General features: G+C 31.8%; 12 protein-coding genes, 2 long non-coding RNA genes and 1 other non-coding gene across 35 annotated transcripts in view; 6 read left to right on the top strand and 9 right to left on the bottom strand.

The window, feature by feature from the left end:
• The window catches only part of LOC100799698 (uncharacterized), an 8,279-nt gene extending 729 nt beyond the window's left edge, over positions 1-7,550 (bottom strand). Inside the window, exons 1-6 of one of the 2 annotated variants that reach the window (XM_006588702.3) lie at positions 7,471-7,550; positions 6,898-7,318; positions 6,131-6,319; positions 5,765-6,004; positions 1,510-1,727; positions 539-793 (exon numbers count right to left, since the gene is read on the bottom strand). In XM_006588702.3, coding sequence (XP_006588765.1) covers positions 539-793; positions 1,510-1,727; positions 5,765-6,004; positions 6,131-6,319; positions 6,898-7,303 — 1,308 coding nt within the window. In that variant the 5' untranslated portion in view covers positions 7,304-7,318; positions 7,471-7,550. Of the gene's footprint in view, positions 1-538; positions 794-1,509; positions 1,728-5,764; positions 6,005-6,130; positions 6,320-6,897 lie in introns of both variants that reach the window. The other variant, XM_003537213.5, reaches the window with a different exon arrangement.
• A 3,928-nt stretch (positions 7,551-11,478) lies between these two features.
• Positions 11,479-14,434, bottom strand: LOC102669777 (uncharacterized). Its single transcript, XR_416220.4, has 2 exons — positions 13,377-14,434; positions 11,479-12,079 (listed from the first exon to the last, which is right to left on the bottom strand). It is a non-coding gene; the product is annotated as an uncharacterized lncRNA (long non-coding RNA).
• Positions 14,435-28,794: 14,360 nt separating this feature from the next.
• LOC100798652 (interactor of constitutive active ROPs 2, chloroplastic) lies at positions 28,795-33,974 on the top strand. Of its 9 annotated transcripts, none has more exons than XM_006588697.3 (7): positions 28,962-29,121; positions 29,333-29,444; positions 29,646-29,822; positions 30,438-30,544; positions 31,263-31,446; positions 31,830-33,527; positions 33,604-33,974. In XM_006588697.3, exons 4-6 carry the CDS (start codon positions 30,525-30,527, stop codon positions 33,504-33,506), a joined length of 1,881 nt encoding a protein of 626 aa, XP_006588760.1. In that variant the 5' UTR covers positions 28,962-29,121; positions 29,333-29,444; positions 29,646-29,822; positions 30,438-30,524; the 3' UTR covers positions 33,507-33,527; positions 33,604-33,974. The 9 variants fall into 9 exon arrangements, with proteins under 9 accessions (XP_006588763.1, XP_006588761.1, XP_006588760.1 ...); XM_006588696.3 differs by having other exon boundaries at positions 29,333-29,543; XM_026124032.2 differs by lacking the exons at positions 29,333-29,444; positions 29,646-29,822 and adding an exon at positions 30,250-30,353.
• Positions 33,975-37,027: 3,053 nt separating this feature from the next.
• Positions 37,028-38,512, top strand: LOC100796694 (40S ribosomal protein S23). Its single transcript, XM_003537209.5, has 4 exons — positions 37,028-37,178; positions 37,756-37,911; positions 38,016-38,142; positions 38,264-38,512. The coding sequence occupies exons 1-4, from the start codon at positions 37,174-37,176 to the stop codon at positions 38,402-38,404; spliced, it is 429 nt and encodes a 142-aa protein (XP_003537257.1). The 5' UTR covers positions 37,028-37,173; the 3' UTR covers positions 38,405-38,512.
• A 2,376-nt stretch (positions 38,513-40,888) lies between these two features.
• Positions 40,889-43,997, bottom strand: LOC102668677 (uncharacterized). The gene is made up of 2 exons (XM_006588693.4): positions 43,948-43,997; positions 40,889-43,662 (listed from the first exon to the last, which is right to left on the bottom strand). Exon 2 carries the CDS (start codon positions 43,647-43,649, stop codon positions 41,031-41,033), a length of 2,619 nt encoding a protein of 872 aa, XP_006588756.2. The 5' UTR covers positions 43,650-43,662; positions 43,948-43,997; the 3' UTR covers positions 40,889-41,030.
• Positions 43,998-49,317: 5,320 nt separating this feature from the next.
• Positions 49,318-51,747, bottom strand: LOC100808587 (pentatricopeptide repeat-containing protein At3g09650, chloroplastic). The gene has a single exon (XM_003536932.4). The coding sequence runs from the start codon at positions 51,651-51,653 to the stop codon at positions 49,503-49,505; it is 2,151 nt and encodes a 716-aa protein (XP_003536980.1). The 5' UTR covers positions 51,654-51,747; the 3' UTR covers positions 49,318-49,502.
• Positions 51,748-52,502: 755 nt separating this feature from the next.
• Positions 52,503-61,395, bottom strand: LOC100793534 (E3 ubiquitin-protein ligase UPL4). Of its 5 annotated transcripts, none has more exons than XM_006588688.4 (19): positions 61,166-61,250; positions 60,982-61,067; positions 59,702-60,358; positions 59,502-59,612; positions 59,275-59,391; positions 59,003-59,161; positions 58,744-58,905; positions 57,895-58,047; positions 57,694-57,815; positions 56,445-57,597; positions 56,218-56,301; positions 54,634-55,857; positions 54,287-54,517; positions 54,096-54,200; positions 53,642-53,722; positions 53,477-53,545; positions 53,246-53,374; positions 53,060-53,143; positions 52,503-52,938 (listed from the first exon to the last, which is right to left on the bottom strand). In XM_006588688.4, exons 3-19 carry the CDS (start codon positions 60,323-60,325, stop codon positions 52,873-52,875), a joined length of 4,674 nt encoding a protein of 1,557 aa, XP_006588751.1. In that variant the 5' UTR covers positions 60,326-60,358; positions 60,982-61,067; positions 61,166-61,250; the 3' UTR covers positions 52,503-52,872. The 5 variants fall into 5 exon arrangements, with proteins under 5 accessions (XP_006588751.1, XP_006588753.1, XP_006588755.1 ...); XM_006588690.4 differs by having other exon boundaries at positions 61,017-61,067; positions 61,166-61,249; XM_006588692.4 differs by lacking the exons at positions 60,982-61,067; positions 61,166-61,250 and adding an exon at positions 61,274-61,395.
• A 4,520-nt stretch (positions 61,396-65,915) lies between these two features.
• Positions 65,916-68,919, bottom strand: LOC100791435 (nuclear transcription factor Y subunit B-10). The gene is made up of 7 exons (XM_003537203.4): positions 68,761-68,919; positions 68,382-68,621; positions 68,164-68,293; positions 67,922-67,927; positions 67,759-67,833; positions 67,592-67,642; positions 65,916-66,141 (listed from the first exon to the last, which is right to left on the bottom strand). Exons 2-6 carry the CDS (start codon positions 68,606-68,608, stop codon positions 67,592-67,594), a joined length of 489 nt encoding a protein of 162 aa, XP_003537251.1. The 5' UTR covers positions 68,609-68,621; positions 68,761-68,919; the 3' UTR covers positions 65,916-66,141.
• A 3,368-nt stretch (positions 68,920-72,287) lies between these two features.
• On the bottom strand, positions 72,288-79,439 carry LOC100808055 (probable LRR receptor-like serine/threonine-protein kinase At1g67720). The gene is made up of 15 exons (XM_006588687.4): positions 79,178-79,439; positions 77,653-78,181; positions 76,507-77,012; positions 76,231-76,363; positions 75,925-75,996; positions 75,772-75,840; positions 75,622-75,693; positions 75,351-75,419; positions 74,690-74,844; positions 74,363-74,601; positions 73,982-74,108; positions 73,842-73,910; positions 73,519-73,705; positions 73,277-73,412; positions 72,288-72,919 (listed from the first exon to the last, which is right to left on the bottom strand). Exons 1-15 carry the CDS (start codon positions 79,263-79,265, stop codon positions 72,599-72,601), a joined length of 2,772 nt encoding a protein of 923 aa, XP_006588750.1. The 5' UTR covers positions 79,266-79,439; the 3' UTR covers positions 72,288-72,598.
• Positions 79,440-86,366: 6,927 nt separating this feature from the next.
• MIR10426 (microRNA MIR10426) lies at positions 86,367-86,439 on the top strand. Its single transcript, NR_161705.1, has one exon. It is a non-coding gene; the product is annotated as a microRNA MIR10426 (primary transcript).
• Positions 86,440-98,719: 12,280 nt separating this feature from the next.
• On the top strand, positions 98,720-106,311 carry LOC100807521 (uncharacterized). Of its 5 annotated transcripts, XM_006588685.3 has the most exons (16): positions 98,756-98,856; positions 98,969-98,989; positions 99,755-99,869; positions 100,134-100,261; positions 100,367-100,526; positions 100,669-100,778; positions 100,993-101,076; positions 101,157-101,205; positions 101,434-101,525; positions 101,871-102,003; positions 102,143-102,222; positions 102,307-102,548; positions 102,627-103,589; positions 104,701-104,802; positions 104,919-105,857; positions 106,072-106,311. In XM_006588685.3, exons 3-15 carry the CDS (start codon positions 99,777-99,779, stop codon positions 105,419-105,421), a joined length of 2,739 nt encoding a protein of 912 aa, XP_006588748.1. In that variant the 5' UTR covers positions 98,756-98,856; positions 98,969-98,989; positions 99,755-99,776; the 3' UTR covers positions 105,422-105,857; positions 106,072-106,311. The 5 variants fall into 5 exon arrangements, with proteins under 5 accessions (XP_014618463.1, XP_006588749.1, XP_006588747.1 ...); XM_014762977.2 differs by lacking the exon at positions 98,969-98,989 and having other exon boundaries at positions 98,720-98,856; positions 101,877-102,003; XM_006588686.4 differs by lacking the exon at positions 98,969-98,989 and having other exon boundaries at positions 98,720-98,856; positions 102,630-103,589.
• A 3,297-nt stretch (positions 106,312-109,608) lies between these two features.
• LOC100786828 (60S ribosomal protein L4) lies at positions 109,609-112,273 on the top strand. The gene is made up of 2 exons (XM_003537200.5): positions 109,609-110,777; positions 111,992-112,273. Exons 1-2 carry the CDS (start codon positions 109,674-109,676, stop codon positions 112,103-112,105), a joined length of 1,218 nt encoding a protein of 405 aa, XP_003537248.1. The 5' UTR covers positions 109,609-109,673; the 3' UTR covers positions 112,106-112,273.
• Positions 112,274-113,806: 1,533 nt separating this feature from the next.
• Positions 113,807-117,862, top strand: LOC102667208 (uncharacterized). Of its 2 annotated transcripts, none has more exons than XR_005886914.1 (7): positions 113,807-114,082; positions 114,187-114,254; positions 115,930-116,008; positions 116,360-116,432; positions 116,754-116,807; positions 116,903-116,992; positions 117,335-117,862. It is a non-coding gene; the product is annotated as an uncharacterized lncRNA (long non-coding RNA). The 2 variants fall into 2 exon arrangements; XR_416219.4 differs by having other exon boundaries at positions 116,360-116,807; positions 117,335-117,457; positions 117,539-117,862.
• Positions 117,863-118,101: 239 nt separating this feature from the next.
• On the bottom strand, positions 118,102-123,536 carry MYB118 (MYB transcription factor MYB118). 3 transcript variants are annotated; one of them, XM_006588451.4, is made up of 9 exons: positions 123,107-123,536; positions 122,112-122,169; positions 121,910-122,033; positions 121,659-121,820; positions 121,420-121,545; positions 121,224-121,333; positions 120,692-120,751; positions 118,579-118,686; positions 118,102-118,497 (listed from the first exon to the last, which is right to left on the bottom strand). In XM_006588451.4, exons 1-8 carry the CDS (start codon positions 123,262-123,264, stop codon positions 118,603-118,605), a joined length of 882 nt encoding a protein of 293 aa, XP_006588514.1. In that variant the 5' UTR covers positions 123,265-123,536; the 3' UTR covers positions 118,102-118,497; positions 118,579-118,602. The 3 variants fall into 3 exon arrangements, with proteins under 3 accessions (XP_006588514.1, NP_001235909.2, XP_025979761.1); NM_001248980.2 differs by having other exon boundaries at positions 118,218-118,497; positions 118,579-118,689; positions 123,107-123,524; XM_026123976.2 differs by lacking the exons at positions 118,102-118,497; positions 118,579-118,686 and adding an exon at positions 119,674-119,949.
• Positions 123,537-140,284: 16,748 nt separating this feature from the next.
• LOC100783113 (zinc finger CCCH domain-containing protein 21) overlaps positions 140,285-143,316 on the bottom strand; it is a 3,291-nt gene continuing 259 nt past the window's right edge. The window contains exons 1-8 of the mRNA XM_003537196.4: positions 143,171-143,316; positions 142,962-143,046; positions 142,704-142,844; positions 142,495-142,583; positions 142,090-142,278; positions 141,866-141,996; positions 141,556-141,658; positions 140,285-140,833 (exon numbers count right to left, since the gene is read on the bottom strand). The exon at positions 143,171-143,316 is cut by the window's right edge and continues 259 nt beyond it. Of these exons, the coding sequence (XP_003537244.1) occupies positions 140,657-140,833; positions 141,556-141,658; positions 141,866-141,996; positions 142,090-142,278; positions 142,495-142,583; positions 142,704-142,844; positions 142,962-143,046; positions 143,171-143,316 (1,061 nt within the window). The 3' untranslated portion in view covers positions 140,285-140,656. The remainder of the gene's footprint in view (positions 140,834-141,555; positions 141,659-141,865; positions 141,997-142,089; positions 142,279-142,494; positions 142,584-142,703; positions 142,845-142,961; positions 143,047-143,170) is intronic.

The following is a 143,316-nucleotide window of genomic DNA, read 5'->3' as shown; positions in this document are numbered from 1 at the left end:
GCATTTATCATCAAATTATTGTCTAAATCTTCCTTCCAAAATGTATTTTACATTTGAAATGAAATGATGATGTCAATTTTTTTATTGATTTAGTCTATACCTAAGTCTACACTAAAGTCTTTTGAACTACATAGAAGCACGACAATGAATTTTTGCTCCATGATGCCTTGCAAATTTGAAATATCAAAAAATGTATTCGCATATCCAATGCGATCAGCATCATTTTAGAAGAGTCGTTGAAGGTCAAGATTGAACTTTTTTTGGAGCTGTTGTTTAATGCAATAAGCTTAGCTACCATTTTTCTGACATGAAGAAGGTTTAATTGTCCTCCTTCGTGGAAGAGGGTGTTTACTACCACTTTTTGATCTAAAAACAACGGGTATGTATCTAAGCAATCTTTATACATTCCTATAACTTCCAAGACCTTCAACTATGCAGAATGCCAATTGCACATGAGTAACAACATATAAAATATTGTAAATAATGATACAAAAATACAAGTGTAGAATCCAAAGAACAATGAGTTAAAAGTTCAAACCTGCCATATATGTGTAAGGCCAAGAAATCCTGCTAATTCACAGTCCGCCTGACTGTACATGGATTTCAACCAAAGAAGTATGCCTCTTGTTTGACACTTCTTTTGCACATGAAGTTCCTTAAGGTCAAAACCCCAATTTGATACCTGCAGAACAGCTTCTTCTATAAATGGGCGTATGTTTCCCTGACGAACTGACTCCTCCACATCCCTCTGCCAAAATTCCTCAAATTCTGGTTCTTCAATCATAAGTTTATCCTGCACATGTGAAGTACATTATATTAACAATCATGGCAGAGCTAAATGTCTTTTACTCGCAGACAATTTTGCAAGCTGCTAGGGAATTGAATTTTTGTTACCTACCACTGTGTTTGTATTTAGATTTGAAATTGAGCTTTAATTTTATGTTAAATGTCAAAGTCACCAAACAAGGCAGGGCAGAGATGAAATTGACTTTCTCACAGACTGGTATTTTAATCATAACAATGAAAAAATATCTTGTCAGATGTGGCCAAGATGAAACTATTTCAAGCAATATACAATGAGAAAGTGCAATTACTCATTCTCTTCCATAATACTACAAGATTGAAGCCAACAATATTAAATAATGTTCTATAGCTTCAATATGTTAGCAAAAGCAATTTCAAGAAAGACAAATATATTGGATGGCTCCATAGTTTCTTGACCATATATATTGACAATTGAAAATCTGACATAGAAATCAGGGTGATTCGGTATCCAGCTGGTAAAGCATTGGGCTTCGAGTTAACATGTTAGCATGGACAGACAACTAACTGCACAAATTTGAACCAAATGCCAACAATTAGCTCTATTTGTTTGAAGCAGACACAAACCCACTCCAATCATACTATTGCAATACAGATAAGCCAGTTCATATTGATGAACAATGCAGCATACTTCAAAAGTAATTATACTTGTTACATAATTCAAGTTATGACTTATGACACACTCACCTTCTTTCCTAGTGAGAAAGATAGCAGCTTATCAATCTCGTCATGCTTTTCAGGCAAGAAGCTTTTCCGATAGAAAAAAGTGAGAAGTTTTGGAAATCTACGAGCCAAGGAATACATCATTTTCCTCCTTTGCAGCCACTTCTCCCAAGTTCTCTTTGTCTCCTCCTTAGTCATGTCTGTGTCATATGGATTAATCATAGGAGCCAACATTGCTGCACCTGCAATTTGGACAATATAACAAGTTACATCAGATTCTGCAACGTGTCCCTTTTCTTTGTTTGAGGGTTGGAGGATAGATATACTAGAAAAGGGAGCAAACATTTTCAAAAAAAGGTAGGTAACCAAATAGAAAATTGCTTTTATTGGTGTGATCTCAGCTGATTTTTTTTTCAATTTCTTTCCCATTAACTAGTTAGAATAAGATGGAGTCACACATTAATAACTTCATTGACATTAGATTTGTATGTGCCCCAAAAGTTTAACATTATTAGTTTATCATAAGTCTCTCTCAGTCTACAAGCTGCATGGGAGGTAATAGGGTTAGAAACTTAGAAAGCCTTAATAGGACTACCACTTGTAGTTTTATAGAGAACCAAATCAAATTTCTCTGTATGAATTCAAAACAGCTGTTTTCATCAATAGATGATATTTTCTATGCTGGGTACAAGTGCAAATCTATAAACACATCTTCTAAACCAAGTTGCAACTTGCAAGAGGTTTGTGCCTAAACTATGTGCTCTATTCTCTAGGAAACACCTCAGATTTATCATTTTCTTTTTCTTTCATTGGGAAAAACAACTGTTAGTTTGTATTCTCTTTAGACATTCAAACAAGTCAGTTATTGTGTTTTAAATCAGATGATATGCCATTTTTTTAAATGTAAAAACTGATAGCATCACTATGCCCTCCTTGAGTTGTTTTAAACTCAAGTCAAACTATCTGTTACTTAGTACATACAGTAAGAATTAAGAACTCTAGATATTTTCATCTCAGGCACACGAGTCATTACTGAGACAAAAGGCGAGATCCAAGTGAATTAAGGAGGGTGATTGTAATTCTAGATGTTTTCATCTGCTGATAAACTCCAGGCGTAGAGCTAATTGTCTGAATGGAGTGTTGATTGATGGATCATGGAAGGATGAGCCGGCAATAGTTAAAGAGGAAATCAGGAGGTTTTTTTCACAACGTTTCCAGGAAAATGTACAAGAAAGACCAAGGTTGGATGGTATTTGCTTTCAGTCCATGGGCATTCAGCAGAATGACATGCTGGTGGAGCGCTTTACGGAGGATGAGGTCAAAAGGGCAGTATGGAGTTGCGGAAATGATAAAAGCCCAGACCCAGACGGACTTAATTTTAAATTCATCAAGCAATTTTGGGATATCATCAAATCAGACTTCCTAAGATTTTTTGATGAGTTTTATGTCAATGGAGTTTTTCCGAGGGTCTTGAATGCATCCTTTATAGCATTAATTCCGAAGCTAGTGGATCCTCAAGTGTTGAATCATTATAGACCAATCTCTTTGATAGGGTGTACCTATAAGATACTTGCTAAGGTCCTGGCTAACAGGCTGAAGAAGGTTATGCATCTCATCATTAATGAAAGACAGTCAACATTTATACAAGGTAGACATATGCTCCACAGTGTGATGATTGCAAATGAGGTGGTTGAAGAAGCCAAAAGGTGTCAAAAGCCATGCATTATTTTCAAGGTCGATTATGAGAAGGCGTACGATTCTGTGTCTAGGGAGTTTTTGACTTATATGATGACAAGAATGGGTTTTTGCACCAAATGGATCCAATGGATAGCTGGATGTCTAAAATCAGCATCGGTCTCGGTCTTGGTCAATGGCAGTCCTTCATCTGAGTTCCTACCCCAAAGAGGACTCAGACAGGGGGATCCACTATCACCTCTACTATTTAACATTGTTGCGGAAGGACTTAATGGATTAATGTCCAAAGCAATAGAGAAAAGGCTATACAGGGGATTCTTAGTGGGCACACACAAAGTGGACATTAATCTCCTCCAGTATGCAGATGACACAATATTTTTTGGGGAGGCATCTATGGAGAATGTTAGAACTATTAAAGCTATCTTGAGGGCCCTTGAGCTTGCTTCGGGTTTAAAAATTAATTTTGCTAAAAGTAGTTGTGGGGCTTTTGGAGTGTCGGATTTGTGGATAAGTGGTGCAGCCAATTACCTCCATTGTAGCGTGATGTCTTTTCCTTTTACATATCTTGGTATACCTATTGGGGTCAATCCGCGAAGACGCCAGACATGGGACCCTATCGTTACTAAATGTGAGAGAAAATTAGTGAGATGGAAACAAAGACACCTGTCGTTTGGGGGGAGAGTGACTCTAATAAATTCAGTGCTAACATCCATTCCTATCTATTTTTTCTCTTTTTTCAAGGTACCTAAAAAGGTGGTGGACAAGTTAACAAGACTACAGAGGAATTTTCTATGGGGAGGTGCGTCGGAGCAAAACAAAATTGCTTGGATCCGATGGGAAACGGTGTGCTTGCCAAAAGAAGATGGAGGTTTGGGGGTCAAAGACATCAACTCTTTTAATATATCTCTGTTGGGTAAATGGAGGTGGAAGCTTTTTCAGAATCAGGGGGAGTTATGGGCTAGGGTAATTGAGTCAAAGTATGGTGGGTGGAGGAATCTAAATGAAGCAAGGTCAGCCAATAATGAATCTACATGGTGGAGGGACCTGAAGATTGTAGCTTAGCATCCTCAACAGGGACAATTGTTGAATAGCTCGATAGTGTGGAAGGTAGGGCGTGGGGATAAATTTAAATTTTGGGAGGACTCTTGGATAGGGGAAGATAACCATTTACTAGAGAAATACCCTAGGCTACACAGTATATCTCTTCAGCAAGATCATTTCATTCAGCAAATGGGAGACTTCAAAGATTCAGGGTAGGAATGGGATTTCAAATGGCGGAGACCATTGTTCGACAGTGAGATAGATATGGCGGTAACATTCTTAGAAGAACTCGAGGGGCACAGAATTCGGGCCCACAGTGCTGACCAGTGGGTATGGGTGGCAGATCCTAGTGGCCAGTATACGGTTAGGAGTGCATACACTGTACTTAGAGAGGACTTATTACAGGAGGACCAGGATGGTGAGTTCAAGGAGCTATGGAAGGTGAAGTTTCCATCTAAAGTAGCTGTGTTTGCATGGAGGTTACTTAAAGATAGGTTACCAACCAGAGACAACTTGAGGAGAAAGCATGTTGAGCTACAAGATTTTATGTGCCCTTTCTGCAGAACAATGGAGGAGAGCGCAAGTCACTTGTTTTTTCACTGCAGCAAAGTGTTTCCTTTATGGTGTGAAATGCTGTCTTGGGTAAATCTGGTGGGTGTCTTTCCACATCACCCAAGACATCATTTTCTGCCACATATATATGGAGCATATGAAGGGATACAGCTGGACAGATGGAAAGGGTGGTGGTTAGCACTGACATGGACTATTTAGAAGCATAGAAATAGTATAGTTTTCTCCAATTCTGCCTTTAATGCAAATAAACTGGTGGATGATGCAGTGTTTCTGTTATGGACCTGGCTCAAAAACTTAGAGAAGGATTTCACCACCCACTATAATCAGTGGTCATCAAACCTAAGTGAAGGATTTCTCCGTAGATGAGGATTCGAATCTAGGCTTATTAATTGTACTAGTCTTACTATATGTTTTATTCTGGTTCATCAACCAAACTGTTATGGTGTTGAACTAGACCAGAATTGTAGTTTGTAATTTTAGTACCTCTGGTACTTTGTTAATATATATATATATTATTTTTGGCTGATAAAAAAAAAAAGAATTAAGAACTCTGACTTTCTCTGCAGGGTTTTCCACAATGCTTAATGTGAAGGATTTGGAAGGAAAAAGAATAGAAAGGAACTATGATAACTAGACTGTCGACTAGTCCAGACATATGCCCATTGGTTTCCCTTCTTTCCTATCACAAAACCTCAATCAGTTCAGGCCCTCGTGAAACAACAGCACATGAATGGAGGTTTCTGTGGTACACTTAAATGATTGACATCCCTGCCCAATTGGCAATATAATTGAACAATGGATTCTACATCCAGATACACCCAACATACAATAACTATGCCAACTGGCCAGGGGTATCACCAATTAGAGGTCTGATTGCATTCTTATTAGTGTCAGAGTGAGCTCCAAGAATATTTTTTTACAAGCAATTTAAGGTATCTAGAAATTAGAAAGCTTTAAAAAGATGTACAACCTGCAATTTTCTCGGGAATATATCTGAGAGAAGCCCAAGCATGAATGCATCCACTAGAGTGGCACAGTAACCAGAATTTATCAGTAACATTGACAGCGTTGACTAGATGCAGCACATCCATAGCTGATGAGTTGAGATTTCTGTTGGGATGAGGATCACTCTCCCCAAAACCAGGAAGATCATATGTGACCAGACGAATGCCGTACTCTTCAAGCAGTGATGCTTTGACTCCAGGTAAACCTTCCATTAAGGGGGGAAGAAAGTAGAATAAGATTGAAGGTAAAATCCAGCCTCTAGTCGTGCTCCTCATAAAGATTGTGCCCAATAAGATTTTCTTATAGTTAAAATTTCCAACTTATATTTTACCTGCTAGTCTGGATGAAAGAAAAGAGTGTGGAGCAACAAGTGAAAATCTAGCTGTGTCAGCTGGAACACCTTGCTCGTGATAAGCCATGTATCTACCATCTGGAAGTAGCACGCGACTAGCACAAGGAGGATGTTGACGGACCTTCACCGCAGGGGCCACTGCTTCACGACTGGGATCTACACTTATAGCTGCAAAAGAAAACTCAAAAAAAATGTCAATACCAAGCTAATACCATCAGGAAAAAGATCATTTGTAAGCAATAACAAAACTTGCTTCAAAATTTTGTAGAACATATGAGAGCTCAATAGCAATGCAGTTTTTTTTTTAAAAAAAAAAAATCAATACATCACAAAGAAACGGTCCGAGAATCTATAGGTCCCTTCATTTATAATAATATATACATTTAGGCCCTGATTGGATAAACTTCACATAAGAAAACAAAAATTGAGCTTTAAAATCAGCTTATGCACTTATCTTTTATAGAAACTCTCTCATTTAACTTCTCCAAAAGTTGAAGTGCATAACTCATGGAAGAAACTCAATTTCTTATTTTCTTTTCTAATAAGTAATTAGGAGAAGTTTATCCAAACAATATCTTCTTTCGTACACTCTAGTCTAGTCTCCTCAATGGCCCATACCATGATTGGAACAAAAAAAAAATAACAGTAAAGAACTAACAAATAACCGAAATCATTATCGAGGTCAAATAGTGAAAAAACTACATAATTACTAAGAATTTTAATAAATTTGAGCTTAGCATTCTTACCTGCAAGCGCGAGAATGAAAACGAAGAACACAACGGACCAAGCGTGGACGGGATCGCGATCCTCGGGGAGAAAGTCGTTGAGAAACCTCAGCCGCTTCGAAACCTTGGAACAAGGTCCACCGAACTTCCTAACCACATACGAATCCTCGTTCATCAAGTTCTGTCGCAGAATGTCCCTGAAGCCTCTCCCCAACTCCATGAGTATCTCGCACCACGCCATCACGAACCCCAAGGCCTGCTCCTTGAAGCTCTCCCCCGACTCGCTATGCGGCGCGTACACCTCAAACGACGTCGTTGTTGTTGTTGTTGTTGTCGTCGTCGGATCTCCACCGTAGAGCACTCCCGAATCCTCTATCAGACTGGGCAGCTCCTCCGTCCACGTGTCCCTCCCTCTCACATCCGCCATTTTGCTAATTTCTCTCTGAAACCAATAATAAAGTTAGTGAGTTACTCACTTATTATTCCTATGCACACCCCCAAAGCGTGATCTAGAAGCAAAACCTTTTCATTAAATAATAATAATCCGACCAGTATTCAAAAAAGGACAAAAAGAGGAATATTAGAATTTCTCACTTTTCTGACGCTGGAACTTTTCTGCAACCCAAGGTCATTAGACTAATGCTATTCAAACACTATATAATGGCAAGTTTATTAAATGAGTTTAGTTTTTCTGCCAAGAAAATTCTTTATATTCCTTATTATATTATTTAAAAAATTAGATTCAAGTTGACGACGAAGATATGGCCACGTCAGGCACGATAGGAATCCACGTGAAACCAACGTCTCACGCATTATTGTTAGGTCACTCAACAGTTGTCCATTATTACACTATTATTATGGTTGTTGGGGGCTAAATTTAAAGCTGTAATAATTATTTATATTAAGGTTTAATTATGTTTGTAGTCACTCAAATATGTTATTCTTTATTGACAATATGGTGGTGTGACAATGATAAGAATTATAATGATGATGGTGATATAATTAAGAAGAAATCACATGACATAAGATTTTTTTTTCTATCATTAGATGGTATAATAATGAAAGGGTGGAGTAAGTGGATCCCATTGTGTGTTTGTGAATGTGCATGTGTGTGAGATAAATAACAATGGAGGAGGCTTCCGGCTTCTTTCATAGATGAGGAACTTGGTATAATTTGAAAACTTTTAATCCTTGTGTAATTTTTATGTTTGTTTTTATAATTTTGTAATTAGGACTTCATTGGACCTTAGTTGTGTTGGTTTATGAGTCATGGAATCATGGGCCTAACTAGTTGAATGGCCTCTAAAAAAAATAGTCAAATGACCTAGTTGTTAGATGTATATATATATACTTGCTTAAAAGAATGTATATACACACTTTTTTTTCTAACAACATGCAAAAACTTCTGGCTCATTTTATGTTTTTGGGTGAATGAATAACACATCAAATAGGCTTAAAAACCTCTGAAAAAACCAACTTGAGACGACAATAAAATTAGAAGTAAAGGGAAAAAAAACATGATAATTAACGTCGGAAAGAGCAAGGATCTGATGTTGAGAGTCCATGATAAGAAAATGGACTATTGATTAATCTAAAGGCTATCTTTAATGGTCCACTGTAAACCATTTGAACCACTTGACCATGGTAGACACCGTCTTAATTGTTTTCAAACTGCACAAAGTGATTAGTATTTTGCTAGTAATGGTGTTCTCCTCTTTTGGTTTTTGAATTAAACCACTGTATTTTTATCATAACAATCTTTATTTGTAGTGAATTGTTATTTAACTTATCAATCATGCTACGATTATATCATCTCATCCATTTCTAGTCTTTTCCCTTTTAATTTTTAATTTCTTCGCTTTAGGGCTTCATCAGTGTTGTGTGTGTTTATGAAAAGGAACTAAAGAATCTATATTTTCATAATTGAGAATCTAAAAAAATAAATTTAAATTTGAAAGATCAAATATAAAAATAATCCAAATTTATTAGACCCAAAACATATACAAGGCTATATATTTAGCGTATGTTTGAATACACAATACATGGTGCGATCATATCAAATTGATTTGTTTTTCATGCTCGCAATAAAGCAATTCTTTGTTGCTTTTAACTTTTCAATTACGGACCATAACTTTTGCTGTTGGAATCGATTATGAAGGATATCCAAACCGGCAAAGAAAAAATAATAAATAAAATGTTACCTACTATCCGATGCTAATGTAAATAGCAGATACATAGGTCTTCTCAAATGCAATTTGCCAAATAGAAAACGATGTTAGTGTTTGGGGGCCTGGCCCCCCTCACTTTTTCTAATTAATTTTTTATGATATAGAATTATAATATTTTTATTTAATAAGATACAATTTTGCAGATAATAACATTTTAGTATTTTTTAACATAAAGATATTCTTTCTTTTTTTAAAATGAACATTTTTATTCTTAAAGTAGAGATAATTGCATTCTTTTTATATCCTTTTAGACATATATTCTCCTACTTTCTAACAATTGAAGTACATTATTCTTGGTTGTTAGTTAATTTCACTGGGATCAACAATATATGTTGATTGTTTATTCTCAACATATATGTTAAAGTATCACTTGTTATATTATTTTTGTTAAGAAAAATATTTATTTTAAAAAATAAATTGCTGAAAATTTTAATGCAGGTTTAATTATAAATAATTTTATAATATCCAAGAGATATATTTTGATGTATTATTAATGTAATGAATGCTTTATAATATATAATTATGAATATTTTATATAAAATTTTATACATATATATAGTTTAGATGAACTGTTACCCCCCAGACGGATATAAGGGGCGGCAGCCAGGGCTTCAAATCACCCATCCTCAAATTGCTTTAATTATCTATGTAATAATATATTTTTTAAAAATATTGTTAATAATATATAATTATAATTAATAATAAATATACTACTTCCAGTATAAGTAATATATACTAGTTAGTATATAATAATATATACCAATTAATAATATATATACTACTTCCAATAAAATAAAATATATTAATTAAAAATCTGATAATTAATACATGTTACAATTGATTATATACTAAACTTTTTAATACAGAAAAAATATTAATCTTTTTAATAATATATATTGCTATTAATTATAATTTATCCTTGAGATATACATGTTAATTAATAGATCTAATAAGAATGACATATTTATTTGAGTTTTCGTCAATTGCTATTATCTAGGCTAATTATAATTTGTTTATTATTGGAAGTCTCATTTATTTATTTATATATCTAATTATTAACATTATATTATAAATATATTTATATATATTATATATAATTATTATAAAACTTGATGCGTTTTAATTAGTTATTATTATATTTGATGTGTTTACTTTTTTATTTATTGTGAGTCCTATTTAAATGTAATTATGTTTGTGAGATAAAAAAATCTTTCAAAACTTAAAAAAATTATACAAGTTATAATAAATGTATTTTCTTGTACCATTTAAAATAAAAAAAATTAATTTTATGTGTAAAACTAATAAATAGTTTTATAATAAAATAATTTTCTTGTATCATTCAAGAAAGTTACTATTTATCCTATGATTAACATAGAGAGCATAACCCGTTAACTCCTGTTTTGAGAGATTCTAGACATTGTTTTTTCATTACGATTTGCTTCACTGCCTCCCATATCATTGTCCTTAATTGTTAACATTAACAACATAGGTGAGGGATTTTAAAAAAAACATGTGACTATCACTCAATAAATAAAAATAACAATACAGGTATCTCCTCTCTTCTCTTCAAATAAAAAAGGTATCTCTCCTCTTTGTGTTGCTGATGAACTAAATTTCTTATCCACAATAAGACAGATAGTTTCAAAGAAATTAGTTGGTTCAAACCAGTACTGTTATGATCACCAGAGGACTTGATTGATGTAATATAGATTTTTTATTTACCTCTTTTCTGTCAAGATTTTGAATGTGAATGATATAAATCGAGTTTAATTACACTCTCACTAGTATTGTCATTCTAGCTAAGAAATGCAAATTATATTATCTGACTTTGGAAAAGTTGCACAGTACACACGTTCAATGCCTTAAATTGAAAAACTTATATTACCTAGAGTATATATATACATAGCGATTAGCGAATAGGAAACATATTTAAATCAATTCTTTTTATCTCTTTTCTCCATTCACTCCATCCACTCCACAGTGAGGTAAGTTAATTAATGGTTTCCCCCCACACAATAAATATGCACGACATGATTTAAAAGGTAATAAGTATAGGTGAACTCCAATTGAAAGTAAAAAAGGTACATTGTTTCAACACACAAACGAAACCAACTGCAACGGTGAGAGGCTGGTGTTGGTTTCTTAAATGGAAAAGTATCAACGTGCATTAATTCCATTTTGAGTAGATTTGGGTGGTAGGAAAAGAAATAGGAAAAACAAAAAAAGTAGGATCATACACATAATAAGTTGTATGATACTACCTTTGGTCTTTATATATATATATATATAAATATATATATATATATATATATATATATATATATATATATATATATATATAAGATAGTAACTCATAAGAAAGAAAAAGAGAAACTTGATTATAGAGTTTTTATATTATTCAACCCTTCTCTAAATCAAGACTTTCAATGTGGATTGTGGTTTTTACATTCTCACTAGTATTGATGTTCTGAGCTAAGAAAATGAAAAATTACATTATCTGATTTTGAAAAAAAAGTTTCCACAACACGTTCAATGCCTTCTGATTCAAGTGTCTGTTTGATCATCTGAGCGTCCTCTAGTTTCTTAGTGTAGTTCAGCACCCATTGATCTAAAGAACGTTAGAAAAGTAATCAACTTGACCATCTCATTGTATTTATCTTCAAGGACACGTTTTGCACCAGCTAGCTTCATTTGCAACACGTTTTTGACGTCATAGTTAATCAGCAACTTGCATCATCTTCCTTCTCTTCTTCCACTTCCTCCCTCGCAATTCGCAATCTTTCATTGAAGCACATAAACTTTTTCCTCTTCAAGATTCCGCAACACGTATTCAACTTTTTCTTAGATGACTTCTAAGCTTCCTGCTATATGCATGCATGGTAGTAAACTCATTGGATGGTACAGTTCATTAAGACCAGGGTTCCATTTTGTCGCCTCTTCTTTTGAACATTTAAGACATGACAGAGAAATCCAAGCTGAGGAAAAATAAAACCATAAAGAACAGTTTAGAAGGTAGAATCTCTGCTTATGAAAAAAAAATAGAAGGTAGAATTTCTAAATATTGTTTACACGAGGAAAAAAATAATGATAATGTATTTAAGTTTCATTTCTTACTTATAGGCATGATGGACCAATAATTCATGGTTTATTATTTTCACTTGATAAATTGATTGGATATTATATTATATATCCACCTTCCTCGTTCCAATATTCCATCTCCCCTTTATTTATTTTTTTCTTCTTTCTTCATTTTTCATATCATTTATTATATTTATTATTTTCTCTTTTTTCTTATTATAATTTAATTTTTCATTCTATCACACTATTCCTTTCACTCACACACCTCAAAAGTAGGTGTACGATCTAACTTTTTCCAAACTTTTACCCAAGATATCAAAAATAGAATCAGTGATACGTACGTGCAAGATTTTGGGAAAAGATAATGAAGGTGAGCTTCATAACTCTAGCTTGACTAAAATGGTCTTCAATTATTAAAAACAAAAATGTTTTATTTAGACACCACGAGAGAGCACTTAACTCTTGGTGTAAACCAAACAAGCCCTTAAGCTAATGAACAAATTGAAGTTTGAGTTGGAATATGGATTTCGAATGAAGGAAGAGAAATTGAAAACAGAAAAAAAAATGATAGGAAAACAAACAGCCAACGCATAAAAGAAACAATTATTTAAACATTAATTAATTTCACTTCTAAAATTGAAAGATAAAAACAAAGAAACATAGACTCTGATTGAATTTAGTTTTTTTTAGATTACATATATTTTTTAAGAGACTAAGAATATTCATATAATGGTGCTGCTGTCTCTTTTAGCAAAAGATTTTTTCATACACAAACTTCAATAATTCAAAATCTTATTTAAAGACAAGCAAAGATATACACTACTTAAATCATCCATGTTGTTCATAAACATAAGCTTTGTTTTTTCCACATATAAATATCAAAATGCAACCCTGAAAATGTTGATCAGAACAAAACAAGAAACATTCACACTATACAAAACCGGATTAATATAAACTTTCCAGCCTGAAAAAACTAGCTTATATATCCAGTTTCTTTGATAAGGATAAAGTTTTTTGAAGTTAAATCTAATTTTTTGGCTTCAGCCAAGCATCAAAGAAATTAAATTCAAAGATTAATCAGAGTGTCAAAAACACAAAAACCATATTTCTTATACGTTTACCACCAACAAAAGAATATATTGAAACAGAAACCAAGTCACAATCAATCAGAGAAGAGTGGCGATTGATGTATACCTTTCACATGTACGAACGAGAATACCCATGTTTCAAAAGCAGCACCGACATCCCCTTAGACCTCATAAACCCCTGATCAAGGATTTTTTTTTTTGTTGGTCGTCAAGAACCAAAAAAAATAAAGAACTGAAAATGTTAAACAAACATCCAAAAATGGGGTGTATATATGTTCTGAAAGAAGAGGGGAAGTAAAAAATACTAATAGATATACCAAATGGTGTGATATAAATTAAAGAAAGAGAGATGAATATTTAATTAAGAAGAAGAAAATAAAGAGAAAGATCTAGCTAAATGGCTGAGGGTATGGCGCATGTGCAAATGAAGCTAGTTGATGCAAAACTTTGTCCTTGAAGATGAATAGAATGAGAGGGCCCAGTTGATTGCTTTTCTATGGTTTTTTACATCAAGGGGTGCTGAACTACACCTAGCAACTAGAGGACGCTCAGTTGATCAAACAGGCAGTTGAATCAGTAGGCATATTCAACGTATTTTGAAACTTAATTTCTCAAATTTCAGATTTATATAATTTTCATTTTTTTTAATTAGGGCACAAGAAAGAAAACAGTACTAGTGGAGGGTGCATGAATATTGGAGTCTTGATGAAGTAGAAGAGTTGAACAAAAACTCTACACTACTGCATCAAGTCCCTTCGATAATAATTATCATGACAGCGGTTTGAACAAATTAATTCCTTGGAAACTAACTATATGTTATATCATATATATAGGCATGTTTTGGATACAAGTCATAAGTGTTTTTTTACTAAAAATATAGAGGCTTTTTTTTGGTAAAGAGAGTGGAGAAGAATTAATATAGTGAAAAGGCATGCATGTCTAAGACATGGGACAACAGTAGTTTCTTCGATTTGCAAAATCTTTTCAACGTAGAAGGGCAAATGATGGTTATTACTATATATACAAACAGAAAGAGTTTAATATTGGGAGACTTTCAAGAGGCTCAGATCAGAGTGAGACCACTACTTTATGCAAGCGTGACTACTTCTTCTCTAGGTAAAAGGATAGCTTAAGAACCTAGAAATTATTCGGACAAGGAAACTCAACACATATACAATATGAACCCACAGAAACTCATATATATATAAAGACACGATTCGGATACCAGAACACGTGAACAGGGAGACAGGCTGAATTTTAGTATCAATATATTATATAAAGTATTTTTTTAATTTATTTTAATATCAACCGATGAATTTGTTTAAACTTAAAAAAATAATTTTAAAATAAGTGTTTTAAAAAATATATTTATTTAAGAAACATATAAAATTTACTTTTTAAAAAAATTAAGAATATTTATTTTAACTAAAAACAATTTAGACAAATACATAAAAAATAAAAATCTGTTTATTTATATATATATTTTAAATAAGCTTAAACACGCTGACACTAAAATAATTTATTTTAACTACAACTATATACTTTAAAATTATTTTTTAATATAACCATATATTTCAAAATTGTATTTTTTAAAATATACTTCAAAAAATCCTTTCATACTCGCTGATACTAGCTTGTACTAGTGGTATGCATTGAGCCCCTAAAAGTGGAGGGTGGTCATTATAGCCGTTGGGGGGGAAGGGGGTTCTAAAGAAAAGGAGAGTTTGATGTAATTTTTTTACCCAAAGTTCAAAAATGACAAAATGGTTCATCGACTATACCATAACAAATTAGTCTTGTTGAGTCAAAATCTCATTTGACAATCTTTTGTATCGACAAATGAGTCATCGCATGTCACGTTAGTCTGAATGTTAGAGATAACAAATCAAACTAACGATAAGATTAATATGTCAATATTTTTACATTTTCAAGGATAAAAAAAATAGTTTTGCATCTTTCAGGACTTATATGTCACCGAATCACTTTCAATGACCAAATTGAGAATTTATCCAAGAAACAAGCTTACACTTATGCTTGATGACTACATCAATTTATCACTGATCATGAATATGTTTTAGAAGTAAGAAATTGAGCAAGATAATAAAGAAAATACCAAAAAAAAGTCATTGATCCAATCAATAGACATCTAAAAAATAAAAATATAAAATTGTCCGATAGACAGGGACAAATCCAAACTAAAATAACAGGGAGGGCCAACAACAAAATATAAAATCCATCTAGACAATTATATATCATCATTTTTTTAAAATACAATATTTATACTTTGATGTTATAATGCATTAAATTATATTAATAATCTATCAAAACATAAAATGTATTTCTAAATTATATGTCACAAAAATAATCAATGATTTAGTTTATACTAATTTTTAACAATTTTTTTCAATATATACCAACAAAATTAGTCAATAAAAGATCATCTTTTATATTATTACTAAGTGCAGTCTTCTCACTAAAACATTAAATAAATACTCATGTCTCTTTTCAATATGGCAACACTACAATGCCTACAATTATGCATTTACTTGAAAATTATAATAATTTTCAATCAATCCAATGTTGGCCCTTGTTTATATGAGATTTGAAAAAAAAAACTTTTTTTCTCCAAGAAAATAAGATTTAACAAAACCAAACAAAAAATTGTTTATATAATAACTAAATTTTAATTAAATATAATATTTAGATAAATTACTATTATTTTATAATTTAAAAAATCTAGGAGATAAATTTGATTATATAATAACTAAAATTTAATAAATATAATATTGAGATAAGATTTCTTAAAAGAAATATTACTATTGATATTATAATTAGAAAAGTTAAGAGATAAAACTAATTATACTATAATTTTAATTTAATAAAATACAATATTCAGTTATAAATCAGATTTTTTATTGAATAAAAAACCAAATTTTGTTAAAATAAACAAATAATAACCTATTAATTTTTTAATTAAAAAAAATCAGCCCAACATTCGTCCGCACCTGCTTATAGAAGAACTCAATTAACTTTTAAGTGTGTTTGCTTCGCAGTTATCACAACTTCCAAAGCACTCAAAGAGAGAAACGTGAGTCATGATGGATTTGCTCAAACATTAGTTTGAACATTTTTAAAGTATAAACAAACACACTATAACTTTTTTAACTCTACGTATACTTACAGATCAAACCAAAACTACTTTTCTTTATCGTATTAAATCTTATATATATAACTACACTCTTGCTTTTGGACAAAAATATACATTTTGAAAATCTTGAAGAATAATTTTTACCTCCCTTGAGCTTAGTATTTGAAGGGTTGTAGACCGTCTTAATCAAGTGATACCTTGGTTGAGATACAACAAACTATATTTGTCTTTCAGACTCAGTGTTGAAGAGTTGTGAATTATCTCAACCAATCAATTTCTAATTCAGTCTGAAATTAATTTAGCAATCATTTTTCTCACTTTTAACTGAGATTTCAGTCTCTAAAATCATTTTTTCCTTATAGTACAACCGTAAATATTACTACTATCTTAATTATTTGCAAGAAGAATTTATTAATCTTCATTAACCTCCATTAATCTGTTGCGTCTATTAGCCTAAAATCCCCTCTTCCAATTAATAAAAGTCCCTTTAAATAGACTTGGAGTCACAAAAGCAAAGGACAAGTACCATATCTAGCGTATAGAGGTTACCCTTAAAACGTAGAGAATCGAGCACCTGTTCTAGCAATTACTCCGGCGAGAATGGTTTTAATATTTATCAAGAGAAACATATCTTTTATTGTAATTTTATTTTAAAAAAAAGTGCTTTTATGTTGTTACATTTAGATTTAAACTAATTAAAATGGTCTTTCTTTATACTCCCTCCATTCAAATTATACGAAGTTTAAAGTTTTGACACATGTATTAATTAATGAATACAATTAATTTATTGAATTTTAAATAAAACATTAAATAATTTCTTAATATATATTTTATCTTTTTAATTAATAACTCATTTATTTTTCTTATATATTACTTCACTAAGTATTGATTAAGAGTAATTTTGAAAAAAAAAATATTTAATGCAACATCAATTTTATAAAATGACATATATTTTAAAATAAATCTTTTTCTATAATCTAGAATGAATGAAGTATTTTTTTAGGCTATAAAATGATTTTTCTAAATCAAAGTGTTTTTTATATTTGTAGTGAACCATATATATAGCTTCTGCTTAACATAAAAATCTTTGAAAATTTTTCTTTTTTTTATAATCTCAAAATAGTTATTTATTTATTTTTATAACCAAAAACTACATGAAACTTCTTATTTAGTATCCAATTAATCTTCTCACTGAATTTATCTATTTTTATATAAAATAATACTTTTAATTGTGACTTTATATCTAAATAGAGGAATCGAATCTCAAATTTTAGTTAAATGATCCAAATGATAAATTAATTAGTTGTAACCATAACTTTTGATTATCTAAAAAAATAGTTAAAACAACTAAACTGTTTAATAAGTATGATAGTGAGAGACGCATTACGTATATATGTGACTAGTATTGGAATTTTTACGATGCATAATTTTTTTTAGTAAATATAAAAGTGAGAGAAAAAAAAGAATAAAATATTAAAATTATTTAGAAAAATAATAAAATATATTAAAAATAGAAAAAAATGTAAATAATTAGGTCGTTGACACTTGATATAAATAATTTTATTTAAATTAATATCTTAATTTTAATTTTATTTAATATATTTATATTTAATATATATTTTATATTTTTTATATTTAATTTAATATTTTGTATATTTTTTCTTAATGTTAAGGATTTTTTGCTAATTATAATACATTCCAACGAGCTTCCTTTAAAGTCGTACATATATTTATAATTTCATTTTATTAGTGTTTCATTTATAGAAAATATATTAAATAAAAAATAAAAAAATATACAAAATTATAAAAAAAAATTAAATAAAATAATATACATAAATATAGAAAATATTAAATAAAAAATAATATTTTAAATAAAAAAATATACGACTTTGTATGTTGTTTTTAGTTTTATTTAATATTTTCTATATTTTATAAATTGTTTTATTTAATATTTTATACTTTTTTATTTAATATTTTGTATATTATTATATTTAATATATTTTCTATAAAATGAAATTGTAGTTATATAGACAACTTTAAAGTCGAGCTAGTTAAAATGTACTACAATTAAAAAATATTAAATAAAATAATATATAGAAATATTAAATAAAAAAATATTAATTTAAATAAAATTAATCAGAACTTTAAAGTCATAAATAGTTTCTGATTTCAAGATCGCATTTAACAAAATTAAGAATTCTTAAAAATTTTACGATGAAAAGAAAAAAAAACAAAAATCATAAAGTGATTGATGACTTTTAAATTAGAAGTTATAAATATCTTTTGACTTATATTTTTAAAATATTATTTTAAAATTTACTCATTAGGAGAAAAAAACTACCGGCGACTTATATTAAAAGTGATTTATGACTTTTAAATTAGAAGTTATAAATATGTTTTGACTTATATTTTTTTAAAATTTACTCATTAGGAGAAAAAAAACTACCCCTTAAACAGTGGATTGGCCATATAAATAAATAAGTAAGGTTGAAATGCTGGGACCAGTGTCGTACTTGACCATGCAGCAGGAAAACTGGCACGACGTCGTGTCGCTTTCATTGTAAATACAATATGGTCCTGTTCAGTCTTCTAGTTCGCGTCTATGTCCAAAGGAAAATGTTTTTTAAATAATAAAAAAAAAACTGAATACTAAAACGTGATTTAGTTTTACATTAAATAAATATTTACATATTTAGTTTTAAATCAAAAAATTAATTTAAATAAATATTTACTTTGGTTTCGTTTTCCAATCTATTTATCTATATCAAAAAAAGAGAATGAATCACCTAATAGATATATTGATGTGACACATGTCAATGTCAGATATGATATATGTACATGTTGGTCATTAAATATTTTTTAAATATGATTTAATGATAGAGATAAAAAAATAAAAGATTTAAAAATTATACGGATGATTCAAACTTTTTTTAGGGATAGAAAATGAAAAAAATATTAAATTACAATAACATAAAATTTATTTAAACCTATTTATAAAGTGAAAAATAAGAGAGAGAAATATAAGTATTATAAGTGATATAATGTGATAAAAAGAGAAAAATAGAAATAAATGATAAGTGCTAATTAGATATTTTAAAAAAATAAGTGTCTAAATATCATTATTAATTTTAAATATATCATTACTTAAATTTTTTTGTAACTTTTTTTAAAAAATTGCATGATTTTAGTGTAAGACTACACAATCTTCAAATTAGATTAATTAAACAATTGAAAACTTTGGATGATGATAAATTTAAAAATATATATAATTATTTTATTGTTGAAAGTAGTTCTTTGAATTTAAAACTACTCAAATCTTATTTGATATTAAGCATGATGAAGGATATATTGAATGAATTTGTCATTTTATATATTAATAATGGATGGTTAAAAATACTTAACCGTAAAATCTTGATCGATAATTTTGTAATTGATAAAAATAAAATAAAAATGTTAAGTTGTATTAAATTAAGCATTGAATATAAGTTTTGCTTAAGACTTTAAATTTCTAGACACGGTCCTGACACATAATTCACGAGAAAATACTATTCTTATTAACAACGGTAGATGTTGAATCACTTTGAATTTGAATGTAATTATCATGTACTATTACAAGACACTTTGACTCTATTTTACTATAAGGACTAAGGAGTTAACTGATCATGCATAGCAAGTTAGCGATTAATAATTTTGAATCACTTTCACGTAAAATTGTGTAATTTTAAAAATTGAGAGTCAAAGTTGTGGATTTAAAAATACGAGGATACGAATTGTCAAATTGCAGATTATAAACTAAATTGCAATTTGTTCAAATTATTTTTAAAAAAATAGAGAAAACAAACAAGCTATTCAGTACTGGTATTAGTTTGTAAAAGCTTTTTCGGTTTTAGGTCCAGCTATTCAATGCTATTGAATTATGTAGGTGATGATGGACCAAAAATCCATTTGGTAGTATAGATTCTTTTATTGAAGTCTCTGCTGGCATGCTATTTTGATAAATTTTTATTATTTTTATAATATCATATACATTTTAATAATATGTTATAAAATTCAAATTCATGTTTTAATATTCACATTCATTTTATTTTATTTTATTTTATAAGATAATTTTGTAAAATTGTATGACAAAGTGTAACTATTCCACTTTTACACATTCATAATTAAATCAAAATTTTCATTTTTATGAACCAAGGGTCTGTTCGATATAGACAAAATAAATGTAAAGAAAAAACATTGAGATAAAAATTTAAAATAAAAATATGAGTCTTTCATTCTTTTACTGTTTATTTTTTTTTTTTTCCACTTTCTTTCTCTTCAAACAAAAGCATTCTAAATTATCACCAAATTATATATTTAAAAGACTAAAATAGTAATTTTCCAATTAAAATCTCGTTTTAGTATTCACTTTTTTTATATTTAAAAAACATTTTCCTTTGGACATAGACGCGAACTAGAAGACTGAACAGGACCATATTGTATTTACAATGAAAGCGACACGACGTCGTGCCAGTTTTCCTGCTGCATGGTCAAGTACGACACTGGTCCCAGCATTTCAAAGTAGCCACGGACCATGGTCCCGGCATTTCAACCTTACTTATTTATTTATATGGCCAATCCACTTTTTAAGGGGTAGTTTTTTTCTCCTAATCAGTAAATTTTTAAAAAATATAAGTCAAAAGATATTTATAACTTCTAATTTAAAAGTCATAAATCACTTTTAAATTAATTTTTTAATGTAAAACTAAATATGTAAATATTTATTTGGTAAAATTACAAATTTGATCTCTCCGTTTATCTTTAGTTTCAAATTTGGTCTCCAGTAATTTAATTCACAAATTTGATCTCTTATTTTGTAAAATAGTGTAATATTGGTCTTATAGATCACAATTGAACGTTAATCGTCTTAACAAGTGATGTTGACTACCACGTGTCACGTTCTTATTGGATTATGATTATCACATGTCATGTTCTGATTGAATGTCAACTCCATAAAAGATGAAATAAATTGTTGTTTTCATTGACCAATGAGAACATGACGCGTGATCCAATAATAACGTGACACGTGACGGTCAATATCACTGGTTAACGGTCAACGTTCAATTGTGACCTAGGGGACTAATATTGCACAACCAAATTTGTGAATTAAATTATTGGGGGACCAAATTCGAAACTGAAGATAAATTGAAGGACCAAAAATACAATTTTGTCTATTTATTTTAAATTAAGCTAGTATTTTAATGCGATTTTGTATAATCCAATTATGTACTACCAATTTAGAAGGATATTGATGCCAATTTGATTGATATTTTAGTAAAAAATTGCACGATTTATTTCTCTTCTTTTTTATTATACCATTAATTTATTATTGTTTTTATTTTTCATAATAGTTTTTGTTTCATTTTTTTCCACTCATTCCGAACCTCTTTGAGGGGTTTAAGAGGTGGGTTTGATGAAACAATCTATTCATTAATCCCATAACTTAGCAAAATAACATAGTCTATTGAAGAGGAAAGCAACTCTCTTTTGATCCTTAATATCTACAAAAAGAAAACTGGAGGAGTGGAGGTTATTGAAAAAGGATTGCATTGTGTTAGCATACTTGTCTCTTTTCTTTGGTGAATTAATGGAATTATCACGGCACATATATAGGGCCTAAAATAGTAAAATTCATGAGGGAAATACACTTATTTGCCCACAATATCATCTTCACTGACCGCGTGTAGGATTGGCATAACTTAATATGAATGAATAACTTTTAATTAGTAATGTGATTTCTTTCATCCTTGTTATTGAGTTGGTGTAAAAGAGGGCTAAGCCCAAGACAAGAATTCCGCTACTTGAGATCAAATACATAACTATTTATAATTTTATAAGTCTTGTAATTTTATATAAATATAAATATTTTAAATAAAATTTTATTTTAATATTAAATTTGTTAAAATAAATGTTTAAATTAATTTTGTGGATCCTATGATATTTAAAAATATGTTATTTATGATAATATTGTTAAACAATAATTTCCTATAAGTAACTATGTTTATATAAATAACTTTATGTAATATGTTCCCTAAAAAAAATTTAAACAACATTTAATTAAAGATTGAACATGCTGTGAGACAATGGAAATAAAAGTAGCAAATTAAGTGGCAAAGTGGGAATTCCCACAATAACCTTCCCTATCTAACCCAAACTTAGTCAAAGAATGAAGAATCTCAGCGACCTCGTTACCCTCTCAGAAAGTGTGAGAGACTTGGAATTATTCCTACTCACATGCTATTTGCTACCTTCCATGGCTCAATAGTTTCACTAGGCCAAGAAGAAAGAAAAAAATACCTTAGTGAAAAAATTAAATTTCTACATACATAATATATGTTAAAAAAATTAATGTATAACTTATATTTTATAAATGTTAATATTGATATGCTAAATATAAAAAATGTATGGAAAAATGAATAAAATATTTATTTTAAGAAGACAAAAAAAATATATATTTCTAATAATGGGAAGTGGGGAGTGACCACCTGATCCCTCTTCTAGTACTTTCAATCTTTTATCTTTACACCATTGTTTACGGATCAGGATTTTTACAGTAGTAATTTTTTATAAAAAATTTCTATGGTTGTATAACCAAGTGACTAGACACAAATAATTAATATGATATGATCAAGATTGAATTATTTGAATATTATTCAAATTCAATCCTTAATTTCAGATTAATAAAAAAAAATTCTTGACAAAACGGAATGTTAAAACCAAAAAAAAAGTCTACGTGTGTAACAAGTGCACAAAATCTAGGTCATAAAAAAATGTTCTTTTATATAATTATATAACTTATAAAATATATCTAGCATCACAAGTATTTGTTGGATGCAGCTGCAGAATCGTGCAGTTTTTTTTTTTCTGAACTGCAGGTAATCCTAGTCCGTGGGCCTCTGTTCTTGCGTAAATAAAAACAAAATGCCTCTGTTCTTACGTTTTTTATGTTCTAATCCTTTTTTAATTTATTAATTATATTTTCTAAACATCTTTTTGCAACACTTTTCAGTTTTCACGGTTCATTTCAACGCTGTCTTATTATCCTCCTTAGAAAGTGCAGTGAAAATAAATTGTCAGAATCATATTACTCTTTAATTTTTTTAATTGTTTAAAGAGAATGAGGAATGTTGGGCCTGTCTTTCTTTCGGCCTTGTTTTCTTTTGGGTCAGGGATTGGGTCCGTCACTCACTTTTTTTTAAAAAAAAATGTATAAAGCTTTGTCCTAGTTCTATTTTGTGAGTTTTTTTTACTGTTTGTGCTGATGTTAAAACTATGAAAAAAATGAAATAATAAAAATTCGAAAACTCTACATATATATATAAATTAAACCATCAAAGTTGTAGACTTGTAGTTTATCGATTTTCTTCTCAATTTGTTTAGTCTTATCATGTAGTCTGATGTGTCTATTGGCATGAAGTTTGATTTAAATCTTTTTATTGTTAAATAATTACTTTCAAATACATTTTTATTGTCAAGCAATGTGTGAATTGTTGTAAATAGCTGGTGACACTGTTTTTGATTTGCATGGATAAAAAAAATATTATTGCTTCTTCAATTAAAAATATTATTAAGAATCAATTATTTGCACAAATCTTAATTTTAAATCTTAGGTCTTAAACATTAAAAAATCAATTACTAAAACTCTTAAACAAAATTTTCTTAAAGGTATCATCCTTCAAAGGTAATCCTCTTTGGTAGATATTAAAAGTGGATTTTTTTTTTCATAGCAAAAATTCAAACCTTAATTCACCAATCACTATATCGTGAGAGACTATTTTTTTTTTACAAAATTCAATCTTATTAATCTAAAACGCTTAATTTACACATACAATAACCTCTACATTCTTCATTTGATAAAAACAGTATATATCCTGAGCTACAAATTCAACTACAGATAAATATAATTCTCAATACATTAAGGTTGGTTTAGTTTATATGAGATTTTAGATTATACGTAATTCTTTAAAGGAGTAGAGAATATATATAACCATATTGGAGAATGGAGACTATTCACTCCCTCTGAAATCAGATATCTTGTCCTTGCTGACAGTGTAGGAATTACGTTTTGAAAGATCCTAGACTGTTATTTCTATTTTGTTTTCTTCATTTTCTCATGTACTAGAGAAAATGTAATTATAATTTATAAGGAAGGGGAAAAGAAATATAAATAAATAAATAAGGCACGGTATTACGGGAATATGTAATAATCTTTCACGATTACGAGAGATATAAGATTTGTTCATAAACAAAAATTAACCATTAATATTTATCAATAAAAAAATCATAATTATGAAGTAATTAGACGGTACCGTTTTACAACGTCGTCAATGGGTCCAGATAAATAAAATGAGATATGAAAGCAAGTCTTGGTTCTCCTTAGGGTGGGCTTCTGGGAATGGTTCATTTTTTGTCATGATTTGATAGGATTACATGTTTAACAGTTCTTCCATATTTAATTTTGTAATGCTTCTGTGATAAAAATAACTATATGTTTAACATATTATCTTAATACCATTTTATATTGTTTTTGTATAAAATAACTAAAACTATCTCTATTTGTGTATATCAACAAAAAATGTAAAAAATAAAATATGTGAAATAACCATTTCTATTTTAATAGATTATTTTGTGTATATATCCAGAGATTGATTAGTAGTTCCAGTGTAAAAGCACCAAACACTACTCTGGTGCTTGATCATTCTTGTGGGGCATCTAATTAAAGTAATTAACAGAGAGCATTGGCATGCATTTTCCTCATCTTATATATTTGTGTGGTAGTAGTCACTTTAGAACAGGTTGTCCATTGTTTGCACTAATAGCTTTACACTTCAATGCAAATCATACAAAATCACAAGTCCCGCGAATATTTTCTTGTTGCTTCTATTATAAACAAAGCAAATGCTTACGCTATAATCTATAGAACACGTGAATGCTGCATCATTTCTTTTACGTTTCCATTTTTGGATTTATCCTCTTAAAGCAAGAAATATAATACTTCTGTAACTTTTTCCTGATATGTATGTTTTAGCCTTTTACAAAAATATTTTATATGGAGAAGAGAACAAGTAACTATTGGTAAAGTTATTCTCTTTAATAGTTGTTTGTGTAAATTATATGACAAAAAATGGGTTTTTTAGTCTTTTTATATTTAAGTGTAATATAACATAGGAATATCAAGTGATATTTGACGAAATAACTAAAAGTATTAATGTATTATTAAAGGTGACAAAATGAGTTGTCACCCAACCCTAACTATTGGATCAAGGTGCGAAAGCGGATTCAGTCAAGTTAATCAATTTTTTTTGTAGATTATATTTTTTTTACGATAGTTTTTTAGACCTTAATTAATATTGAGCTAGCATTTAATGGACCTGGTCTGATCCACCAAATTAGGCCAAATTGGCCCAATTTTTTCATTTTTTTTAATCTTAATTTCAAGAACCAATTTTAACCTTATTTATGAGCTATTAGGTTAGGCTCATTTTATCCCCTTTACAAAGTAGTTTACTCTATTTCTTTTGGCATAGAAATCAATACATTTGTAGATCAACGTATGTATGATATGGTTGAAAAGTAATCCTATTTTTTATACATGTGATCAGAGATTTGATTATTATATTTATGTGTAAAAAAAATAGTGAAAAATAAAATGTATTTGAGTACTTTGAAAGAATAGTCCCCAACTCTCAATTCACTTAATTCAAAATATCTCATATTAAAAAAAAACAAAATATTTATAGTACTTCACAACTATTTATAGCATTTTTTTATACATAATTAATTTAATCAGTTTACTTTTTACTATATTCATGTTGCATATTCACTTTTTGAAATCATGCCGTATGTATTATCCTTTAGATAATATTTTACAAATTTTATTTGATATATGAATTGAAAAACAACATTAAATTTGATGTGATATGTCATTCACATGATATATATACTCATGTCTCGTGTAAAACACAATTACATTATTTAAATACATGGATCTAAGCGTTGATAGTTAAATTTAGAGAAATGCCACCACACAATTATAAGCGAAAAAGACATGTGACTTTTATATTAAATAGCTAGTCCCTATATAAGATGGTGAATCTCTTTATGATAAGTTTGTATCTTTCAATCATTTTCTACTGAAGGTGAAATAAAAGATTTTAGTCTTAGATAAAGATATAAAATCAACAACGTGTGTATTTTTTTTAAAAAAAATAAAACTTAAAATTGATAATATGATAGTGAAAATTAGTTATAAATTTTTAAGGTTCTAATGTATTTTATTGGGTTTTATATTTTTTAATTATCATTAGTATACATTAAAGAGCATATTGTAAATCAATAATTTTACTAGGGTAGACAAGTATAACATGTTTTCTTGATTAATTCTAGTATATGTATATTAATATGAAGATTATCATAACATAACATAAAAATATAATAAGCACAAAATAATTATAACGTAAGTTTCAACACTTCATATATGTTTTTTTTTTGCATTAAATTACTAATTTAATAATTTACTACTACTACTACTTACTATTAGGATTTTTTATATTTTTTAAAATTTTTTATGTAACAAAATGTATAGTTTCATGAGCTATTTTGTTAAATCAACCTGCATAGAATTATTTTAATTTCATCAGTTATATCCCATTCAAATTTTAAGTATATAATTACATTAAATATTTAAAAGAAGAGTTTTGCCTCCTATAAAAATCATACTAAACTTAAATAAAATTATCTTACACAAAGTATTCATACCAAAAAGATACATTTTCTTAAAACTCATACAAATTCATTATTTCATATCTCAAACAAACATTTCAAAATCTTTGATACTTCGACTGCCTTTTGTTTTAACTCTTTTAAATGTTTATTGGGTTATAAAAACTGTCTCTGGCAAAATTTTCTAAAACACAATTCAATTGCTATTTTGTACTATTAGCTTTCGACTTATCATCCTTCATCATTTGTTGGCAACCTTGTAAGGGCACAATGTTGATATTACTTATGCAACCTTCTTGTCAAGAACCTGCTTGACTTTGCACTTTTATGCTATTCATATAGCCAGCCTGCATAAGGATCAACACCAACCATGCAAAGTCAACCTTCATAGGTCGACTTGCCAACTTATACGTTTTCACATGTTCTACATATTTGTAATATAATCTCACATGTTCTACGTACATTGAAACATGTTAGCATTTGTTCTTACAAAAATTACCTCGCGTAAGGTTGATTCGTCCACCAAATATGAATTCAAAATTCATTTTTACACTCTCCCCATGCTCGTATTAACTTTGGTGCACACTAGAGTCCTTACATATAATCACTACTGAAAATCTCATCATTGTCATACTAAAATCTTCCTTCGTGATTATGTTCACCTTGGGTCGAGAACAAAACAATTCCCTTATTATATTTTTTCTCTCTTATATTTTCATTTACGAAAAAAATAATTTTTTTATAGAACCTAATCTAATCTATTTCTTTTGGAATTCAACTCTTTAATAAAACCACAGTTCAATATTTAATATGATAGACTACTTGTTAACTCAAATAAATTTTTCTTAAATAATGATAACTTTTTTAAGTTCAAACTCACTTTAAAATTCACTTTATCATACCAAATATAGTTAAATTAATTAAATTCAGTGTGATAATAACTATTATAAATATAATTATTTTTTGGTGTATATATTTTCTATTTCTAAATCAGCCTTTGTTTCTATCTCAAATTTATAACGTTAGAGTTTTCATTTGAGATATTATTGTATGCTTAAATGCTTCATTCATTCATCATCATAATTTTATTCTTAATAAAAGATTCTTGATGAATTAAAAGAATATGATGTTTATAACCAACATGTGACATTGACTCTTAATCAATATGAAATTTTGTGGTCATGGAAATACCCTTCAATACATGTAATTATTTGTATTTCTTTACATAACCTTTAAAATGTAATTGTTGTTATTATATTTTTTAAGAAACCGTTGGATAGAATGAAAAGAAATGAAAAAAAGTAATATGAAATAAAAGTTTAAAATTAAAATTAACTGTAAAAATGTGAAACCTATATCATTTTGTTATTATTTTTTTTTTTGTTTTCGTTTTCTTTCTTTCCAAATCAAAAGAGTATAACTGTTTTTTATTTTGAAAAATACACATAGAGACACGAACTCTTTCGAGTAGTATATAAACTATTTGGCGTATCGAAGCGAATATATATTATCCAAATTTAGCACTGAAGTGTCAGAGAAGAAGAAAGAAAGAAAGAAAGAAAGAAAGAAAGAAAGAAGACAATTATCTTATTTAAGATTTATGTTGATGCGTAACCAGACAACAATCATCTCTCGAGACAGAAACTTTGGAATTTCGTACATTGCATTGTAACCCACTTCGACACTTGCCTACTTGCCACCGAAGCCCTGAGCGTGAGCGACACGTGCATCTTCAAGGAGCGTAGTATAACATCATTGGCGCCTCGGTTTCAAATGTATTTTACTCATCCCTGCTACTACTCCCTCCATCCCCCAACACCAAGAAAATAAGAAAATAAGTAACATACTCTAACAAGAAGAAGAGAGAGAAAGAAAGCTTATTCACCTGATCTTATCTTACTCAATAGTTTTTTCACTTCAGAGTTTCACACATTACCTCCACTCGGTAACTGCACTTTCATTTCATACATCCCTTTTCTCTTCCATTACAAATTTTGACTCTTTTTCTTCTTTTTTTCTCCCTCTGGGGTGTAGTTTATGATAGCATTAACAGTATTTTGACTCAAGTAAATTTTGCCTGGCTGGTTTTTTGGTTTATTGAGTTTTTGTTTTCTTTCTCCACTCGTGATGTTTCTTCCCATTTTTATCTCTAAAAGGACGAGCCATCGTTTTCTGCGTATGCTACTGTGTGTTTCCAACAAGGAAAATATTGGGGACTCATGCACGTGCTTCTGATGTAAAACCATGATACTGCTCTCTGGTTTTTCGGTATTTGCTCATGTCAAGAGTTTTCTGTGTGTGTGTGTGTTTTTTTTTTTTTAAATATTGTCACCCTGGTTGTTCTGTGTTCAACTTGAACAACACCTGGTGAGTTGTTAGCACTTTCTCTTTGCAATAACACATTTTGATTTTAAAAAGTTCTTTTTTTTTACTCTTTTAATTTTCTGTGTTTCTCTTCTTTCGGATCAGTGATTTGGTCTCAGGCTGCATGTAGATCTGGGTTTTGTGATTTTGTCTCTCGTTTGCGTTGGGGATGCATAAAGTTTGTATCTTTCCTCCGTTTTTTCATTCTGGCCTTCTGGGATTTGTCTTTCCACACAGATTGAAAAATGGGGTCATAAAATCTGCGCCTATTTTCATGAGAAGGCAAGGAATCTCTAAACTTAAACACGGTTCCTGAGTTTACGTTACCGAAAATGAACTTTTATTTTTGGTGTGAAACATGAAGGGGCAGTGAAATTATGGTTGTCTGGATAGCCCACTTAAATCATTTCTAGTTATAATTGTTTTCTTGGTGACATGATGGATTTGGAAAATTTGCTTACATTTTAGTTTTAGTGTGCATTTTATTTAATTTATAGGATGCTTAAAGGGGTTAACATAATAGTTTGTTGCTGGTCAATTGGGGCTCAAGTGTAACGTGGCACTGTGGAGTAAAAGGGAGGAAAGGTCTAAAATTAATTTGGAAAAGTTGGAAGATGGGTTTCCGTTAATTATATTCTACTAATTATTTTGGTGCAAGGTTTTATTTGTTTAAATTTGTTTATTTATTTATTTGTTTTGAATTTGGTAGGTGGTAGTGGAGTTAGTTTACTTGGAGTTTCTTTGAAGGGATTATGTGCGGTTTGTTTGTTAGGTTTTTTGTTGAATGCTGATCCCAGGTGGTGGTCATCTAATGTAAAGTGCAAAGTGCAAACCATTGCCTCTTTCTCTTCTCTCAGTTATAAATCAAATTCCTTATTGTCTTCATTTCTTTCTCAGATTACTATTGCAGAAAGTGTGGGTCAGGGGCTTTGAAGGAGAGGTTCTTTAGCTTACCCTTCCTATCAACCCAGATATTATTAAAGTATGCAGACACCAAAAGCAAGGTAAGATTGTCCTATTTGACACTTTTTGCAGCATTCCATTTTTGTGATGCATGTTTCCGAATTCTGAGGTCTTAATTAGGGGATGGAGTGCTTTTATTTTGTTCACAGGGTTGGTTGTATGATTTAAGGCTTGTTCCTTTGCAAGGAAATCTGAAGATTAATAATTTGGGCCCATTTATTTAGTTGGAGTTTATTACTGAATTCGTAATGAATCTTATTACAGAAATTGTATTCAAACAAATTAAATATAATTATTTCTGGGATCTAATGAGTAATGACTAATGAGGGATGAATAGTTGAATGCTACCTGTTAATGTTATCTATTCAATTTGAATGTGCCACACCACCATTTAGAGTTTGTTGCTTTCCGAAGAAATGTTAAGAACTAACTAGGGGCATATCTGTATTTAATTGGAGTTGTTTGGTGAAACACCAAATGAATCAATATTGAGGTAAGTGTGTCCTATCATAACTATTTATAATAGGGATAACTAGTAAACAGTTTTATATAATTTTATGTGTCCTCCATGTAACTATCATATTTTGGAAAAAAATTGCCCTGTTAATCATAGCACTTCTTGTTTAGATTTCATTTTGATCCCAAAGATTTAAATAGGGACTATTTAAATGAACTTTTCCTTACTTGATCACCTTACTGTGCTATGTTAAGATGTTTTTTCATCTGCATGCTTATTGGCCTATGCTTGTCTGTGAGCAGAACTGGTACTTCAGAAGTGCCCCAAAGGAAGTCTCCTGCATCTCCTCAGAATGCTCGCAAATTGAAGACACCAGGCTCTGATACCGACTCAGTCTCATCATCTCCAAAACCAGGAAGTAAGACGCCAAAAAATAGAAGTCCTAAGGTCACAGAACGCAAGTCACCAAGAAGTCCAATATCTGAGGTATTGTAATTTATAAGATAGTTCACTGCTAGAAGCCTAGAACTGAATAATTCCCTCCTCCCCCTTGAATGGAGAACTTATTATACGGTCTAGGTCTCTAGGATCACCATAGTCCCAACTAATTTTCACGTGACATGTAGTCAGATTTTATTAATTCTTTCTCGTTAACTGAAAAAAAATTGGTTTCATGTCACAGAGAGATTTTCAGGAAGTATGGACACATGGTAGTTCCAAACTATTTAATAATTTCTCCCCTATTTTATAGAAGTCCTTCATTTATCACTTATCCATAGCTATATAAAATTCAAAAGATTGAGATTATTGATAGTGTCTTAATTTTTGCTATTCACTATATCTCCTTGCACTTTATCATTGCGCTCTAGAAGAAGCGACCAGGTAGGGTTCAAGAATTGGAGTCTCAACTTGCTCAACTTGAAGAAGATCTAAAGAGAACTAAAGACCAACTCAACTCATCTGAGTCATGGAAGAGGAAAGCTCAGCAGGAGGCTGAAGAAGCAAATAAGCAGCTTTTAGCGGTATCGAAAGAGCTGGAGGAATCCCAGCAACAGCTTCTGGAACTATCTGCTTCTGAAGAGGAACGGCTTCAAGAACTCCGTAAGATTTCTCAGGACCGAGATCGAGCATGGCAGTCTGAGCTTGAGGCTGTCCAGAAGCAGCACTCAATGGATTCAACTGCTCTAGTGTCTGCCATGAATGAAATACAGAAACTGAAAATTCAACTTGAAAGAGTGCGCGAATGTGAAGCTGTTCACATTAGCAATGCTGAGTCAGATAATGCTGAGATTGAGGATTTGAGGATGGAGCTTGATGAAGCACTCACTTTAGTGGAAAAGCTGAAAAGTGAGGTAATTGATTGCAAAGAATCTGAATCCCGGGCTTTGGAAGTAGTTGGCAAAACTCAAATGCAATTGGAAGCAGCAAACAAGACTGTGGAAACACTCCAGTTAGAAGGTGAGAAAGCATCAGAAGCTTACAAATCCTTAGCTTTAGAGTTGGAGCAATCAAGAGCTCAAGTAAAATCATTGGAGGAACTTGTCAGCAAACTTCAGGCTGATTTGGTTGGTGGTGGTAACAAAAATATGTTAGGTCCCGTCAATGAAGCAGAACTTGAACTTGCACCGAAAAACGTACAAAATGAGGAGATAAACCATCTCAAAGCCGAGCTTGTTTCTGCCAAATCTGAAGCAGTGCAGTTAAAATCTGCACTGGACGTTTCTGAGGTACGATACCAAGAAGAGTATATTCGGAGCACATTGCAGATCAGAAGTGCTTTTGAACAACTGGAGCATGCAAAATCAGAATCTTCTCAAAGACAAGGTGAATTAAATGAGGAATTGAAGAGAGCTAGAGCTGATATTGAAGAGTTAAGGGAGAAGATGATGGACAAGGAATCTCAGTTGCAGGGTTTATCAGATGAGAATGAGATGCTCGTGTCAAGGATCAAGCAAAACCAGCCTAGTGAAAGAGATTCTGAACCTGTGGTGGCGCTCAAAAAATTGGATGCTGACATAACTGAGTTGAAGAAAAGATTATTGGACAGAGAGACGGAACTGCAAAATGTGACTGAGGAAAACAATGCACTAAAGAAGGAAATAAAGAGGGTGGAGTTAGAGAAGAATAAAATCCCCGATGAGGCTGTTGCTTCTGCTGAAGCAGCAAGGGCCGCAGAGCGCGAGGCTTTGATGAAACTTGGCTACATAACTGAAGAAGCCGATAAAAGTAACCAAAGAGTAGCACAGATAACTGAACAGCTAGACACTGCGCAGGCTGCAAATTCCGAGTTAGAGGCTGAATTAAGGAGGTTGAAAGTGCAGTCGGACCAGTGGAGAAAAGCGGCCGAAGCAGCTGCTGCTATGATTTCTTCTGGAAACAATGGAAAGTTTGTGGAACGAACAGGTTCACTTGACAGTAGCTACAATTCTGTTACTGCCAAGATGAGTTCACCTTATTCAGAAGACACAGATGATGATGACTCTCCCAAAAAGAAAAATACAAACATGTTGAAGAAGATTGGAGTGTTGTGGAAGAAGACTCATTAATGTATAATAGATGTTTTGCAGGTAATGTAACAACTTATCTTACACTGGTTTAACTTGAATTGTTTCATTGTCTTTGTTGACTTTTGGTTATTGTCAGGTATCCAGTGTTCACTATTCAAGCAATCCTTGGGGGACAATTTGCCTTAAGAAGATCGTGTAACAAATATTTTGAAGTTAAGAAGGTCGTGTAATATTTTGAAGTTGCTATTAAATTGCTGAGGTTTAGTGGTTCCAGTTACTTGCTGCTTGCTAGGGTTTTTTAATTGTGCAGTGAGTGTTTATAGACCAGGCCTTACATGTATTTGTTCTTTGTACCAATTTTCATGTTATGTAAGTAGTAAGAACCCAACTCGTGGGGAAAAATAGTTTCAATCTTGTGTTATTTGAGACTAATGTCATGTCAGTATTGTTGGAGGGCAACTTGCTACAAAGTATTTATCCATTTATGCCCTTTTCCCGTTGGAATAATGAGTGTGTTTGGAATAGCTACAAACATTAGATTATTTCGATAATCGATTATAATTATTGTTATAATGATTATAAATTGACATTGTTTTTGTTTTGGCAAGTTTATTGAAAAGTTGTTTGAAGATAATTAATTTCGTTTGGATGCAATAAAAAAGAAACTCTTAAGAGTATAAAAACAACCGAAAGAAAAAACAAGCGGTTGGAAAATAATCATAAATTCATAAGTACAAAAGTGTGGGTTTTGTGGAATTAAGTTGCAAGGGGTTGAGAAAGATAAGGCAATTTGCCTCGCCAAACCTGCCCCATTATTGGTGGTAATGAAAAATCTAAACCTAGAGTGTTTGATATGTTATTTTAGTAGTTTGATCAAATTTATATTATACAAACTTATTTAGTAGTTTTAATACATTTTTAGAAGTTTTTCTTCTTCTGAATTATATATTTTTAGAAGTTTTTCTTCTTCTGAATTATATAAAAAAAATGACTTCTAAAAATGTATTAAAACTACTAAATGATCCAATTTATAGTACGAACTTATTTTAGTAATTTTTAATATATTTTTAGAAGTGGATCCACAAAAAAAAATAGAAGTGGATCCACCCAATTTATAAACTTTTGGTTTTATTTTCGTTCTCATTAATTTGCTTAACATTTCAAAATTATGCAGATGAAAAGGCAAAGGAAAACTTGAAAAAGAGGAGGAAACACAAAAATGAAAATAAAGGGGAAAAAATACTATAGAAGTAAGAAAAGCATGTGATGGCATTGTATTTGGTCGAGTAAAAAGAGATAGTAGCATTTTATTAAACTGGTATCATGCCCATAATTTTGAACTCTTAATTTTATTTTTGATGGTAGACATGATAATTATTAACTAAGACAAAGTTGTAGGAGGACAATCATATTCGCAATGGCATCCATCTGGGAAGCATAGTCCAGCAGCTGTATAGAATCCAGTATAGTCCACGCAGGCGTTTGTACAACTCACTATATCACATTTATCTGAATAGTACACTATTAAACTGCAAGTATGATTCGCAACCGTTTGTGACACCATCAAAACTGCAAAAATAAAATGAAATAAAATCAATCACAATTCAGAACTCTTCTTCATCATAAGTCTAGAATATGAATTAAGGGAAAATTGAAAAATACTTGAAAAAATTGGCAAAATAATCGCCAATAGGAAACAGGGCCTCAAGGACACTTTCATATCTACTCAAAGTATACGCTTGCTTTGTGTATTTCATTGATCCAGAGACAAAATATATACAAGTGAATAGACTATCAGTTACAATTAGAAGAGAAATAAGCTAAATCTCTAAACATAGGCAATTATCTTTTATATATTAAGTAGGTATCCTTATTTAAGCTAATTACAATATTTGACAATAATTACAATTACATTAGATAGTTGATTAAAATATATCTTAATCAAATCCTTGACTGAGTAATTAATATCATATCATAATCAGATATATATCTTAATTACTGCAAATTTAAACATTTTATATTATTGAACAGTCCGTTTTACTATAGTATATTAAATATTAATTATGATATTTATTAAAAATGTTATATTTATTAAATTCAAATGAAATGTAATTATTGCATTTGTTATTTACTTTGACTGTATATTATATATTAAAAAATTATAATACTTAATACTGTCAGAGAGTCAATTCTTCTTATTATATATTAATTATAATATTTATTAAATATAATCTACAATTAACAAGTACTTTCAAATACTATATTTATTATTAAATATAATGTCTGTGTGTTAAACATATGACTTTTCTTATGAGTATATAAAAATCTATTATGAAACAAAAAGTAATTATTAAAATAATTAAATCCCATGTATATATAAATATTAAAATTTATATTAATTTTCTTAATTTTATTATTATTTTTTAAAATAGTTTATAAAACATAAAATTCACATATATTAATATAACACTAGTAAATTACTAAATATATGTACCTTAAACTATTTATTAATTTTTACACATAATAATTTGAAACATATCATATTTAATGTTATTGGATAGTGGACAGTAAAAAATAAACTATAGTATATTAAATATAATATTTATTAAATTTAAGAAATATAATATATGTTTTAATACATTAATTTTTTATATTTTAAAGTTTAAATGAATTATTTAATTAGACATATTTAAAATTAGCAAACTTAACATATACATAATAATGTAATATATAAATATATAATAATTTGCCTCTTGATAGTTATCATCAATAATCTTTTTTAATATTATGATATAGATATTAAATATCTACTAATTTTTACTAGTGATTAATTTTTGGTCGGAGAATTTAATTGATCACCTTTATAGGATCTGTCTTCTCAAACACATTCTTTCCAAACCCAATAATCTTACTTAAGGGAAACGAGTATAGTATCACTCGACCTAACGACTTGTTGAATTTTAAATTAGTAAACATAATATTTTAAAATTAAAAACTTCAATAAGTATAAAGTATAATATGAATAAAGTGATGAACATTTATAATAATTTATCTCTTAATATTTATATTATATAATTTTCATAACAAATATTTATATTCAATAATTTGACAAGATTTTGGATTCAATAAAAATAGTACTTAATGTTATCACACTGTCAAATTTACTCATAATATATTAATCATGAAACTCATTAAACATAATATTTTTATTAAATTTAATAAATGTTATATATGTTTTTTAAATGTGAGACTTTTATGTGAATTTATATATATATATATATATATATATATAGTCAAGAGTTACATCATTAAAAGGGTTATCATTTCTATTAGAATTGTTTCATGACAATTACAATCAGATAGCTAACAAGACTTACTTGAAAAATTATGTTTCTTATGTTTATTTTTAATTATATAAACGAGAAATAAATATATATCAGTGTTTTTCATCAGTATATACTACTTATATTTATATTCTATCCTTTTTATATTTTAAAAAATAAATTAAAAATAACTAAACCAATTTCTTTTTGGTCTTAAATCCACTGGTCTTGTTGCATAGGCCCAGTGGTGCTTAACAAACCCAGTGGTGTTTTCATTTTAGTCCACTATATAAACCCCCTACTTCGCTTATCGATTAGGGTTTTGTGCTGTTGTCGCTGCTCATCCTCCATAACCTCCGAGCTCTACACCGAAGAACGAAGCCATGGGGTAACCTAATAATTCTCCATTACTCTTTAGATATGCTTCATTGCACGTTTATGTTCCTCTTTTGTTTTATTTGCTTTGTTCCCAAAAATTGAACGCATACGAATGAACTTGAGCTCGTGAATTTATATTTGCTTCCGGTGGATCTGTTTCAAATCAAATATTCTCGTCGATTCTTCCCGTGTGAAAAAGTTTATATTTTTCTACAATCGGATTTTGTATATTTTATCAGTGTAGTGTTTAAATTGGTTTTCCCCTTGTTTTGTGCAATGTGAATTGCTGCTTCATTGGTTTTTGTTTAGTTTAATTTGGTCGATAATCTAAAGCTGCCTTGTAAATATCGCTTATTTTATTTAGTTTTTTGTTCTTAGATTTAGGGTCAATGGAATTGGGTTTTTTTGTTCTTGTTTTTGAGGGGTGTGGTGGCAGTGGCAAATTTGTTGTGAAATTTAACTAGGTTTTTTAGTTCTGTCCTTCTAGACTTGGTATGGTCTTTGTAATGGGGGTGGACTAGGAATTGGTTGATGAACAAACAAAAGAACATAGAATTTAAGGAATTATATTTGTTGCTGTCTTACAGGAAGACACATGGAATGGGAGCTGCTCGCAAGCTCAAGTCTCACCGCAGGAGGCAAAGGTGGGCTGATAAGTCATACAAGAAATCCCATCTTGGGAATGAATGGAAGAAACCTTTTGCCGGTTCATCCCATGCCAAGGGAATTGTCCTTGAAAAGATGTAAGAATTAGGTTAACTTGGTTTGTTTATCTTTCACTAGAATATTTATTTGATTTGGTTATAGTATATGATTTTGAGAAATTAATGTGTTTTTCTATTTGCAGAGGTATTGAAGCTAAGCAGCCCAACTCTGCTATTCGTAAGTGTGCCAGAGTTCAACTTATCAAGAATGGGAAGAAAATTGCAGCTTTTGTCCCTAATGATGGTTGCTTGAACTACATTGAAGAGAATGTGAGTGTTGGTCCATGTTTTTTCTAGTTTCATTATCTTTTTTATACTCCTGGAAACAACTTGAGTTTCTTTGATAAATTGTCATTTGTAGCCGTTGTGTAACTTGGAAATGGTTGTGTAGGACGAAGTCTTGATTGCTGGATTTGGACGAAAGGGTCATGCTGTGGGAGATATTCCTGGTGTCAGATTTAAGGTTGTGAAGGTATCTGGTGTCTCTCTTCTGGCTCTTTTCAAGGAGAAGAAGGAGAAACCAAGGTCTTAAATTTGTGAAATGCTTCTTATGTTTGTTTTCAATAGTTTCTCTGAAGTATTACGAATTTTGTTTTGAGGTGAATGGGTTTTATGAACAATTTTGTATCTTTTTTAGTTATTTTACTGAACTTCATTTAGCATTTTTAGTAACATATCTTAGCTTGCTTGCCTCGGCTTTGCTTCTTCCCCATTCTCTGGCTTCTTGCTATAAACTTTCACTGAATATATAGCCATTGAAGGTTTAGCAATTGCTACTGTTAATGAAATCGATAAACTGGAGATGATAGGCATAGGAGCTACCTAATACTAGTTAGATATCTGATCCTATTTTCAATTCTCCAGTTATTTTTACTGTTTGATGAGGCTGCAATTTGTTTATCTGAAAACCCTGCTTAATAATTTTTTGAGATATAAATCCTAGGGAGAGTGGATATTTCTAAAGATTCCACGTCACCAACCAACAAATGGAATGACACCATTTAATATAGATATTAGTACTTCAAATCATGAAATTAAATGGAATTTGAACGATATTATGAATGGCATTTCACCCAGCCTTGAGGCTATCTCTATGGAGTCACTTCAAACGCGCAGTGATTTGTGGCTGTTATAAAGATTTAATGTTTAGTGAGTATTGGTCATCGGATTATCAAGATGTATATTTCAGATTCAATTTTTAAAAATTCAATATCTAAAGAAAAATATTAATTATGATTTCTATTTTAATCTCATCACTATATTAAGATAATCTTATATGAAAAGGCCTAATAATAAAATTTAAAGAAGCAACCTTTCCCGAAATGAGAGAAAAGAATCATGATAAAGGAAAATTATGGATAAATAGTCATTTTTATTCCTTAATGTGTAATTAGTTGATAAATGTATTTTTTGAAAATGAAAATATAAAATTTGTCACAAAAGTTATTATTTATCCAAAAATTATTAATTAACATGTAGGAGTGTGATTGGATTGCTGTTTTGGCACCCAAGTGGACGTTTGTACTTCATTAATCTTAAAATTTACATACTTTTATCTAAGGCACCAAACCTAAATTAAGTTCAACTTTACTTTTTCATCTGTATTAGCTTAGTTTTAAGATACATTTTATAATTTATAGAATAATTTTCTTTATATTATGTAAATTTTTAATTATTTAATTTAAATTTAAATGTATTTTAATATACACAAATACTCGGAAAAAATGTTACTATTGAGAGTCTTGTTAGGATCTCCTTCATTTTGATATTTTTATGTTTTCTTTTGATTTTTTTATAAAACTTATTTTTATTAAAAATGTATTGGAGAATCAATCAAGATTCAAAATCAAAATAGTAGGATTCTTGTATCTATTATATAAAATTTTAAAAATAGAATAAATTAAAATCTAAATATTCTATTTTATACGGATTTTATGTAGTATAATTAATTTAAAATTTTATAAGAAATAAATATAAAATTTATATTAATTGAATTATTTGAAGAAAATGAATCCCCTTAAAAATAACATTTTATACGGAGAATCTAAAATTAATCTGATCGTTTGAAGTTTATGAAAATGTCCTAGGGATTTGGAATAAATAATTTAGAATGAATAATTAAATTGTGATAATTACAATTATTTTTACAATGAAAGTATATATATGCTTTTAAAAATATAATGAGTCATGCATCTAGAATAAATTTATTTAATAAAAACAATTTTTTTATTTTGCTCAATTTCATTTTCCGTAAAGTTGACATTTTGAAAATGACAATTTTATTTAAATATTGGTTATACTTCATTGCATTGCCTCAAAGGCTCAAACTATCTTATCTACTATCTTATCTAGTGATAAGACCTTGTTTTTTAGACTAATGATATGTACTTTTTAAGTCATGATTGATAGTATTTCGTTCGTTATAATAATTTTTTTCTAATTATTAAGCTAATGTTATCTAATTGAAAGGATGCTAAATTTGTGTGGATTAGCATTTTTTAATTTTAGGTTAATTTTAAATTGTTAAATAATAGTAATATTAATTATGGATACAAATATTGTTATTGGGAACTGGAACACATGTGGAGAAAAAAATCAGTGTGATTATTAATAACTTAAGTGCATGTTTGGTTGGAATTATTTCTAGAGAACTAATAACTTATTTTTTAGAAAAAATCTCAAAGTTGATATAAGTAAACAATTGTTTCTTTAAAACCAACTGAATTAAACATGCATTTGAGAGCGTGTGAAAAGGTGGCAATCATTGCCATGTGTTTTAATTTCAGAACTATAATGCTCTTGACACAAATGACCTGAGAATGAATCTACTCGTATACGTGACAATTTCATATTCAAGAGTTGCGTCTGTTTCTCCATTGATGGAATTAAAATTTAACAAATTAACATAACATAATTCTTTCCCACAGTCATATACCAGCTGAAACATGGATCTTTCCTTGTATTAGTTCCAAACTATATGCACCGTGGCAACTAAAATGTAATGGATCCTACTCTCAAATATCAATCAGTCAATTCTATGTATTAGAATGCGTGTCACCTTAGCTCAACATAATATACTAGGAATGTTGACATTCACATAAAAACACCAACCTTAATTCAACATTCTATTTAAGGTTGGAAGGGTCAACACCAAGGCATCAAACTGCTGCGCCATCCACAGAACTTGTTTCTCTTCTTTTTCTGCCTCGCTTTACTGTACCCTTTTGTTGTGGCTTACGAGGCAAAATCTTGAGGCGATAACTAACAAGTGAAGGTCCAAATATGCTGTATTTTCCAGCACTACTAAAAGCAGCTTCTGCATCCGATCGTCTTTGGAAAACCACTCTGGCGCGGTTAGTCCTCTCTAGCAGTTCAGTCTTTGATTCAATCAGTGACCCGAAACGGGCAAAAATCTTGTTGAGATCGGTTGTTGAAGGAACAGAATCCAAGTTTGTGAATTTCAGAGTCAGAGCAGTGGGGCAGAAGCCCTCTTGAGAACTCCCAACCAAATGTTCCACAAGCTTAGAAGATTCTGATCCAAGATTTCTATCATTAGCCTCTGTTAGAGTCTCAGGCAAAAAAATGGCTCTCTCATTCTGGTATTTTGTCAATGATTGGTCCTCAGGAATGCTTTGAATTATTCTATCAGGCCAATAAGAATCACTGCAAGGCTCCATTTCAGATGTCAATGCTGTTATAGAAGTTACTCCGGTCTCACCATCATGCATTTGTTCCAAAGACATTTCTTGATCCAAGGAAGCAGAATAATCAATGCTAATGGATTTTCGAAATTCTGCAAAGAAATGTACCATGTCACTAGAGCAACTTTCTCCAATTGGATCCTTGGCAGCCAAACAAAGTTGAGACCTCATGTCATTTGTAGAAGCATGCTGAAATTGGAAGAGCCTTCTATTTAGGGAATTATGGAAATAATCTTCCGAAATATTGTAAGCTGACTTCCTTTTCCTCCCACGACGCCGTGGAACTGACTTAGCCTCCTGTTCTGATGTGCCTTCACCATTTGAAATACAGAAGCCCTTCTCAGACATCAAATCTGACAAAAGTTTTTTTTTCTTACTGCGCCGCTTTTCATCCCCCGAGATGTGCTTGTGCTCCTGTTGTGTATAACCAACATGGGTTTGATAATCACATTGCTCTTTCCCTTTCAAGAATAGAGTTTCCATATCATTCTCGAACAACCCACCAAGCACTGGGAACTCAGGTAGTTGAGAATAACCCTTTGAGCAATAGAAGGCTGACAATTGGGAACGTGCAATTACAAAATCCAGCCTATCAGATTCAACAAGTGGAGACTGGGCTAATGATTTAACAAAATTGACAAGTTTCATGGGTTCAAAAGACATTGGGTTCATAATCCTGTCCCCTCCATTTCTTCTGCACAACTGATTATTGATTCCAGCATTACTAATTACTTGAGTTTTAATCTTAGAAATCACATCTCCAGGCATGCAAGGGCAGGATAAACCAAACTCAACCCGTCTTGAGACCTCATCTAAAGCACAATCAACAGCATGGTGGAAATTTTCTGAATTGCTCTGCTTGTTCATTTGCGAAAAATGCATCTGAAATGGTTTAATCATTGATACATCATTCCAAGCAAAGGTTTGATCCCCAAAATACGCTACCAGGTGACAGCCTTCCTTGAGATGCCTCTTTGCCTTCGCTGATGCAGCTGAGGCATCAAAGATCTGACCTGGCCACCAAGGATGGCCAGTCACCTTTCCCCATACTAAATCAGACACACGGAAATTCATTTCCGAAGACACTGATCCCCAGTACATGCCAACCTTCTGCGTGCTTCTGTAAGAATTCAGATCCACAACAAGATTAAAACCATGACACTCACTTTGTATATTCTCAAATAGTTCTTCAGAAACATCAACAACCATGGTTTGATTCTGCATCACATCTACATCTGCATCTACCTGAAAGGCTGGCTGTTTCAACTCACATGAAGGTTCTAGCTCAAGGCAATTCCTTGACAAGTCTTTCACATGCAAAGATTCTTCAGCAATGACATCCACACCTTCCATACATGGAATGCCATCCCGTAATTGGTAGGTTGCAACTTCTGTGGCATGCAAATCTTCCAGGCCATTTTTAGTAACCAAACTATCAGCATCATTCCTCTCGCCATCAGCCTCCACAACCATGCTTAAATTCACCAAACCATCGTTCTTAACCTCCTCCTGCGCACACTCAACCGCATCATTATCACCCCCTTGAGTCACATTATTCGACACAATGCTCGGCAAACCATTTTCAGCAACATCACTAGCCTTCTCACACCCCAGCTCACTCTGAAAACCATCATTAAATTCAATAAACAAACCCCCATAATCAAACAAAACTCCATCTGAACATTCAATCCCACTTTTCTCATCTTCATTCTTCACCGTCCCACACGAAACCTCTCTTTCTTTCTCATCACACCCTCCATCAACAACTTTCACTCCTTCCTCCAAACCACTCCCTACACCCACCAAATCAGGTTCTTCATCAAAACCCTCTTTTTCACTGCCATTAAAAACCTCCACAGAACCATTGACTCCTCTATCATCTCCAACATTAAAAACCTTCTGATCATGAACCACAACCTCACCACCACCAACATGGTCACCAATTAGGGTTTCAGAACGAGAGGAACCGACACAAATAACGTTGGACACTGATGATTCAACCCCCACAACATCATTTTCTCGACCAAACAAAACGGCCTCAGAGTTTATATCGATTTGGCCGGTATTTCCAGCCATTATCACCGAAAACCTAAAACATTAAAAAAAAAAAACATATGACACTCACATTTTACTATGTACATTGTAAACTCAGAACAACACGAGCGATGAAACGAGAAAAAAAAGAAGAAAGTTCAAACCTTTTTGTTGGTTTTTCTACAGAAAGTTGTTGTTTGTTGATAAAAAGAGAGTTGTGAATGAAAATTGAGAGTTAAAACTAAAAAGTGAGGAAAATGGTTTGAGGGATTTGAAGAGAGAGAGATAGAGAAAAAATGTTAGAGGGTTCAGAAACAGAAAGCTTTGTTTGGTTTCGTACCAGGAAAAACGCAGTTCTTGACTTGACTTCCTTTTCTTGCTGTTATGAGCCCGTTAATATTTTGGTAAGTGTATGTACACTTATTTGCCTCTCTCATTTGAAGAAAGAGCTGTACATTTTTATTTGTTTTCATTTTCATTTTCTTTTTCTCTTTGAAAATTTGTAAGTTCTCTTTTATTTTAGTATTTTAAAAATATTTTTATTTTTTTCCTGTAATTTTAAAATGCTCGAATTTTGATTTTTAAAGAGATTTATATAACTTCTGAAAAAAAAGAGATTTATATAAAGTTTTATAAATGGACGAAAAGTGATTGAGATAGTGCTTAAGAAGAAAAAATGACGCGATTGAGAATTAGAAGAATGAAAATAGGATATAATTTTTTTTAGAGAGATTAAAATTGAAATTGAAATTTTAGAAAGATAAAAAATATATTTTAATTTTTTATTTTATTATATATAAAATTTATATAAAAAGTAGTAAAATATCATTGTTTTCTGTTTTTCTTATTTTTCATACAAACTTTAAATATAAAATTAAAGAATATTTTCTGTTTTACAATTGGACTTCATTTTTTAAATATTTTCAAAAATATATTTTTTAAAATTAAAGTACTTATATTTCTTTTTTAACTGCAAGTACTTATTTTAAAAAATATTAATTTTCAGTTAAAATTAAAATAGAAAATAAATAAACTAAACTGCCCTTACTTTTCATAATAATGACTCTATTTACACGGCATCAAATTAAGGAGAAAAAATCACGGAAAAAAAACGATAATGACTCTTTATGGAAATCTTTCATTACTTCAATGAGTTCAATCGGTTATGTAAAATATTTAATCGGAGTAATGTATTGGTATTACTTTAGATCCTTAAAATCAATTTTAAAGATTGATGTTAAATGTCAGAGTATATAAATACATTTTGTTTGTGTTATTAAAATATTAGGCACGATGTTTTATTCTTTAGGAACCTTCTCAATAATTAATATGGTAAGTATTAAACGAAGTTTAATATCATAAAAGATAAAAACACTATCAAATATTTTTATTTTTATAATTTTTTTATTAATTATAAATGCAAGTTACCTTTTTAAATAATCAAATTAACTGTGATACAATTTACCATTTTTAATAATATTCAATATCTTTTTAAATTAAAGTTAAATTAATTCAATGTAAGTGGTAATCAAATTAATTATTATAAGAATTACTTTTATTAATCATATTCAAATCAATTCATGACTGATCATAATTAAAAAAAGAAGTAATTTATGTTTATGTAACAAATAATTTGATTACTTAAATGTGTGAACTTTTGTATAATATAATTTCACTTTGGATTTTGTACATGATTATACAACATAATCATGATTATGTGGAAGTGGAAAGAGTACTTTTGGAAAAAAGAAAAAAAAAAAGGAAGTGACAATCCCTTGTAAGGACCAATAGGAATAAGAATAACAACTCTTAAGGTTTTGGGATTTTAATTTTTAACCTAGTTGAGCCCATAACTTCAGTCTCTCTTGCTTAGAACATTGTCAATGCTGCCAGAGTCACTTAGACCTTGTCAAGATTCAAGAAATGCCAAGAACAATTTGTAGAATTAAAAACTTAGCTTGAAAAAAATAACAAGCAAGAATGTTATGCATTATCTTTACAACTTGTCAAGATTCAAGAAATGCCAAGAACAATTATGTAGAATTAAAAACTTAGCTTGAAACAAATCAAAAGCAATAATGTTATGCATTGTATCTTTACAACTTGAGTTCCAAAAGATGATGATTCCCCCCTAGATTTCACAACAAAGAACCTGTAACAACTTTGGCTCTTATGCAAAATAAGTATAGTTGGGAAAAAATCTGAATAATTAGGAAACAACCCCTCATTCACCAAACGTAAGTTAAATTAACAAGAAAAAACACATACACACAGAGAAATAGGCTGATATATACTTTTGTAAACCAATAACTATGGTTAAAAAAATCACCTGTTTTATTTTCTGGGAGAACTGTCGTCATGTCACCAGGTCACAAAGTTCAGCTAACTGGCAAGAAGGATCTGTATCTGCACTCAAGCCAGATAGTCTCCTCCTATGATATTCAGAATACTTGGATCATGCATTCCCGGCTTCAAGACCCTTCTATGTGGCTTGAAACTATAATAGATATTGAATTATATAGGATAAATGCATAATTTTACAGTTGATGATATTCTGTACAATATTGAATAAACATATCAAAATTCTTGATAAGGATATTTTCTTTAAATATACTATATTTATCTAAATCTATTATATCATATTATGTTAACTTTTTAAATTTTAAAAACAAGATAAAAAAGATTCATGTTTATTATGTAAATTCGAAAATTAGTGGAGACTTGATGTTTTAAATCAATTTATTCAAAGTATCCAAGCAATATTTTTTAAAAAAAAATCACTTTTCTGGCATATGTTAACCAAAGAAAAATTGTGTTACTTCATAATCAATTCTAATCATAATTAATTTTTAATTTTGTAAATTTAATTTCATTCAAAATCAATTTTGTGACAACCAATTCAAACACATTTTGACAGTTGTTTTTTTTCACATATAAACACGTATAGAAAACTTAGGCTAAAATTCTGTCTAGATAAATATAACTTACATAAATATTTAAACGTCTAATAATTTTTGTCAAAATAATAAAAACCTTACATGAAATCATACAAGGTTTGTAAAAAATATTATATAAAATGTTATGAAAAGAAGTGAGAGATTAAACGTCTGGATCCAGTTGCATAGCTTCTTTGGAGAGGAGGCAGCCATAGCCTCCCCAGTTTTTTCCTTCCCTTTTAGTAGGGGTGGGTATCCTGGTTGAGGTTTACGGGCTGATTCGTTGAGCTCGCGGACTGGGCAAATTATGAGCCTATTTTTTCACAAACATGTATAATTATAAGTAATATTTGAGTCCGATCTATTAAATTCACGGACTAAATAGATTTTATCCGTAGAGTCACAAATAGCTCGTATAAGAGAAAATTAATTTTAAAATAAAAATTATATAGATTGAATATTTGAGTTGAGGAGATTTCATAACCTTTCCTTTTAAACCCTCACTTAGCCGCACGTCTCTTTCCCCGCCCTCATTCCGCCGCGAGGCTCGAGGCATCACTTTCTCTTCCTTAGCACGGCCAGCACCGCACTACGCTTCCCTTACCCCGGCCAAATACTGCGCAAAAAGGTTACTTCCTCCTCCTCGGCTTGCACGCCGCCCCTTTCTACGCATTGCACCTCTCTCTTGCACGTTGTGTCTCCCACCTCGTCATACCTCAAACAACCAAAAACATATTTATTTAAAAAAATTATTAATTGAACCCGCGAACCGGTTCGTTTATATGTGGACTTGACAGACCAGATACGGACATAAAAAATCCGTTTAAAATGAGGATTTCACAAACTGGACTTTAAACAGATCGGAGTGACCTGCGAGTGTAAATAATTTAGTAAGTATAGAATTTATTTTATAAATAAAGTCATAAATAATTTTAAATATAATTTTTGATCATTCAGCCCTCCAAAATTTTTGGGCAACATCCACCACTGCCTAGATCGTTCAAGGACTTTAGACTGGTCAGATTGTATAATGTCATTTATAAACTGATATCTAATGTTGGGTTAAAAAATTACAAAAGCAATGGACACTGGCCTTTAGGAGCCAATATTCAAGCACCATGCCACATTTAATAGAGCTATACAATCCCAAATAAATACAACTAAACAACAATTAATTAATTATATATATATATATATATATATATATATATATATATATATATATATATATATATATATATATATATAACTATTAGTAGGGAATAAGGCGGTGCCTTTCCTCTAAGGTCACTCTAAGGGTACGGCACACTATGGAGTGGAAAAACCGGTTCGATAAAAAAACACTGAACCAAATCAATTTCAAACTGTTTTAACCTATTCGATTTTATATCCAAATAGGTGAATTAGTTTAAAATATGACTTTGGAGCCAAACTAGTTTTAAAAATTGCCTCTGAACTGAATTGATTTTGAACTAATTTTAAAGCAGTCCTAAGAACCAAACCTATTTTCAACTATTTTTTTAAAATAAAAATTTGATTCAGGTAAAATGCAATTTGGTTAACCGAACAGGTTTGGTAAAATAATTCAATTTTTTCTTTTTTCAAATCAATCTGAGTAAAAATTGGTTTAATTTTAGTGCGGTTACAATTTGGTTTGGTCCGAATTATTTTTATTTTTTTTTGCACAACCCTACGTGCAGACATCACTTGTTTGTCATCATCATACAGAAGGAAACTGGGAAAGACATGGTATTGAGATACATCTCACATCATGCTCGTTGCTAGCAGTATGACAACAGAAACAGGTAAAATGCACACACACATTCAGCATCCACACGGGTGTATTCCCAATGAATTCAACACATACATAAGAAAGTGTACATGAAATGCAAACCTTTCCTTAACTTATGCTTCATATGCAAAGTGGTACCAAGCCTAAATCATGAAAGTAGTCTAGGAATAAATTCGAGCCATAAAAAGAGCCATTGGCGTATTGGTGCCTTCGACGTTCACACTCTCAACTAGATGATATTCCTTGATGACTAGTAAGGATTATCCAACTTTATAACTATGCCCCAAGTATAGGAGGTACATTTAGCAATTGCCAAGTTTAAGCTTACGACAAATGACAAATCTAACTATAAATGACACTTGAAGACAAAATAACTAAAGGAAGTTGGTAAATAAAGCTCAAAACAATTGGGATATAACAATTAGAGAAAATTCATTTCCTTTTACTACTTCATCCAAATAAATGTGACTGTAGATTAATCCTAATATACATTTTTTATGCAATCAGAACTGGCTATTTCACAAGATTCTGCAAATATTACGTTAGTTCAGTAAAAGATTCTGCAGTTCAAGCAAGAGTCTGTTTCTGCACTCAAGCCAGAATACTTGGATCATGCATTGCCCAGCTTCACCTTCTCTGTGGCTTGAAACTAGAACAGATAATGAATTATATAGGATAAATGCATGATATAATATAATTTTACAGTTGAAGACGTTCTGTACAATATCGAATAAACATATCAATAATCTTGATATTTTCTTTAAATATACTATATTTATCTAAATCTATTATATCATATTACCTCTGTTCCTATTTATAAGAAACAAGTTATAGTCTAAAATTCAGTATAACTTGTTTCTCATAAAAAGAAACAAAGGTAGTATTATATTAACTTTTTAAATTTTGAAAAACAAGATTAAAAAAGATTCATTTTATTATGTAAATTAAAAAATGAATGGAGACTGATGCATAAAAAAAAAAGTCATCGAAATTATTCATTGATTTCATACCTGGGAAACCTGTGTTTTAATTACAAAACGACATTGCAGTTGTAGAGTACAATAGGCACTTTTTTTTGTTAACTAAACATTTATTTCTACATTGTAGAATAGAAGTGTCCTTTCTCATACTTGAGTATGTTTTGACAAGCTATGAAAGGGGGAGCAACTAAACCGAATCAGAGGTATTGCCATACCCTTCCATAGGTTCTAACCGCCACTCACTTCCATCATAATAGGAATTAGGCAAACCCAGCCAAAACTTAAACGCCTCAGCAGCCCTTTTCCTCTCTACTCTTCTGTCTTGTCTAGCCCTTGAAGCATGCTTACTAGTAAACATTCTTGAATGCATTTCCACATAGATTCTAGTAAACTTGGTCTTGTTGGGAGGTATCCCATTCTCCTCCATGCAAGCCACTATTTCCAATGCCTTTCTAAAGAAAGCAGCCCTCACACAGATATCAGCAATAGTATCTAAAAGCGCTCCATCCGGTTTCAACGGAGGAACAGAAGAATCAGATTTCCCCCCTTCCTTTCCCACCTCACACCTCTCCTTCACTTCGTTCCAAAGCAGAAGTGCCTCTCCGGGTTTCCTTGCCAATGCAATTCCGTTGGCTAAACTGCCATAAGTGCCCACATCAGGGTGAAATCCACTCTCCTTCATCTTCTGAACCACTTTCTTCGCCTCTTCCACCAACCCCAACCTGCAATATCCTTCCACCAACATGTTCCACGCGATCAAATCCACCTTCACCCGAGGGTCACTGTCCATCTCGTTAAACACTCTGTGAGCAAGCTTCGGCTGACCCGAGTATGCGAAAGCCTTCATCAAAGTAGTGTAACTAATCTTGGTGGGAGCTATTCCTCTTGCTCTCATCTCATTAAAGAAGGAAAGAGCCCCAGCACTGTCATCCACCAGTATACACCCATCAATGAGTATGTTATAAGACACCACATCCGGCTGTATCCCTGCATCATCAACCATCTCCTTGAGCAATTCCCTTGCCTTATCTATCTGCAGCTGTTTGCAATAACCCTTGAGGAGAACATTGTAAGTTATCAAATTCGCAGGCACGCCAATCCTGGTCATCTCAGCAAGAACCTGACGAGCGCGGTCCATGGCACCCACCTTAACAAGTGCCGAAACCACAGTGGTGTAGGAAACATGATCAGGTTGACTACCCTTATCATCCAGCCGCCGCATCGCCTCAAGCATCCTCACCGTATCACTCACACGTCCTGCATTCATATAACCCTTCATTAGAGTGGTGTAAGTCCTAGTGTTTGGAGCATAACCTTTTGGCAACAAGGGTGGTTCAACCTCATTGCCACTTTGATCGACCAAATTCGGAAGCAACTTCTCAAAAATGCAATCATTGTCATCATCATCATCATCATCATCATCATCATCATCATCACTTGATTCATTACCACTCGAATACTCTAAATTGCTACACTCCTTCAGCACCCTACAAATATCCCTCCTTTCTTCCCTCATTGCCTGAACCAATTTCTCAGCAGTTTCCAAATCACCAAACTCAACATAAGCAGAAACAAGGGACTGCAAAGTGGTGACACAAAAAGGAATCTCCAACTGAAGAACCCTCTCCAGAACAAACACAAGCAAGTCCTTTCTACCAATTCTACAACACAGCTTAATCATAGTGTTATAACTCAACGCATCAGGGGCAACATTGAACTGCGGCATTTCATCGAACACCTGCAAGAAGGCCCTGGGATCACCCAAATTGGCGCAGGCGTTGAGCGCGGCGTTGACGGCGGCCGTGTCGGGGCGCGACGCGGCGGCCATGGCGGGGTCGGGGAGCCGGCGGAGGCGGCGCGTGACGGAGCGGAAGAGCTGGAGGGCCTCGGCGGGGCCATCGCCGCGGTCAGGGGAGGAGGCGAGGCAGGCGACGACGGCGGTCCAGGCCTTAACGTGGGGGAGGTAGCCGGAGCGGAGCATGGAGCGGAGGAGGGAGGCGGCGTAGAGCGTGTGGTTGGCCTTGGTGGCGGAGACGGCGAGGAGGCCGAGGCAGTTGGCGTCGAGGCGGTGAAGCTGGCGCTCATTGCGGAGGCGGGTGACGATGGACTGGGCGCGCGTGAGAGAAGAGAGTGTGTTCTGGTAAGAGAGCTGAGAGACCAAGCGACTGAGGCAGGTGGGGTTAGGGAGGTGCGTGGAGTGGGAGTAAGCGAGCCAGGCTTCTTCGGTTTTGCGGTCTCGAAGGAGGGAGAGAAGCTTCTGGTCGCGGGGTTCCGGGGAGTTTGTGGTGGTGGCGCGTTGGAAGGGAGAGAGTGGGGGTTGTAAGAGTGTGGCGTTCATTTGGGATAAGGAAGACTAACTAATAATGGATTTGGCGCTAACTACGTTTTTGGTGTTCCCTTCACAAACTCATGGATGTCGGATTTCGATTCTCTGCCACGCTACGCAACTGCTATAAAAAATATTCATAATAATTTCACTGGTTCATATTATTTAATTTTATTAATCTTAAACTAAAAATAAAATTATTTTTAAAATATTTTTTTTTATAGAAATTAGATATCAAATGAAAAACATTTTTATAATAATAATATTAAATTAGATAAATTAATTAAATTTATTTATATTTAAGTCTAAAATAGAAGATCATTTTAAAGTATGTGGGTAACTCCCTTCGTTCCATATTACCACGTGACATTTAGGATTTTGGTACAAGAACCAACGAATGTAATTTTTTTGTTGAATTTTATAAGAAAAACATTGAAGCAACTTTTTTAATGGAACAACTCTCTTGAATGCTATCGATGGAACCGCTTACACAACACTTATTATCCCCAATATAAGTAGTTAGGCACTTTTTCTCTCCGATGGGGCAACTCTTTTTTTCGATGAATCTTACCAAAAAGCTCTTACATTATTACCAATTTTTTTAGGAACATTATTACATTTTATTAACTTAATATGCAATCAAGTCATCTCAAGTTTCTGTCATGGAACAGTACAAAACTGTCAATGGAGTTAAACTCATTTGGTTGAAGCAAATTATTGTAAATTTCCATTGTCTTCGATTTTGACATATTAAAAAAAACAGTGCAAAACTGTAAATGGAAATTAAAAAATAAAAAAGAAAGTGGTACGAGATTTAAAGGAGAATCAAATACTACAATTTAAAACCATCTCAGATGCAACTTAAGCAAAAGATAAGAAACCACTATCATTATGCAAGTAAACGACTAAAATTTTAATGATTAAGGTTCCTGTACAAATACTGTACATCAAATATCAAGCGTGACCCTTAAAAAGTGCCCTCCGTGTCTGTACAGCTGATACAAGTCAATCAACTAAACTATCAGCGTGCTATGTACACACCCCCAACAATTTTTTGTAGTCAGTGAAGATAGAAGCTTCATCGCCGAGTGACTCGTGTGACCACCACTGCAATAAACTCATTTAGACCACTGCCAGCAAGCCACTAGCACCCTTATCTACATAACTATCAATTACCCTAATAATTACATCTTCATAATTCTTCAATTATGGACCAGTTAAGAGAGTGCAATTATGAAAGGTGGAAAGATCCTTGACCCTCTGTTATGGCATACAAGAGCTTCTCTTTCATCCTTTCCTGAAATAGAAGAAAGTTGCTAAAGAATATTAAGGCTCAAATGTAAGAAAATCATTTTCCAAAACATTTTTTATGTGTTTTTACTAATACAAGTTTGAAATAGTATAAATTGATAAGGTACTTTTGATGAGTACGGAGGCAGCTTGAGATAATTTGCACAAGTCATCACGCTAGGTAGGTCTGTGTCTGCCCGGTTGCTACAATGCTGTTAAAACAAACGATTATAAGTAAATAACACAAAGAAAAAATGGGTTATTGTTAAGGATAAAAATCCACACAAAAAATATTAAGTATATAATCAGCAAACCTTTCGGACAATAGTTAACTTCGGATTGAGAGATGCCAATCCTCCCGGAGGAAGGCGAGGCGCGCCCGTCACAAACTGCAGAAATGCTCGTCGCTGTCCATTATCAAACTCTCGGACAATCTCCAACAACTGGGTCCACAGCAGGACACAGATCATAAAGTTATGAGATTCAGGTTAAGAAATCAAAATATGTTCAAGTAAGATCAAAAGTTTAATATGCATAATGCTTACATTAACAATGGGAGGACTGCTAGCAGTATACCCATGATCAAACTTAATGTGATCTCCAAACTCGTTGACCTGCTAACACGACATTATTTATTTTAATTGTTCTTCCTCTCCTCTAAAAAAGAAAAGAACATATACAAATTGAAAAAGAATGAAATTTGTACTTACAGCCCAAGAGTCATACTCTCCACAAAGCATTCGCTCAAGTTCTTCTTCATTGAAAATCCGAAGATGATCAATGGAGAAAACCTGAAAGTAGAAGACAAATTAGAAAAAAAATGAGAATCACAGTGAAGATATAGTAGAAATTCATGAACAGTATTGTAAATGGTAAATCCAAAAGAAAACTTCATATTCACTATATATACAGTTACTGATCTTGATGGCATACAATGAAGACACAATAAGAAATGACATAGAAGAGGATCAAACACAAAACCTAGTTCTGATGATATATTAACTAAGGAATCACATGTAAGCAGTGTCTAATAGTCCAAATATTTTCATCACCTAGGTTGAGGAGTCTTGAGCATCAGACTTCTTTCATTCTCATGTTTTAAGTTACTTAAAAAAAAATAGAAGCAACAAGTATTTTGAATATTATTAAGACAAAGTGAGAGACCTGGTTAAAGCCAGATTTAAAAGCTTCCACTTGTCTTGAAACTCCAGACCTCACAGTTGCATCGACAATAAGAGAAACATAATCCTCCAAGTTTCTCATATTTACCTACAGAAAAAGATAAATTTATATTCTTCCATTGAAAGGATGAAAGTGAGAATTGAATTGCAAAAAAATGTCAAGCAATGCCATACCATGGTATGATCGGTCCCTGAAGCAAGAACAATATCAGGAAACCCAGGAAGAGTAAAATCAAGACAAAGATCTTCAATGCTCATATCTCGAAAGCTTAGTCCATATTGCAACTCGGAATTCCCTCCACTGACAGATTCCATAAATTTCTTCCTCATAACTAATGCTTGAAACTCTTGTAGCACCTTACCAAGCCCAGGATCAAAGGATTGTATGTCGTAGAGAGAAAGTTCCTGAAGAGATGGTAATAAGCAGAGAGATTTAGTCAGTTATAAGGACAACTATAAATCTTACTGTGTGTTGCTGGGTTGCAATGCGAAGTTCATTAGTTGCACTGAGAATTGGTTACCTTTCCAAGAATAAGTTTATAGAAAGCTTTTGAGAAGTGAAGATCTAAGATCCTTCCATCTTGAAGTGCTTTAGCAACAACTTGGCCTAGAAGGAAAAAATTCTTTGTTACTTCAGAGAACTGTATGCCACCAGATGTATCTTGCATTGATGACCATGGACGAGGAAAGAGTCCATAAAAGGAATGAACTCCTATTTCCTCAGCCTGCAAGTTTGTCTTGAGGGTAAAGGAAGAATCATCTTCTCTCCACATGGCCAAGCCAGATTTCTGGAACTCCTGGCACACCAACGTATAAAATTCCAAAGTTGGTCCAAGACCAGTGCCCACTTCTTCATCATATTCCACCTCAAGAACCACTTTATTACTGGCATGCAGGTCCATCATTTGTGCAGCAGATTCCAAAATCCGGTCGCGATGAACTAAAAATTTCTTTCGAGGCAATCCACCAGGGCTCAGTCGCCTGTCACTTACTGTTCCTGAGCCGTTGTGAGAAGGTTGGACTTGTGGCTGACCAAATGCTGCCAATCTGAAGTATTTGCATCTTGCCTCAAAACTAAATAAGAAAGGACATGAAGCCATTAATTGATTACACCACAATGGCATACCACAAATGGAGACAGCCAAAGAGTCCCTCATCTGTTGCTCTAGCTTCTCTGTCAACTTACTGCTTACAAACTCAATCTGTGGGACAGAAGGAACTGTTATTTTTAGACTATCCAGGTTATCAACTTTCCCTTGGGCAAAAGCACAAATTCTTTCACGCGACATAAGGTGAAATATAATTCTGTTCATGCTTTCCAAGCTTTTAAGAAGAAACAAAATATCATAAATTGGACTGGACATCTCCAAATCAGAAACTAGTTCACAAGAGAACATGTCTGAGAAAAAAGGAGTATGCTGATAATAAGCTAAAACTTTTTCATCAGAGAAATGCTGGGGTGAAGAATGACATTCTGGAGGTATTACATCCTCAGATTCTACATCCCTTCTATAGGTTATTATGTGCACTTGACTCCACAGTTTTGCACTAGAAAAAGAATCTGCATTTTTTTTTATTATATGGTGAAGAATTGCCTGATATAGAGTCAATTTATGATCCAGGTGTTGTCCTTCGAGGTAAAAATCAAGCTTTTGACCAGCTTCATTGCTACAAGATGCAGGATGCTGTTTTTCTAGTTTTGAGTTTGGTTCTGTATTCATTTGCAGTTCCTGTTCAGCATAACCCTGATAGAAAAAGGCACAAAGAGTTCAAATACATTCAAAAGTGCAACATATACTTGTTATCATAAAGAAAATTAGTAAAAGATTTTTTGTAAAAAGAGATACAAGAATGACAACACAAGTAGCAAGTTTAAGGTAAAGAATAACACAAATGGAAAAGTATTAATATCTAAATAAAAATGGAAAATTATACTCAAGTAACCAGAAAATTTATATAATCTTAATTGATTTAAAAGTTAAAAACTGTAAAATGACACAATTTGGAAAACACATCAAGCTTAAATGCCAAGAACAATTATGTAGAATTAAAAACTTAGTTTGACAAAAATAACAAGCAAGAATTTTATGCATTATCTTTACAACCTGAGTTCCAGAGGATGATGATTCCCCAGCATTCTCATTGACTGCTTGACCAGGTCTAGGCTGTGACAACTTTGCCTCTTCCATCTGCAAAATAATATAGTTGGGAAAAAAATCTAAATTAAAACAAAAATCTCATTAACCAAAAATAATATAAATTAACAAAGGAAAAAACACACAGAAATAGGCAGATAGTTCTGCAAATCAATAATTATGGTTACAAATATCACCTGTGTTTCAGGGAGATCTGTCATCATGTCAGAAGTCCTTAAAATTACGGGAATTTCAACTGGGACTGAACTTGCATTTGATGGTGATTGAAGGGGAGAAGGACTTTCAGGTTGCGACACTACTTGGACAGATGACGATCTAGCATGCTCTGTGCCTTTTGCACTGACCTTTGGCCATAGATATCTTTCAATGGAATGCACAGAAGAAAATGGGTCAACAGTATGAAAATCCTCAGTGTAGTCATTCAGGAAAGTCTCTCCCTCTCCCTTGACAAAACGAACTTTCAGGCAAGGGTAAGGAATGGAACACCCATTAGGAACAGTAGCAAATGAATTTCTCAGTTTTGGTCCATTGCTCAGAACAATAGGAAAAGCTTCCAATGAAGCCAGTGCAGTCTGCAAGTTCCTGATTAACATAGAAAGGGGTGTTTCACCTGAGAGAGGCTGAGAAGCACATAAGCATACACTAGCCAAAGCCTCAAATCGTTTTTCTATGACAAGATTATAATTACAAACACCATGTACTCTCTTTTTTTCCCTGATATACTGACCATGAGATAAACAATTAACAAGTGATTTCACGACTCCACTTTCAATAAATTCAAAAGTAGAAACTTGTTCCTTGCCAGTAAGCTTGTCCATAATTTGATATAATATATTATTGATCTTCTCTTCATGCACAGCAAGAGCACCACTGTCAGTAGACATGCTCAACAAATCATTAGAAAGTGCTCTGAGATTCTGTAGAATACCAGTCAATCCTTTCTCAGAATCAAATAATTCTGGTGCTAAGAATTTGTTTTTTATATGCGTTGCAAGATTATAGAGAGAGTCTTTGTCCAGTTTGCAATTTCTGGCTTCTAAGGATGTAGGGGATTGGCCAGTTGAAAATGCAAAACATAAACACTTGAGGGCATCTCTTGAAGAAGACTTTTGACTAGAGTCCAATGACAGCTGAATGCCACCAAATGCTGGGTACATCAACTTTGAAGATCTTTCTGGTGTTAATAGTGCCTCAATGGCAAAAAAGACACCTTCCTTTACAAACAACTTTAGGAAATCATCTGAAAAATTTTGAAGGATTATCTCAGCAATTTGTAATGCTAACATTAGCATGTGGTGATCCTTTCGAGTGAATACTCCAGCCAAAAAACTGCCATGTTAACCAGGTAAAATCAACATCAATATATTTAATAAAATTCATTTAATAGTCAATAATGAAACACTAAGGAAAGGAGGCCTGCTTCACCTTGAAATATTGGCATTCTTAAGCAATGCAACAAGCATGTCAGATTTGCTCAAACTAACCAACTTGTACATTACAGATAGACTCCCATAGCAAACATATAAACTCGCACCAGAATTGAACACCTGTACAAGGATGGTAGGTATTGAAATGTAATTAAAATAAAGGAAGATCGTTTAGTTAATTACAAAAAAATCAACTAACCTGGATTAACATGGGAAACACATCCATTCCAAGTCTTCGCAGAAGATCTGGGCTATTATCTAGAAAGGATTCTTTGTCTAGCATGAGTTGATCATTCTCATCTTTAGCCCGGACAGGGAGAAGCTCATTTAGCAATTTGAGTGCTTCATATACCTAGCAAATCGGCAAACTATATGACACACCTTTCACACGGCTTATTTATAAGAAATCTAACAAATCTCATCCTTGAATACATTAGAAAAGATAACCGTTTTATGTACTTCTGAATGACATTAAATGCATTTTAATAATATATGTTCTTCATATTGATTATTAACTCTGAATACTCGATAAAATCTTGTTATGTTTGTTAAATAAATATGAAGAACAGATTTTAACAAACACAACAAGAACAGAAAATTTAACTCCGAATACTTTTAATGCATAGGTACAGTAAAGCTCATACAGTCATACCATAAGCAATTGGGTGAAGAGTAAGGATGCTTTTAGGGGCTAAATACCAATATTGCATTTGATAAAAATATATACTTCTCAGAAAGGATATGATAGCTTTAACTTTTTTTAAAGAATTATCGAAGACATGTTTAAAAAAAATAATAATAAATATCTAAGTTTTCAAAAAAAAAGGTTTGTGTTTTCTTTGAAGTTACAAAAAAAATAGCTTCTAAAAAATTGTATCACATAAATGCCATAATCACTAAACTTAAAAAATTATGAAAACATTACCAATCAAAAAATTCATCACAACTAAATATACCTATATTTTTCAATTTGGAAATAAGAAATTAATCAAGCTGTGCTGCTGCACACTAGTTAAAGACAGAACAGAGTGGAGCCTAAGTTACATACCCGATTACAGTGTCCACCAACAAGCAGTGAAGTTGATACTCCATGTGAGAGGTCAAATGTAGATAATATCTCTCTCAGTATGCTGCTTATATTGAGTTCATATAAAGTCCTGAAGGCTACAAGTGACCCAGATGAAAGTTTGACAAGTAATCCTATCAATCCCTGACAAACAAAATAATAGATTTACATCAACTTTAAAGTTCATAAGAAAAAAAGGGAAAGTTTTAGGATATGAATATGGCAGATAAAAATTGCTTACATTGTATATTAATGGAGATAGCGATGTCTGACCATTTAAACTTAAAAGATGTGTAACCTGTTGAATCAGTCCATGGTTACAAAGCTCATCCAACATTTCAGAGGACTGCGCAACTCGCTCCACAATTTTGATTAAGCAGGTAGCAACATTTTCAACAAGCTGCAGAATTATATTTGCAGTTCAGTAGATATTAGCGAAGGGAAGATGAAACCACAACACAATGAAAAGATACAAATCTGAATTATAAGCATCTGAAATCAATTCACCGGTACCTGTCGATCCTCATACTGAAGAAGATTGCACAGTATAGGCACTGCCTCCATGAAAGGTGAAGGGCTTTCAGAAGGAAGCTTCTTACATATGTTCACCACAGTAGCAAGTGCAACTCTCTGGTGAAAGGGGGAGAATACATAAACCAATAAAACTCATGTCGTGAAGGATGACAAGAAAAAATCGTCATTACTCATGAAGATGATGCCCTATTATGTTAGAGCCTTACCTGTGTGCTTGTTGAGAAGAAGTCAATATAGTTCAGAACAGCCATAATTGTCCCAGCCTGTAAGCAAGCAAGTGGTTGCTCGCGTGATATTTTTTCCAATGCTTGGAGACACTTCATAAATTCAACATCAATAAGTTACATTGCTTTCTTTCTCTATTAAAAACAAAACATATACTATGGACGAGCAAAACAATAATTACCTGTTCAGCTACATCTTGATACTCAATTGCCAATAATCTTTGACATAAAGTAGTAACAGCATCATGACGAACAAGAAAAGCAGCTGATCGAGGATACAGATCGCAGATATAGGTGATGGCCCTAATGGAAAACAACATTATATCTGGGTTACTCTCATGCTGTGCCAGCTTTACAAGTAGTGGTGATAACAAGTCTGAAGTCATGCTGGAGATTGAACCCTCTGTACAAAATGACAGAACCTCACAAAGTTCGGTTAGTACGGCTAATTGAAGAGAGGGTTCAGTCAGACCACTCAAGCTAGATATAATAGTTTTAAATTTCCCATGATCACTGGACAGTCTCTGCCTGTGATATTCATGGAGAGTGCTGTGATGCTGCTCCATGTCATCTGAATCACACGATCCATAAGCCGAATCCTTCTCTGGCTCTCCCTCTGATTGACTCGAAGCCGAAGCAGATGAGGAAGTATCCATGTCATGATCATGCGCCTCCACTGTTGAATTCATCTGGGTTTGAACTGATGAGTTTGAAGTACTTGGTCTAAAATCCAATGAACTGCACGCCCGCTTATCAGCAGGCAGTTCATCAACCATCTCAGGACGCTTTTGGCCTCGACTTCCCATGAATTGCCTCTACACACAAATGGAAACAGAACCCTGCACAGTTCAAAACCTTAATCAGTTTTCATTCATCACCATAATAAATCCTTAACCACATATAAACCAAACAAACAACTTTGAATTCTGAACCAAAAACTGACATTTTGTTGTTTCTGTAATTTAACTTGAAAAAAAGGGTAAATTAATAACTGCGATCCAAAACAACCAAACTCTTATTCAAAGCTTTCCTCAAATATAACCATCATAAGTAGTAGTCATTATTCTTTTTCTTAATTTTCAACATCATCTCAGTTAAATTACTCATCAAAACCTTATTCACAAAAAAATGGGGACAGAGCTGCTGTGGGTGCCGATGATGCATTCTTACAACATCATAAACGAAAGACTAAATCAATTTAAAAACTGAAACCTCAGAGTGAACAAATCAAACACCACAATTTCCACAACAGATAAATATGCACACACAAAAAATTAATAAACAAAAAAAGGGAAACAAAAATACAAAGCAATTATTATGAAGAAACAAACACACAATGACAGCAAAAAGAACACGATCAGTGGCAAAAACAATCACGAGAAGTTGAAGACTCAAAACGACAACAGTTTCAAATTACTATCGAAGACGCAGTTTTCGTATCAACAAAATAACACAAACAAACCGATGATGTTATGGTGAATTTTAAGGAAACGCTACTCTTCTTTCTTTCTTCTTTCTTCGTCTTACTTCTTCGCCGAATTGTTTATTCTGAGAGAATAACAATAAAATAATGGATTGATGAACAATTAAGTAAATTGATGAAAAAAAATAGAAAAAGGAGAAAAAAAATAAGAATTGAAGAAAACCAGGGGAAGGAAGAAAGGGTGATTGCACACGCTTGCAACTGGAAAACAAAACATAGGGTGATGACAGTGTAAATATATTTATGTGGGGTGATTATTGATGTTAATTACCGATTAGTCTCGTTGCTAATCCCTTATAATTAACAAGGAATGGATATTCTGCTAGTGAGGTGCATGAAGCTTGATGCACTTCTCAATCAAACCTATACTATATATATCACTTCTGTTTGGGCTTTTGGATTAGGTTTACAAATTTGGTTGTGATGAAATTCTATTTTTTTTAACAAAGGAGGGTTTTAATTTTTTTTCATTTAAGTCGAAAATAGGATAATAAATCAAAAAAGTATTAGTCAATTCGTTAAATAAGATATGTGAATGTTATTGTAAATCATTAGTATTGTATTTACGAATAAAAAAAATACAATAATAAAAAATATGAATAAGATAATATATATATATATATATATATAAAGAATGATCAAAACTTAATAAAAGTAGTTTAAATCATCAAATCAATCTTTTGAGGTAAATATCACCTGAAAATTTGAAAATAAAACTAAAAAATATTTTTTTATTGTTTTGTTGAGTTTGATTCGATCTTCATTATTTTATTGTTGAGACTTAAAACTAAATAAATTAAATTGAACATTATAATAATATTTTATCTTTTTATGAATAATCATTTCTATACGAGAAAGTGTAATTCAATAATGCATTGTCATTTATGATTTTAAAAGTATTAAAATTTCAAAAGTTCAATAAAAAGTGTAATTTATCTATCACTTTAACCTTATTAATAAAAAACTTTTGTTTATGTATTAAAAAAAAACTTTTATTTACATGATAATTGATGGTGCATAAGTTATCATTATGATAACTTGATACATACATAACAAGTAATAATATATAAGTGGATGATAAATGATAGTTGAAGTATTAATTTATTGTCATTTTGTAACTTGATTGATACATATGCATTGACTAGTCAAGTGTCATTTACCTATGCACCATCAATAATTGTCATATAGGTACACGTGTTAACTTTAATAAAAATCTTTTAACAGCAAGATTATAAAGAACAAACAAATTATATTTTATGAGACATTTTTAAAATTCTAGTACTTTCACGAAATTAAGGGACAGTTAATTACATTTTACTAGTCATTTCAACTTTCTATAACGATGACATGTGATTTTTATAGTATGAAATTTTGTTTATGTTAAAATATGAGGAGGGATATGAGTTTATATCATTGATTTTTTTTACTGTAAGTTTTTATCATTGATAAACATAACATCTTCATTCTATCATTCTCACATAGGGTAATTGTGCTCAAATATTCTACCTGTTAAAAATATCATTAAATTCCTCTATCCTTTATATTATATATAAAATTAAAATAATTATCTTGAATAATAAGGTCATAGATTTAAATAATAAGAATAAGGTCGTAGATTTAAATATTAGTATGACCATTCTACACCAAAAAGATAAATATTTTTTAAAAGATGAGATAAATCAATTTAAATAACAAAAATCTATTATATAGATAATATTTATAATTTGTAAATGTTACCAAACGTGTACCAATTAAACGCTTTAATTTAGATTGTGAAGCAACTTTTAAATGCATTTTATAGCATACTTAAATAAAAGAAATCATTATGAAATCAATGCTACGTGGTTCCAAAATTAAGTATCCGTTGCTCTTGCTCCATTGATCCGAAATGAGGTCTCCATTGATTGCGATGTTGCTCTTTTCATAGGTATTTTTTCTTATAAAAAGAATTATTTTTTATCATAACATTTTTTATTAGAAATGAAATTCAAAATACAAGTATTAAATGTAATTGACTCTCTTAACAGAAATTTAAAGCAGGTTGATTACAATAATTTTGAGAGCTAAACCCAAAACATCAATGTTAACATGATTCTAAACTCTTTCTTTTTCTTTGTCATTGAGTACATATATACTTGAAAAGATAGTTATGTTCTATATAATGTTCCTATATGACTTAATTAAGATTTTTTTTCAAAAGAATATATATATAATAACTTGTTTTTGTGAATACATTATTCTAAACTTGAAAGGGCCAAAAATTGACGCATAGTAGTATTTCCTTCCTCAAGGATAAGCATCTTGTTCCATGATAATCAGCTTGTGAGCCGTGAGGTAGTCTTGGGCCTAGAATTCGAGGATGAAGCCCAAGGTTTTATACTCTTTTATTGTATTTTTTTATCATAATTGCATCCTTCCGACCCCTTTTTTATTTTTCAAATAATAACGGTAATAGGACTTTGTGGTTTTATCTCAACCTCTATCTATCATAGAAAATTTATAACGGTAATAGGCCTTATTCCGTAAACTTAGCCATTATCTTAATCTTAATGAATTGACATTTACTTCTTTCCACTAGTAGTTGACTGGACAACTACTCTTTCTCACTAAGGAACCTACCTATGAAATTCAGATAACATTAGGGCACGTCGTAAAGGGGCATGTGAAGTGAAAGCATTTGAGATAACCATTGCATTTGTATAATACTAAATTTGCATTGTATGATTATGGAGATTGTTGAAGTAAAACTTCAATGTGATTAAAAGAAACATAAACAATACTTAAAAAACTATATCAAGGTTTTCTTTCGGCTATTATTTATAGCAACTTTAAACAATTAGAAGATATTAAGAAAAAAACAATTAGAAGGTACATTTTTTTTTACTTTGATCTTGGACTTTCAATTCTTCCGTAGTATATTTGGAAACATGTCCAAAACACGTTCAGCAAAGAAAATTGGATTTTCAAGACAAAAATACCAAAGCAACATGGGAAAATTTTCTCGTAAACATCAGTTATGTTGTATTTAACTCTCACACTCTTTGGAATAAGTAGAGACAACCTGATAAAATTGAAAAAATAAAAAATAAAAGACTTTTCGGTGGGTTTAATTCGGGTCTTTATTTTGGGCAAGTGAAAAAAAGGGTTATAATGGATAGCTTTGAGCATGATAAAAAATGACTAGGACCTAAATACTAGTCCAAATCCAAATTAATCCATCCATCCAATGCACATCCATTACAATATGAACTCAACCAAATCTAAGGTCCAAATGGTGGATTGTGAACCTTAATTTTCAGTTTAATTTGTTGTAGATTGAACTTTTGAGACTTGAATTCTACTAGTCTCTTGCAAGTCAAACATGAATCACATACAGAAATAAGTGTGTTTAGTCATTGAAACTTGCGTTCAACGAAAAATCACGGCAAAAAACCTAAAACTATGTGAGGAAAGTTTTTTTTAACACAGGGCGCAACGAATTCGCAGAACCACCTTAAATCCTTAAAAACATAATTGACATACTTTTCATAAAATGGTTTTGATTCTTTTGAAATGGAAAAAAGTAAAAACTAAAAACATAGCTAGTAGCATGTAGAACTACAGAGATAAATGGCTCACTCAGATTACCTCCCACTGCAAAAGAAAACAAATAATCAACCAATATGAAAACACTAGTGAGAATATGAATGTGGAAATGATACAGGAAAAAGGCATTATATATTGGCAAAAGGGTTTTAGGGTGGTCATGTAAAGAAGATACAAAAGGTCCAATAACAGTAGCCTAGTCATCCACCGAGCACGCTCAAGTATGGCCATTTGGAAGCATTCTCACACATTAAAACAAGTTTGACGTGGACTTGTTGCAGATTAGCACCATTGACGTTAACCCCATTCCCCAGAGTTACAAATATTCTTTTTACTAAACCACAATTCAAAAAGTTGAATACCCTAATGCCCGCATGTTACATCAAATTCAAAAGCAAGCAAATTAAAATAATTCTAACTACTTGACAACATAAAAAAGTTCCGAATATATTCACACACCTCAGTCCTAACTACTGTCTAGAGTCTGCAGACCAACAAAAGTGCTATTTGTACCAACCCACCACAAACTACGGAATAACAGATGTGTTAGGCTTGCATTTGTCAAAAATTAAGCATTGCAGCTTTAGAATCAAATGAAATACCAATAGTATTGTCAACTAAAAAATATAACTGAAAACAGTAGCGCTTAGTTTTATGATAGGTGTGGTGTGGAGTAGTGTTTTTATAAATAAATATATAGCATGACTGAAAACTGACACTAACCATGTGATGCTACATTCCACACTATAAAAAATCTTCCATACTTTAGAAAGGTAAATTTTACACATCCAATTCAACTTATTCAGTTCAGCTCCACCTCGTGTTTCCTTAAGCGTAAGTAATCAAGTCATTGCTCAGGCACATGCCTTATGGAAACAGCGAACCCGAGCATTGCATAATGCATGCCATGTGATTGATGAATGAGTATACAAGAAAATATAAAATCCTAAATGAATGTTAAACACATTGTGCAGTGAGTGAGTTGTAACACTACTACTAAGTTCGATTCCCAAAGATTAAAAAAAAAAAGTTGGGTTAAACGCATTCAATATATGTAGCTAACCTTGTCTAATGGGAAAAAAATAGTTGTAGTCTTTGGCAAAACACAAGTATAAATAATAAATCTATGTAAAGCAGGATCCGATTACGTCTCCTACGAAAAGGTTTTAATTTAGTAGCATCTTCATCCAATGTAGTATAACAGACAACGAAGGGAAAGAATATACCAATTTATGCTTCCAATCAGGTACATAAAATCGTTACCAGGACGATTGATGGAATCAGACAAGCATTGTTCCAGAATTTACAATATAACTTATGAATAATGATTCTTTTCCAAAGATAAATGTAAGTCTTAATAAATAATATCTGGTCACAAGAACCAACATCCCCGCATGTAGTGTTTACATAACATAAAATGCATTCATTATACCAAGGGCACATATTGACATAAAAGTTCCACTGGCATTTAGATCACACATGTCAAACACTGAAGGAGAGGATCAATATCTACTCTTGGCCTTGCATCGGAACTATCATATGTTGAGCCTGGGGCTGAAAAATTAAAGAGAGAGAAAATTAATATCACAAACTCATCATCTATAAACATTTTGTTGCCTGAAATAACATTTCACAAATTTACAAACCAGAGAAAAAATCAACTATATTATATGAATAAAATTGTATGCTCACCATGCTATATGTTAGGATTCAAGGAAAATCAATTCCTAATATAAGTTTCTTCTGAAATAAAGTCAGGTTTAATGCTTAATTAATTGGGTAAAACTAGCTTTCTCTTTTATTTTAAAGAACTGAAAATTCCAGATTTATAATTAAAGATTAATTATTAAACCCCATAAAAAAGCCAAATGACAAAATGGTACCAGAGGCTAGAGTACTTTAGGAAAGTATATGGAGTAAAATACAATGATGGAAAAGAAAAAGGCCAGTGCAATTTGTAATTGCCAACAGATGCAACGAGATTTCCGTCTGATTATCCGAACACAAGGAAGGATCATCTAATTTACCAATTCAAATATACTTTCAATTTAAGTTATTACTACAAAGTAGCCAGTCAGGCATATCTGACTTCTAGTTCTTGAGGATTAGGTAACCTTGTAGTTGACACATCAAAACCCAGGATTCACCACCAGAAATTATTTGAAATTAAGGCATAATTTTACTATGCATTAGCAGGAAATAAACATTGTTTTATCAAAGAAAGCCAAGTAAAAGCTACCACCCTTGGGGCCTGGAATTTACCATACTTAGGGTCCGAAATCACTAAAGAAACCTACCACCATTATAGGACCCCACTAAGCCTAATTCAATCCTAACGCAAAATTGTAATTAAAAAATCAAATAGTGCAGGGACCATAGCAGCTTTAAAGTATTCTATAGCTTGCAGTTGTACAATTTATTAAAGATTGGAAAATTCTAACATGACAAATTGGTTTTTTTTTGGAAGGCAACATGACAAATTAGTAGTTTCCAATTGCCTAATTTTACATTTTCATTTGCCCAACATGGAAAAAAAATGGCATTCTAAGATAGGTCACACATTGAATAAACCTAATAAATCAAAAAGCTTACAAACTCAAGAAAGAAAAGAGATAGATAAAGTCATTGAGCCTACAAACCAACCCATCAGCCATACAATATTTCATCAGGGACTTAAATGGGGAGTGTAGATATGGTTATCAGGCATGAATTCTGAGAGGGACCCCTTTTAAGCTATAATATGTCTTCAAAATTTCAAATAAAAAATCAAAATAGTATTAGAAGCAACAAATTGAGAAACTTTAAATTAAATTGAGCTCCAAATAAAAACTTTCTAGGAGGAAAAGGGACACGAAGTAGGAATTCATGTGAAAGAAGCATTGGCATCTTATACTACATTGCAGCCATGCCAGATTAAACAGAAATCTCAGCATAATCATTTATCAATTCTGCGCCAAGAGCACAGGAGGAAAGAGGTATATTGCATTTTTGAGAGAGAAATTACCTAAGAATTCGTATAATTAACACCTTGTGAGAAAGAACCTTGATGAGCAACCTGTCAATTCCACAACATAAAATAATCCAACATCAGATGTCAATTTCATTGTATTCCAATTCTAATCATATTTCCAGCAACACAACCAATAATAACGAATAATATACATTCTCAACCTGGCCATTAGGACTCTGATAAACATCTCTCTTAGCAGATGCATCTCCACCCTTGGCCGAACCCTTTGAATCACCCTGCCACATCAAAAGATCATAAATCATAAACCACAATGTGTACAAACACACACTCAAAAGTGTAGATAAACACAGAAAAAAAAATTACCTCAATCTGCAACATTCACAATTGGCCCACGATAAACCATAATAATAAAAAAAAAATCATTAGTGAAAAGCAGAGTTCAATTGCAGGAAACTAGACCAGCATGCTGTACTATAAACAATTAAACATCAATATATGAACAATTTATACCTGTTACAGTCTTGTTGTCGGCAGAAATCACAGAGGGTAAAAACACTGATTTAACTAATTGAAAAAGGTAAAAAAAAATGTAAACTAAAAATTACCTCTCTGTAAGCGGCGAGGTAAACCTTGAGCGGATCAATATACTCCTCGAAACCTAAAGTGGTCATAGCCCAAAGCAAATCGTCGCCGTTGATGGTCTTCCTCTTCTCTCTCTGACACTTATCGCTCGCTCTGTTAAACAACAACGCAATTTATTCATTCAATTAACGCGAATAACAAACAAAAAATGAAAGCGCGCATGAGAAACAAAGAAGTGTACTCGCTGGTGACGAAGCTGATGAACTCGGAGACGCATTCCTGCACGGTTTCCTTGGCGTCCTTGGCGATTTTCCCGTTGGGAGGAAGCGCTTTCTTCATGATGCGGCTGATGTTGGCGATGGGGAGGAAGCGGTCCTGCTCGCGGAAATTGGAGCGGGGACTGTGCTCGCCGCTCTCGTGGCTGCCTCCGCCGCCGCCGCCGCATGGACTCGCCGGAGCATCGGACATGGTCGCCGGAACCCTAATCGGAGGAGGGGAACGGGGAGAAGAAAAAACATGATATGATAAAATTGGGGAAATAGAAAACCCTAGAGAGATAAGACAGAAAGGGCAAAATAAAAATAAAAGAAGAAAAAAAAAAAACAGTGAGATGTTGAAACCTGTTGTGATGTGATTTTGTATTTGGGCGCGAGAAAAAATGAACGCTGGAGAAGAGAGGAGTGAGGAGACGATGGAGATGAGAGACGCTTCTATCGCCACCGTCCGTTTTACTTTCACGTTCCTTTGCACCCTTCGCTTCTCTTCTCCCATTGGTTGGGGTTTTTTTATACTTGCCTAAAACCAGAAAAATAAGGGAAATTAATAATTGTTTAACATTTATTTCCACGTGTATAATTTTGGGGATTTTTTTTTAAATACTTTTTGTTTGTTTTTGTATATCTTTCCGTTATTTTTTGTATTTAAGATTTTTAAACAACATCTTTAAGATATTGATTAAAAATTCAAATATATTCCCTTAAAATAATTAAATATATTAAATTGAATTAGATTTTTTAAAGAAAAAAGATTAATGCAGTTCTATAACTTCTTTTTTTTTGTTTGACTGCCAGCATGTGCTGAAGAATAATATAGACTTTTTCTAAAATTTTACTATCTACCTGTGCTGAAAGAATAATATTTAATGTAATTTTTATTTTATATAATTATTAAAAAAAGTTATTTATAGATTTTTATATAATACAAATACAATAACTATAATTTTCGGATTAAGTAATATTATTTTAATTAATTATATACATCAAATCTAAATTAAAATAGATTATGTTTAATAAAATTAATTAAAAAGTTATCTCGAAACTATAAAACAGGAATTCAAATTCTTTTGATAAATTACTTTTCTCAGTTAAAATTCTTTATCCAAACATACGATTTTATTATTTGCATTGCTAGGAAGCATTATTTTATTCTCTCTCAATCCTTTATACACATAAGGGAGACCTTTGGACCACTAAACACTTAATTTACGAGAAAAACAAGCACCAACATAATCTTGCCAAAGCAATTGTTTACATCCTTCAAGTGGGTTATCAAACTAATGAAAAGCCATTGGAGTTCATGTTCATATTTAGCCTGTCATCAAACACATGAAAGAATCAATTTTAAATTCTTAGAACATTTTTTGTGAATTCCATAATATCACGAGATAAAAAAAAATGTCATTTTTATTTCAGTGATAGAACCCAACTTGGGTTTTTGAATTTTACTTATCCAAAAAAAAAAACTCTCTCCTCTCAAATAACATTAAAAAAACAATTTTTTTTATAAGAGTTCTTCTCTTATAACTCAACTTCCAACATGAAAACTTTTTTGAGCAAGAATAATAATAGATTTGATGGACATGAATTTTTGAGTTAAAAAACACAGCTCGAGAACTCCTAATAAAAATGCTCTAAATGCATTGACGCAAATTTAGGTCATCTTTATCTTAATAACCTATTTTATCCATCTTTACGGATTCTTATAAGTCTCATCATTACACATTAGTTACATCCACTTTTATGATTTAAACAATTAATCTCTCCCACCAACAAATTTAAAAATATACTAAATGGATCTCATAAATAACCTCACATACTTATGTTTTATCACTAATTCCTAAAAATACATGTACATAAGGCTCATAAAATTTTTAAGAACTAATGCTCATGTAAACATATAAAGAGTGGCACTAACACATCTTTTAGTACATTCTTTGTAACATACTTTCTCTTTATTGATTGAAGTTTAATGAAAATTATAAAATTATGAGTAAGGTGCGAGTAAGGTTCACATAAATTTATAATTTTTTGTCGGTAATTAAAAAATGTATTAAAAGTGGTTACAATGCACCCTCTAACAAAGTATTTATTGAATGTTGCTAGAGTATAAATGGTTGCCAGTAATTAATTAATTATTGAATGTTGCAAGAATATAAAATGTTTTGCCTACATTATTATTAAATGAAAACAGCACACCCTCTACTATATTTACTAAAAAAAATCTTCTATTACACTTTTTATAACACATTTTTTTATACTGATTAAATTTATTTTAAATCACAAAGTTTCGAGAAAAATATATTTAACAAAGAGTGAGACTCACGCAAGATAATTTTATAATTTCTAATTAACAAAGAGAAGAATGTACATTTTTCAAAAATCTTCCCCTCCTTTGATAGACATGAAAATAAGGGAGAAAAGAAAAAGTCCACATAAAATATCGATCGGCTCAAATCAAACGGAAAAGTAGAAAGAAGTGACTTAAAATTGTTGCATGAATTTCGAAGCATAAATGATAGGCAAAGTATTTATATTCTTGCAACATTCAATATTTAAATAAAATATCATTTACAAAAGTTAAAAGTGTAACATTTACTTTTATATTTTTTTTTCTTGTAAAAGGACTTTTAAAAAATCATATTGCTCTGTACTCTCTCTCTCCAATTTATTTTCTAAAACAAAGAAGCCATTAATAAAAAAATCAGTGCTTAATAAGTTTCCGGATAGCAACATGGAAACCAGGAATGTGTCTATAGCAACAGTTAACGCAACCCATTACCATTTACCAGGCATCCAATTATGAGTTCCTTTAAAGATTGTAGCACTAGGAGAACCTATTTCAATACTCTTTAACTCCTAATAGTAAAATCAAGTTTTTTCATGAGATAAATTCTTAGCAATACACTGTTTCAAGAAAAAGGGTATAATTTAATCCCATAATCACCTTTTATTTTATTCGGTTTTAGATTTTTTTTCAATTTTTCCTAAATTTTGAATTCCCATTTGAATTTTTTTATTAAGAATGTGTTTAAAATAACTTAATTATGAGGAGTTAATTTGAACTTACAGAAATAACTTTATAATTTCTGTAAGTATTTTTTTAGGTTTTAGCTTATTTTATTAAGTTTACTGGTAAAGCTTATTAAATTAAGTTTATTTTAATTTATTATAATAAATTTTATGATCAAATTTATGATATAAGTTCTAATAAGATATGATAACTTATTAAATAAGCAATTGATTAGTTAATCTAACAACATCTATGTATTCTCATGAATTATTATCTATCTAAAAACATTTTATTTATTATTCAAAACATTACTTTCACAAAAATCAATGTTTGAACAGAAGTTTATAAACACAGAAAATTATAAATTAAATTGAAATGCATTGAAAATATAATGATTTTTTATACCATTATTTAATCATGTATATGATAAATTTGTTTATTTTTATAATAAATATTTTAAGTCATTTATAAGATGATTTTTAATTGATTCATATAGCGTAAAAATTAAATTTTCATTAAATATTTAAAAACTCACTTCTTAATAGATATCTAGTTTTATGCAGGCCAAAACAACTTTAGAAAATCCAATTTATGGACGCATTAGATGACCCGTCTTGATTATCCATTCTTTTTGTACCAAAAATTATTTTCAAATGAAAATGAAACCAAAGGTTTCTTTGAGTAGGTGCATATCATATAAAAAAAATGTCACTTTGACTAAATGCATCATGCAATATAAAATATTAATGCTGTATGGCAATCATTAAGTCATATATCATGGATGCTAATTTCAATATCCACACAACACAATCCACTAGAGATTTCCCATTAAGGGTTTTGAGAAATTTAAAAGAGATTATAAGTTCAAACCTCTTTGCATCCATTCTACAAAAAATGATCAATATACACAACATATTCTCTGACTGTGCAGGTCCAAGCACACTCTAGATTTGCCATATTAATGTTGCCACATTCCACTAGGCAAAAACAAAAATTTGAAGCCTACAACTACAAGTTATATGCAAAGCAAAACCTACATACATTATAACATCTGAGATAACAAATGAAAACTGGGAGTAGCATCAATGATCAAACTTTGGACAACATAAGAACAAGGCCTTGCCCATTTTTTAAAATCTAATAGGAAAAGAATTGTGCATTATGTTTACTCTATCGTGCAGTAGGCTGTCCAATGGATTCATCAATTGAGAGGTAGTTCTCAGTTGCAACCAAATCCAGAGAACCCATGTTGATTGAAGAATGAACCGAATTGCTTGGCTCATCTGAATTGCCTTCAGCCTCTCTCTCGATCGCAATTGCATCTTGGATCTCCTTCAGAACTTCTGAAATTGATGGCCGCATATGTCCATGTGGTTGAACACACATCAATGCTTTCTCTGCTATTTTCCACATTGATTGTAGGTCATAATTGTTTTGTAGCACAGGATCAATAATTCCTTGTATATCTCCACTCTCAATGTGTAATTTTGCCTGTCAAACAATGTAGTTTAGATAAATGTAATTCAGCATAATATGGAAGCTCTTCAAATCTATATAACATGAAATCATGAATGTATTGTTAGTTATAAATTAATGAGTTTACCTTATATGCATTGCTGGTATGTAAAATATTTTTACACAAACATTCAATAAGAACTTACCTTATTGCACATTATATTAATAAATAGAATGATGTAGTAAAATGGTCATTATATAAATCAAAATTCTATGTTTGCAGTGAAATTAAAACTCATGATGCTCCATTTATTCTTCATTGCATATCAATTAAGCTCAGGATGCTTCGTTTATGCTTCAAAACTCTATGTTTGCAGTGAAATTAAAACTCACCCACTGGACTATGTTTCGGCAATTAGCACCAAAGCTGTCATTAGATATTGCTTCTTGACCAGATATGAGTTCAAGAAGAATTACGCCAAAACTATAAATATCACTCTTGTCAGTAAGCTGCTGGGAAATATAGTACCTGTTGGAAGCCACAATGATAAGCTTTGTTGTTAATAAGAGAATAGGCACACCCTTGAAATCAGAGTATAAACATGCAAATTCATGGAAAACAGTGAAGGCCTTACTCAGGATCCAAATATCCTACTGTCCCACGAACTATGCTAGAAACATGGGAGGCTCCATCCACAGCAAGTTTTGAGAGTCCAAAATCTGAAACCTTGGCTCTCATTTGTATGTCAAGAAGAATGTTGCTGCTTTTTAAGTCTCGATGGATGACTGCAGGAACACAACCCGTGTGAAGATACTCAATCCCTGAACAAGCATGAGAATAACACAATCAATAACAATGTGATTTATAGTTAGGGGAAGGGCTATTCCATCAGAAAATTGGAGAGGAAAAAAGTACTAATGCTATCATCTTAAACGATACATAAGCGATATAACAAACCTTTTGCTGAGTCTTCTGCAATCTCAAGGCGCTTCATCCAATTGATACTCCGTCCATGTGTTAATGGGCCTACAATAAGTTAAGAATGGTTGAGCATATGTATTTCAGATCCTTGATTTAAATCATGCAGGCATACATACCGTAAAGATGTTCCTTGAGAGTTCCATTATGCATGAACTCATAAATAAGCATGCTATTTCCTTCATCTCTGCAATACCCGAGAAGCTGTACCAAGTTTCTGTGATGTATTCTTGAGAGAAGAGTTACCTGGATCAAATGAAAATATAACTCTCATATGAACATGTATTCAATACCAGCCAACAGAGTTTAGTAAGAATGTTGAAACTAGTTTTCTCTCTCGTATGCCTTATCTTGAAACCGAATGAGGAGGGAGAGAAAAGCAAACAAGGCAAAGCAAAGAAATAAACCATAGATCACAATACAAAAACGTAACTAAGCAAATGCAGCTGGAATAGCTGCAACGTCGGATTACCAAAAGAGGTTTATGAAATGAAGGTTACCTCATTGGAGAACTCCCGTTTGCCCTGATAGGAATTGCTGGTTAGAACTTTAACTGCTATCTCTTTTCCATCTTTCAGTTTCCCATAATAAACAACTCCAAAACCTCCAGAACCAATTTTTTTCTCAAAATTATTTGTAGAATTTTCAATTTCAGAAAAGCTGAAGCAGTGTGCAGCTTCAGAAGGACCAATGCTCTTAGAAGAATCCATACTTTGAGAAGGGTGAGAAACAAGGCTTCCTGTAAAGAGTGTAAACAAGTATATCACATTTTGCCATCTCAAAAATCTCAGAAAGAAATAGTATGTAATTTTTATTCCGAATCCTACTTTGTTCGTAATATTTTGTCTTTCCTTTATGCATAACCAAGCACGATATAATAGTGGCCACAAGTAGAACAGCTGCCCCAACTGCTGAACCAATAATCACATACAAGTGACTCTTTTTTCTGCTACCTTTATGAAGATTAGTGTTTCCAGTGAAGCTGTTAAGGAGAAAATTAAAAGTAGTGGTCATAATGTGAAAATGGTGATGAGGGTATTAGAAAATCTGGACAAAAGGGATAAGAATGAACTCAGAACAAATATATTGATATTTGAAGTATTACATTTCAAGGAAAAAATTCAGAATGTATAATATACTACTGAAGGACTGTAATATTGGTTGACACATACTACATTTATTTAAGCAATCAAAGCAGCATTAGCTTTCTACTTAACTGATAACACCATGAATGTTGGTTTCTCTTGTTATAAAGCAAATTTCATGGAGTAACAGATATTAACACAATGGACAAGCCATTTGCAAACATTAAAATCTAGAGAGAAAAAATAATTGAATTGAACAGAGCAGAACAATGCAAAAGCATATCCACCATATCTTGTGGATATATTTATTAATTCTCCTAAGATGCAACATGCCAATAATTTCCTCCATTTCTGCATGAGTAATGCTGCATTATATTTAAGTTCAAGTGAAAAGGGTACTCACTTCAAATCGAAATCGCTACTCAGAAGATCCGATGGTATAGTTCCGGATAACATATTATTTTGTACATACCTACAACCATTGCAAGTGTTATAAAATTTGTATCAAAAGTATTTAGCATAATAGCTTGAATATTATCTAAACAGGACTTGAGTCATCAACAGAAAGGTACTTATTCCAGTGACTGTTGCTAAGCTCATAAATCATACTAGAATTTATCAAAAGTATACCAATTTCCAATTTGATCAAACAATATAAGTTCAAGATAGCTTACAGTTGCCTCAAATTTGGAAGGTTCGTCAAAGAGGTTGGGAGTGCACCTGTCAACTGATTGTTCTCAAGATGACTGCAAGAGAAAAAGGTTCTAGTTCACTGAAAACTACAAAGAAAAAAAATAATATAGGAAGAGTTTATCACCAATTACATGATCTTTAAGTCCATGCATCCCGTGAAATCTGGTATTGGACCAGTCAACATATTACCATCAAGCCGTCTGCATCCGTGAATCAAATCATTATGCCACCAGCCACAAGTTTAATAGATATGAACCAAAATAAGAAAGCAATATAAAACTTACAGCTCAACCAGACCAGTCAATTTGGTTATGTCCAAAGGAATATTGCCCGTCAAGTTTTTACCAGACAACAAACTGCCATCACCAACAATACAAAGTAACCATTATCAGATCACTTGAACTTCTCTTTAGCAACAGTAATTAAACATTCTGTATTAAAAGCAAGCTGGTTTTTCTTTCCCTCTCTTTTACTTTTATTTTTCTCTCTTTTTATTCCAGGGAGGGGGAGCATTAAGTTGAGCTAGGGTTTGGGGAGGAATATGAATGCACATAAAAAATATATAAACCTTAAAACATATAGATCATTACATTGAAATTATTTTTGGCTGTTGATCTGAGCTACAGCGGACCCATGACCAAGGAACAGGTAGACACGGGTCACCCCCTTCTTGTGCCCAATCAGCTGAGGAGTAGTGTGAAAGTACACTAGATATCACTTCTCCTGCAAACCATTCAATCAAAGTACAAAAACAAATTAGGATGCTAATTCAAAAAGGATTTAACTTCTAACACATAGCATTGCAATATACATACACACGACAGTCGTAAGTTAACCAAACAACATATCATGTGGTACGGACTTACCATCGGGAGAGCCATCATTTTTCTCCAAATACTCATTAATCTCCATGGCATTTAGAAGAGGGCCCCTAGAAGAATCAGATGTTTTGCCAAATCTAAAGGACAAAACAAAGGGTAGGGATAAATTGGTATATCCTGGTTCGTAAAGGCGATATTTTCCTGGAGCATTTTCTTCAATATTTACCACAGCCTTACTAATATCCGCATGACCGGGAAGTACTAGCCTGAATTTTCTGGATTCATTTTCAGCCAAATCTTCAATTTCTGCAAAATAGGTAACTGCCCATGCAAAACCAGGAAAACCATCCAAATTCAAACGGTAAGTTAGAGATCCGTTTGTGCCCACCACTGCAGTCTGCATTACTTTCATCGGTGGCAATTCATCACTGTTAACATCAATTGATTTGTTGGTGGAAATTTTCCTTGTTCCGGCAGCAACATCAACAAGATAATTTGCTTTCTTGACAGAATCTGACTCCCAAATTCTATCAAATGGGTCATCAGGATACCTGATATGGCAAAAATACACTTAATGAGTGAAAAGAAAAAAACTTCTTCAAGACCAAAAGAGCTAACACTAACCATGCAGTAAACATGTTTACCATCAGGGATATAACCTGTGTATGAAGTAGTTCTTTTCTACAAAGGCGGTTACAAAAGTTTGATATTTAAGATTTATCTAGTGAAAACAACAATAAAATATATGTGAAAGATGTCCACATGCATGCGTTTGTTTGTGTATGCTAACACATGCACGCATCATAGTTTGCCAAATGAAATGTTTTCCGGTCAGATTCAGGACTACTTTGTAACATTATCTGATTTCAATCACTGACTTCAATTTCATAGTATTACATGTATTTTGTGATATACTCCCTCCCGACTTAATTATATGTAATCATAAGCAACAACAAAAAACCCTTAAGTTATTTCTAATGACTCTTTTTTATTCTTGATATCAAGTGCTAATGAATGATACTTTTGAAAAAAAGTTCATTTCTTAAATGTGATTGGTTTTCTCAATTTATGCAAAAGCTGGATAATTTTGCTTATATTTAGGTCTGGAGTAGTACTTAAAAAAAAGAGTCTTTAGAAGATAAATCTGCAACCAAGCAAGCTATGAATCAACAGACAGAGTTGATCTAATACCTGATTGGGGCATCACTATCCGCACCAAAATTTATCCTTGCAGAGACACTAAGGTAAAAGTGTTCCTCGGTGTACGTATAATAAACTGAACCATTGAATTGCCGGAGTTCAACCGTGGATATGAATGGCTTCCCAGTTGTTGCATTTGATAAACATACACTGACTGTAGGACTTAGAGCCAAAAATATAAGCTCTCTCGTTTCTATAGTGTTAGCATCAGATATAACTATAGTCGACCAATGAGTAGCACCAATAAAAATGTCAAATTTTGGATAAACATTGTTTGCATCAAAGTTCCCATACAAGAATGACACTCTCAGTAGGTACCTTGTCCTACTAACAACATCAAGTGTGTAGCAGTATTTTCTGGAATCAGCAGGAAAATGTCGTAGTGTTGTGTATTGCTTCCGTGTCTCATTGGCAACAGATATATTGCTTATTTCTCCATACATAAGTTTATCGGGAGTCCAATTAAGACCAATTTCATCTGTGAAATTTTCTTTACCACCACAATCCAAACTTACAAAACCTGTAAAACACAACGTGTCGACATATTTTGTCACCAAATAACAGCATACATGAAGTGAATTCATTGCGCAGACAAGTTTAGATCTAATAGGGAAATTTTACCAAGTCAAATCAAGTAAATATCAGGCAATAGTCAATTGAGAGTTGAGATAAACGAAAAATCTAATTACACAATGATACTTTAAAAGAAGTTTGCAAAACAATGATAGAAATTATGTAATGATTCATTTAATAAAAAATAGATACACAACCACTACAGGTTCGAAGAGGCAAACAATCTTCAGTCATGAATAATTGTTTATCATAACTGATGGTTAATCACTGTTTTAATTTGGCATCACCGTTGGCAATTAATCACTGTTAAATAAAAGCTACGTGCATCTTGCCAGTTACTAATGTAACTCTGCTAGAATCAAGGTTTACGAACCTCCACATGCACCCTTGCACTAAAAACAAAGGATTAAGGGGAAAAAACACATCAAGATTGAAAATTTTAAGGGTCTTAAATGACTCATAATTAGTGGCAGCAAGAGCCATCTAAATAAAACAGAAAAACACATGAATCAAAACCATTAGAGCTGGACCAGTGTCTTCCATTACTTAGTTTATGCAACATGAAATTCAAGCTAAATTGTTGCCCTCAGCTCATCTCAGTATTCTGAATCTTGAATCACACACAAAAAGATTTAATTTTCGAACTGAAAGACAAATGAACCACCCAAAGAAAAAGAAAAAAAAAAACACATCTAAGGACTAAAGGGCACAACATGAAAAAAAATACATTGAGAGAGAGAAAAGAGAAGAGGAGAAGCAATATGAAAAAACCAAGAGCACAATGCCAGAGAACAGGTGTTACAGAGCACAAGGACAAACACTAAAACAAAACACCCAATGCAGAAAACGGTGCTAGAGCAGAAAAAACTCAATCTTTATGGAAACCAATTGAAGAATAGAAAAGGAACTTGAAGTAAGCAAAAGCAAAGAAGAGGGTACATACCTGGCATCTGAGCAGAAGAAAGTTGCAAGAGAAGTAGCAGCACGAGTGAGAAAGAAGACAAGAAGAAGAAGGGTACCCTATTCTGCATTTCTTCTCCAAGAAGGATTCCGCAGACAAACACCACACCATAAAAAAAATAAAAATGGTTCAACTTAACAGAGAAAGCGATTTCAGAGGGTATCGAAATAGAAGCTTGTGTTTCTTTTGTGTCACACTGAACAAATAAAAGCAAGCAAAGATACCGAAACAACAAATATACCTGCCATATCTTTTACTAATTTTTAAAATATATGATAAGATAAAATCTGTTACTAGCATTTAATTTAGGTGTAAAAAAATAAATAAATAATATATATTCGAGTAGTAAAGAGGGAGATAGATAGATACTATAACAGAGGTTTCTGCACCTACGGAAAGTGGGAGTAGACGACAAAGAGTCTTGTGAGGGTCCACATAAAGTTTGCACAAGAACGATTATTTTAACATTATGTTTTTTTTTCTTTCTACAAAGTGCAAATTCTCTTAATACATTTTAGGGAATGAGATGAGATTAAACAATGATAGTACATTATAACATTTGGGAAGATTAATGATAAAAAAATTTGTAAAAATATCTGAAAGTCTTATTGAAGGAGTTAAAGATTTTAATTATGGTGGTTAAGAAAAAATATTTGTGAAAGGGGAGTTGTGAAAATTTGTGTCGTCATATTATATTTTTTTCCCACTTTAATCATGTTTTTTGTGTAATTGTATGAAAAATTATATATGAGGCGTTGCTTAAAAATTAAATTATTTTAAAAATAATAATAATAAATATTTTTTGTTAAAAACTAATAGAGTAAAAAAATTGATATGAAAAAATGTTTTACTTATTTATTTATTTTTATTATCTTTTTTAGTTCATTCAAGCAAATCGAAGAAAATTCTGCCATTCATTTTCTTCTTATTTCTATCAATCCAAAACAGCGCATCTTTTTCAATATATTTATTTTTTATTTATATCTTCGTCTTTCTATTCAATTCTTAATTCAAACAAAACATTAGAGAATTAAGTCTTTTAATTGAGAAAAAAAAGTTTATTTAGTTAAGAAATTAGAATTTAAATAATTTAGCAAAACTATAAACAAAAGAATAAATTGCATTAATCTCATTTTAAATTTCCAAGTGAAATTCAATAAAGGTTAACTCCAACACTTTAATCAGTTAAATTAAATCTTTTCCTTTGGCGTGTTATCTTTAATCTTGGAAAAATACCGAAAATATTTTATTGTGTTTCCTGCTATTGATAATTGTTATTCAACGAGTTAATCCATACTCCTATCTGTATGTTTTTATTAAGAGAAAAAAAATTAAGCTATCATCTAAAATAATTTTAGATTATCATTTAATTATGAATTATAATATATAATAAATTTATTATTTTTATAACAATTATATTAAAAATTATATTTACGATAAATTATAATTAAATAACAGTCTAAAATTATTTTATAATTAGGATGCATGGTTATTTAACTCTTTTATTCATACTAGTTGTTACTTATCAAATTCTAAAATTGATATTCGTTATCATATCATTTTATCTATTATTCCTAATTGTAATGATCCATTATCTTATTGTGTTCTTATCATGATTAGATAATGATGGCTTGGCGTAGGGTCTAGTTATCTACTCGATTTCTTCTCATCGCGAATGTTTCTTCAAATTTATTTACAATATTTTTCAGTTCTATATGTGGTACTATTTTTTTTTGTGGGGAATGAGATAGGGTTGATGGTAGTTTTTTTCATCATCATTATTGTTCACTTTAGTTTGTAATTAATCACAGTGAATCAAATCAACTCATGCAACTCTATTAATAGAATGAATTATTTGCTTACTTTAAAAATCAAGTTAAACATCTCCCAATAAACCTACTCCAATTAAACGGTCATTTTTATGACATTAAAAAAACTGAGATCAAATTGTCTTCTTAATTATGAAATATAACATTAATTGAGTGATTGATCTCAGATATCACATTAATATTTTTTTTTCTTATTAAAAAAATCACTAATTCATTTTTAGAGAAAATCACTAATTCAGTTGTTAAAATGAAGTTAGTATATCAAAATATTTATTAAATAGAAAGTTCATTAACTATGTTTTACATTTCATTCATATCAAGATAATCATGATATACTACTATATTTTATAATTGAGAGGCTAGGTTAGAATTTGATTTTTCAAATGATTCAAATAATGTTTTCTATGTTTTTTATCTTTCAAAATATCTCACAAATTTTTCAAACTGGCCTAACGCCCAAGACAAAACAAATTAAATAAACGTGAGAAAGCGACATCGGGTCCAAGAGGTCTAAGAGTAACTTCAACAAAAGCGATGTTTTTAAATTGAGTAATTCAAGTGTATCGAAGTTTTCAACAGAGACATTTTTTAATTTTTATTGAGACCACTTTAAGAATTAAGATAGGTTGTTAGGAGCATTTTTTTTATCAGAAAAAAAAGAGCATTATCATATAATATCAATTTAAAATTATATTAAATATCACTTTAAAATAATTATTATAAAAAGTAATAAACATATAATACATGATAACTTATTATTAGATGATAATGTAAACTTTTTACCCTGTCAACACATGGATTAATTTTCTTAATTATATACATGTTTTAATTAAATGACCAAATTAAGGAAAATATTTAAAAAATAAGTTCCACGCATATTTCTAATTTTCTATATGTGTGATAACTCTATTATACAAGCAATTTCAATTATTTATTTTTAAGGTTGTTATTAACACGTTTACATAGATATCGTTGTATAATTAATTTCTCAATAATTTAACTACTTAATCAAGTATTTTTTTTTGTTACAAACTTAATCAAGTATATATATATATATATATATTAATTTAAATTAAAAATCTATGACTAGTGTTTTTTTGTAAATAGTTAAACGATTAATCATAGCTTAAGTGGTTAACAACATAAACAAGTAAAGTTTGAATTTTACAAATAATCATATTTGAAAAATTATTGAAAAATAAACTAACTTAAACATACACTAAAGCTATATAAGTTTTAATATTTTTTTTCAAAATTCATCTGTAGACAGTTAGATACCACACTTGTGTCACATCAAAGTGTATTATACTTTATTGGTCTAAGTTTTATTCCTTCAAAATAAGAATTTATCTTTTTTAGTTTTCTGAATTAAAATTTACATTTTTAGTTTCTCAATTTCATAAAATATTTTTTAGTCCATCCTGATTTTTTATGGTTTGTATATACAATTTGTGATGGTTTTTTTATCACTTGAGGAACTATTATTTCTTTATGAATTTGAGGGACCAGAAAATATAAATTTTAATTTTAAGGAAAAAAAAAATAGACTTATGAGAAACGAAAAACATGTTTAAGTCTACTTTATTTTTTCTTCCTATTTTTCTTCTCTTCAAGAAATGTTATTTTTCTTACACTCCTTTTTTTTTGCATTTTTTATACTTGAGATATTTATATTTATTTCACTTCTGTTTCTTGTCATATATTTTTCACATCCTCTTTCTTTCTTTTATTTTTATTTATAATTTATTTTCCACACCTATCTCAAGAGCATCATTATTTTTCTTATTCGATCTCTTTGTTTTTTCTCTCTTTTCCAATTATTGTCAATGACGTGTATACATATCTCATTACAAAAATATAAGCTTGGAGATACCATCATTTTCATAAGAATCTAAAGTTTTTTCCCGAATACTTCCAAAAAATGCGAGTTGTATACTCACTAAATAATATCAAAGTTTTGAGGAAAGGAAGAAAAGAATATAATGTCAAACTAAATGGAAAATGAGATTGTCCAAAATCCTAACAATGATTGATCTCCAATATCAAATTTAAGGTAAAGACAAATGCTAGCGCTAATTTTATGTAATTCTCATTAAATAAAGAGTGAAGTAATTAAATTATTTAATAAAAATTACATTTTATCTAATAATATAAAAATTGTGCTGTTAACTTTTTTTAGAAAAACTAAACATTTTTAAATATTATGTAAATCTCCAAACCCCATGCACAGAATGGAATTATCTCATCTAAAATTAAGAATACATATAACTGTTGGTTTTAAATAAAATTAACTAACTAAACTTTAATAACTTTATACGTTGTTACTCTTCAAAAAAACTTTATACTTTGTTATATATGCATGTATTTTATTACAATTGGGTTGTGAAATTTCTCAATCAATGCAGCCTTTCTAAATTAATACTATATAATAATAGTGTCGTGTCTCGTGACAGTGTTTTGCATCATTAAAAAACTGGTTCAATGGGAAAAGCAATTTGGATTGCATCCACTTACAGGGATGCTAAAGGTGCATCCATAAAGTGCCAGAATTGAACTAGAGGCTCCCAACTTTGCAAGAGCTAGCAGGCATTGCCTTTGGGCAACTTTGGATCAATTTCAATAACCATTTCACGATTTAGGAACTGACAAATCAACCTCTTAAATAAACCTCATTAACTCAATAAACTAGTTATTAACTTTCAAAGATACTTTGGTTCACACAAAAATTATCAAAGGTAAAGCACAACATGCATGTGTATCCAACTTTTCCTTCACGTTTAACTATTGCCGTAGCTTTCAAAGAATCAGATTATAAAATGATCGAGTCTCTTAAACCAGGTTTGATTTCTCAAAACTTTTTTCCATTTTAATTAACGTTGTCATGTAGCCAGCCAGCACATAACTACTACTAGTCTGCTATGTTAAGCATGATAATTAGTTGCAATTAATTCTAGTTTTGCCATCATAAATCATAATTAATCCATGCAGCTAGCCACCGTTACTATCACGAATAAGGTCACATGCATTTTCAATTATGACTGGATGACTCGTCAATTAGTTTCATATATAAATTGCATTATTAGATAGGAATTAATAGACAACACTAGCTATAGTTCAGGATAAATATACTCCTTCATTAATATGCCAGAGTTTTAAGAAAGTGATCAGTCACCGTATACTAGCATAAGAGGAAAAGTGGCAGTGTGTTCTAAAATGCGTTGTATTCATATGGAATAAAGATATAGTTTTTTAACTAATTACAGCTCAGGTACACGACAACGAATTAGCCAGATCGAGTGAGACATTGTAATATTTATATATACGTTTATGTACAATTTCTATGTGATACAACAATATTGAAAATAATAAATCTTTTTTCATAATTTAAAAGATTTAATTGTGTCACATAAAAAAAATTGCATGTCTTCCCTAGGAAAGCCAAAGACCGATAGACATACGATTATGTACAAATTAAATTCTTTTTTATTATACATATCTATTTCTTTTAGTTTACAAACACTCTTTTCTATTGATTCATATAGAGAAAAAGAATCCCTCTAATCTATATATCTTTAACTCAATCAAATTGAAACTCACTTCTCAAGTGGGTCTCACGTATGTCCTCTCTTTCTCTTCTTTTTTTTTACCATCCATCAACCAGACAGCTGGAGTTATATATGTTCATACTTAGAACTTCTATACAAGACCACATAATTTCCAATAGTGAAATGAAATTACTCAAACGACATTATTATTAATTCATTGACTGGGTGAATCATGATATTTATTGTCAAGAAACCGTATACCATAATTAGGAGTCATGCCTTGTTGATCTCTAGAATAAGCTTGGATCTAATGATCATAAAAAAATGTTAGGTGTGTAATTAATCACTGAGAACTCTCGATACGAATCGGAAAAAAAAAAAATCAGTGACAATTCAAGTTATTTAAAGAAGTATAAATGAAAACTTAAATTAACTAGAACTCTCGATATAATAAGTGAATTGCAGGGAATTGAAGTTATGAATTTATGATTAATTAAATGGTAGTTAGTAGCTGCCGTTGAGTACTTGTACTTGTGTGAAATTTCATTTTTTTTGCTTTTCAATCAATTCAATTCAATTCCGAGAATAACTATCTGCTCTAGTTTTCTCTCATAATATCATCACTACTAAAAGAAAGGCTTTTTATTATGTAACTTCGAGGTCGGTGGCAATATGAGCATTGTAATAGACAAGGCAGTGACATTTATGTAAATATCTTACATTTTCAATTTTGTTTTCGTGTAGGACCATTTTCGTATGTTAGGCAGGGGCATTTGTTCAATTATGAAAAAATTTACTAAGATGGTGTATATGAAACACCGTCGTTGAAATCATCAAATATAAAGACGGGTTTTAATAGGCATTGTCGTTAACGATAGTTTATAAAAGCTTTTTTTCTGTCTCGCGCTAGGTCTTGCTCGAAGTCCCTCTCTGTCAAAATTGTTCTTTGATTTGAAAAATTCCTTGTGAGTGAATTTCTGAGAACCTTTGAAAAAATCCCGCGCCAGGTCTCGCAGCACCTTCACCTCTCCATCTTCACTGTCGTAGAACCTTGAGGTCGTTGTGACATTAACACTGTTCTCGAAGGTAACCTCAACCTCGTAGCACATGTTAGAAGAGTTTGGAGTGGTGGCTTTTGATATATTGTATTTAACTAATATTGTATAATTTTAACTTTTCAAGAACTTCTAATTTCATCACTTCCTTTCTCGGTTCATAGACTGGGTTCGGACCCTAGTTGTGTTTTGCGACAAGTAGATTTCTCGCTTTCCAGGTTCATCTCTTCCATCTTTAACGTTTTTTGTTCCATCAGATATAGGGTTTGTTACTCATTCTTAGGTTTTAGTTAATTTAATATTATATAATTATATTTATTGATTATTAGTAGCATAGATAATTTTTATTATTGATTTTTAGGTTTTAGCTAATTTAATATTATATAATTATATTTATTGATTATTAGTAACATAGATGATTTTTAATACTCATTCTTAGGTTTTAATTAATTTAATATTATATAATTACATTTGTTGATTATTAGTAATATAGATAATTTTTATTTATAAATAATTATTATTAATTAACCTAAAATTTTATCTGCAGGTTCATCTCTTCTTTACATCGGTGTTGAGGTAAGCACCAATGTAGAAAGACGTTGTTTCTAAGACAGTGTTTATGTCAACACCGTCTTTGAAAACTCATCTTACTACATCGGTCATGATATAAGCAACGACTTTAAAAACACACATTCTATAGTTGTTGTTGTCGTCATCACTATAGTCGAAAGTCACCTTTCTACATCGGTGGTTAGAAAAGAATCAATGTAGAAAGTATTGTATTTCTACAATGATCTATTGTTGACCGTTGTTGAAACTTTTTTATTTTCAACAACGTTACACTAAAAAACGATCGACTACCATTTTTGAATATTCATTTCGATCGATATAAAAAACGTATTTTTTAGTAGTGGATATTAGACTGCATGAATGATGAGAGTAATTGGAACTTAATTGAAATGTCAATAAATGCTTCATGAAATTATAAATAATCATATAATTAGAACTTATGAGAAAGGTTTTTTTAATGAAAGGAATTAAGGATTAATTTTGTTCCGTCTTAACACAGGATTTTCTTAATGTTGCATAACCAGAATTCATTTAAGAAAGGCAAGAAATACGAAAAAGCAAGACACCATGGGAGGACATGAAAACAAATCCTCGGTATCTGAACCTATAAGAGGGAAGATTCTTCCCATCATTTACAAAAAAAAATAATTAGGTATAGTATAAAGGGAGGATTAAACTTCTTACACACAAAGAAACAATAACAATTTTCAACAAAAATATAATAATAATAATAATTAGGAAAATTCAATATCAAAGCGAAGTACACGGATGGCTGCGTCATAGAAGATTGATATGAAGGATTAAACAAAATTGTCAATACATACCCCCACTTGTCTTTCTGTCATGTTTAGTCACTTTGGTGTTTTTTGGATTGATCTTTCTGAAAAGCACGACCAACCAATTAATCTTTTTCTTTCATTGCCAAAATATTAAAAAAAAAACAATTTGATAAGAGTCTGAGCATGGCCTTTAACTTTCAAAAATATGACAGAAACATGTTTTTATTTATTTATTTATTGCCTTCCCTTTTTCGCTTTGGCTTTGGAACTTCAGATAGAATAAGAAACATAGGTAAGCGATTTAATTTCCTGAATGCCTTTATTGAGCATTAATTTTTAAAATAGGGGAGCGTACTAAAAAAAATAAAGAATAAAGAATATAAAAAAAAAGTATGCCAATATACAAACACAAAAGTATAACCAATTTAGAAAAAAAAAAAAAAACAGTTTCAACTGTTTCTTCATTAATCAATCTCATTTCTGCTAATTAAGTACACGTTTAATTCAATTTATTTTAAAAAAATAATCATTATTAATTTTTTTAAAAACAATTATTTATCTAAATTCAAGAGTTATCACGTACTGTATATATTAATTTGTTGTAGTAAATATTTGCGACTTTAACCAACTTTTTACTCAAACAACTTTATTTTTCTTCATAATTCGTAAAGTCTGAATTATGGTTTTGTTTCCTCGTATACTTTTTAAAAGTTGGGTCACATTGGGTATCTAAAAAAAATGTTGCCCTTAGTCCACCTTCACTAATATCTTCAATTGGTGGAGTAGGGTAATTTTTTTTCATAAAATATTAAATAGGAGTAAATTTTAAATAAATACCTAAAAATGGATAAGCCAATAGGATATTTTATGACTTCTAAGTTCTGAATTATTTTATGACTTTTATTTTTTTTATTTTTTATTTTTACCTTTTTACTGAAATTGTAAAAAATATATGATTTTTTAATTTTTTTAATACGATTTTGAAATCATAAATTTATATATATATATATATATATATATATTATAGAAGTTATAAATTATTTATGACTTTAAACTTATAAATAATTTTATTTAATATTTTTATTTTTATTTAATATTATTTTATTTAATACTTTTTATATTTTTTTTCTAATTATAATACATTTCAATGAGTTCGACTTTAAGGTTATACATATAATTACAACTCTATTTTATTAATGTTTCATAGAAAATATATTAAATAAAACAATATATAAAAATAAAAAATATTAAATGAAATTAAAAATAAAAATATTAATTTAAATAAAAAATATATACTTTAAAGTTGTAAATTCTGTCAAAAATATAAAAAATAAATCACGATTTTGAGAGTGTATTTAAAAAAATTAAGAAGTAGAAAAGAGACAAAAATGATAAAATGATTTACGATTTTAAACTTAGAAGTCATAAATTAGCTTACCACTTACCCTTTTTTAGATATTTATTTAACATTTATTCCTATTTATTAATTTAAAAAAAAATACCAATAAACGGTTGTTTGGCCATCTTTAATTCTTCAACCTTTATCTTGTTGATGATATGGTGCCTTCCAGGCCTGACCCATTCAAGTCAGTCCAAGTTTTGTTTTTGTTTAACCAAAACTAGACTAACGTGTGTCTATTGTTACAATGGAAAATGTGGCCAATTCTATTTTATTTTACTAAAAAATTAAAAACTAAAATTAATGAAACCATCACTATTTTTATTTAAATAAAAAAATTAAAAGATTGGTCTACAAGGTAAAATTGAATCTGGAGATCTTATCAATTACGGGAATAAATTTAATTATTTTCGTGATCTATTTGTTAAAAGACAATTAACTTAAGCTTAATTGTATAAATTAAACTATCTCAAAAAATTATTTTTATCCCTTTTACTAGGAAAATTAGAAAAAATAAGAAAAACATAAATAATGATAAAATTATGAAAATAATTTTGATTTGATGGACTTGGATGTGCTCCAGCATCCCTCTTGGTGTAATAAAAAATATATATTTCAATATATTTGTGTCCTTGATAAATATAAGGTTCTCAGGGCACAAAATGGTGTTAATCGATGAGGTTTGGAACAAAGGTGATGCTTGATGGGTTGGGTGAGGGTGGAAAGTGGAGGATGACGTGAATCTTCTCTGCGTTGGAAAACAATGTTGTATTTTCTTAAAAATATGCACATTATAAAAAATTGTTCTACTATCTGAGTAATTACTCGATATGAACACTATCAACATCATAATAGTAGTTGCTCTACATCAAGTACTGATACTTTTTAGTATATTCAAGAGATTGCTTTTGATTTATCAAAATAGATTCAACAGATTCACATTACTATCAAAGACAAAAATAGATTCAACACAGTCAAAGCTATGGTTGCTCTACAATCTAAGTAATACTTTTCAGTCCCTTTACTGGCTTACTCACTCCATATCCACGCTATCCGCAACAATGAAGAAAAAGTAGTTTAACACATCTATGAACTCCAGTGGAAGACAATTGGTTGGGACAACACCAAACCCTTTATCTTCATAAAATCTCTTGTCCAATTCTTGCACAAAATGTACCCATCCTTAGATTTCTTGAAATTAAGCCAACATGGGGTGCGATCTTCTTCGTCAAGATCACATACCCAGACAGGATTCTTTTTACCCTCTCTTAGCTCCTCCAATCCGAGAATATTTTGCACAATTTCACCTTATTCATTGCCAAGTAGCAACCTACAGCTTGTTGTGTGTACATCGGTTGCCACCAAACGCTTCTTCATGTTCCAAAACTCTTCATTTTATCCCTACCTGGGCTTTTTGCAATTCTTATTTAATCCTTGCTTTTAGCTCCATACTTGCCACCAATTGTAATTGTTATTTCCTCTATCATTTGTAACTTTTGTTTTTCTCATGCTACATGTAAGACACTAAAACTTTGGATTGACTTGATAATTAGTATTTACAAAGGCCAAATGCACTACAAGAAAAAATGTTACTTTTGAAATACTGACAAAAATTTCCCATGGACTATTTTTTCGTCAGAAATTATAATTTTCTAACGGATTTTTTCCGACAGATTTAATTCTGTTGGAAATTTTAATAATATCAATGGATTTTTCTGACGAAATATTTGTCCGTCAAAAAATTAATTTTTTCCCAAACAAAAACGACCAAACCCTAGCCCTCCTCAGTCACCTAGTGTCGTTGCCATTTTTGCCCTCAGTCTATCCATTGTGCTTTCACACCGCCATTGAGGTTTCACACCGTTGCCACCATTGAGCACATTGTCGTCCTCACTTTGTTATTTGTTTTCAAATTGTAAGATAATCGCTACCCATACTCCCCGTTCACCTTTGTCCTATCTTTTTTTTACTTTATTTCACTATTAATTTTTGTGTTTAGTGATGAATAATCTAATTTTTTTGTGTTTGATGATGAATAATCTGAATCATCCTTTTATTTGCTCTCCTCCTTTTCTTTGGTTTCATATTCGTTCAGTTTTCTACTCCTTTTCTTTGGTTTCATCTAAATAATTTGATATCTTCGTGCATGTTGTTTTGTTTGAGTTCCTCTTTTGAAATGTCCTCTCCTCTGAATAATCTGCTATGTAGCCAATTTCATGTTCTCTAAATAATCTTTGATTTTGTTTTGAATTTTTTTTCTTTCGCTTTATGTAATCTGAAGCTTCTTGCTTCAATCCCCTGTATTGAGGTCAACACACAAGGAGTCCATGCCTTTTAGTGTTCTCCAACAAGTATAAAAAAAAATTATTTTTTATTCTTGACTTGCTTTTTGGTCACGGAGAAGAGAGAAGACAATTGTAGGATCGATTTGTTGACACTTTCATAATCTCCCCTCTTTTTCAATGTTCTCTAATAAATATTATTTGTTTTCCTCGACAATTTCCCTTTTTTATATCTTTCCAAATTTGCTTCCTATTAATGATTTTCATGTTGTTTTCCCCCTAATTTAGATGTGATATTAATTTTGTATGGGAATAGACTGGGGTGATTTATGTTTCCACTAGAATTCTAACTAGTACTGTTAGAAAAAGAAGATCAAATAAAATATAAATTTGATGTTCTCAAACCTTTATGTAATGAGTCAAACTAGGGGAAATTAAGGATATCTATCATTAAATAATTAGCATGTTTACTTTATGAGAGGACCTAATCATTCACAAATTGACATGGATATTATGATAGGAACTTACAAGTTTTCAATAGAAATTTTGCTTGGTCATTTTTGTAAATTGTAAGGCTATAGTATAGTCTACTTCTCCATATGGCTTCTTGTTAGTTATGAAATTTTAATTCATCCCAATATTCTATTTGATTGATTATTTATAATATTATTTTTCTATATATAAATGTCATCAGGTGGTGCTGATCCTCCCCGACCCTTGTCACATGACTCCAGTGAAAAAGGGACAAGTGGAAAGAAAAAACGATATATGGTTAGACTATTACTACCTAGAGATAGTCTTACATCATCTACCCCATCCTTGTCTATTGTATCTATGCGAGTCAGATCTTCCGATGTTGCACCCGCACCATCTCCACCTCCGACTGAAGTTAGACCATCTCCATCACATCTTGATGCATGTGGACCGTTCCCAGTACTTATATCCACACCATTCTCATCCCCGATTGACACACATGGACCATCCTTGGTACCTACATCCACACCATCCTCATCCTCAATTGTAGCCAACATGCCTACAAATGAAGACGTTCCAAATTTGGCCATGGAAGACCCCCCCCCCTCCCCTCAATGATTGTCCTATGGTTACACTTATCAATGAAGCATAAGTATTACAAAATTTATATAATTATCATTATATATGATACATCATTTGATCTTTTACTTTTTCATGAATTTTTTTTTTTTGTTTAGGTTTCACCCATCTAAGGTTGCGACAAAGGCTATCACTTTGTCCATTAGGCAACAACTTTGTCACCCTTGACCTACATGGGGAGCAATTCCAAAAGATCATCAAGAACTTTTTTCCTAGCATTTTCAGGTAACTTATCCTTCTGTTAATGAATTAGTTCAATGGTTGAAATGGATAGTAATATTGATTTTGTTTTATTTAACCTGAAATTGGAAAATTGGTATTTTTTCTAATTGTGTACTATTTCATAACTTTGTCATACTTTAGAGAAAATTGGTCTGGAGACCTGAGGAAGAAAATGAAATTAAGAAAGTTTTTAACTCGAAATCCTTTCATAAACTTTCTAAGATGTTTAGGGATGCCTGAAATGAAAATAAAAAGGGCATATTGGATTGAAGATCGTGTTTGGAACGATCTGTTATTACATTGGAATGCACTTGAGTATTGTTCCAAGTGTGCACATGCAAAAAAAAGGGCATCTGAAAAGGGTGGGTGTAAGTACACGAGTGGTTCTATTAGCTTGCAAGATCACACCATTCGCTTGGTATGTACATTAAAATTCTAATACATACTTGTTTGTACTTGTTTAATTTACCACTTAATGTTTATTTTATAATGTTTGTTAATAGTTAGAGGAGTTTGGTCGATCTGTCTACATAGATGAGGTCTTTCAGCAAACTCATTTACGAAATGATACTGGTCAATTTGTCAATGATAGATCCAGGCAGAAACATGTGAGACCATTATCTTGCATCTTTTTTTATTCTTTAAAATGTTTATTATATTTATGAAATAATAATTGTTTATGAATGACATGAAAAATTCGAGGCTAGACTATCTCAAGCTAGGTTTGATGCTGCATCAAGTGTTGATAAATCACAACTCATTCCTTTAGACCCTCCTAAAGAACAAAGACTTAGGAGTCAATGTTGGGTTGCAGTTGTGGGACCAAAGCATAAGGGATGCCTTTATGATATTGGAGACATTGCTCATACTTATAAATGTGGGAATGACAACTTCATGCAACATACACAAGGATCTTCTAATCGCGCTCAAGATGCCGCAAAGATTTAACCGATTAAGGGAGGAGCTTTGTCAATTAAAGGAGAAGATGCATGTATTTCAATCAGTTGTCCTTCAATTCCTACCTCTTAAAGTGTGGAACATTATTCATCAACATCAACAACCTCACTAGCAGTAACAAGACAATGACTAGACAGATGACCAACAACAACATGATGACAAACAGATGCACTCTCCCAATGACTATTTTGATTACCGACTTAGCAACACAAAATTACTATTGACATATTACATTGTGTTTTTCTTTTACATTTATTTCCAATTTTACTTAATGATCTATTTCACTCTTTTTTTTAGATTTATGAATTTGAATATTTTGCTAATTACATATATGTGTTAATTTAAATTTTGACGTTAAATAATATAAATACAAAAAATAATTATTAAATTATCGATGATAAATAATAAAAATAAAAATAAATGAAATAAATAATTCTTTATAAAATAGCATTTCCGATGGAACATTTCTGATGGAACGTTTCCAATAGAGAGCAAAAATTCATCGATTAAAATTTCTTACGTCAAAAATTTTAAATTACAAATAGATTTTCGAGGTTTCCGACAGATTTTGGTCATCGAAATTACACCTATTTTTTGTAGTGTAGATAATCATCCATCTTATATATTATTTTCTTCAAAGTTTGTTTCATCTAAACAATATATTTAATTACGTATTTGAGACATTATTGCTTGCTGCTGATAACTTTATGATCTTTTTTGTTTGTAGCTCACTTATGCAACTACAATGGACTTTGTTTGAAAATTTAATTATTTATTTATTTAGTCATGCATTAGTTTGTTTTAAACTATGTTATCATTTTTTTTATGCTAGTAAATTTACAATAAAGTCAAGTTTATAATGATTATAGTTGTTAGTTGTTATTCATGAGTTAGTTTTACATTGAAAATTTGCAAGGAAATAGCAATGTGTCTCCAATTTATGGTTCTTTTGTAGAAATTGTATATATTTCCTTTCTTGTGTGATTTTATAGAGTAAAAACTCTATTTTTGTGACCTAATGTTGAATCCAACTCAGTTTATAGGCCAAAGAAGAAAATGTGCAAAAAGTTGTTGATGACTCGCTTAGCGAGACAGATTGGCCAAGCGAGACTCATCCCCTTAGTGAGACATCTAGCTCGCTTAGCGGATGGGAAATCCTAGAAGAGGATAAGTCAGAGTTCTGCACGCTCAGCCCGCAGCCAGCCCGCCCAGTGATGATGTTGTCTCTTCTTGCGCTCAGCGCGTCCATTCTCGCTTTGCGGAATTTCACTTACTCTCGCTCAGTGAGACATGCTCGCCGAGCGAGCCTTTGTGTGATGAGAAGCCCAAGAACCTTTAAAACACTGAGATTGGTGGAAACCAAAAGACACAACTGATCAAGAGCCACAAGGAAAGTCTAGCTATGTGAAAAATAGAGAGAATTAGGGTTGAGAGGTTGGAAAAGACATTTTCCATCATTTTCTTCCATTTTCTTTCTTTGTATTTTGAATCTTTGCTTGTAATGGAAGGCTAGAGCCTCTTTGTTGGGGAATAACTACTGAAACTCTTGATGTAAAGCTCTTACTATCTATTTAATATTATTTTTTGGTGTTCTTTGCTTCTATCTATGCTTATTTTACATGTTTGTGGCTTGATCACCCATTTGTATGTATAGTTAGGCTTTTTAGTATTGGAAAATGCTTTAAAACCTTAAAACTTGATAGAACAAGCTAGAAATTTGTATGTCTAGGAATGAAGTGCAGTGATCTAGTATATTTTACACTGTATGCATAGTGCAACTCTTTTAGAATGAGTTTGTTGAGGAATCAAGAACAAAAACTAGGAGAGTCAGACTCATTCATGTGAGAAATAATAATCTGAGTATTTTCTCTGTGTAAGAACACTAGGATAACGTCAAATAAAGAAAAACCCTTTTATACGGCAAAAAAAATTTCAGTAGAAAACTCCCCAACGCTTTTATCTTGATTGTTGTTACATTTTACAACTTTGAGTATGTTACTTAATAGTTAATAGTGCTGAAAACCTATTTCACAACTTAATCTTTACTTTATTTCCAAGCTTTAAGTGTTTACATACTGAATATATATAGTTTAGGTGAAACAAATTACCTGTGGATACGATACTCAGTCTTACCATTTTTGAATCTTGCAACATTTGCATTTAGCTATTAACTAGATTTTATACTTCTGTGATGTATGAGTTTGATTAAATTATAAATTACAATTTTTTAATATTTATACTTAATATTATTTGTATTTAGTAATATTTGAAAAAATATATAACTAAATAAATTTATCATTTTAAATTATTTAGTTTCATATTAAAATATAATTATATTACATTTGAGTAAAAGAGTACTACAAGTTTGTGAAAAATAATAATTACAAAGAGGATAACAAATGCATTGATGCATTAACCAAGTATGTATGTGACACGGAAATTATTTTTTTGTTGTTTAAGCAGCCACTTTCACTCTTAAAGCCAAATTCTTCTAGCTGACACTTTAAGAATTTTTTCTTCTCACAATAATCATGTGTATCATTTCCTTTGGATATTAACCACTTTGAATACCAATATTAAACCCAATGTATCTAAATACATTAATATTTTTTTAACTTGGTAAGATGTATTTTTAACAATATAAAGAAAAATATAGATAGCGTGATAGGTCTATTAAATCAATAATTACCTATATTCCTAGCAATAGATACAACTCTTTTTATCAATTGGATTTATTTTCCTTTTAAATCAACACCCTCAAATTAAGTTTCATAACACACTTTATAATATTTGTTTAACTAAAGTTAAATTTGTATCGGTAAAAAAAGAAAATAATGAGATTCAATATTCTTCCAAACTATTGCAATTTAATTCATAAAAAGGAAAGAAAAAAATGCAGGGATAAGATCACATTGTTAAATATTTGATAGTAAAAATATTATTTGGTGTTTGAAATACTCATATCAAACTAATTTTGTAATTTGTGATTTAGATTTCTAAACTAATACATCAAACCATAAGATAAAATAACTAAATGAAAATAGTTTTTATATCTTAAAAACTTTGAATTATCTATGTTTGTTTACCATTACGAACTATAGTGTTTGTACTTTACAATAAATTTTTATGCTTAATTATTTGGTTCATTCTTTATAAGCAATTTCAAGTTTAGTATTTACTCAAAATAAAAGATAAAAGGTTCATTGATTCTTGTGAATCGTGAAATTAAAGTTTTTTAACATCAATTTGTCTAACTATGAATTATCAATACAGTTTGATTGAAACATTTTTGCATTGTGTTGCTAATAATTGACATTTAAGTTATTAAAATATTTTACATTTAACATAGGTTATTGATAATATTAAAATTAAGTTATATTAGTTATGTTTTTACCAATTAAGTAATATTAATTAAATTAAGTTATTAGTGATATTGTTACCAAAATATTCAAACTATCCAACCAATTTCCCCCTTGTTGTGTTTTTTTACTTGTTTAATGGTCCTTTAGTAACTTCAGTGAATATTAACAGTAATTAATTTGACTATTGTGTAGATGTTGTGTGCATTACTCTTTCAACAACACAAAGCAAATCATTTTAGACATTAAAAACAACATTATTGAATCAAAATTGACACGTTTTTTTTTACAATCTTGAGCTAACTTAAATGTGAAATTCCATTAGCAAGAGGCCTTAAACTTTCAAGGTCTCTATAACTAAAAATAGCAGGTAGGATTCAAGCTTTGTTGGTTAAACTCAAATTTATAAATGAAGTGGTAGGGAGTCATTTAAAATTCTTACCTTTGTAGTTTTTTCGATAACTTGAAATAGATGATAATAACTCAATATATATTAACCTTCCATATCCCATGAACAAGATCAAGTTTGTACATGCGCCACAATTTACAATAATTTTCACATTGTCACCTGAAATCTAATCAATAAGTGAAAGTTCATCTTCAAACTATTTTTCACAAAGACAATGAAGATCATCATTATAGAAAAATCATTGTTATCATAAGTATCTTCTTTGCTAATACGTTATTTCATATAAATATCATACTCTAGACTTTTTTTATAAAAAGATCACAGTTTAGGTTTTCAAACTAATAAGTACAAATGCCATTAAGATAAAGTATCTTTATTTATATTTGTATGTTTATAACCCTTTAATGGAAAATGACAAAAGAATGAACGATGATGATCAAATGCTTATACTATGTATCTAAACTTTTGGAAGAGGTTAAATATTTAAATTTAAGAATTTAAAACAATCTTTTCTCATGACAAAGGATCAAGACCACAATGTTCAACCATGACCTATTTGAGAAACACCTTTTTCTCCTAATAACACAACTTTAAATTCTTTCAAAAGGAATTGATTTTTCCATTAGAACAAGTTCACTCATAAATCTTATAACAAATTGTTTTTTTATCATTAAATATTCCTGAACATGAATTTACTAGACATCATGAATATAACTAATAAAACAAAACTACAAAGTAACAAATAAAATAGAAAACATCATGAATATAACTAATAAAACAAAACTACAAAGTAACAAATAAAATAGAAAGTACAAAGTTATATCTTATACTCTTTTAAATTATAATGAGTTGTCAATAGATGTTTCAATAGTTGTCTGAACTTCAATTTCTCTTTCATGAGCTTAGAACATTAATTTTTTGTTGAGCAACAAAACTCACAAATCTTAAATGATAAAGCTAAATATGCACTACAATCTTATTGTACTTCTATAGTTAATTTTTTTATCCAAGGATAGAAAAGAAATGACATACCTACATGACGAGATACATGCCACGAACCCTATAATATGTTTGTTTCTATATCAACAATATGTATATATTGAGTCAAGATAAATAAATCATGATATTATGAAAAAAATAGAGATGCTTATACACTTTTATTTAAACACAAGCAATATGAACAACAAAGTTAGCATAAATATCATAAGTAATTATGACAATGGTTTTGGATTAGGCTTTTTATGCTTGAATTCGACCACAAATGCTCGTTGATCATTCCTGTATAAAATAACATCTTATTTAATTAAAATATTATAAGTATGAATATATGTATAGCATATGGTATGAAAATAGATATCAAGATTATTAGCCATGCACTTAAAAGTATGAATTTAGAAATAAATGCATTTTTTAAAATATAACTATACCTACGACTATGAAAATATGTTATGATATATCGTCCAAACTCTGTTGCACGTTAGATTAAAATTTTTATTTTTTATTAATAAATATTAGTTATTAATTTATTAATTTTTATTAATAGAATATTCAAACTCATAACTTATTTCTTCTTTCCTTCATCCTTTACCACAAAGTCAATCTTATATCTTCCTTCATTTAAGATTAAGATTCTTAATAAGTTATATATTCAAATAAACTCAAATAAAAGTTAATGTTTAAGTGTTTTTTTTTTAAATGACCATAGATGAATAATACTACATGACTCAAGTAAAACTACTACACAAGATAAAACTTTCTCTCGAATAGAACTTATTAACTAAGTAGTATTTTGTCATGTAAACATTCATTTACAAGTTGTTTTTATAAGATATACCTCATAAACTAATTTTATAATTCCTGAATTTTTTTTTATGCGACAAAGATAACTATAAACAAACCTCACCCTAGATGAGATAAGTGCATTAACTATGACGCGGATTAATTAATTAATTATTAATTATTAGAAGTAAAAAAAAAAACTGAAAAGTGAGCTGTCTTCAACATACGGGGTTTTTACGTACACAAATACAAAACAATACGTCCACAGTCCACTCCTCACTTTCTCTTCTCTCGTGCTTTATCCGTCCATTCTCTCTCTCAATCTCATTTCTCTGCCTCTGCTTCCTCGTCCTCGACCTCACCGTAAGTTCTTTCTTCGCCCTAAACCCTAGTTCTCATTTCTCCGTACCTTCCATTTCATTCTCTCTTTACCTCTCCTTCGTGTTCATTTCGCTCTTCTCTTCTCTTCTCCTAGGGTTAGGCTTTTCCGATTAAGGTGCATTTTGAACTCCGTACCTACCGATTAACTACAATGTAATCGGTGTTTTATGCTTTTCTTCATTTTAATCTACGAATATTATTTGATGATTATTTGTGCTATCGCTTAACTCGTTGTTTCTGTGTAGTAGAGTTAATGTTATCCGAGTTGTAGCAACGGATAAGGAAGCGTGGATTTCACACTCAGGGTTTATCCTCCTTCACTGTTTTCACCAGTGGCTGGAACTAGAATTAGTTTAAATTCCATGCAAATATTTAGTTTCGTGTTGCTGCCGTTTACCGTGTTGAGTTGAATGGAGTGTGAATTTAGTTTGGAGAAAGAAATTGAGGGAATAATCACTAATGCAGTAGTGCTGGTTTCAAGTTAGTGGCGAAACGTTAATTCGGATAGTAGAACTTACCACGGAGCTTCACTAGTGGTGGTGCATTGTGAGTGTGTTGTTCATTTTCGGTTTTGTTCCCAACAACACAGTGGTATTTAGTGGAGTTTTTAGCACACGATTACATAGCATGCTGGTGTTTTCTTATTTGGTTCTACAATATGTAACTATGGGTTTGGTGATTATTTTGAGTTGATGAAATGCTGTTTTAGTGGCCTTGAGAATCCTCTCATTGTATGATAATTAGTTTCTTAAAATCTTAATCTGTGCTTATGTTCAATTTGACGACTTCCTGAGTATCATGCTAGCACCTATTGATATCTGTTAATGAGAGGAACTTTTATTCTTTTAGCAGGTTATTTAATTTTTGTTTTTTGGTGTAGCTGAATTCCCTGGACAATCATCATGGCTGACAAAGGAGGAAAATCATGTCCCATATGTACTGAGGAGATGGACCTGACTGATCAGCAGCTGAAGCCATGCAAATGTGGTTATGAGGTTCAAACTTATATATGGATTTATTGTCATGAGAATCTTCCTTTGTTACTCTTGTTTCTAATTTTTTTTGTTAAACACCCTGATTTTGATCGTTGTTTAGTATTTGTGCTTTATCCATCATCCATTCTGTGAAAATGGAAAGTTGAGATTAAAGCTGAATAGTATGGCATTTCACTAAAGGCAATAGTGAGTTTGAACATATATATTGCTCATCCTGATAAATCATGTTTGTTCATTTTCTCTCTTCCTCTACCCTTTCCACAGATTTGTGTCTGGTGTTGGCATCATATAATGGAAATGGCACAGAAGGATGAAACTGAGGGCCGTTGTCCAGCCTGTCGTTCCCCTTATGACAAAGAACGTATTGTAGCAATGGCAGCAAACTGTCAAAGGTTGTTTTCATCATGTCGACAATTTCTAATTTCTGTATAATATTTTATTATTAAATGGTTAAACCATTGTTAGGAAATACTGATTTGCTTTACTTGCTTAAACAGATTGGTTGCTGAAATGAATTCACAGCATAAAAAGAAAATGCAGAAACTGAATTTGAAGCCTAAGTCAGTGGATGGAAGGAAACATCTTAGTGATGTTAGAGTCATTCAACGCAACCTAGTGTACATAATTGGGCTGCCTCTAAACCTTGCAGATGAAGAAGTAAGTTCTTCAATTTTATGCATCTAACTGTTTCTAGATGCATCTATATGGAACATGGCACGCATACTCCATAAGTTTTTGCATCTTTTTTATTGTAAATTTTTCCCCTTGGTTAGTAACATTTTTGTTTGGATTATACCAGCTACTTCAGTGCAAGGAGTACTTTGGCAGGTATGGAAAGGTTATGAAAGTGTCATTATCTCGAACAGCAAATGGCATAATCCAACATTCTGCAAACAACAGCTGTTGTGTGTAAGTTGTTTTAAATGTCTCTAAAGCAATCACACTGCAGTGAGTTTCAAGTAGAAGAAAATTATAGCCTCTCTCTCATTTCCCTCTCATTATTTTCTGTCTATTTGAATGTTGGTTCAGCCATCATGTTTCTATAGTTAGAGATCAATTCTTGTAGGCTGTTGTCATTTATATGTGAAGTTGTATTTCTTGAATTAAAATATCTTATTTTCAGGTATATAACATACTTTAAAGAATCTGAAGCAGTTCGATGTATTCAATCAGTGCACTGTTTTGTATTAGAAGGTAGACCCTTGAGGTAAGGATATGCGATTTTGATTGGGTTTTGGTGAGGTCTTATTGGCCACATGATGATGGGTGGTTCCTTTGCATTTGCAGGGCTTGTTTTGGAACCACAAAGTATTGCCATGCATGGTTGAGAAATGTGGTAAAATATAATAGCTTTAAGCCGAGTTTATGAATGTTTTCTTACACATAACTATGTCTTTGTGCTACTATATGAGATATCTTGTTGTAAGCGGTTCTGTTATAAAACAGCAACCAAATGCACAAATTTATCTACAAATGTAACCTTAGTACCTCTGGTACTTCTCAATATATATAATATCTAATTTTGCTGAGCAAAAAAAATATATGAGATATCTTGTTGATTCAGCCTTGCAGCAATAAAGATTGTTTATATCTACATGACCATGGTTCTCACGAGGATAGCTTTACCAAAGATGAACTAGTTTTAGCATTTGCCAGGTATGCTTGTTTCTCATGTATCCCATCCTTCCATTTTTAACCTTTGAGCTTACTATGTATATATCACCTATATAAGCATCAGCTAGTTGTCTTTTAGCTGTGTCTTATGGCTTATACTTCTGTGGCTCTTCTATTAGATGAATGCTTTCAGTTTTCATCTAGTAAACCTACAGATTATTTAAGTATATACTCCAGACAGGCAACATCATGCGTATCTCAATCATTTAGATTTCTCTCTAGTTTCCAGAAATATCTTGCTCTCAATTGTCACCATTTTTTATTTATGCTTGAGAGTTGTACTGTTTATGATTATATTTTTGTTGTTTTGCTTTTTGGATGTTAAAGGAGTAGAGTCCAACAAATCATTGGTGCTACAAATAATTTGCATCGGCGTTCAGGGAATGTTTTACCTCCACCAGTAGATGATCCTAAACATATGTCATCAGCCACCAAATTAGTGTCCAAAAGTCCTTTAGATGTAAGTTTTTGCTCACCTCACTTTTGTGGAAGGTTGTTTGTTGAGGGTGATATATTACAATTCTCAATTTGTTCACTCTTACATCTTGTTATTTATTAGGCAGTGAGCTAACTAACATCTTTTATTAACCTCACACTAGAAATGTGAGAACCAGATTAAAGGATTTGCTTCAGGTATTGGGGCTGCCAATTCAACTGTGCTTCCTGCGATGTCCTCTTGGTAATTAATTTATTGCTTGGTCGGTTTCTCACAATAATTTGTGCTTTAGTGTGAATGCTGAACTTTTTGGGTGTATCCTTCTAGGGTTAGGTGTGTATCCGGCAATCTTCCACAGGATACAATTTCATCGTGTTCTGGTAATCTGGCAAATAGAAAGGTTGAGGCATCTAATGATCCGCAAGCCCTTGTATCAGGAGTTGCTTGCACTGAAAGGTCTATTAGTACAAGATCAGGGGAAGCTGAAAATAGCTCTGACGTTTGTTCCAATGGTGCCTTCGTACCTTCAGAGACGAACAACCATAATATCGGTGGAAATTCTAAAACATGTGAGTCAAATGATTTCAACGAAGTTACTTTGGAGAAATTTCCTGGCATTGTATTGTCTAACTGTGAAACATTTCTAGCAGCTTTTATGGGCAATGATCAAGATACTGCAGCACCTTCTGTGAACACAGGCTTCCTGGAGCTCTCCAGACAACATGATTTCAATATTGACACTGCAGTTGGCATTAATTCAAATGGGGATGTGCATGGCTTATGTTTAGGGTTATCATCTATTAGCATTAATGATCATCTAGAAGATTCATACTTCACTCCTGATTCAGACAGATTACCTTTTACTCTTAACTCAATCAATTCCTCTCTAGGGCAGCATTTGCAGCAAGATAATGAGTATTCAACAGAACAGTCATCCACACCAGCATTTTGGGAAGATATCATTGTGGATGACATACTAAACATAGACTCTGAACAACAAAAATTCAGCAAAGACATCAATTGTTTGTCATCATCTGGGCTCCATTCTACTTGTCTACCTCAGAATGTAAACCAATCAAGCCATCAACCATTTAAGCAAGATCAAATTTGTAGCCAGAATCATTTCAGAAAACCTTCTACTGAGTCTTTTAATGAACTCTTGGAGACAGGACATGTTAAGCATGTGGAGAGTAAAGATAATGGTACAGGTGTTGATAATATGGTTGCTTCAGACATGGGAGAGAACAATATTATATCTGATATTTTGTCTTTGGAATTAGATGCATGGGAAGGTTCATTAGTTAATTTGTTGGGTGAGAGGGATGAACTGTACAGACCCTTTAAAGCAGCTACTTTGCGGAAAGTCCAAGACAAAAATCAGTCAAGGTTTTCCTTTGCAAGACAGGATGATTTCATGAATGAGGCATCTAATTTGCAGCAACCATTTGCGGTTACTGGGCATGGTCCTGAAGGGAACTTTTCATCAGGTGGTTTAATAGGAAACAAAGATACAGTCACTGGAAAATACCCACATGTCTTCCCATCTGGCAATTCTGTATCATCAGATAAATTTGTTGGAAGTCAGTCTTTTGTGCCATCTAATTTTTCCAGTGAGTACTGATTACTAACATGATTAAGTGCTCCTTTTTGAGTGTGGGGATAGAGGTCCATTTCTTTCAGGTCTTTGTTATTATCATGATTACTTACTTATCTGTGTTTGTATATATAATTCTTGCTGTTCTAATTTCTATTTTCTGGTTTGGCATACTTATTTACTGTGATATTCTACTTGTTCTATTAGTATTACTTGGTTGTTCATCCTTTGCCTTCTTAAAGTTTCTGTATTCTCCCTTTTGCTTTATCTTGTTTATTTTTGATAGTAGGATAAACATGGTATTTTGAGCACTTCTACAGCCCTACTTTGTGGATGGCTCCTTTTAGTTCTTCATTGGCTCATTATGTAGCCCTGGAGTTTGTTGTAGGTTGGTGTAGGTTTAAGATGATGAATTTAGTGTTTCTCATCCCTGTTGATGCTACCCTATGTAAGTAGATGTAATTTGTTGTTCCTGGGATTTCTGTTATGTGTTTGATTGGAAGTATAATATAATAGTATAATCTGCTATAATAATTTGTTGAAAAAATACTAGTGCCCCTGGGGCACTGGTTAAGGAATCAAAAGTGGAAAGTTTTTATTGTGAAGTGTAATAATATACTCTTTCAGTCCTTTGTGATTTACAATGCGATTCCAATAATAAAAACTTTCTATTTATTGATTCCTTAACCACTGGTTAGCAAGACCTTAGTTTGCTTTTAACATTTCTTGTTATTATTTCTGTACATATGTTGTATGTTCTTTTGGATTTTGAATTATGTTGTTTATGTGGTCTTTGACTATAATCAGGCAATGTCCTAATCAGGAAAAAAGTGTTATTCAAGAAATTTACTTTTAAATTTCCAATTAAGGACCTATTTATGCTAATCGATCAAAGGCTTCAGCTCTAACTATAATTTTTTTTATAATATATATCAAATATCAGTTGGGAAGGATTTTTTCGGTCATATATTCCATGTCATTCTTTATTTCTGTTAATTTTGTTCATACTCTGTCATGAAAATAATTTAGTGCTTCTTAGTGTGATATTCTTTATTGTTGTTAATTTTATTGAACCGAGTTTGATCGAGCTGATATTTACCCCTTCTTTATTATTTGGCTTTTATCAGTGTCAAAAGCTCACTCATCAGGGCCGCCAGGATTTTCATTGTCCAGCAGAATACCTCCAGGGTTTTCGTGTGGGAGAGTAGAACAGGATAGTAATACTTCTGGTATAACTCTTTCTTTATGGTTCTGGAGCTACTCCATTTTTTGTTTTTATTGTAGTGTTTCTCATTCTTGCCTACATTTTTATAGAGAAATTCCTTATAAATCTTTTATTTTCCAGTGAAACATTTGCAGCAGCAGTATGTTTCTTCAACTGGAAATATTGGCAGCATGGGAGATGAATTTAACAATCTTGCAGTATTGAACTTTGGTAAGGGCATGTTGGCTGAAAGGCTGAATAATGCTTCTTTTGACATGAGGCAAACTTCGCTTCCACAGTTTATTCCTGGTGAAGATGATCCTAGACTTAAGCTGTTAATGCAACAATCCACACCTACCCAGAATTTAAGATTTCCAGATCATGTTGGAAATAGGTTTCTCCCCCAAAATGATTCTTATAGAATTTCCTCAAGGTTTCTTGATCAATTTCCGCCTAACAGTCCATCAATTTACGAACAATTACATTCTCAACAGTTCAGTAGTAATACTCTTCCATCAAATAACCAGTGGGGTGGTTGGAATGATGCCAAGAATTTCAGTGACCTGTCCATATCAGAAGTATTGAATAATGAGAGAGTGGGATTTAGTAATTTCATGCCTAATTATGAGAATATCAAGTTTTAACCACCTGCAGTCACTGATCTACTACTAGATCAGTGATGGTGGCAGTTTTGTCTGATCTACTAGATTAGTGATGGTGGCAGTTTTGTCTCAACTGAAATTCCTCGTCAATGCACTATGAGCCTCAGATGACAGTCGATGTGAACCAAACCTTGTCTAAAAAATCGGAGATTCCTTGATTTGTCTGAAATTATGTTCTAGTAATGTCATGTAAGGGTATCTTGAGACCCGTTTCAAATCAGTTTAGAATTTGAATACTCTGAATTCCATACACAATTCTGCTATCAAATGGCCAGTAGTATCAACCACCCTGTGCTTAGCTTCATTGCCAAGCTCTAGAATCTGTGGTTTCCCTCGTTATGGTAGGCGGACATTACTGGCAAACGGTGTCAATTTTTCTCTGGGTTACACATCTGGCTTGGCCTCGGAGGATTTTATGGTGAGTTTTAATGGTGCTTTGACTATATTATGTATTTGTTTTTGTGCTACCATAACATATATTGCAGGGTGAAAGGCTGGATCAATCATAAAGGGCTAAATCTTTACTTAGAATCATAGATTTGCACAAAGAAATTTGTTTTGACTGTATTTTAATTTCTTGCCTTTTATATGATTGGCTTGGGATAATTACTTGTTGCATTCAATCTCTGCAGTTGGGTCACAATTAGTTTATGCCATCAAACTGCAGAAATTGACAGAGCTAAGATGATAAGCGTTAATGAATGGGGAAATTCCTGCTTAGAATGGTGAAAGAGCCCATAGATTTGATGTTTTCATCATGCCTGAAACAGTTTGTCCTGAATTTGTTACCAATGTCGAACTTGGAATTATACACTGGTAATGTACTTAATGTATATGTGTGAATATATATAAATATAGATTTTAATTTCTTAGTAAAGTTCTTCACGCGTGACGGGGAGGTAGGTTGCAATTTGAATTGCAATTGGATCCATTAAACTATCATCCTTTCACATTTTTTTATTACATTCAAATTCACCCCATGTACGTTAAAAGAGATTTAACGGATTTGACCAGTTTAATCTAAATTCATAGGATTTAATCCAGATGCACATAGATAAAAAAATGTTATAAGATGTTTTTCGAAGATGCATTTTTAAAATTATTTATTTTATCCCGAAAAAAGAAAAATAATATTTTTGGATATTTTATTATTGATATTAGTATTTTTTTTTATTAAAAAGCTCATTATTATGAAAAAAGGGTTGTTATTGCATTTTATATATATATATATATATATATATATATATATATATATATATATATATATATATATATATATATATATATATGCTTTATCTTTTTAGTTCGACGAGAGTCCCTTTCTGTTCTATCATATTTCCGGCTTGTGCATAGTTCGACAAAAGTTAGAAGATTTTTAGTTTACAAGTTTTATTTACTTTTAATTATAAGACTTGTGATAAACCAAATCAAAAGTACATTCGAGGTGGATATTGTTAAATCTTTTCCGGCTTTTATGTGTGAAAGTATACACATTTCAGAAATCTCAATTTATGAGATAGTTTTCTTTTTTTAAATAGAAGGGTAAAGTATACTTTTCTCCCATATGGTAATTCAATTATTAGTTTTTTTTTAAAAAAAGAGAGAACTTTTATCCTCTCAAAGATTGGAGTTAAACTTCAAGTTGTTTTAATGTGAATAAAAATTCAATGGGTATTTTTTTTTTCCAATTCAGTGTCATTTGAGTTTAGTTGAGTTTTTATTATAAACTTTACGGTGATAAGATGACATGAAAATTTTGGGTAATAACTGGGGCGTTCATATTTTCAATTACGTAGTATCAAATTAAGGGTCAGTTTTTTTAAGTTAAAAAAAAGATTGAAAATAATAAAATGCAAGTTGGGCTTACGGAGGCTAAAATCCAACACACGACTTAAAAAATATCAACTCATAAAATGCTAAAACTTTTTTATTTTCTCAAAACTCATTTTCTTACTTCTAGGCCCACAAATTTCCCAACTTATTTATCTATATTTATATAAAAACTATCAACGGCTAGCTAGTTGTGCATTTTTATTTTATTTTTCTCTCTCTTTCTCTCACTTTCTTTTCTCTTTTTATCTTTTGTCACATAAAAATCCATGCATTACACGGGACTTACTCCTAATTTGATTTAAAATTAATAAATTAAGATATTTAATAATTACTAATTTATAGTACATACGTACAAATAATATATATTGAAGAGACCCCAAATTCAATATCATTATTTTATTTTATTTAAATCTTAAATATTTACACGTGTAATACTCCGACTTATAGTTGGGGTGTAACACATATAAAATAATAAAATAATACATATTGAATACAAATGATTGTGGAGAATAATACAGATTGAGATGTTTCTCCATTTCTACTGCTTACCAAATTCTTAATAACTTTCACGTTATGGAGAATAATGGAGGTTGGCAGAAAATTTGGAAATTGGATTTTGCTGAAAAAAAATAAATCCGAGTCTTAGTTTGATAGGTAAGGTGTAGGAGATTAACAACGAATAATAAGGAAGTCTAGACGATGAGGGAGTTGTATTATCATCATTGCAATACTTTTATTGAAACTACATTACATGTTACGCGAGATTGTCCATTGGCTGTTTTGGCATGGATGCACATTATAAAAGTTGAAATAATGAGGAATTCTTTGCAGAGAATTTACCAAATTGGGTTGAATTTAATTAATTTGCATTATGAAATTGGTTGGGATGATTTGCGTCCTTGGTCAAATGTCTAGGCAACCAACCACTTACTATTTCTCTTGGAATTGGCAGAATAAACATAAGCATGATGGATGTTTCCTTCATCAAACATTGGACCCTTTATAAGACCACACTATTCTCAGCTGAACAATATTATTGCCAAAGAAAAAGCTGAGATTTAAGTTGCTTGATCCCTTCCCTTGGCGATGTGGTGGTGTGTTAAAATATGAGACAAGATGGTGAGTTAGTGGCTTTTCAAAGAAAGTCAGGAACGTTACAATTTTCATGGCCAACCTTAGGGGAGTTTGTGAGGGTTTGTAATTGACCCTAGTTCAAGGCATAATAAGTGTTGTGGATTTCTAGGTAGAATGCCAAAAGAAAGTTTTACTGTGTTAGATTTGTTACATGCCAGAGTAATGTGATCTGCATCCACTTTAAAACTACTTAGTTGCTTCAGTATTTGTTAAAAATGCCTCCCAAAACATTCATTAAGGGTTCAATTTTAGCATTAATGGTATTAATCTCAGACGATGTGACATCTGTTACAATTTGCTGCATGTAGCGGGTTAACTAAATTAGTGGTTTAAAATGATGAAATGAACAACTTGCTCAATTAGAGACACTTTAAGTGGATCAAAGTGAAATGACTAGAAGTATTAGCAACACTTTTTAACATATTCCTTCTAATACACTTTATCATTAGTTAAAATTTATTAAAATTTAAAAAAATAATAAAAAAAGTTAACAAATAACATGTAAAAAATCAATAAATAACATGTGGAACTAACAAAATTTTGTGATTTTTCAGTAAATTGTAACTTAAATATGTTCATAATAGTATGTTAATGTGATTTTTTTTTAACTTTTTAAACTAAACAGATCAAACTAAAAGAAAAACAGAAGAAGACTGAAAATGTATCTTAACCTTCATTTTATAGTTTTAGAAATTTACAATATAATTTACATGTTGATCCCCCCCACCCACCCACGCAATGGAAAAAAAAAAGGCTACCACTTTGACTTTGGGTTGGTTCAGTTTAAACTAAACCTTTAAAGCAACAAGTGCTAAGTGGGTGTAAGACTGTAAGTTAACTAGTATTTGTTCACTGTGTTGTGCATAATGTTTATTGGAAAAACTATCCTAATTTGTATTTTAATTGAAAATTGATCCTAAATGCCACAATTGTAACTTACATTTTAATTAAAAAAATAATTCTAACATATTCTAATTATTCGTACTAATAATGAAGAAAATATGAATATTTTTCGTGTTTTTATTAGACTTAACGCATTTATATTTTTATTACATTTAGTCAAACCCATACATTATATCTCGAAGAGGCCAAGCCCACGAATCCATGACTCAGCTTACAGATCTTAAGCCCAAAGAAATTAAGGCCCGCAGATACGAAACCCTAAGAATTCTGATGATACTATATATTCATCGCATCACGAAAATCCCTAACTCACTCGAACCCCCCAAAACCCTAGGTAGAGAGCTCTTCCTCACTCTCATTCGCAATGGCCGCAGCAGCACGTCCTCTCGTCACCGTGCAGGCCCTCGACAGTGACATGGCCACCGACGCCTCCGCCACCGTCCCTATCCCTGACGTCATGAAGTCCTCCATCCGCCCGGACATCGTCAACTTCGTACACTCCAACATCTCCAAGAACAGCCGACAACCCTATGCAGTCAGCCGCCGCGCTGGCCACCAGACTTCCGCCGAGTCCTGGGGAACCGGTCGTGCCGTCTCCCGTATCCCCCGTGTTCCCGGCGGCGGAACCCATCGCGCCGGCCAGGGAGCCTTCGGAAACATGTGTCGTGGAGGACGCATGTTTGCCCCGACCAAGATCTGGCGCCGCTGGCACAGGAAAATCAATGTGAACCAGAAGCGCTACGCCGTTGTCTCCGCCATCGCTGCCTCCGCCATCCCCTCCCTCGTCCTCGCCCGCGGCCACCGCATCGAGTCCGTCCCGGAGCTCCCACTCGTCGTTAGCGACTCCGCCGAGAGCGTCGAGAAAACAAAAGAAGCAATCAAAGTCCTCAAGCAGATCGGAGCATTCCCTGACGCAGAGAAAGCAAAAGACAGTCGCAGCATTCGTCCTGGAAAGGGGAAAATGCGTAACCGTCGCTACATCTCACGCCGTGGACCACTCATCGTGTACGGAACGGAAGGAGCCAAAGCCGTTAAGGCCTTCCGTAACGTCCCCGGCGTGGAAGTCGCTAACGTCGAGAGGCTTAACCTTCTGAAACTTGCTCCAGGAGGACACCTCGGGAGGTTTGTGGTTTGGACAAAAAGCGCTTTTGAGAAGCTGGATTCGATTTATGGGTCTTTTGATAAGCCCTCTGAGAAGAAGAAGGGGTACTTGCTTCCCAGGCCCAAGATGGTTAACTCTGATCTTGCCAGGATTATTAATTCTGACGAGGTTCAGTCTGTTGTGAGGCCCATTAAGAAGGATGTGAAGAAGGCCACGCTGAAGAAGAACCCTCTTAAGAACCTGAACTCTATGCTGAAGCTGAATCCTTATGCCAAGACTGCTAAGAGGATGGCTCTTCTTGCTGAAGCTCAGCGCGTTAAGGCCAAGAAGGAGAAGCTCGACAAGAAGAGGAAGACTGTCTCTAAGGTACAACATGTTATTGCACTTTATTTTATTTACTTTGGTATATTTATTGTTTGCTGTTTATTATGGTGGATATATATTGTTGATCATGGTTTCATGTCATTTTTTTTATTGACTAATGTTAGTTTGTTAGAATGTTAGTGGTTTGTACAATTGTACATTTTAAGCTTATTATTGATTTTGTCATAAAATGCGCATATATTGATGATCTGTCTTACCTTGTATGCTAGTTTCCTTTTGATTTGTATTGGAATTGTTGTATCTTCTTGTTACATGTTACTGGTTTGATTAACTCTTATAAATGGAGATTTAGTTGTGCGTTATGTAAAGTTTTGCCTATGATTTTGAGTTTTTTTGGATAGTAGAGTAAGGATATCCTGTTGTATTATCTACTATGATCTTTCTAAGGATTGCTTTTGAATGCTGTTAATGTGAATTCTAGAAATTTTTTAGTCTAATAATTTGTTTGCAAGGACTGATCGTTGTTTCGTTGTCTATTGGATATATTTTATGTTGGGGTTGTCTAACGTTAGCTGTATTAGATGATTGATTCAATTCTCTATGTACTTAAAAATGGTTGCATTTTTACTTGTAATAAGTTAGACGGCCACACTGTTTTGAATATGAACTTTCTTTTAACTCGCAAGTGTTTTATGCTAGTCGAAAGTATCTGCCAAATTTACGTGCTTTGCTCAGTGACCTTATACTAGTCGAAAGTAACTGCAAGTGACCTGTTAAAGCCTTTATAATTTGGTAATTAAAGGTGCTTAGTCTATATATATATATATATAATATCAAATATGTTGATCTCATAAGATCTTGCATCATAGAACTTGTGAAAAAATGGAAAGTTCTTGTAAGACAATCAGGGCTCCAATAATAAGTTGCTCTTGAAAGTTCTTCATTTGAATGTATCTGAAGATTAGATTTGAACGACTCTTGGTTTTAGGCGTCCGTTCTATATTTTTGTTATTCTTGTTGTATTGTGCATTTTGAAATGCTTTTTTATGTAGGAGTTTCTAGTCTTGGACAAACGTTAACATTATATTTTCAACACATTCTCCTCCTAGTGGTTGATAAGTATGTGAGTTTAATATTTAGTGGGGATTTAAATTAATGTAGCCCAATAGGAGAGATTGTTACTAATATTTCTCTTGTTTTATTAGCTGTCTAAATGTTGCCATTGTTTCGAATTGACCTAACTTTGTTCTTTTCAGGAGGAAGCTTCTGCCATCAAGTCTGCTGGGAAAGCATGGTATCACACTATGGTGTCAGATTCTGATTATACAGAATTCGACAACTTTTCTAAGTGGCTGGGTGTTTCACAGTAAACTTTATGATTCATATTTTCGTATTAGATTTTTGTTTTGTATGCCCATCAGAACTAAATATCTTTGGTTTTTTTGTTTTGCGAGTTAAGGTTATCATAATTATGCAGACAATTTGGAAATTTTGTTTGTCGGATTTTATAGTGCAAATTCTGGTTGTCTTATATTAAAGCAGATCCATTTTTATTACGCTTTACTAGTTTGATTTTTGAATTTTGGTTTCAATTTTGAGAAGGAAAGATCACATGAACCCTAACGCAAATCCTGACGAGCAGCGAGCAACACCATGCGATCTTAGAGGCACAGTCAAGAATACTCTTTCTCTGTCTTCTGTTTCATTCTGCTATACCTTTTTCTCATAATTTATGGGGAAAACGATGCACCTTTCGTTCAGCAAACGCCACACGGTCTCAAAATCAAGTTTCGAACAAATGTTTTTGTGATAGTAATTTTATTCAAGAATGGAATGATAATCTTTTCTCATTATTGTTTATTAATGGTGAAATGACCCTAAAGTCTTTAGCAAAAACAGATTCTATATTTTAAAGTTGAGTTCTTTATGAATTCAACGATTCTTAAGTCTGCAGTAAGAACAAATGATCCTTGATGGTCCTAAATTTTGTAGTTAAGAGTTTTTTTTTATTATGAATTTTATACGGATTAAATGATAGTTGGTGATCCTAAATTGTGGTAAGAACTTATTATGAATTTTTTTATGAATTCAATGATCTTAAATTTTGATGCAATAATAGATTATTTTTCAAATTTTTAATGAATTGATTATCTTTGGTGACAAGAATAAATTCTTAATGAATTGAATGATGGTGATCTTTAATTATGTGACAAGAAGGGATTTTTTATTTAGAATTCATGATGAATTTAGTGACCATTCATGATGCTAATAAATTTAAATTTTAAGAACTTTAAATACTTTAATTAAAATTCTTTTTATTTTTAAAATTTTATGTTTGGATAAAAAAAAAGTTAAAATTATGAGGGTGAAAAAAAAATGAATGAAAGAAAAGATATGATTGGTGTGTATACTCAGATTCAATCGATGCTCCAACAGAGAATTTCAATTTTTCACCTTTTAAAAAGAAATTGAAATTTTAAATTTTTAATTGTTTAAAATTTTATTTTAAAATTTCAAAATTTTAAATTCTTCAAAAAAAACATACAAACAATGAATTTTAAATTACAGAAATTCAAATTCTCTAATAAATTACTTTCCTCAGTTAAAATTATCTATCCAAACATATTCTAAATTCAATGACAAGAACAAACTCTTCATTTTAAATCTTTGATCCTAAATTCAATGAATCTAAGTGATCCTAATTGAAATTATAATGTGAATTTTGATCATAATTTTAAACAAATTCAAATTTTTTATGAATTCAAAATAATCTTAAATTGGAATGGAAGTTGTGACCCTTATTTGTTTATAATTTTTAATTAGATTAATTATGTTTTTAGTTTTTCATATTTTTAGTCCTTTAATTTTTTTTAACAACTTTAAGTCCTTCGTTTAATTTTATGTTTAATATGTCTAATTCTTCTAATTTTTTTTTATTTTTAATCTTTCATTTATTTTTGTTAAAAATTGTCTCAAATATAAAATAAACAAGAGACTAAAAATTGACAAAATAAAAACTAATTTTAAGTAATAAATATAAATAAGAGACTAAAAATAAACAGAAACTTTTTAAATGACTAAAAATCCTGAGATAAAATTAAGGAAGTACTAAAAGTTGTAAAAAAATAATTAAAGGGCTAAAAATTGAAATTTAAAAAAAATGAAGGAACTAAAAATTGAATTAAAAAAAAAACCCTGATAATGACTCTTGGTGACCCTAAGAATGCTTGGTATATTGTGTGGCATGCAGTGGTATGGTCTTTTATGGTTGATGCAGAACTCATAATTTTTTGGCAGGACAATTTCTCTGTGACCGAGTTGCTGGCCATGATCAAGATTCACTCCTGGTTGTGGTTCGATTCTTTTATAGGAAGTAGTTTATTTTTTCTTTCTTTCTTTCTTACGAGTTGTATGAATCTAGTTGCTTAAACTCCTCTTAACTCGTTTACAGTTTTGCAAGTCTGGTTGGATGTTGAACAATCTATGCTTAGGTGTTGCAACATGCAATACGTTCTCGAGGTAAGCATCTAATCGTTCGGACCTAACTTCTCTATTGTTCCTTTGATTGTTTTTTGAAAATTATACAATTTTAAAATTGAATCACAAAATTAAATATTAACATAATTACATAAACAACATAAAAACAGCTGAAAAAAGGACAAGAGAGAAACCAATTTGGTAGTTGTTCCTTTAGCAAGCTGAAACTTTGCTGGTGGCTGGTTATATAACATGGAGGAATCTTCGTTTTTTTTGTAATGCTTTTGCAAGCATTAGCTTCTTGAAGTATTGCTCCTAGTTGGAGTTTTTTTCTTACTTTTTAATTTAATTTTTTGGTTTAATTTGATATATTCGATAAATGACTTATTTGATTTTTTGTTCAGTTTGATATTTTATTTTTTAAAAAATTTACTTTGGTCTATATCTTAATTTAAAACTTAAAAATAGTCCTGATAGATTTAACGTTATCAATAATATAAAGTTGTTGACGCTAAAAATCGTCACATGTAATTTTTTTCTTTAAACATGTTGATTATGTAAACACAAGAACAACAATTAGGAACTCAGAAGAAGAAGAATATAATCCAGAACCTAGATGAAGAACATAACCCAGAACAAGTCAAGAACCACAAATCAAAAATCCCAAATCCCAAATCGCAACTTTAAATCATAAATCAAGAACCCCGAATCACAAATTCATCTCAGGTTACGATAGTTTTGAAAAGGAGAGGTTCCCTTGGAGGAGGTTGAGGGGGACTCGCTGGCAATCTTGCGGGCATCGACAATGATAAAGATCAGAGTCGGTAGTGGTAGATGGAGGCTGAGCATCTCACCGCAGAACTTGTCGGCATTGGTGACGATGAGAACGAGATTAAGGGGCGGAGCTTGTTGGCGTTGGTGGAGGGAGGCCGAGCATTTTTGTAGGAGTGGTGAAAGGAATTCCTAAGAATTTCAAGCATACTAGGTTTGAGGAGGAGATGAGGGATACAATTGATGAAAATGATGAAAATTAAGTGTATTGGATAGAAGGTTGAGGAAAAAGATAGGGATAGTGAAGGAAAAAAAACATAGGTTTTGTGACGATTATTAGCTGTAAATATCTTAATTCTGGTAACGATGTTAACATTAGATAAACCTGGAAGGACTGCTTTGAACCTTTTAATTAAGATAAAGGATCAAATGAACTTTTTAAAAGATAAAAGACTAAACTGAACCCAAAAAATAAAATAAGGGACCAAATAGGTCATTTGGTTATTTCAGACTCTTTTATATTGGGTAGTGGCATTTCTTGTGCTACAGTTCAGTTTTCCTTTTAATGGAATTCCTTTTGTCTATCAAGAAAATAACTCAATTTAATTAAATTCCTTGCATTCAAATGATAAGGATTTAGATTGCCTTGGCCAACTTTGCTGCAGAGGAGCATTTCACTATTCTGTGTTTGAGGGAATTACTAGCTATAGATGTTTAGTGAAATGAAAAAAATATAGTGGGGTATAATAGTAGAACTTGATAAATGATCTTACCGAAGGAGATTCTAACTTGTCAATTTGGTTTCACTTTTGTCGTTAAAGGGCATGTTGAACTCTGACAATACTGTTGTATAGATTGATATCTCTCTGGAGGACAAGACCATATATAGCTATAGGACCTTTGGAACCAATGGATATAACTTGTTCTTCCATTTGCTTTTCTCCAGAATGACATTGCTTTTAGGCCCTACAAGTTCTGGGAAAAACACACTCCTGTTGGCTGGAAAACTTGATCCATAATTAAAGGTTAGAGCATTGAGGAAAAGTATATTTATTTTGTTTAACGATGTTTTCATGTTTTTAGCTCTATTTTCTTATCTTTAGAGCTCTAGCTAGTACAACTTCTTGATCAGTTCTCTGGAAAGGTAACTTATAATGGTCATGCGATGAATGAGTTTGTACCCCAAAGAACTGCTGCTTATGTCAATCAAAATGTCTTCATATGGAGAAATGACACTTAGAGAAACCTTGGCCTTCTTGCCAAGAGTCCAAGGAGTTGGATCTCGTTATGCTTACAACCTGAATTCAATTGAAAACGAAGACTGACATTTTAGATGAAAATTAACTTTTGACTGTATAATACATTTGGCATTGCAGACTTTTACTAGTGGAATTGCCGAGAAGAGAAAGAGGCAAATATCAAGCATGATCTACATATTTATTTTATGGGGTATATACATGCATCTGTTGTCCTTCCTTTTATATTGTTGAATAGCTGGTAGCCTTTCAAACCCAAAAGAGAAAAAAATATGACAACCTTTTAATATCAATAGCTGTTTGCTTTTTGAGATTCCATTCTTCTACTGCTTGCTATTTATTTCAAAATTTCTCACCAGTTGTAGGTGATAACAGCAAACAGAACAGCTATTTCTAATCTCAGTTACATTGGCAGTTGGTTATGTTGAAATCAAGTGCATCTTATATTTCTTTTCCATAAAAATAGAAATGAATGATAATTAAGTGGTTGTTCTTTGACTCAATGCTCACTAAGGCTATAGCATCCGAAGGCTAGAGGGCAAATTTGATAACAGATCATGTCCTAAGGGTAAAATTTATAATTTGAAAGCCATCATTGATCTTCATGAATTCATCGTAACATTTTGTTTTAAAGTCTCTTGTTTCTTTTCTATGAATTTGCAGATTTTAGGACAAGAGATTTGCACTGATACATTGTAGGAAATGCAATGTTAAGAGGCAACTCTGGTGGACAAAGGAAATGTGTTACGACAGGTAAAATTAACTTGATTTCAGACTTGAAGTGTATATTGTTTAATCACCAGAAAATTGATTATATGTCAGATTCCTTAATAATTATAAATCTGTAAATATGGTTGGACCAGCTAAAGCTCTTTTCATCGATAAAATATTCCCTGGTTTGGATTTCAAATTTTTCGAATTAATGGGTTTCAAATGTCTTGAGAGGAAATGTGTGGCCGATTTTTTTTGCAAGAAGTGTCCTTGCGTTTATTCTCAATGATTAATGTGTCTACACTAGTAAAAGTTAGTATTAACAATTTAATTCTGACCATGAAAATTATGTCTTGGTGAAAAACTTACTGCTGAATTTGACAGGTCTAAGAGCCACCCAGCTGCATGGACAACTGGAGAGTATGGATTGGAGTCGGAAAATGGGAGCTGTTAAAAGCTTGTTTATCAAGAAAATATTTTCTACAGTACACCTTCAAGCTTTGCCAAGTAGGATTAGAAAGTTTCATTTTATTGTTTTATCATCAAATGCTATTATTGTATTTTATTAACAACTTCCCCTCCTTTCAGCTTGTTGTATTTGGTAATTATTGCCATGACTCATGGAGGCATATATGTGGGTACATTGTTCTATGGTGTTGTTGTGACTTGTGACAATGTTTAATGGATTGGCTGAAGTTTCCATGGTCGTTTCAAGGCTTCCTGTTTTCTACAAGCAAAAGGGACTGTCGACGCTTCTTGGGATATTCCTCACTTATGTTATTGGTTTTGAGCATATGTTTGAAGGTAAAAACAAGTATGTTTTGACACATACTTCAGCAACATTGTGAATTAATGTTTTCTGCCTTGTCTCGTTTTCTCTGAGTCCTACTAATAAAAATCAAATGGCTCTAACACTTGGGTCGTTTACACTGTCCATCCTTTTTTCTGAGTGGTTTTGTTTTGTCCTATCTATGGATGTAAAACAAAACAATCCCAGTCTTTCTCCCATTATATTCTTTACTAACAATGCTCCTTTGTTCCCTTTATGCCCCAGACATTATAAAAAAAAATGGTGGTTATGGGGCTTTGGATATCACCAATGAATCTTATGATGATATGGACAGAAGGCTGAAACACAAAAAAAGAAGTATGTCAAAGTGTGACTTTACAAACACAAATTTAGCAACAAAAGGCCACGTTTCTTGTTTTTGGTGAAAACGAAAGGCCACGTTGATACTAGTCACTAGACAATAGTTACTCCCTCCCCTTTTTCTAATTTTGTGATGATACATTTGTATCATTAAAAATATCGTATAAACCTGTCTCTACTCGAAGGCAACAAAATCACTGCAATACAACAATTGTTATAAGAATCATCTGAAAATACATTATGCTCTTTAGCTTTCTAACATTTACTACTATTTTGGTTGTGGTTACAATGGACTACGGTTACATTTACAGGCTTTTCAGTGGGTGCAAGATATTCCCCATGCCTTACCGCTGGCCGAGCAAAACCTCAGTCTTCAATCCAAATTTGCCCTACCTAACTGTAGAAGATGTTAGAATAGAAACATACATGGAAAGAACAAAGAAAACTACGTAAAATATGATGAGAAAAAAACACATACCATATCAACAAATTGCTAGTGGTGTTAAGCGGTTTGACATGATAGATCATTTGTCTTGACATCAATTCCTACTGCCACGGTATTGACATCATATGTTGACAATACCTTCTTCTGAACAGAACAATAAAGATATAAACTAGTCAAATTTCATATTTCAAAACTCAAAGTTCATATTAAAGTCCATTCGTCAAAACAGCTTCATGAGAGTGTTTAAGCATCACTAAGTTGAATGAGGTGCGAAGAAACTGAGGTGTGAAGTTTAATGTTGTTAGATTACTTTAACCTTGTTCCTACAGATACAAATTTCATGGTGAAGCTCTTCATTTTGTTTTCTGAAGAAAGGTATTTAGGCCTCGTGTGGAAGGGGTTATTTTCAACTAATTCCGGATTCTGGACAGATCTTAAAAGTTAGTATCGAAAGGCCTTGTAAAATTATTATTTTTTGTTTTCAGTTTTTGCTGATTATTTTTTTTTCTTCCTTATAGGATTTTAGATAAGTTCTTTTTACTCTTCAAAGTGTTATCTAAAATTTTCTAAGAACTAAAAATAAAAGAAACATAAATTGCAAGATTTTAAAAAAAATAATTTTACAAGGACAAAACACAAAAAAAGCTAAATTATAAGGACTAAAAAATATTGAAACTTTTATTTTATAAAACAAAAAGTTCTTTTGAATATATAAATTATTATATTAAAAGTAAAATTTGTAATAAATAAATATTTGTGAACATATAAATTATATTTTAAATTTCTGATAAATAATTAATACAAGGTTATTTTAAATATCGATAACTTCTTTAAAAAAAACATTGAAATTCAATTTTTTTTTTAAAAAAAGATGAAAATAGTAAATTAAAAGAGATAAGAGGTTAAGAAAAATCCCCAAAAATGTTCTCATTGAAAAAATCCTATAGAAATGCTTTCGGCGAAGAATAAGTCCTAAAAACACTCTTCCAAGATATTATTCTAATTTATATATAGAGAGGATTTGAGCTATGCTTTTAATTTGTTTGTATTTTTATAAAAAAAAACATTTTGTTTTTATCTTTGATGAATTCTTTAATGAGAGTTCATATTAAAATTTATATACACTTATTAATCTAATAAATACTTTAATTTTTCAAGTAATTTGGGGTTAATAAAAAATTAATACAAGAGCCTATATTTATTACATGGAAATCCTATCATGTCATTCACATGTAATTAGAAAGTGAGAACATTTCGGGGCCTTCTGAGAGAGATCCCTTGATGCCTAGGGACTAGTTGAGTAGTTGGTAAAATTGCTTATGGTTTAAGCTTGTGCAGTAATCTTTTGGATGGGTCATTGGCGCCTTGCCCAGTAGGTATTGGGGGTGTCTCCCCGTTCTATCACTTTTAGTCACAAAAAAGAGAGAAAGAAAGAAAGTGAGAACATGTGTGGCAAGGGTGGCCAGCAGACCTCCCCCTTTGAATTTGTCCCTGTTTGGGCCTATCTACTCATACAAGCAACTTAATATATTTGGTAGTTAGTAAAACAAATTTTGTAGTGATAATGACAAAATATGCACAAGCACAACCCATAAAAGATCAAGATTCAAAGCCATAAACATGGATTCATGAACCGACAATAGGTTAGGTGAAGACACATAAATGGTTTTAACCCCCTCCACATGAATGGATTTGTCATAAACAAGGGTTAGATGAAGATACCCGAATAGTTTTATATTATATTTCTAACATGCCCCCTCTCAATTCTTGGCTTAAAGCTTGGAGAATGCACTGGCCCACCTACCACCTTGGGCCGAAATGGAACTTTCTATCGGAAGAATGGGGTGGCAATGATTGAACTCTAGATACAATGTAATAAACCAATAGTCGTAAAAGTTTACGCTGTTCAGGGAAAACACATGTTTTAATTATACATTTATATTTTTAACAAGATTAGCATGCTCTTGTTTAATTTTCTCAAAACATAAAACATCGAGCAGATGGGTTGTACACCCTACATTTAACAAAATGATACTTGAAAAAAATTCAACTATGAACTATGTTTCTTTTAAAAACATGTTAACTTTATTTTGCAAATATGTGGATAAACTATATAGCCATCATTGGGATTGATATTGAAACTTACGATGGGTTCAAAGTCAGGGCTAGACAAGTTGACAGTGAGGTTTCTCATTAACAACAAAACCTGCAAAAGAACACCAAATGTACGAAAGTCAGTAACCAAGAAAGGTTTGTATTGCGCCCCCCCCCCAATATAGACTTATAAGTTTTGATACCATGCTATGAAGCAACTATCCCAAAACTAACATTGAAGGCATATGAATGATTTTATACTCTCTTAGAGTAAATTTCAATTTAAAGGAAAATTTCATTACGCCTTACTATGTTAGAGGACATCCAAGACTGACAAATTCCAGCAACAAGGTTTGTAGTCTGAATTGAACTTAAATGAACAGATGACAGTTAAAATGATTTTTGTTCACATTGATATGATCATGTCCTTTTCCTTTCAAATCATGTTTTGACACTATCAATCAGTAAAAAATGTTTTCATAGGATTCCTTCTTCCCTTTTGTCAGTTTCACCATTGCAATTACTTTGGGAGGGCATATCATCTAATTAAAGGATGATAAGTTTCATCCAAGTATTCAACTCACAGTTTCAAAATTTATAGGATCCATTTCCTTCAGCTTCTGGACATGGTCGTTTGTTTCTGGATCAAATACACTTCCAATGAAACTGTAAACTTCAGCAAAATCTGGCAAACCTGAGAAATATGTTCAAAATAACAAATGATCATCCTTTTCAATTGAAAATGAATGCAAAACAAAAATCATCACATTAGAAGATTACCATGAAGCACTGGAGCTTGTTTCCCTTGCTTGGGTATCTCAGAAGTCGGTAGTGCTCCAGTAGAATTTCCTACACCACTGAGACTGCTGTTGGTAATCTGTGCTATCCCCTTTGATCCAATATCAGCTGAATCAGTAACGTCATATAACGTAATAAGTGGTGGACAGTTGCATTTAGTATAGTAAATAAATGTAGACTATTGACTTCAAACAAACAACAAACAAAAGGAGTATGCATGCCTTCATTTCCATGATGAAGATTGTTGAGTTCATCCTGACAGGTCATGGGTTTATCGGCTCCAGCATTCATCAGCAGGGAAGTTTCATCCCATGAGGCAAACCCAGGTGCAAGCGTATTTCTCGATGAAGCATAACCAATGGAAGCTGGTAGTGGCACCAAAACTGGAAAACCAGAAAGCAGCATGTCAGGGATGCATGAAATGTTGCACCTTTAGGGACAGAGAATATCGCCATCTCAAATAGAAACAAACCATTTTTTGATGCCTTTTGCGGGTAAGGATGAGCAGCTTTGCGCTTTGGACGGGGAGGAGGCACATGTGCCACAGTCCCATTCTTTTGAACTTTCAAGAAGTATTTCTGGGCATGGCTTCGAATCTATAACAAAAAGTAATTCGTTAGTGACAAATAATGCCCGTATAGAATATAGACATACTGAAAAAGCAGTCACCGTACCTGAATAACTGTTTTTGAACCTACAAAATCTTCAATTTTCTTCCAGTCCCTGTCAAATCTGAATAAACCACAAGATGTCACCAACTGGATTGCAGAGTTCTTCGCTTAATTTAAATTACAAAGTTGAGAAGATTGAAAATAGAGCACAAGCAGACTGAAAGGTAGTTTCAAACAAAATTACACCTTAGCCTGAAAATGACTACATTTTATTTATATCTTCTCCTAATCCAATTCTGTGCTTCCACACAATACAAGTATCAAATTAGTTTTCATTCCAAGTTTTCAACCTTGTGACATTCCATCTACTTGTAATTGTACAGTTTTTCTAACAACCTGACCATCCTCTACTCTAATAGGAGTTCTTCCACCTACAGGTCTTAGCATCTATTCTGGATCCCTCTTTGGAGAATTTCCCCTCAGTCTATCTCATTAAGCCAATGCCCTGGCTCAATATCCAAAATCCAATAACTATTCCTCAAAAGGCAAATATATCTTGAACCATCTAGTGGTAGATGAACCTCGACACAGATGCAAAGCATGAAACCATGGCCAAGAATCTGTTAAGGTAGCAATTCCGGTAAGATTTGTCGAAATAGGCTTTTCCCATGTCACCTCATGTCAGAAATACCCAGAGAACCAAATCAAGAATGGTATTACTATTAATAAACCCAATAAGCTTTGGGGGTACTACTCTCTCAAACTTTTATCCTCTATTTGTATCTTGCATACATTGACTGACTTAAACATCGGAGTCCCTGCAGATACATCAGTGGAACAAATTCGGCTCATTGGAATATTCCATCTTCAGGACTCATGCTAAACAGCATCAATTGGGTTCTCCCCAGAGACCAAAACGAATAAGAAATGCTGGCCAAAAGATGTAATTTTCTCATACAGAAAAAGGCAGAGAAACGGAGATAATTAAAAATAAAATACTCAATTTGGCGGTAAGAACCTCAAACAAACATAGAAGGGAAAGAAGGAAGTGGACTCACAGTTGGAGAGCTTCGAGAAACTTATCATGTTCTTCCTCAGTCCAACTCTCTCTGGACTTGGTTATGGTGTAAGGCTTTCTTACCTTCTTCCCAGAACCATCACTCGGTGCTGCTGCAGCCATTGACTGAGAATTCGAAGTGTTGGTGGTGGAGTTCATGCTCCGCCACAAATAACATAGACTCACAGTTTCAACAAGAAAGAGCTTAGAGAGAGAGAGAGAGAGAGAGAGAGAGAGAGAGGGAGGGAGAGGGAGAACGATGTGGCGTGGGAAGCAGGGTGGGTATATGTGCGGTTCACAATTTGAGAGCCACCAATATCAATTGTCCCAACACCAAACACAAACACAAACACAACTTCTTTCCACCACACTGATTTCATCGTCCCTTGTTCGGTCCCATCCGGACAAAATATTGTCCTCTAATTTCATACACCATATGCCCACCATCTTGGGTGAACAAACAAATAAGTGGTTTAAGTGACATTAGATTTAATTTTTTATAAATAAATATTAAGTTTGAGTTTTATGAATAAAAAAAATAATTAAAAGAATTTTTTTAAAAATAATTAATTAATTATTAATAATATCACGATGATTAAAAAAGAATTGCTCATCTTCTTATATTTGTTTAGTATTTATATGGTTAGTAAAAAATACTAACATATTTTTGTTTCCTTAAAAACATAAAACTAAAAACCGCATAAGAAAGCATATTTATTTTATTATTTTTTTTGTTTCCATGACATATGAAATTATCATTTTTGTTAACAACTAATTTGTTAGAAAATTGTATCATTTTTATTAATGACTAATTTGTTAGGAAATTTTACACATCATTCTTAGTGATGTCTTTTCTTTCATTTAAGAAATTTAAATCTAATTTTATATTGATAATATGTTAATAAGTATCTATTTATTTCAAGTTTTTATGATAGAGATTAATTATATCTTTTATTGAAAACAATTATATTAAAATCAAGCAAATTAATATAAATAGAACAATTCTCTTCTTAAATATGTAATACAACTACTTACTAAAAATCCCATTTAGTTAAGTGAGAACTACCTTGCACTCCTAATCATGTTAAGATAAGATTGTCAATCTCACTAAGCATTTGTAATGAAGTCACGTTCGCTTTCTAGCATATCCGCCTAAACATATTATGATTTCAATTAGGTAAGTCAACCTTGATAATCCACTTGAATGCATTGACAACTCCTCAAAAAAAAAGAAAAAGAAAAGCATTCTTGGTTATTAATCCTTTGAATGGTGGATTTGAATGATAGAGAATGAAGCATGTTTTGGAGCATAAAAGTAGTGGGTCCCAGGCAGGTTTGATGGATTGCTCCGGTCCACTAGTGCCAAGGTGTAAAATGGTTGAGTTGGCCCACAAGGATCTTGCGGCTCCCAATAATTTCATGTTTCTTCCTTCTTTTTATTTTTTTTGTGGTCCTTGTTGGACAACCGAAAACACTTCTGGTTTTTTTTTGTTATCCATTTACTACGCAAGCTTTTTCTCTCCAACGGCCACGCGACACGTGGAATCATGCGTATCCACTTGTGAGTTCTGGTAACTGACTATTCCGTCTGCGTTTTTGGGTAGGCTGCTGCCGACTATTGGTTGTACGACAATTCTTATTAGGCAGTGAATGAAGTGATATATATATGTATATTATCATTATTGTGTACTTTGACGAATGACGACGGCTAGGGATTAGAAAGGATTAAATTTGTGATATTTTTAAATTTAATTTAATTAATTTTAATCGGTTTGATCAAATTGAATTTTGACGAATTTAAGTTTGAAATTCGTTAAAATCAATCTAATTATAATTGAGTTAAATTAAATCATCATATTTATTATTAAGATTTAGGTGTCAATGTGAAAAAAAGATAAAATTAAAGAATTAATTAAGATGAAATTAAAGTTTATGATATCTATCTAAAAAAAATAAAATAAAATTTAAGGATCATTTGGGATAAAATTTAAAATTTATAGAATTATAATGTCTAGTTTCAAAAGAATAAAGTTTAATAAAATAAATAAACGCGGCGATGAGCTTGTAAGAAGGAGTGAGGGCATGGAGGTCAAACCAGGAGAGGAAGTGGAGAAAGAAGTGGTAGCAAAGGACGTCGATGAGGGTGGTTGGGGTGAGGTGGTCATCAATGGCAAGGTAGACATTAGGGATGGCGAGAATAGAGATGGAGGAGTGGTTCGAGGAATCTGCACGAGGGGCGTAGCAGAGGTGAGGAGGGAGGTGAATTGGGAGAGCTTTGACACGATGGAGAGGAGGGTGATGAGGTTGTTAATGTGTGGAGAGAGAGGTTTAGAGAAGGAGTTGCATATGAAAAAAAAAGTGTGGGATAATAAAAAGTCAAAAAATATAAATAATATTTATTTTTACTTTTGTTAGACACTGGACAAAAAGTTGTATCGGAGTTTAGTAAGTTACAAGTTTTTGGGTAATTGTCTAATCCATCATTCTTTATTTTATATTGTCTTTCAGTCATTTTTTTAAATCAAACGTTGCACAAATATTTTTTGTGTTGTTCAGTCCCTTATTTGTATCGAATCAAACATGTCCTTAGTATTGGATTGAGGTTATTGCTTCTTGCACTTTCCAATTGTTTCTTGCATTCCTTTTTTGCCTTCTAGAACTGTCAATTTAGAATGTAAATTGTAAAATTGTATTCTGGAATGATCAAATTAGGTCAAAAGAAACTTCCGAAAAGAGTGTATGAAGCAACTTGTGAAGTGCAAGAAGCAACAACTTTGAATTGGACGTGAACCGGATAATCAGGTTCCTCCAATAAGACCAATGTTTTGCCTTGACAATTGCTTTATGCACCTTTATCTTGTCTTCTTGCACCTAATCTTGTAAAATTATATTTCAGATTAGACTTTCTTTGATGTAAATTTTTTACATTTCAGAGAGACTAATCTGGAATATAATTTTACATTCCATAATAGTTTTTTTAGAAGCTGAAAAAGGTGCAGAAAAAAACCATAGAGGTGCAGAAAGCAATTGTCCTTTACCTCATATAGTCATACCGTCATACCGTCATATCTTATTGTTCCACCTTCAAAAGCCCAACATCATTTTTAACTTCAAAGAATCTTTATCTTAAAACAAAAAAAATTCAAAGAATCTGAACAAAACGGTGACAACTATGAATTATAACAAAAGCTGCTCTACGACTACCATTGTTGTTAACTTTTGCATACTTCCATTCGTTTTTGTTATTTATTTTATTAGGAGTTGGGAATATATTTTTTGCCTTGCTCTTGGCCGTGGCATGAGTTACCCATAAAGGTGAATGTGTCACATTTATTTTGTTTATAAATAATTCAGTATAAATTTTACAATATTACCTGGTATCTCTCCAAATGCAAACAGTCTATGGATTAAGCTTATCCCCTCGGCTTAATTTAGCTGCTTACGTTTCTAAGATTATGTATGTGGTTGTGGTGTGATCTTAAAGTGGAGAAATGAAAACCATATAAAAATAATGATAGTTTTCTTTGCTCTTGAAATTTTGAATCTCATATAAACAAGGGAAAAGATAATTACATGATTTTACATTCATCCACATGGCAACAACTAATTTTTATTGTGATGATCTTTTAAGAAAAATTGTGTCTTGTCTTCATTTTCTTCACTCCAAGTTGAGTATTCTTGACAAGTACGTGAGCTGGAATCCTAGACGTTAATACTTGCCACTTTCTTAGGAGCTTGATCCATTCTATCAAGAGAACAGTGAGGACAAATCTCAGGTTCTGGAGCAGTCCTGACCAATTTCACTCTAACGGGGGCAATTATAATTGCCAGTTGCCACATTTGTTAGAGTTTTAGGTTTGAAGAAGCTTTGTGAACTTTTTGGTCTCAGACAATATTAGTGTTGTACGACCTTGGAGCATAGTTACACAATTATTTCAATAAAAACCCTGCATTCCGTGTGCTAAATTTACCTTATCATATATTGGGTATCGATCGGAATCTCTTTAAATTAGTCCTTATAAGAATAATGTAAAAAGTGACAAACCATAGCCACACCACCTAGGTGGTAACATAGTACATCGTGCAAGGTGAATTATTTAAGGAAATTTTAACCTGCATGATTAATATTAACCTATTAGGTGAGTGAAAGACATGACATGAAGGAAAAAATGTGTCCTACTGGACATTGCCTTATGCATTTTGGTCTTCTAAATTGACTTCCCTTTCTATATTTTGAAGACACGTATTGTTTCAGCATTCTTGCAACAAGTACGAGCACTTGCTTAAAGGTACAAACTAGGATGGAAACTGTGTGTCAAACCTGAGCAACTCAAGGACAACATCGACCATAAAGAGGTTTGAGGAGCTGAGAACAATGATGTTGCATGTCTCAAGATTATGGATAGAAGAATCCACTATTTCCCTGAGCCAGTTTATGAAATTCGACTCAAGATTGAAAATCTAACTGTTTAATTTGCAGAGTTCTAAGTTCTAATTACTGGTCCTTGAGTGCAGTGTGTTTCATGCTTAAACCTGTGAACCCAGATGTCCTATGGCTTTCTTTATCATTAATGTTACACATTTTTTGTGTAATCTTCCCCAAAAAGAATACACGTCAGGCTTGTCTGCCCTTCTGAATAAGGTCCCTATCATGGTAGACACCCAAAAAAAGTTCAAATCTCTACATTGGTTAAGAATCCCTTTTACTTTTATTCAAGCTTGTCTGGTCATTAAAAGCAAGGACTTGACTTGGTCTATAAGCCCCAGTTGCTTCATATTGTCTCTAGTGTCCTATTCAGCCTATTTTTCAGCGCATGTATAGTAATTAGTAATAATTATATGTTTCACTGTATCACAGACATGAATTAATTGGAAGTCTCCATTCTAATATGGAGAAAAATGATTTAATATATTCTTAAGTTTATAGATCATCAACGAGTGCATGAATCAAATGACATAAAATTATTTTAATTTAACCAAACATTTCTACTTCAAGTTTTAGCTACGAAGTTGTATTAAATATATGTACCTTATTTGCTCATGGGCAGGGGGTGTTTGTTGGTTTAGGTAGATTAATGTCACATAAATACCACATGGTTTATTTTGTTTTCTTTGTATTTTACTATATTGTAGCACTTCTTGTATAATTTATTTTCTACTCGAGACAATTTTATTTTTCACGGTAGTCTTACCTAACTCGAGCAAAATAATTTTATAAATAAAAATAAATTAAGATTTACTAATTTAGAATTTTAAATATCTAAAAATTTTGAGATGAGATAAATTATCACCTAAAGTATTATAATATAGATTCTATTTTTTTGAGCACTATAGGTCCTAATCTTTTTAGACTTTAGATTAACAAGTTATACGTAATGATATGCTTAAAATATGATCATTTTAGTACTAATTTATTATTTTAAGATATCTGTTAGGTTTCCTCAAAATAAAAAGATATCTAACTGTTAGGTTGCTAGTATTTGGTGTTCACCATCATGCCTCCTATCCTATCAAATAGATTTTTCAACGTGCATTGGAAAACAATAATCCACTAATCACTTTATCTTATGGCAGAAAAACCTATTTATCACTTAAATGACTATAAACTTTCATGTGTCATCATCAATCAGCACTAGCATATAAAAGGTATTCTTTCCACACTCTATTTTGGGGGCAAAGGGTACACGGTAACAGTATTCATTGTCTCAACTCTAAGTCTCTAACAATATAAATATGGTTCACCCATTTGTCTCACGCAAATACTTGACAGAATCTTGCTGTTTCTTTCTCTATTTGTCTCTGGCATAAACTATCTGCTGCTTCTGTTCTACCACTACGTATCCTCAAAACTCATCATTCATTTGAAGCAATGCCAAAAACCAATGATAATATTGATTCTCCAGCTGCTAAGATGGTTAGAGTGCCTCCAAGAAGAGGCCAAATCAAAGCAAAAATAATGATCAACTTGGTCAGAATGGTAGAAGAAGTAGGGAGAGCAATGTGCAGAAAGGAAAAGGTAGCAGAGGAGTCACATCCTTCAAAACCACATGACTCTAGTCTCTAGTCATGCTTAATTCCAGAGAGTCATTAGCACTATGTTGCTTAGATAAACTACCAAGTTCATAGAAACTCCAACAATGTCTCTAAAATCCTTCAATAATAGTTTGTTTTCTGTATTATGCCTTTGCAGCAGCATAGCATGAGGATAGTAATTCTAGTCTTCTATGGTACTTTATTTCTGTCTTTGTAATAACCGTACCCCTGTTACTACTTACTTGACATGCATGTATCTCACCTCAAATTATATAATCTCGTGATTTCAAGCTTAAAAGTGAGTAATGCAGAATGCACTTTTTCATTATATGCCTACTCTTATTTTAATGCTGCCCTGTATAATGTATTTGCAAATTTGATATGGTAAAGCAAGCTGACGTTTTTGGTGGGCTTCTTTTGGGTTTTGTCCTGCATGGCTATGCTCTAACTGAATAAATAGAAGTTCATGGATATGCCAAGTGAACTGTTAGACCTACATGGTTTTATTTCTTCACATGGATGACAAATATGTTGGGTGGCCTTTAATAAGAGTGGACATATATTCTCCAGTCCTCATTTTTTATTATTTGATGATTGATGTGATGGGAATTAGCAAGATCATATTCCTAATCTTGTGACATAAAATAGGCACTTGATATAAATGAAATAAGTGAAAGTATAAAAATCACATTAAAAAATCTTTGGTGAATTATTTGGGGCATTCTTATTTTAGGGTGTTATCCTAACATTTTTAACTATGATTTTTTATATGAATTTCTTAATTATCTTTTTGTGGTCTTCGTAATATTTTTTGTGGTCCCTACAATGTCATGTCACTCCTAAAAAACTCATAGCTAAAAAACTGCAAGAAACTTAAAAAAGTCCACACATTTATATTTTTTATTATAACTTAATTATTATTCAAATAAAATAATTAATTCATTTTTTTTCAATTTTCATGTATACAAATAATAAATATGAATAATTGAATAAACATTTAAATATCAATTAAAAAATAATAAAAATTACGTAACATTGAAAGGAAATGCATAACAATATAAAAATACATTTTTACATAATAATAGATAATTAAACACAATGACATTGAAATAAAAAAACATAATGATGAAAATAGAAAATATTACATAAAATTAATTATTGTTATTTTCATTTCTAAAATGTTCCCAAATATGCTCAACTAAATCTGTTTGAAATTGTCATGAACATCTGTTCTCCTTTGGAGGTATGTTGATCTGATGCTAGGGTGAGCACTTAAAGATGCTTCGAATGTTGATGTGCTATTACCTACATTATCGTAATCAATATTATTTTGATATGTGTCACGTTCTTCCTCAACAATTATGTTATACAATATAATGTATGCATAAATGATATTTTTCATTTTAGTAGCATCCCAAAAATGTGTCGAACCACGTATAATTGCGAATCAAAATTGGAGCACTCCGAACGCCCATTCTACATCCTTTCTTGCTGATTCTTGTCATTGTGTAAATAATTTTCACTTTTCTCCTTGTGGCATTGAGATGATCTTCACAAATGTAGCAAAGTCTGAATAAATGTCATCCACTAAATAGTATCATATATTATATTGGGTTTTATTCACTGTGTATTATACTGCGGGCTCACGTTCTAACAAAACTTCATCAAACACATTAGATTCATTTAGCACAATAATGTCATTATTTGAACTCGTGGTGTCAGAATATGTCTGTCAAATCCACAAGTCTTGTGATGTCATGACTTTAAGAATGATTGTTGGGTTGTGATGATCACTTCGACAAAATTGACCTTTCCACGCAACTAGACAATTTTTCCATTTCCAGCGCATACAATCAATGGAACCTAACATATCTGGAAATCCGTGTGTCGCTCTCATTTGTAGTAGTCATTTGGTGTCTTCGTTATTTGGTCTCTTCAAGTATTCATTCCCAAATATAGTGCAGATGCCTGATACAAATTGCCTCAAGCATTCCACTGTAGTGGTTTCACCAATTCGAACATATTCATCCATATTGTCAACACGTGAGCCATAAGCCAATATACGAAGAGCAGTTATGCACTTCTGCAATGGAGATAGGCCTTTTTGACGCAATGCATCAACCCTCATTTGAAAGTACTCATCATGATTGCTCTAAGCATTCCTTTGCTCTTCCTTTTTGTTGCTTTTTGTCCAATTGGGTGAGACATTAGCGATAGGGTTTGCTTCATTTGTTTAATCTAGTTTGTTGAAACTGTTCATCTTCTTCTTCTGCTTCATCACTTTGTTGTTCTTGTGGTTGAGGAGTACGAATTCTATGAAAATAATGGTTTTTTATTGGTAAGAAACGGTTTCTTATATAAGGAATGTACCATCCGCAGAAGAAAATGGTTATGTCATGTCACTTTGCTCCAACGCTGAAGAACTCAGAAGAAATTTTCCTTAGGCTAAGAAACCCACGAAGCACCTCCAGTTGGAGATGCTCTAATGCCCTATGTTCAGATGGTCAATGAGAACCAGCCACGTGTGATCGTTATCCACATCATAAAGGTTTGTAATTTCTTCCCATGGGGTAGGTTTGTAATTTTGACTTGTTTTATAATTTATTTTTTACTTTCGTCAAGAAATTATTCTCTCGGAATGAAAATGTCGTCATTTCAATTATTATTATTAGTTAAAATGTTAAGTTATACTATGCGTCTCATCTTTGACAACCCTATTTCCGGCAATGAGTGTTGTTATTGAAGGAGAAGGAACCATGAACTTTGTCTTCTATGCTTGCAATAGTCCATGAGTAAGTGCTTGTCAGTGAAGGAGAGAATCCTAAGTGCTCGATTTTTTGCAATAGTCGAGTTGCTTAAGTTTGAGTATTTACCCCAGCTTCATAATGGGTGGGGTAAAGGATTTATGATCCTTTTTCCAGTTATTCCTAACGAAGTGCTTCTTGTTCCTAAGTTCCTTTTTGTTACGTACAAACTGACACATTACTTTATGTCACCTCTTATCATAAGCAACCTCATTTTTCCTAATGTCAAACCCATGACATTTTGCATAGGCAAAATACCATACATAGTCATCCTGTTCACTTGCAAACAACATCTTACGAACATAATCAACTCTAATGTTGATCAAATTTTTAATTTAGACTCAAAACCATCAACATTTTTTTCCTCACCCGCTTAATCATTAGTGTCATTATCGACATTTGTCTCAAACTTCAGTATCGTTATCACTCTCCCTCTCCTTCACCCTCTTCCTCTCATTATCACCATGACAATGTTTACAAGTCTTCATATCACTCGTTAACATCAAAACCATCTTCCAAATTAGCACATGGTTCCTCAACTATCTTCTCCATGTGTAGTAAAGAACCAAATAAACAAATATGTACAAATTTTCAATACAATTCATTTTACAAATTTCTTCCTAAATAATCAAACATATAACATACACAAATACATAAACACTTTTCAACAACATACGACACAACACTACAACAAAAAAGACGAAGTTACTCAACTACTCACCGTAGATCATCGACTCAGAAACTAGATCGTAAGCCAAAAACACTGACATTGATGTCGTACTTTCATTGGGAATCCTACACGAAGAAAGATGAAGTGAACAACCACTGGCGGGGCCAAAGGTGGACCCAAAATCGAAAGTTAAGAGCTAACCTTCACTAAGCAACCTAATGGCGGAATTGGGATTGATTGTTGCACATATGGAAGACTTAGGGTTCAAAAACCAATCTAACTAGACATGGCAATGGGACGGGGCGGGGACTGGTATTGTCTCCCTAGTCCTCGATCCCGACTCCCCAACATATACCCGTACTCATCCCGATACTCAACGGGTTAAAATTTGTTATCCCATTCCCGTATCCGTCAGGTATCGGGTATCCCCGTCCCCGCCCCGTCCTCGGTTTAGATTTGTAATTTTTTTTTTGTAAAAAAATATATTGAGAATCTGATTTAAAAAAATTGATGGTTACACATTTATTTTTAACTACTTGTAGTTGCAGCGCATTTTCCTACAAAAATCATCAAGAAAAGAATATTAAATTATGTAAAATTTATAAAAAAAATTAACAAGTGATTAATAAAATTTTAATAATTTCATCATCAGGGTGGGTATGGGAATGGGTATGGGACGGGTAGTGACATCCCCGTCCCCGACCCCGATTAAAAAAGTCAGGTAATCCCCGAACTCGAATCCGTACCCGGTCAACTCAGGTATTTCCCGTCAAAATCAGGACGAGTTTGGACGGATATCCACAGGTACGAGTTTCATTGTCATGCCTAAACCTAACAAATGGAAATGCATCAATGGGAAACAAAAACAAACTTCAATGACCTCTCCTTCAGACAAACTAATTTCTTACAAACAAAAATTAAAATCCTATAATAAATCAACTTGAAATTACAAACTTACCCCATAGGGCACAAATTACAAATCTCTTTTATGTGGACAACAACAAAACATGGCAATTTCTTATTGGTTCTACAATAGAGGGTATTACAACCCACTAAAACTTAATTGCACACATTAGTCCAATAAATATATCTTTGCTAATGAAAGTATGAGTCTCTTTCTTTCTCATTAAGGGAGTCTCTCTTTTGATGTGAGGAAATTTCAATCCTATAATTTCAATAAGTATAGTGGAGGTATAATTCTCTTCTTGTTGGAAAGGATTACAAGTACTCTTACTATCACATGATATAATAAAAAGTTACTTTTTAGATGATACTTATTGCTTAAGGTATTTCTTTCTTCAAGTATTGGCTAAGATATCTCTTCTTAGAAACTAATTGACATTAAATAAAATTATCCAACAAAAAAGAGAAGTTGCACTCCAAGAATTGAAACAGACGATGTAAAACTTTTCAACACCCTCTCCCCATACGCTTGTCCCAAAATAGAAGATTCACAAAAATGTGATATATGTTCTGATATTATGTTAAACTCTATCTTAAAATCTATTGGCATTAAGTGAACTTGTCCAACAAATATAAAAGTTGTATCTAAAGAATTGAGGTAAGCGGCGTGAGATTTTTCAACATTTTTCTCCTAAGAACTACAAGTTATTTAGGAGATATAAGGTTGACCCAATGGTTGTGAAAGAGTAAAGAGAGAAGGGAGAAAGAGGTCATAGGTTTGACTATCTCCTTTTTATATTTTTTGATGTTTTAGCTTTCTATTTTTCTCAAAATAATTGATGTTTTAGAACTTTAAAGTTTAATGAGTATTTTTTTCCTCAAACTCACAACTAATGGTGTAGGTATCAAAGATAAAAGGTATTAAGTAAGGACATTTTAGTCAAAATACAATATCTTTTAATACCCTTATTTAGCTTTCTTATTTCTTACCTACAATTTATTTGTATTTGATCGTTTATGGTTCTCTATTTATGAAGAAACTAACCTGCTTAGGAAATGAACCAAGAACTATACAATTATTGGGAAGAAATAACTGCAGTTTGGGCAAAGATGATTAACTCTCAACTGTAAATTACTGCAGAATGAGGTCTCTGGAAGATCAAGTTAGTCGTATATTTCAAATCAAATGGCTTTTCAGATGAAAAGAACAAGAAAAGGCCAAAATAACAGTAGTGTGAAGAAATTCCAACTTTTAAAAACATAAGGGTCCATGCTCCATGGGTAACTGTAAAGCAAGGCAAGAATGTTTGCGAAAAAGCACCTTTTTGAATTTTGTAACAAGATAATGCTGCCAACCCCAAGTCCACCACTTCTTTTCACAATAATTAATGAAAGTAAAATTTGTTGTAATTCATAGTTCATTTCATATCGTCCCGAGTTATTTTTCTCTTCTTTCGGAGGGGTAAATTCAAGAAAGCAGCTAAACAGAGAAATCCTAAGTTACATTTCTACGTTACAAGTTACAGCTTATTAAAAGGTTTTCCCTGGTAACTCCATTACCCATTGTGCTACTCAGTCAAATTTTAACATGGATCAAATCTTATCCTCTTGTATCAAATTTTAACATGACAATTACCGCTGAAGTCATTGTATTTATATCTCTCTTTGATCAACATTAAATCCAAAAGAGAAATAAATATGAAATTTAAACATGACTAGCCTATTATGTAAACCGTAGATGGAAAATTCCACTACATGTTCTAAGGTTTTGAACTAAAAGCTCTGTTACAATAAAGTAGGAGATAATAATGTATTAATCTCCGTTACCAAAGCCTAATCATGATAGACAATAAAGGAAATGTCATTGAGTGCTCAAAAGAAGTAATGTCACATATATATATATATATATATATATATATATATATATATATATATATATATATATATATATATATATATATGTTGTGTTTTTTTCTACTAACAAAAATTAATATTTGTTGATAAAAAAAATATAATAGTGTGTTCGAATATCTTTTAAAATCAATTCTCACCCCAAAATTAATGTGGAAAAATGAAAAAAATTGAAGCAACAAATTCTTGAACAACTGCATTCATGATTTAGAATAGACTTGCTTAGTTCTCATCACGAATCCGAACAGTTCCACATTTTATTTCCTTATATTGCATCTAGTGATGAGAGACTAATGTTGCATTTGGTTAGCTACTTAAATGGTTGGTTTTAGTCTTTCTTGTTCTCCTGTTTTTGTTAAGTAACGATGAGACAAATAAAAGGACCACAAGTAAAAAAAATTGTTATACTTACGAAATAAAAAGTATATATAAGTCAATTATTTGAGGGCCACACCATGTGGAAAAATTCATCTTAATTTGTAAGTGAGATATTTTGACGACATTGAGAGGTTAAAGTAAATAAATTTGGATTCAAATTTTCGTCAAAAAAATATTTTTTTGACTCTAAGGTCAGATATTAAACATTAAAGTAATAACCAAAATGTATTAAAATAACATTTTATTGAAAATAGACTTAGGTACAAGATAGTGATAGTCTAGGTTAAGAATGAAAGAAAATAAGGAGGGAGAAAATTTGCTCCTTTATCTTGGAACATTCAATATTTTAATTCTTTTAAGTTTCAAAATTCATTATTGAAAGTTGACTATTTATGATTGTAATATCTTATAAAGGATATTTCTTTTACTATACATGATTATATTCTTAAAATTAATGACACTTTAAAAATAGCTTCAGTAGAAATATTATTTCTTGGATAAATTTAAAACAGATTGATTAACATTTAATATTTTCAAAAATATTTTAAAAAATTTAAATGTTTAGAAAAAGAAGAGATTGGAAGTAATAGTTACGTTAATCATAATATTTTTTTTTTCCTTCTCGCATGTATTCTTTTTTCAAAGACAACTCTATTTAACACGGTAAGAACTAAGAAGTCAAATACTGAATATGAACCATGTCTCCCCACATTGTTGTGGGAAATTCCCTTGAAACAATATTATTTACTTTATGTTACGTAAAAGTATGCATTTGTTTTTCATTGAAAATAAAATCAAAGACAATATCAATTTCAAAGTATAATAAATGTCAAAGAATTATCCTTTTATTTCTAAGTTTTAACCAAACACGAGGAGACTGCTATATCCTCATTTACTTATCTAAACTTAACTTGACAATTATTGAAAAAGCACGCCTAGCTTTAAGCTTTAGGTTATTCATGGTCAGCAGGGTCAGGTTTCAAATGAGAAGTACAAGCTGTTAAAAAAAAATAAAAATTAAACCATTTATTTATTTATTTATTTTGTGGTATTTCAACCATATTTGACAGTTAGTTTAAAATCCAAGCTTATATTTTGCTATTTGAACATTGTAAAGAGACAACAGAATCAAATAATTATGATTATGTTCAATAAGATATTTTAATTAATTTTTAATTTTTTTATTAGTCGAAAATTTTGTTTTACAAATATATAAAACACAAATGAAAATCAAGTGTTTAAGACACAACTTATTTAATTAACACCTCTCATAAGCTAGAATGATTTTTTTCCTTCTTAGTTTTCTTTGGTTAAGGGTTTTGAGGTACGTAGTTACAGCAGATCAGAGACTTGGACCATTTACTTATGTCCCATTTTGAGGTACATGAAGGGTCCATATTGTTTTGGCATTTGTGACAAGGTTACTTGTAGAACCATGCTTCACCTGAGTGGGTGTGCACCAAAACTGCCAGAGAGGTGGAAGTATTTCGTAAACAGTAGTGCTCACTGATAAGAATATAAAAAATGGACCCAACAATTTCCGAGTGCGATATTTAACTTGACTGCGACATGGAGAGTGAGAGGTTCCATTTAAGTAATATTTCCACGCTTGATTTCTACATAAAAATTAAATAATCATAAATAAGAATTTTGACTTTTAAAAATTTATTAAAAAAAAATAACGTACCTTATATTTTATGATCTAATATCCACTACAAAAATTCATTTTAAATAGGTTTAAATACTTTTTTCGTTCTTCTGATTTAATATTTTTTTTTGTTCTTGTAAATTTATGATATTTTTATTTTAATCCTTATAATATATATCATTGTTAAAGTACTTTAAATAATATTTTTTCAGTGTTTGAAATATTTTTTTTTACTATTTTTAAAAAAATACACTATCACCTACAAGGTTGGAATTCAATTTTTGACATGGGTTGCTTTCGGGTTAAGAACAGGTGATTCCTCATTACTCTAATGTGATAGTGTAAGCAGAGAAGAGACAACAAAGTTCAATTTGTCGATGTAACAGTTTTGTGTTTGGTTTTGTAATTGATAATGGTATTGTAGTGATGGGTTGTATATAAATGAAGTTGAAATTTGTGACACAATATTATCATATTGGAATAGGATAATTCTTCTTATTCTAAATCTTTATTTAACCTATATGCTCAAGTATATGGATCCGTACTTTTATATTGACTCACTCATTAAAAAATAATAGAAGTTTTGATTTTAGAAATAAAAAAAAAAGAGTCAATTAATTATGATCAAGCGTGAGTTTAAGGGGGGTGGTAATTGTTAAGTTCCAATTATTTGGATTGAATTGAAACATGAAAAACCTGAAGTCATTTACGACCCAAATGTATCTATCTAGGACTCGTGTTAACCAGTGTGTTGGATGGGGCAAAAGTGAGAGAATTAATCTATAAGAAAAGATATATATAATTCCCGTAATGAAAATAACATGTCTTTCTAAGACAAAACATCACAAAAGGAAGATATCTTTTTGGTTACCGTAATGGCATGCAACTATCTTTGGCACTTAAAAAAACAGTTCATGTGGCCCCTTTCAATTCAATTCAATTCAATTCAATTCAGAGATCCATTCTGTGTTATGTCTGCTTTCGGAGCACATTGTACGAAATCTTATCATACTGTTTCAAATTATTTGATCATAGAAAGCAATTTTCTATTTCCGGAAAATTAACCTAAAAGACTATTACTAAGACTGAAGAGACTAAAGAAAATTAGATAAAACTCATATTTCATTCATTGATGATAATGGTAAAAAAAGATACACTTATATAACCCTAATAAGGGATATTAATCAATAAATAATAATTATCCAAATGTCAGCATCATGTTATTTTAAGCATAAATAAAATAAAATTTATAATACAATTATTTAACATCATCCAATATAATCTTTTAATCATTTTAATTTTAGAATATATTTGGGTCTTATACTTTTCTCAATTTATCAATTGCATGTAAAACCTACCTCAAAGGGTTATCCACTTTTGACACAGCATTGGTGTGTATCCCCAATTAAGATATGGGGGCAGAATAGTATTCGTGAAAAGATCAACTAAACAGGGTCTTCGAAATACATGTATAAACATTATATCCGATTTGAATTCAGTATATTGAGAGACACTATTTTCTACTCTTTAATTATTATCACTCTATTTTCTACTCCTTAATTATTATTAAGTATAAGTAGTTGTTTGGTTCTTTAACTTTTTCCGTTTCATTTTTGTTCTCTATCTTTTCAATTGATTTCAAATTAGTTTAATTTGTCGATTGCGCTTGAACATTTTTTAGTTTTGACTACCAAACTGCCACAATGACAAATTGAACTAACTTAAAATAAAACATTAAACATCAAAATGAAATGAAAAAAAAAAGGTTAAGAACCAAATTAAATAGAAAAAATTATAGGATCAATTTATTAATTATGCTTTATTAATATTTTTTTGTTACACATATAATTGAAAAAGAATATCTTAGTGAATCATCGAGATTTTTAAATTCCTCCAAAAGATACTCATGTGAATTGTCTCCTTCCAACAATGATTTGTATAAATGTTTATCAATTATTCCTATTATTTTTCTCCTTTTTTTAAAATAGTTAAGCTTTACCAATTATTCACACTTTTACTATTACACTTTCCTTTCTAAATTTTCCCCTAAAAAATATCCTGAATTCCGGAACCTAATGCACTCCCCTTGCGCTTCCTCCCGCTAGGATCCAGATTCTGCCAAATCGATAGGCCAAACTTAGCAAACGAATTGGTAACTTGATTAGCTTCTTAAAAATGTGTGATAGGCTGAAAAACTCAAGGTCACCTATCCTACGAAAAGAGTAGAAAATGAAATGATTTTTAGGTTATTTAATAGGAGAGGAAATAGATAAAACAAAAGGTAAACAAATTTTTTTTCCTATTGTTCGGTTGTGTAAAAAAAGGGGAAAAAACATAATATAAATAAAATGGTATAAATATGTAGTGAAAGAAAAGAAAAAAGAGTAAAAATAAGGATAATTTTAGTATTTTTATTACGCAAAAGCAGTTTTCTTCTTCCTTTTTGTACAAAATGGATGGATTAGAAAGACTAAATTACGTTAGCATGTTCTGGGATTTTTCCGGGTTGCACACAATACCCCTCTTTTAACGTCTACACTACAACAATCTCCTATGTAGAGTACACGAAGTAATATTTTTCAAATTAGAAGGTTAATATGGTATCAGTGTAATGTTTTTCACAGAGTATATTTTGTTCATCTAAAAAAGTAGGGTCTCTATAGGTCCTATTTGTTCTTTCATAATTTCTTCCTATAAAAATATCAAACAGGTAAAAAAAAACTGTTCTTGAAGTCTTTTTAAAATCCAAGAACAGGGTAAGAAAACTAACTCCACCTCAAAATCCCAAATATCCCCTAAAGCCCAAGGTATCTAGCTATAACATCCATAACATAACAAATACCACTTTATGCTTTGATGGTTTCAAGAAAATCACAAGCACAAGAACAATTAAAGACCCCTTTCGACATATAGAGGAAACTCATGTTCAAATCAGGTACAGTCTACACAAGACTACTCATTTCAAACAACAAAAATGTCTGTCTAAGGTCCAATAAGAGGTCTAACAAAAAAGGAAAGTGGATTATACCAAACTGCCATTATTCATACCAAATGCGATGCAGCAAATAGTAATATCATTATCACCACAGCCTTCATTCAAAAACCCTGCCTGGAAGCAAGGAGAGCGAGTGGCCACAGGAAAATGCTCTATTGTTCAGCAGAGGCATAAAAATATCACATGAAGATTGCGAAAAATTCTCCGGATTAAGCTTCAGCTCCTGTTTCCTTTATTTGGATTGATGTCTTGGATAAGCTTGCTTCCAATTCATCTAACTCATCCATGTCTAACTCATCATCGTCATCTATGTCATCAAGATCTTCACCATCAGAAGCAGCTGTTGCTGAGGAGCAGGGGCCATCTTCAGCAGCATTCCTATTCCCCTGAAGTTGGATCCAACAATTAGAAAAACGAAGTATACAGTTGATGTAAAAACATACCACATTACATACTTAAAGCATGCGTTTAAACTGCATACTGAATAAAGGAAGAATGAGTCAAGGGAGCTAGTGCTAGAGGCCAATATTCTCCTCTTGTAATGGTGAAGAAAGAAAAACTTCAAACTGGCAATAATTCATTGTTCAGGGCAGAGCTCCATGACCAAGGGAAAACACAATAACGTGATTTGACAAGAGTATTGCTTTAAAGGACAACCACATCAGCAACCTAGGTGCAAGCACTAATAAAGGTATGATTTTTATTCAAGAACTTTTACTTTTTTATTTTTGGAACTCGTTACTGATACATTATGGGAGAAGCTTCTTACTTCTACTATAAATGCTTATGGAGAAGTTTAATAGAACCTACATACCAATGCAATGGCCTTTTAGAAACAAGCACAAGTTGTGCACTACATAGCAGATACCACTCATCGTGGCTACAACAATGCAATTACAGCCAATTTTTTGTCTTTGCAATTGTGAAATTTTTATTTTGTACAAAAGCCACAACATTCCTGACATTGCACTTGTACTGCAGCTTTTTTTATGTGAATGGAAATCATCCAGCAGCATTTACCTCAGATTTGCATTTGCCAGGTTGGTTATCACAATTCAAACTATATTAAATCAAATTATGCAGAGAAAGACATGAATAAAGAACTTACATTCTGTTCAGTTTCATAAGATTCTGGTTCTCTCTGGTACACGTCATATGCTTCTGCATCATCCACAAACAAGCTAGCATTTGACAAAAATAGCTCCCGACCACTGCATTGAAGGAGAAAATAATGTAACCAGATTATCAGGGGAAAAAAGTAAAATATTGTCCACCTTCATAACCACTTAGAACATGTTTTTTTAAACAGGTTCAACAACATGCAGTTCCCTCACTTTTTCCCATTGAGTAAAAGAGGGTGGGGGGCATATATACATACATTTTACAAGTGAACCATAGGGAACAGATAGTGGATATACCTCATGCGATCATTCTTAGCCCTCTCTGCCTGTTGTGCAGCTATATTGGCATCTCTCTCTTCTATCTTCTTCTTCTTCCATTCAAAGAATAACTCAGGAGTCATAGGAGTTGTAGTTGCCACTTTGGCACGCTAAACCGTGTTAAGTACTTTGTTAGATAACCGGATACAATATTGACTATTTGAATGACATGGCTTATTGTAAGAAAAGAAGAAAAAAAACACCTGGTTTTCAATCTCCTCTTCAATTGATATTTTTTCACTTTCTTCCTCTAACAAAGCCTTCATTTGAGATTTCAAAACATAACCAGGTGGAAGAGCATGTCTATAATGGCAATTCTTACCACCATTGGGGCAGGCCCAAAACCAACCATATTGCTTCTTTTCTACTGCATCCAAAAAGTATTTACAGACCTGGACATAGCACACAAATAACACACAACAGTCATGTGGAGCAGTATAAGCCAAATGACAAATACAATTTGAAAATAATGCAATACCATCAAACATCCAAAATAAGCCCCAGAACATAGCAAAACCATAGTGAACCACGAAAAATGAAACCAAATATCAAACAAATCAATATAACAGTTACGATTCCAAGTTTCCTACAAATCTAATAAAACTTACAATGTCAGTTGGTTTATTCTGATTATACTCGGTTTTCTTCGACTCCACCACCTTCTCCAAGGTCTCCTGATCCCAATCCTCCATTGTTTCTGACAACAAAGGAACCAAATCACTGGGTTAGATAAAGAAAAGAAGAAAAAATAAAAGCCATCAAAACCAAAACAAAATGCAGCAAACAATAATAATCATCATTGAACTATAAGCAATACCCTCGTCACGCTTATCACTGTAAATGTCAATCTTCTCCCCTTTCCTCTGAACATTCAAATCATGCGAGAACTTGCATTTGAAGCCCTTGGCACACTGCCCCACTTTAAAAAACTCACATAATATGGACTTGGGATCAACACCTGCCCAAGACAAATTCAGATATATCAGGATCCACTTCCAGCAACACCAATCAATAAACCCATTGAATAAAAAAAAAACTTTAAACTCAGAAATCAGAAAATTTCTAAAATGATTACCAACTGGCACTTTGGGCTGAGTAACAGCGATTTTGAACAACTCATTCAGCTCCTTCTCCTTGGCCTTATCTTCCTCCTTCTTTTTCTGTTATCAAATCAACATCACACATGTTTTTTTTCTAATGTTACAATCCCATAATCGAGTTTATAATTAACAAAAAATCAATCAAAACAAAAAAAATAGAGGAATATATTATTATATTATATACCTTGGCATCGACTTTGGCGGCATCGGGCCTGGGCTGCACGGATTGCTTGAGGTTCTGGACATACTTCTGAACATTTTTGCTCTTGTTCTTGTTCTTGAGACCGAAGGTTTTGTCCTCTACAATCTTCTGCTTCTTCGCTAAATCAG

The sequence above is a fragment of the Glycine max genome, chromosome 10 (assembly GCF_000004515.6).
Source record: "Glycine max cultivar Williams 82 chromosome 10, Glycine_max_v4.0, whole genome shotgun sequence".
Lineage (NCBI taxonomy): Eukaryota > Viridiplantae > Streptophyta > Magnoliopsida > Fabales > Fabaceae > Glycine > Glycine max.
The sequence above is the reverse complement of the archived record's forward strand: the minus strand, read 5'-3'. Positions and strand labels throughout refer to the sequence as shown.

What these genes read in the sequence shown, in the direction of transcription:
- LOC100798652 (XM_006588700.4), top strand. Translation starts at nt 30,525, where the DNA reads ATGCAGACACCAAAAGCAAG. An exon ending in ATGCAGACACCAAAAGCAAG is followed by an intron (nt 30,545 to 31,262) that starts GTAAGATTGTCC and finishes GTCTGTGAGCAG; the next exon opens with AACTGGTACTTCAGAAGTGC. An exon ending in CAAGAAGTCCAATATCTGAG is followed by an intron (nt 31,447 to 31,829) that starts GTATTGTAATTT and finishes ATTGCGCTCTAG; the next exon opens with AAGAAGCGACCAGGTAGGGT.
- LOC100796694 (XM_003537209.5), top strand. An exon ending in GGAATTGTCCTTGAAAAGAT is followed by an intron (nt 37,912 to 38,015) that starts GTAAGAATTAGG and finishes TTCTATTTGCAG; the next exon opens with AGGTATTGAAGCTAAGCAGC. An exon ending in TGAACTACATTGAAGAGAAT is followed by an intron (nt 38,143 to 38,263) that starts GTGAGTGTTGGT and finishes ATGGTTGTGTAG; the next exon opens with GACGAAGTCTTGATTGCTGG.
- LOC102668677 (XM_006588693.4), bottom strand. Translation starts at nt 43,649, where the DNA reads ATGGCTGGAAATACCGGCCAAATCGATATAAACTCTGAGGCCGTTTTG.
- LOC100808587 (XM_003536932.4), bottom strand. Translation starts at nt 51,653, where the DNA reads ATGAACGCCACACTCTTACAACCCCCACTCTCTCCCTTCCAACGCGCC.
- LOC100793534 (XM_006588692.4), bottom strand. Translation starts at nt 60,325, where the DNA reads ATGGGAAGTCGAGGCCAAAAGCGTCCTGAGATGGTTGATGAACTGCCT. An exon ending in GCAGTCCTCCCATTGTTAAT is followed by an intron (nt 53,375 to 53,476) that starts GTAAGCATTATG and finishes CTGTGGACCCAG; the next exon opens with TTGTTGGAGATTGTCCGAGA. An exon ending in TGCCTCCGTACTCATCAAAA is followed by an intron (nt 52,939 to 53,059) that starts GTACCTTATCAA and finishes CTTCTATTTCAG; the next exon opens with GAAAGGATGAAAGAGAAGCT.
- LOC100791435 (XM_003537203.4), bottom strand. Translation starts at nt 68,608, where the DNA reads ATGTCCGATGCTCCGGCGAGTCCATGCGGCGGCGGCGGCGGAGGCAGC. An exon ending in ATCAGCTTCGTCACCAGCGA is followed by an intron (nt 68,294 to 68,381) that starts GTACACTTCTTT and finishes GTTGTTTAACAG; the next exon opens with AGCGAGCGATAAGTGTCAGA. An exon ending in ATCAGAGTCCTAATGGCCAG is followed by an intron (nt 67,643 to 67,758) that starts GTTGAGAATGTA and finishes TGGAATTGACAG; the next exon opens with GTTGCTCATCAAGGTTCTTT.
- LOC100808055 (XM_006588687.4), bottom strand. Translation starts at nt 79,265, where the DNA reads ATGCAGAATAGGGTACCCTTCTTCTTCTTGTCTTCTTTCTCACTCGTG. An exon ending in TGCATGGACTTAAAGATCAT is followed by an intron (nt 75,694 to 75,771) that starts GTAATTGGTGAT and finishes TTTCTCTTGCAG; the next exon opens with TCATCTTGAGAACAATCAGT. An exon ending in GACAAAATATTACGAACAAA is followed by an intron (nt 74,602 to 74,689) that starts GTAGGATTCGGA and finishes CACTCTTTACAG; the next exon opens with GAAGCCTTGTTTCTCACCCT.
- LOC100807521 (XM_006588684.3), top strand. Translation starts at nt 99,777, where the DNA reads ATGGCTGACAAAGGAGGAAAATCATGTCCCATATGTACTGAGGAGATG. An exon ending in GCAAACAACAGCTGTTGTGT is followed by an intron (nt 100,779 to 100,992) that starts GTAAGTTGTTTT and finishes TCTTATTTTCAG; the next exon opens with GTATATAACATACTTTAAAG. An exon ending in TTAGAAGGTAGACCCTTGAG is followed by an intron (nt 101,077 to 101,156) that starts GTAAGGATATGC and finishes TTGCATTTGCAG; the next exon opens with GGCTTGTTTTGGAACCACAA.
- LOC100786828 (XM_003537200.5), top strand. Translation starts at nt 109,674, where the DNA reads ATGGCCGCAGCAGCACGTCCTCTCGTCACCGTGCAGGCCCTCGACAGT. An exon ending in AGAGGAAGACTGTCTCTAAG is followed by an intron (nt 110,778 to 111,991) that starts GTACAACATGTT and finishes TGTTCTTTTCAG; the next exon opens with GAGGAAGCTTCTGCCATCAA.
- MYB118 (NM_001248980.2), bottom strand. Translation starts at nt 123,264, where the DNA reads ATGAACTCCACCACCAACACTTCGAATTCTCAGTCAATGGCTGCAGCA. An exon ending in TCTTCATCATGGAAATGAAG is followed by an intron (nt 121,546 to 121,658) that starts GCATGCATACTC and finishes TTACTGATTCAG; the next exon opens with CTGATATTGGATCAAAGGGG. An exon ending in GCCCTGACTTTGAACCCATC is followed by an intron (nt 118,690 to 120,691) that starts GTAAGTTTCAAT and finishes TGTTCTGTTCAG; the next exon opens with AAGAAGGTATTGTCAACATA.